The 101761-nt window shown below is 41.3% G+C and overlaps 6 protein-coding genes and 1 long non-coding RNA gene across 13 annotated transcripts; 2 read left to right on the forward strand and 5 right to left on the reverse strand.

Moving 5' to 3' along the window:
• The first annotated feature begins 7364 nt into the window (after nucleotides 1-7364).
• On the forward strand, nucleotides 7365-9681 carry LOC135483962 (uncharacterized). Its single transcript, XR_010446397.1, has 3 exons — nucleotides 7365-7488; nucleotides 8391-8608; nucleotides 9262-9681. It is a non-coding gene; the product is annotated as an uncharacterized LOC135483962 (long non-coding RNA).
• Nucleotides 9682-14031: 4350 nt separating this feature from the next.
• Nucleotides 14032-21037, reverse strand: LOC135482828 (uncharacterized). The gene is made up of 4 exons (XM_064763245.1): nucleotides 20934-21037; nucleotides 18826-20702; nucleotides 17128-17291; nucleotides 14032-16920 (listed from the first exon to the last, which is right to left on the reverse strand). Exons 1-4 carry the CDS (start codon nucleotides 21024-21026, stop codon nucleotides 16760-16762), a joined length of 2295 nt encoding a protein of 764 aa, XP_064619315.1. The 5' UTR covers nucleotides 21027-21037; the 3' UTR covers nucleotides 14032-16759.
• Nucleotides 21038-21486: 449 nt separating this feature from the next.
• On the reverse strand, nucleotides 21487-38130 carry LOC135482829 (lysine-specific demethylase 2B-like). 4 transcript variants are annotated; one of them, XM_064763247.1, is made up of 14 exons: nucleotides 37985-38130; nucleotides 29964-30102; nucleotides 29723-29801; nucleotides 29410-29456; nucleotides 28952-29124; nucleotides 28664-28770; nucleotides 28318-28565; nucleotides 28000-28115; nucleotides 26951-27607; nucleotides 26539-26622; nucleotides 25914-26141; nucleotides 25339-25581; nucleotides 24847-25077; nucleotides 21487-23676 (listed from the first exon to the last, which is right to left on the reverse strand). In XM_064763247.1, exons 1-14 carry the CDS (start codon nucleotides 38036-38038, stop codon nucleotides 22417-22419), a joined length of 3666 nt encoding a protein of 1221 aa, XP_064619317.1. In that variant the 5' UTR covers nucleotides 38039-38130; the 3' UTR covers nucleotides 21487-22416. The 4 variants fall into 4 exon arrangements, with proteins under 4 accessions (XP_064619317.1, XP_064619318.1, XP_064619316.1 ...); XM_064763248.1 differs by lacking the exon at nucleotides 37985-38130 and adding an exon at nucleotides 37142-37251; XM_064763246.1 differs by lacking the exon at nucleotides 37985-38130 and adding an exon at nucleotides 31034-31261.
• Nucleotides 38131-41296: 3166 nt separating this feature from the next.
• Nucleotides 41297-47839, forward strand: LOC135482832 (alpha-tocopherol transfer protein-like). The gene is made up of 8 exons (XM_064763253.1): nucleotides 41297-41377; nucleotides 42212-42380; nucleotides 43868-44036; nucleotides 44532-44593; nucleotides 45079-45269; nucleotides 45901-46011; nucleotides 46308-46410; nucleotides 46977-47839. Exons 2-8 carry the CDS (start codon nucleotides 42221-42223, stop codon nucleotides 47120-47122), a joined length of 942 nt encoding a protein of 313 aa, XP_064619323.1. The 5' UTR covers nucleotides 41297-41377; nucleotides 42212-42220; the 3' UTR covers nucleotides 47123-47839.
• A 259-nt stretch (nucleotides 47840-48098) lies between these two features.
• Nucleotides 48099-74479, reverse strand: LOC135482831 (uncharacterized). Of its 2 annotated transcripts, XM_064763250.1 has the most exons (20): nucleotides 74380-74479; nucleotides 64183-64951; nucleotides 63952-64002; nucleotides 60997-61124; nucleotides 60757-60853; nucleotides 60002-60052; nucleotides 59699-59868; nucleotides 58998-59111; nucleotides 53946-54023; nucleotides 53667-53691; nucleotides 53394-53484; nucleotides 52395-52533; nucleotides 51882-52063; nucleotides 51447-51677; nucleotides 51183-51258; nucleotides 50720-50848; nucleotides 50408-50464; nucleotides 50143-50233; nucleotides 49855-49913; nucleotides 48099-49542 (listed from the first exon to the last, which is right to left on the reverse strand). In XM_064763250.1, exons 2-20 carry the CDS (start codon nucleotides 64889-64891, stop codon nucleotides 49366-49368), a joined length of 2655 nt encoding a protein of 884 aa, XP_064619320.1. In that variant the 5' UTR covers nucleotides 64892-64951; nucleotides 74380-74479; the 3' UTR covers nucleotides 48099-49365. The 2 variants fall into 2 exon arrangements, with proteins under 2 accessions (XP_064619320.1, XP_064619321.1); XM_064763251.1 differs by lacking the exons at nucleotides 64183-64951; nucleotides 74380-74479 and adding an exon at nucleotides 63507-63535 and having other exon boundaries at nucleotides 63952-63999.
• A 1004-nt stretch (nucleotides 74480-75483) lies between these two features.
• Nucleotides 75484-79804, reverse strand: LOC135483763 (uncharacterized). 3 transcript variants are annotated; one of them, XM_064764790.1, is made up of 3 exons: nucleotides 79724-79804; nucleotides 78289-78458; nucleotides 75484-77420 (listed from the first exon to the last, which is right to left on the reverse strand). In XM_064764790.1, the coding sequence occupies exons 2-3, from the start codon at nucleotides 78395-78397 to the stop codon at nucleotides 76222-76224; spliced, it is 1308 nt and encodes a 435-aa protein (XP_064620860.1). In that variant the 5' UTR covers nucleotides 78398-78458; nucleotides 79724-79804; the 3' UTR covers nucleotides 75484-76221. The 3 variants fall into 3 exon arrangements, with proteins under 3 accessions (XP_064620860.1, XP_064620862.1, XP_064620861.1); XM_064764792.1 differs by lacking the exons at nucleotides 78289-78458; nucleotides 79724-79804 and adding an exon at nucleotides 78068-78132; XM_064764791.1 differs by lacking the exons at nucleotides 78289-78458; nucleotides 79724-79804 and adding an exon at nucleotides 77532-77593.
• A 385-nt stretch (nucleotides 79805-80189) lies between these two features.
• Nucleotides 80190-86029, reverse strand: LOC135483764 (protein rogdi-like). Its single transcript, XM_064764793.1, has 10 exons — nucleotides 85993-86029; nucleotides 85314-85385; nucleotides 84816-84907; nucleotides 84320-84377; nucleotides 83804-83887; nucleotides 83380-83475; nucleotides 82813-82911; nucleotides 82562-82693; nucleotides 82313-82396; nucleotides 80190-82083 (listed from the first exon to the last, which is right to left on the reverse strand). The coding sequence occupies exons 1-10, from the start codon at nucleotides 86026-86028 to the stop codon at nucleotides 81997-81999; spliced, it is 840 nt and encodes a 279-aa protein (XP_064620863.1). The 5' UTR covers nucleotide 86029; the 3' UTR covers nucleotides 80190-81996.
• Nucleotides 86030-101761: the final 15732 nt, after the last annotated feature.

Here is a 101761-nt window from a genome sequence, read left to right on the forward strand (position 1 = left end):
CCCTGAATAGCTAGGTCTGAAATCCAGTACATCTCATCGGAGTCATCCTTGTTTAAGAACACACTACATTCTTTTGGGACAGCCTGAATAACAAGGTCTTCATCCAATCCACTTCATCTTTTTAGAGAACAATGTGATGTCTTTTGAGACACCCTGAATAGCTGAGTCTTCATCCATGCAGTACATCTCCGCCTTGCTGGAGAACAACCTACATTCTCTTGGCACACCTAGAGTAGCTACCAACTTATCCAGTACATCCCATCCATGTTAGAGAACACGCTTGTTCAGGACAGCAAGTACAACCTTTTAGAGAACAACCTACTGTCTTTTGGGACACCATGAATTGCTACGACTTCATCTATTACATCTCTTCCCTCTCGGAGAACAACCTGTAGTCTTCTGAGACACTTTGAGGTGCTAGCTTTCGTCCGTTATGCCCTCACCTTGTTAGAGAACAACCAACTGTCCATTGGTACATCCTGTGGCACGCGCTTCATCCATTACATCTCACCCTGTTAGAGAACAACCTACATTATTTTGGAACACCAAGAATGGCTTCCAACTCATTCAGTAATCTGGTCCTCGCAAGAGAACAACCCACTGACTCATGTGACACGCATAACATTGTCTTCAACTTGGCCCAGATGCGACAATACCCCTTTCTCGAACAAGGATGAGATGAACTGGATGAAGCAGTAACCGTTCAGGATGGCCCCAAAACCAGTAATGCAAACATTCTACTGTTTTAGGACACCTACCTAGCCCAGCTTATCATTCATTTACATCTCACCCGTGTAACCAACCTTCTTTAGGACACCATGAGGAGCTAGGTGTTCATTTAGTACATCTTACCCTTGTTGAGACACTCTCGACAGGGAGCTTGTCATCAAGCACATCTTGTCCTTGTTGGAGAGTAACCCATCGTCTTCTGGGTCACCAACCATATCCAGTACTACCGAGGGTGTTCCCCGCAGTTGCTCCAAGCTTATTCCGCCGGAAGAGCGTACTAGTGAGCTGGGCCATTCTTGTGAAAATGGTCTGGGTGCGTCACCCGCAATTGGCATTGGTTTATTACGAACTTGCAATGTTTTATACTAAATATTTTCGTCATTAATGGTGTTGCATGGTGGTGGTAGTAGTTGCGCCGTCATTGGTTTAACCCTCTAAAGACAGTTCTTTCCTTAATATATCACTATAATAGTAGGCATTTCCTTTTCCCTCTCAGCTCCCGCACTGCAACTACTAAGGCCTAACCAGAAAAAATTGCTGCCTTTCCCTCACCAATTTAAAAATCTGAGAGGTTTTCGTCGTCCCAGTCCTCCATCTCCATGTCCACCACGCCAATATCATCAGCTGGCTTACTGGCTTGGTGGAGATATTCATGTCGCCTCTCAAAAGTTGGTCCCTTCGCATTACCGAGGCACCCCAACCTCGTATTGGCCGAAATGCATTAACTGGTGAGCTTTCCCTTTCTGGCTCAGCTGGAACTTGTCGCTTTGTCTCGGTGGAAGAAAGATCGCCTCCAAGTCCAATTCTAAATCAAGCTCCATCTGATCGAGTGTTTGTGTCGGTCCCCGGTATGCATCTGACGGTCCAAGGTTCTCCATCCCGATACCGTACACCAAGAAGTCGTACGGCCGAGGTTGTGGGGCGCGTGCCCCGTGCTGCGCTTGGCCTGACACGTTTTATTGGAGGCAGCTTCGCGGGCCTGAGGTCGCATAATGGTGCAAATGCTGGTGGTTTCACCTCCTCCCGGAATTCGATTAGCCGAGCAGCTGCCAGCCCTGGGATTGCAGCTTCGCTCAAACTCCTTCTAAAGCTCAATTTTGCTCTCTTCTCTCTGCTGGAGCAAGACTCCTTGCTCCCCTGCTTTTATTCGGGTCTTTTAAAGGCTTTACTTGTGTTGGCTTACATGCCATTTTCGCAAAATAAGAAGTGCGCAAGATGAAAACAAGTTTGGTTAGCGAGAACTTTGATTTGTTTCTGCCTTGCAACGTCATCACGTCGCAACGCCTGAAGACGTCATAGATCTGGGAAGTGTGATGACGTCACTTTGCTGCATCCGATGTGCAGGACGTTGTAACCACATTACCTTTCCCCTAACAGATTATAAAGCTAACAGTCACTCGCTCCTAATGTTTACCTGGCATGAAAGACCTCAGCCAATCCATTTTCGACGGTAATGACAATGATTTCAGGGTTTGGGGCCGGGGTCTAAATTTGTTTGGTCCAATTTGCCTTAATCTCGTCCGTCTGCCACCGTCGTGGCTTCGCGGGTTATTGATAATTGGGTTCCCAAATCCACGCCCGTGAACACATCAGTCTCTATACTGTCCAGAAAGGTTTCCAGCAGAAACAGTTGTCATTCTTATCTAGTCCAGAAGACATTCCTTGTGCCATATAAAAAAATATTAAAAATATCAAGAGACGGCCCCCTGGCCCTGGCTATACGAGATCAATGAAATTAGCACCAATATCAGACTTACGTTTTTTTAATTCCGGGGAGCAGGCGTAAAATCTGTCTTACCACAAGCTAGCGAAACGTGGAGAACATTGTTAAGCCATCAACGCGCGGCGAACTCCAGATTTGGCCCATCCTAAACCCCACATTCTCAGGAATCGCTCCTCCTTAATTGGTTTTGCGCTTTTTTTCGGCCAATGCGGAGAAAATGTTAGAAATGTCTCAGGTGTACACCGGACGCAGTGGACCACCGGCTTCGCGCTGTCGCCTGGTGGACGATCAGTCCACCGGGCGGTGGACTGATCGGCGACCTAAGAGTCTAGGTCGGAGATGTCTTGTTTCCTCAGGACTGTGTCTCTACTGTTGACTTATAGAGAAGAACTTGGCGGGTTCGGAGAGAATTAATCAAGCACGAACGAGCACCATTTGGAGCAAACACAGCCGTGAGTCAAAATTTTGAATGGACAAGGCTTGGGCCTGTCATGAAAGACATTGTCACAACCAACTATTCGTCCCGTTATTCATTGATGAATGACGGTGAAAGACGCTCTCAAATTTTTTTTCGGAATATCCTGAATTCGTGAATTCGGAAAGGTGACAGAGAAAAATTACCAGGGAAAGAAATTTGATTTAGGGTCTCAGTTATACACAGGATTATTTTAATTGCCGCCGAAAAATTGCTCCGCATGGTCATCCCATCCGCCATTCTCCAAGCGTCGTCAATGGTGATCAGAGTTGCCAAAACTGTCTTACTAGACGGACTTCGTGACAATTTCAGCGGGTGCATGTAAATTGGACATTTGGCCCGGCGACCGGGAGATTACCCATCCGCCTGATGATAATGACGTAATCACACGAATGACGATCGTCTGACCCGCATGGCCATGGGGAATCGGAATGTTACGAAATTTCTCTGTTTAATTCTCTGATTTCACCTCTATTTCGTGCATAAAGACAACTTTTGGATGGTAAGTTCATAGATTAGGTATCATAGCTCATCCACATTCCGATTTTTTTGCGTTTCTTGCGTTAAAGGAATGGTAAAGGAATTTTGTGCGGTCGGCAAAAATTTTGATGGCGGCGTTCCGGCCGCACGTGCACGGGGACGATCCGACCGCACGGCGATTTCTTTCATAAAAAAACGTACGATTCTGTATTCTATGATACTCGCCAAAGTGCCGGAGCCAGGTATTCTTGTTCTGTGTGTAATTTTGCATCTGGTAAACTTAATTACGTGGAGATTTTTACCATTTTTTGATGGTGAAAATCATGTTGAAACTGACCAGTCCAGTGCGGTTTCGGCTTCCGTTTTGCGTGAACTACGAAGCACATGTTTGCTGTGTGCATAAACAACATGACTGTTAGTGTTAGGATGTGTGACATTTGATTTTCGAAGGAACAGGGCTTGCAGGGGAGAATGGGGAAAAGAACAGATTCTAGCGGGTGGGGGACTGGAGACGACGCTACAGAAAGCATTTTTTTGTCTTCAGGTTTGAGATAAAAAGCTGAGTTACCAGCATGTCTAGGCCAGGGCCAGGGGGTATATAGCCACTAGGCCTATAGGCCTAAGTAGGTAGGCCTGGGCATGGGAAAGACAACCTGCAAAAATAAATTGCGGCCATTTTGAAAAAACCCTGTTCACAGGCAAGGTAAGTTTACCTTGGCATAAAAGTAAAAAATATACAAGCTTATTTAAGAAATTTACTTGAAGTTGTCCATGTCTTCCAATTTTCTTGATATTTTGAAAGCTTTTGGTGATGATTTGACTAAAAAAACATTACTTTTATGTCATGGTAGTCACTTATGCTGCCTGTGAAAAGGGTATTTTCAAAATGGCCGAAATTTATTTTTGCAATTGCATACGGTCTATTCTGCCGGTAACTGAGCTGTTCTACTCACCCCCAGACTCCCTCACCCTAAAAGCCTGTGCCTGCCTGGCCCAAAATGTTGGCCCAGGAAGGGGGCTGTGCCATAAATTGGATGTCCCCCTCAAGGGTCCGATGCAAACTTTGGCAGTTGTCAAACTGGCAGAGAAAGAATTGCTCTTGTCCTCCCCCCCTCCCCCCATAAAAGTTAGCCACAGGCTGGGAGGTGGAGCTAGCCATAATAATATATGACTGCTCTCTGACCATTTATTGTAAAGCATTTTAACCATAGGTTGGTCTTTGCAAAGGATTTTCTCTAATATTATGAAATTAATGACTCCAGATCAGAGACAAAACAATAGACAACCTGCGTAAATAAATAAGACATTTTTCACAGGCAACGTATGTTTACCATGGAAAAAAAGTACAGATATAAAAGCTTATTCAAGCTATCCGTGTCTTCAAATGGTCATGATATTTTGAATGCTTTAGATGATGATTTTATTTATAAACTGACTTTAATGTCATGATAAACTTGCGCTGCCTGTGAAAACTCCTTTTCAAAATGGCCGAAATTTATTTTGACAAGCTGTCTATTATTCGTGGGACCCTTAATCATCCTGCTGGATCATCCCTCTATGTTCTATTGAACAGTTCATTCCTTTGGACCATAATTTTCTCAAAAAACTTTCCCACCGAGGGGAGATTTTCCAAACATTTGCATACAACTTTTCTATGTCAGAGGGAAAGTGTCCTTGACATCTTCATTAGAACTCTATGGCATCGACACAAGTGTTGAGGGGGCTCAAAATTGGTTGTGATTTTGAGACATTCACAATTTTGACTGCATAACAGAGTTATTAGTCAAAAGTTAGGCCGTCCAAGAGGGGGGGGGGGGGTACCTGTCAAAGGAGGTGTTCTGCTTTCTGATACCCACTGTGGACAGGTCAATGTCAAGACCACAAAGATACCACAGTTTTCAGGATATGTCCCTGAAGACAGGCGAATTTCACCACCACAAATATATATCTCGGTGTTCAGATGAGTCCCTCCTGGGCACTGGTTAGTGTTACTGTGATATAATATTAGGCTGAACAGCACATGAGTTTCTTAACCTCTCTAATGTATTTGTCCAAATTTGCACTTGGTGCACCATTTCTCCAGGGTTCAGTGGAATTTTCCCGCCCTGGGTCATTGAGGTGTTTGTCAGATGTGTTTGTAGGTCATTTCTATGGTTACGCATGAGCATCTTCACTTTAAAGATAATTGATGCAATTAGCTCCTAAATTGTTATTGGCTAAGATAGTACGTGTGACGTCTTCATTTAATCAACCAATTCCGGTAGATTGTAGTAACGTGGGCACACCCCACCTCTTTTTCTAAATGTTGTTTAAAATTCTTCACTTGAGAATAGCCTGTCAGTGTCAGGCTGAAATGTGGCTTGAGTTTTGTCATTTTGTCATTGTAAATACTTTTATTTGTTTGTATGCGATGCATCGTACATACAGCATCATACACAATGGCCTCCAGGACATCTTAATCCATGTCCTTGAATTCATGCACATCGCTCTAGATGGCACAATCGCCAAGGCCAAAAGACTCTCCAGAGAGTCTTTTTGGATCCATCGTCTGCGCGCCATGTCGCCGCTAGGACTCAACATTAAGGACAACACGTCCTGGTAGCCTCCCTCATACTCCTCTGGCTTTTCCATCATTTAGTTTTCCGTATGAGCCCAGGTCATCTTCACTCTCGCATCAACACACCACTTGATGTTGTCATATTTGAAGTGCCGTTACTCAACTCACAGCAGGGGTATCTCACAGAACCCCAGTCCAAAAAACCATCACCGTACGTCCATACATGCTGAAATAATTAGAAAACATTCTTATTTCACATCACTAAGCCAAACAGCCACAACCCCTAGCAATTCACCTTCACAGACGTATCACAGCTCCCTCTTACCCCAAAGAGGAAACTGGATTCACCCTCAAGTAAGTCTTCAAGGACCCAGTAGGCACACTGCCCTACTACACTACACCACTACACCAAAACCGTTCCATTTGGCAGTCTTAAATCTTGCCGAATCTGAAGTGACACCCCAATGTCATTTTAGCGCCATAATTACCCTGCCCCAACTCTCACTTGACAACCAAACAAGGTCAACAAAGGGGCCGTCACAACCACCGTGGGTGACGACACAAGGGACAGCAGATGTCTGTCCAACGAGGTTGAGACGTCAGGACGTAAGGACACTGCAACGGTACTCCTCCCGATCTGACGCCCCGTCAGTCACAACGGTATTACCCATTGACCAAGAAGCACGCAAAACTCGTTTCATTTTCACATACAGCAACTTTACAACCTTTTCAAATATAACATTACAACCACCTAAAGATCTGTGTGTTCCTATTTCAGATGTCCCCTGAGGACAGGTTGCACAACCGAAAATACGTGTTCAAATTTCAGATTTCCTTGAAGACAGGTCAATGTCACAACCAGATAGAGATATTGATGTTTAGGTTTCAGAGATCACTTGAGGTCGGGTCGATGTCACAACCACCAATAGATATCCACAAATAGGTGTTCAGATTTCAGATGACCCTTGAAAACAGGCCAATGTCACAACCAGAAACAGATCCCGGTGTTCAGATTTTTTATGTCTCTTTGGGGCAGGTCATTGTCATAACCACAAATTGACAGATCTGTGTTCAGATTTCACATGTCCCTCCATGACAGATCAGTATCACAACCACAAGTAGTGTTGGCTGAAGAAGGAATCGATAGGAAGAGGGGAGTCAGCAAATTCTTAACAAAAAATTATTGCATTATATTTATAATGAGCTTTTGCCGTGAGCTACCACTTATTCACCACTCTGCCATAGCACTGGTGTCCCATACATGTTTGCGAAACTTCAAATGCGGACAATTAGATTCCTTCAGCTATTGCATGCTGCAGAAACTTCTGGATGTTACCACTGCTTTGTGTGATTAACACTTCGATATTCATCCTTAAAAAACTAGAATTTATTGTTTTATTGCAGTCCAGCCAGAGATGTTTTTTTCACAAAAGTATGATGACAAGTACTGAGCTATGGATTCAATTCACCTCACCAACATCCCCATTTCCAAGCAAGAACCAGCAAGATCTAGTGAATATCAAGGTAAAAATTTAATTGATTCAAAATTGGATCCTTGCCTCCTTCCCACGGGTCCGCAAAGACAGACTTTGTACAGTGTAACATTTCAAAGTGGTACCTGGAGGACATCTACAGTTGTGTCCGAATGCGACACTAGTAACATAAAATGAAGGAGTGTACCCAAAGAGTTGAGGGATAGATGGAGCTTCTGGATGTTGTACTTTGTATTCAGTGTTCGCTCTGGACTAGGAGAGTTTATTCTCCAGAAAGTATTCCATCTTCCTTCAAGGGAGATGCTGAATTTTTTAGTGCCCCACCAATTGGGTTTATTGTCCTAGTGACTTCATCTTTGGCCATCTTGCTTCTGGATGTAATTGGTGCAGTCCCATATAGCTGGAAGTAAAATTCATATCTCTGAACCTGGCTGACATAGATCGAATCTTGATTCCTGCCCAAACAAAACTCTGCTCAACATCAAATCGCCTCGGACAGTGGACACGGCTGATTATCTGGAGATGGTGTTTAGTATTTCATCACATTGATACACCATCCAAGGCATCTTGTAATGAAAAACAGCAGGAGTTCCCATGTGGACTGAAGGTAGGTTGGCCTAAACATTAGGCATAAGAAACTGGACAACAACGCAGACAATTCTCAACATTTTATCTTGCTGAATGTATGTAACAAGTTACTGACAACTATTCACCGAGTCTGAGCAAACGTGATGGTTGTCTGTATTGCACTTTAGACCATTGATCTGCTTATGGCGGGTAATGGCACTTGTTTCTAAAACAGCTTCGTATTTGCCTTGTGTCTTCATATTTGGCAGATGATTATCTAGGTGTGGAAAAGCCAGGGGACCGTTCCACGTCATTGTTTATTTTGTTTAGAAAATTTTATTAATGAAAACGGTGGTCCTATTCCAGCTCCTTCATCTGATGGCACAGACTAGTAAAGAGAAAAGCTACCACACCATCGTCCTCCTGGTAATCAAGCCAAAATCAGTTCACGTGCTGAGGGTTGCAACTCCAACACCACTAACAAGATTTCACTGTGATCAGCCGACTGCAGCAAAAACTAACTGGAGAAAATGATGAAGGAATCTACAATGTCTTTGCAAGGACAGGCAATCTTAGAATACAAGGTTGGTGTGAATGTGAATCTGTGCAGGATAGATAGATAATAAAGATAGGATAGATAGATAAAAAGGCCCTATTGTAAAAATAGAATAAAGATAGGATAGATAGATGAAAAGGCCCTATTGTAAAAATAGAATCATAAGAAGTTCCTACCTAATCAAAAAACTCCATAAAGAAACCCTAATGTACGATAATCCAACCTAATATCGATCAAAAAACAAAACCCGGCAGTCTCCTGTATATGAATACATGAATGGGGTCAGGAGGCTGACTCGCAACTCGCTATAGCCCTACTTGGTAAAATGTACAGCAACCCACCTAGGAACGAGTTTTATTATGAAGATTACACTCCAAGCATCGCCCTGCGGTGTTACTTTACTTCTCGGCCGCTTGGATATCGTAGGGCGGGAGTTTTAAACACGGGCGGTACAGGAGCTAAAGGGTTTATTGAAATTTTAACATTCTAAATAGTTGTTAGCCAGCAGTGTTGGCAAGTTCCTGACGGATAAGGTTCTAGAGTGAACTGCAATCACCGTACGATGTCCTTGTGCATTTGACAGCCCCCTCTTAGTATGCCAGAGGCCTTTCATGGAGCTGTTTCTAAAAACTGTCTTTGTAGAAGTCATTAAAATCAAAAGAACTATAGTCTTATTTTCAGCACCTCAACAGGAAAACCACTGGTAATTGAAGCTGGAAGAGTGCCGTGACATCTCTTCAGAAACAAGCTGGTTTATGGACAGGGATCACATCAACCAAGTTCAAATGTCTTGAACACGATAGGGCCCCTTCCGTTCTGACTGGAAAAGAGATCTATCATCTATGGTTTGTGCATGATCATTGGGGTATCCACAGTTTCTTTGCTGGGATAAATGGAAAGCAGTGGAATTCAACAATGGTGCGACAGCATTTCCTGTCCTTGCCAAGGACCTAAATATTTGATGACATCATTCCGTCATATATTGCAATGTCCACAATCATTTTATTGTCATCTTTTAGTGGCTGTTGTTAATTGAATGTTTAAGATTGAATAGTAGAGCTCATTAAGGGCATACAAAGGTTTTGATGCCTTGCTGGCATATCTGCATCCAAGTAAATAATTGCAGATTCATTTCTTGCTTTGAAGCAATATTGTTGCTACACTCCTAAAGCGGTGGCAATGCTCAGGTCTTTTCTGCCTCGCGGGCAAATCTGCATACCAGTAATTATGTGCAGACTTGGCTCTTCCTGAGATTGTAGACTGGGTCCATTGAATGTAACAAAAATAATCGATGCCTATTTACAAATGAAATGAAGAGTCTGCATTTTGGTGCAACTCCATATAACTGTCGGGTGATTTCGCTCTGAACTTGTGAGACTCTGATCGGTCTGAAATAAATCATTATCCCGCCCCTCTGGGAAAAATTTGCAGCCAGATTGCACCATTTCCTGCTACCGTCTGAGAGATGGCGATGTCAGGGGCGCATGACGGTGGTTAAACCTATTGCGAATGGGCAGCACAATTGGGTGTAGGATATTCCGAAACCATTGCACACTCCTGAATCTGCGGTGGGTTGGTACCCCACGCTACGTAAGGAGTAGGTTTCTGGGTAAGACTTGGTCCACGTGAATGGGTCGTGCCTTAAAAATGATGAGAAGTTGCGAATTGACGCCCTGTGAAGTGTCCTTCGACCAACTAGTGCTAATCCGGTCACTGTCTCCAGGTCACCATACCTCGGTCAATGAGCGGGCGAAGCACCCAATGGCTCCGTCAGGAGTACATCGTCAACTTCAGCCCGTAGTCAAACCGGTACACGCACAAATATCTTAGTTGAGAGTGGGGGACATCAGTAAAGTGCTTCTCATCGGGGTAGTACAGTACTACTGTATACAATGACCCCATTTTTTGTTGGATTCATTTCCACTGAGGAGTGGTCGATAATGAGAATTTCAGGCCAGTCTGATTATCACCAGTACAGAGGGCAATTATCTAATAGTTATGTGGCTTTCCCTCAAACTGTATACTCTTTCATGTCAATTGTAAATTAGTGTTGCTTGGTAGTGTTCAGGGTCTTTTTGTCGAACAGGCACATCTGCATACCAGTAATTATGTGCAGACTTTACTCTTTCTTTGGAGCAGTACAGTTTTAAGATAAATCCTGTTTGTAATTTTATAAATTAGTTGCTCATTAAGGGCTTACGAAGGTTTTGATGCCTTGCTGGCATATCTACATACCAGTAAATATGTGCAGATTCATTTCTTGCTTTGAAGCAATATTGTTGCTACACTCCTAAAGCGGTGGCAATGCTCAGGTCTTTTCTGCCTCGCGGGCAAATCTGCATACCAGTAATTATGTGCAGACTTGGCTCTTCCTGAGATTGTAGGACTGGGTCCATTGAATGTAACAAAAATAATCGATGCCTATTTACAAATGAAATGAGGAGTCTGCATTTTGGTGCAACTCCATATAACTGTCGGGTGATTTCGCTCTGAACTTGTGACACTCTGATCGGTCTGAAATAAATCATTATCCCGCCCCTCTGGGAAAAATTTGCAGCCAGATTGCACCATTTCCTGCTACCGTCTGAGAGATGGCGATGTCAGGGGTGCATGACGGTGGCTAAACCTATTGCGAATGGGCAGCACAATTGGGTGTAGGATATTCCGAAACCATTGCACACTCCTGAATCTGCGGTGGGTTGGTACCCCACGCTACGTAAGGAGTAGGTTTCTGGGTAAGACTTGGTCCACGTGAATGGGTCGTGCCTTAAAAATGATGAGAAGTTGCGAATTGACGCACTGTGAAGTGTCCTTCGACCAACTAGTGCTAATCCGGTCACTGTCTCCAGGTCACCATACCTCGGTCAATGAGCGGGCGAAGCACCCAATGGCTCCGTCAGGAGTACATCGTCAACTTCAGCCCGTAGTCAAACCGGTACACGCACAAATATCTTAGTTGAGAGTGGGGGACATCAGTAAAGTGCTTCTCATCGGGGTAGTACAGTACCACTGTACACAATGACCCCATTTTTTGTTGGATTCATTTCCACCGAGGAGTGGTCGATAATGAGAATTTCAGGCAAGTCTGATTATCACCAGTACAGAGGGCAATTATCTAATAGTTAAAACAAAGACCTAAGACCCAAGACCCAATATTTATGTGGCTTTCCCTTAAACTGTTTACTCTTTCATGTCATTTATAAATTAGTGTTGCTCGTTTTACCTCGCATCTCATGGGCAGAGAGTCGGGTGGAGTCCTGATGCTCCCTGTTGTTGGTCTTTGACTCAGGAGATCATAATCACTTGGGGTAGTTCTTTGATTCTTTTTTACCATGAGCAGGCCCATTTAGGCCTACAACATGTCATTGTTGTAAATTTCAATTAAGAATAAAATTGTAAACTATGCAAGTGTCATTTTATTTGCTTTAGTGTTTAGGGCGTTACATCGTTAGATTGGAGCTGCAGAAGAAACTACGTAAATAAGCAGAAGAAATGCTTTCCTCTGAATAAACTAGTAATGCTAGCATTTCAAGAATGTACAGAGATGTCATCTTGAGAGTTGTTTCTCACATGCCTGGAAAATGAGGTCCTGTATTGTTCATGCATAGATGTCTTTGAATTTCACCACTTTAATTGGTTTGATTGATTGCATGACTGGGACAATGTCACAACCTGTAATGGACACACTCATGAAACGGATTCTTTTTTGGGTGTGAACAGAGTAAAAAATAGTGTGGTAATATGCCACGGGGACAATGTCACAACTGGTGGTTATGGCCTAGCTGTCTGACAATGCCCAAGGTGAAATTTAATCTTGACCCCCCCCCCCGAATGCACATACTAAATTGTTAGTCCTCTCTGTTCACCATGTTACAAACAGGTTGATAGGGACAATGTCATAACCTGTAATGGACACTAATGAATCGGATTCATTTTGGGATGTGATGTGAAGATTTGCACAGAGTATAAAATAGTGTGGTATATGCCACAGGGACAACATCACAACTGGTGGTTATGGCCTAGCTGTCTGACAATGTCCAAGGTGAAATTTAATCCTGACCCCCGGAATGCACATACTAAATAAGTAGCCCTCTCTGTTCACCATGCTGCAAACAGGTTGATAGTGACAATGTCACAACCTGTGGTAAGCGAATGCTCAGGCTGGTGAGAGTAGGTTATGACATTGTCTCTTGCTTAATTCTAATTATCAGCTTCAGATTCGTTTGGCTCTGCAGTGGCAAGCAAAGCAATGGATTTCGGCACAAAAATAAAGGAGTACAGAAGAACCGCTCTATCAAGGACACTCTAAGGGACTGACAAGTGTTGTCCTAGAGGTGTCTTGATTAGAGAGGTCACATTTAATTGAAACTACATCTTTGGGACTAAAACTAGTGTTCTTAATAGAGAGGTGTTTGCTGAGGTAGGTTCCTCTGTCAAAAGTCTCACCGAGGTAGGCCTAGGTTCCAGTTCATCATCACCACCGTCATCAAAAGTTTTAAATTTTTGTCCGCGACATGAAGAAAATGGTAGATCTGTCGAGGTTATTTGCAAGTCTAGTACATGCAAATACAGCTAAAGGGCCCCACCCTGTATCTTATGTCATTGGCAATATCTATATATCAAAATAATCTATTCATGCAAAAGGCCTAAAAACATGATCAGACTTAGGCGACAGTGGTGCTATCTAGGGGTAAAAAGTGGAACTGAGAATTTTAGACGAAGATTTCAGTTCTATTTTCTGCCGCGAGACAGCGTTACTGTCACCTACGCCAATTTCCCTGTGGGCGACAGTAGTGCTTTCTAGCGGTAGAAAGTGGAACTGAGAATTTTAGACGAAGATTTCAGTTCCATTTTCTGTCGCGAGACAGCGCCACTGTCGCCTAAGCCAATTTCATACTTGGGTCCTGTATTTGATTGGTTTTCATGCCTTTGGAAGGTAATCAGTATCAAACTAAGGGAATTTGATAAAGATAATGACTTGCTTTAGTTGTCAAAACAGGTTCAGAACAGCCACAAGCCATCTTCCCACACGAATGACAGTAGATATGATTGTTGGATGGGATCAAATACGGTGGACGAGACTTTCACGAGTGGTAGGCTCAGGGGCTTGTTCACTGTACCCCACTATTGACCTTGTCAGTTGCTTAATATAGGAGGCCTTCCTTGTACCCTCTGATTAAATATAGATGCAGTCACCGATCTTCAAACCTCTAGATTTAACAACATAAGTATTTTCAATTTTTGCCCCCTGGAGAGCAGAATTGGAGTCGAACCGCACTAATTTTTTCTGTCGGCAGCATTTCCTGTGCTGATGGATGGATGGATGGATGGAAGGACGGGCACCATTCGAAAAGCTATTGGACTAGCTCCGCTGACAAAGTAAGCGGAGCTTATAATAAATACTTACACCTTCTCATCAGAGTTAGTCGGCAAGACATTTTGGAAATGAAACCAAAATAAAATTCAGTAACCCTTCATGAATTGTTGTTTTATTGAACCTATTTCGGCTGTACATGGATAGCAAGAAAGAGCTTCAATTACGCCCTGTTGTAGATTTTAAATATCACACATTGACACATAATATCAACATGTTACATTTTGTACATAATGATTTGCCTGGATGCTATGACCAATTAAAGTAAATATGTACATGTAATACTGTAAGCTGCAAGAATTTTGTGCCTCTTCTTTTTATGAATTACTGAATAAACTTCTGAAAAAATGCCAGATTACAGTACCTTTTGTTTATTCAGTTTCTAAAATGAAAAAGGGTGTCGGCAATTTTTGATCTTTTTAATCTTTTTTCAACTGGCAAAGTATGCACAAATTAAAACGTCCACGAAAATTTTGCAGTTCCTTAAAACATTGAGCGAATGGAAACTAACAAAACAGTGGCTGCCAGTATATGTCTGCTGCCTTTCATAAAATGAGAACATGTTACAAGCTTAATACTCAAAAGAACAACTACGTGGTAGTCAAAATCAACAGAACAAGCCAAGATTTGTTCAGAATCAAATACAACACATCAATGAGTTTATAGATGGAAGACTGAACTTGTTAAACAGGCTCAACGACCACAGCGCAATAAACATGATAAATCCATCTACATCATCAATACCAATTGCCCTCATTAGTCATGCAAGTTCCCAAAATCTAAATTTCCCCCAATATTTTTTCACTCTCCGACCACCAAAAATGTTTCTTCAGTTGGGCTTAATGTTGCCTGTAAGCCAAAAGTTTTTTAATGTCTAGCCTTAGTATGTGTAACATGGTAGTTTGTCATTCCATGCACATCATATGTATTTCTCATCTGTTCATCTGGCGCGATGGGATAACCATGCCATAAAATAGATATGGCAACAAATACTCCTACTGATACCTGAATATTGACAACCATTGCATCATTTTTACTAACAAATTATGGCACCGCAATAGGGATCAACAGAGCCAGTGTATTTCTTTCAGGACTCTGTAAATCATCACATCACAGCACCATTGACGGCTCAGCATAGATAGTGTTCTGAAGCCATTTTCCTCCTTCCCCTCCCCCCCCCCCCCCATCTCCCCTACATAATGCAATATCAATATATTAGCAAGAATGAATAAATACTAGACTTTATCAGATCTTGATATTGACCATCCCTGTGATCCTTATATAAACCATTCAATACACACGCTTTATTGTGAGTTATTCGATGTAAATGTTAAATACTTATGAGACCATCATCATTTATACGCGAAACATCTGTTCCTGATATGTACATGCATCACCAATCGATATGTGCATTACTTCAGCTGAATACCACATCTCTCATATAATGCATAACCGGTAACAGCCAGGACCAACGCAACTGATATATATACAAAACACAGCATGTGATATGGACTTTAAAGTATGTAAACACTTTTGCAAACAACCCATCTTTTTTAAGCTTGAGGTTAACATGTGAAGATCAATGCCATATGTTTCAAATCAATACACATATCCAGCAAAGAAAAACATTGGCATGACCTCAACGGAAAGACAACGCTGTCTTTATAAATGACCGTGCCTTCATCAATAACAAGTGTTAGAAAGCCCCACCATGCGACACAAACAGAGATGCCATAAATGCCAGACTCGACCAATATTGATTTTTGGCTATCTGCATCTTATAGCGACTCGGCCCAGGACAGAAATGCATCAGTTTCTAATGCAAATGACGAGTATTTAATCGTGCGTGAGAGAGATTGCTTTTACGAAGAGATGATTAAACTGATGAGGATGCAGGATAGGCTGTCTGGTGCCAGTGATACTGAGAGTGTACATCTGAAGTATGTTACACAGGGCTGCAACGCATAACTGGTATTGCAGATTGGTCAACAAAGTAAATGTGGAATGTATATATGCAACTCAAAACTATTGCTCCTCATTTCAAAATTTTAAAGCCATATGAAGATGCCGCCCAGTAAAATAACTGATGGGCACCAAGAATTTCCCCAATTTCTCTTTTCGTGACAAATTTGGTTCGTGAGGTTGTTTCCACTTATGTATTAACACACTACATTCAGTTATAGCTGTGTTGGTCTCCCAACTCAGAATTAAGAGTTTCCTCGGATTCTTATCTTGACCGACTTCTTTCAAATATTCAATATTTATCAATTGAAATACATTTGCTCACATATATTTCGCAATGATGAATGAAAAATTCTCTGAGAAAAGATGACTATAGAGTCTCGGAAGAGTTAAATGCATAATATTCAACGAACATGTTCACACAGTCCTCCTCACATCATCCATCATCATGGGCCATAAAACCAGTCTGGATTGCTATTCTGTACCAGCTGGGGCCGATGTTAACTCACTGTGAATCCACAACAAGTTGTGTCATCTTGGGATCGACACTGGTTGTGAATAGATCACAACGCTGACATGGCTCCAAGACCATGAATTTGTAGTTGTCATTGGAGACCACAATCTTAGTCAGTCAAGATTACAATTTTCATTAGCCAATGCCTCCTTCTTAGACAGACAAGAACATAATCTCAGTCAGTCAAGACCGTCTTCTTAGACAGTCAAGACCACAATCTAAGTCAGTCAAGATCACAATTTTTATCAGTCAAGACCAATTGTTTGTCCGGAAAGACCATTGATATTCTCTAAGTCTAATCAGCCGAGAACACATTCTCCCATCATGCCTCAGTCCTCGTACGAGTTAACATGCATCAATCGTCGCTGGTCATATATCTCTTCCTCACTTGACTCAGATATGTCCTCTTGCTTGAGCGGCTCGTACTTTTTACCCTTTTTCCATTTCTGGTGAAACATTGGAAGATATCTCGCTTTTGACCTCAACACTTCTAAAATAACAAGTTGACACCAATTTAAAACAACAGAAATGAATTTCTGATTGCTGCTTATTTTTTCTATCATCCGCCAAAAGAGTACATGTATATCGAAAATGAGATATAGCATGTTTAATTTTCAAAAAAGCCTTGTTCTAGAATAATAATTTTTTGTCTGCCACACACAGAAAAAAAACTTTACATGATCATTTGCAAATTTACCTCTAATTTTCACTTGAGAACTGTTAGTGTTACTGTGGTGCTGGTCTTTTGGTGTAAACCATCCTTCCCTCTTTGTCCTCCACATCTGGGTGTAGAGCACGGCCACCAGGACGGTACCCACGATTAAACCAAGGCTTAAAATGCCGTACAGCGCATCCTTGGATCTGCAACGAGACAAATAATGGGGGAACTTGTCAATCATGGAAATGTCATTTGTTGGCACTGTGGCGGGATGGAGACACTTCAAGAACTGATGAAATTTGCCGCTACCTGCAGCTATAACTGCTTCAATGTGTGACAAAATTATCTCTCCTCTGAGGGTAAAACTGGTCATACACAAGGATTGGGAACAGCTTTTACTTGCTACTTGAGAAACATTTCTGTTTATAACCAAGATCTGCCATGTGCCAGAATTCCCTTAAGCTGGCAATATCAAATTTTAGATCAACACATTTTACATAGATAATGGTACTCAACAGTTAATCTGGCCAGTGATTGATCTTTGCAACACCTTCTGGCCACAAGCTGGTCCCGCTGGAACTGATGTTTCCTAATTTGGAATATATTTGAAAGCGCTTGCATTTGATTTCAAATTCAGCAAATATGAAATGATTTTTTTTTCATTTTTACTCCATGTACTTTTGCCTTGGAGAAAAAAATGATTGACTGCAATCATCTGGGTAGTTTATCATACTGAGTGCAAGAAGTCCAGTAAAATCCAATTATCATCATAATGTATTTGTAGATGAATCCCAAGGTGGGCATGCAGGCAAGCAAAGACTGGAGAACCATCTCTTGAAAAGTCTCATCACAGAACTAATTGTGATGGATCGCTTTGGAAGAAACGCTGTAGAAAATTGGATTTTGGCAATATGCTCGCAGACACGAATGCTCTTTATGTATGGGCACTTGAAGTGACTATGAAAGGTTGCTTTGCTGATATAAGCATGGATCCTCGGAGATGGATGATATCAGGGACACTATGATTTTACAATTTTCTAGGGCTGTATTTGAGGCGGGTGCAGAGAAACTGACCCCATTATGCCTACTCCATACTTAGTTTGTTCAAAAATTTGAAAATCTGAATAGGATTTGGAAGTTTCTAATGAAAAAATACACAATGAATATAAATTTCAACAATGTTGTTGTAGATAATGCATGCCGAAAATAGCACCATGATGCTCTGAAATTCTGGAAATATCCTCCCTGATGACAAAATGAAAGAAATCGAGCCACTCACATTCCTACTGGACGGACCCCGGACACCTCCATTGTATGGTTTAATCCTGTGCTTGTTCCATTGGTTGAATTAGACACCACATGAATCATAAAATCCTGAACTCCAACAATTTGATCCCCCATGACAAATGCAATCTCCTCATCATGCAGAATACATGTACATTCATATAGGCCTAGCCATATGCTGGATTGAGTGGTATCATTTGGGTAAATGGTTTTCCATAACAATTTGTCTGACATTTGGGACGAATGACTTGTTTTGTTTTGCATAAATTGAACAAAACAGGGCCAAGCAAATGCAAGAAAAGGTTTGTTTCTCAACATCCTAAGTGGGTGGTGTTCAGTTTCGATTATGACATTGTCAAAATCTATGGTCATTTATTTTCTTGCTCGGTCCCGCTTGTCAGTTATAAAGAATCATTCCAATTACAAGTACCTCAATATTGTTTTATGACTTACCTGTCATTCATGATGGTCCTGATGAAAGCAATGTTCACAATGTAGTTGGAATTCCTACCATCTGCTGCACAATCTGTGTCATTGTTGCAATCTGAGGCATCATCAGCTGCAATCACATCAACTACTGTATCATCAGGTACAACCGCTGCTGGATCAACAGGTTTGGAACTTTTCAAATCCGTCTTACGAGATTCAACGGAGTTTAGAGGACTCCCTTCTCTCTTACTCGAGTCGTTGGGAATAACTTGATCGCTAGAACTTCCACTGTTCAACGCCATCTTACTATGGGCAATCGGAATTGAAGAGGTTTTTGTATCGGAGTTGTAACCACGGCTTCCACTTTTCAGATCCACCTTCCCTGTATCCACGTCTGCAGCTTCATGTGAAACCAAATGGGCAGAGGCAGATGTCAGCTGCACGTCTGATGAGGGAGACACATAAGCAGTGCTCGTGTCTGGAGAATTCTCCTTCAAGTCAACATTTTTTAACACCACCTTAGAAGGATTGACAATAGGGAGGGGAGACACCGATTTCCCCGATTCAGCCAACTTCACCTCATTATCATTCTCAACACCTTTTGACCCAATGTTAGTGTCCTCCACAACAGAATCTTGACTAGTTTTGCTTGCAGTCTCTTCTATTGTTTTTATTTCACTTACATCTGCAGCATTAGCAGATGATTCATCAGTATTTTTCACATCCCCGGTCTCTTTTTCAGAAATTAAAATTTCTCCACTCCTGCTCTTAGCCACTAATTGAACATGTTCAACTTCAGGGTTTGCTTCTTTCTCAACACTACTACCCACAGATTTTACTGGCTCACTGGCTCGCTTTCTCTCAGAAACTGATCTTTTGGATCTTGATAAGGTCTGAGAAACCGATCGTTTCAACTGCCTCAAGTCTGATGCCCTCTTTACTCTTTTTAACATATCTGCAGTGCCTTTCCCCTGCTTTTTCAATTCCTCCGTAAAAGTCCCTTTGAATGTTAGAACCTCATCTTTACCTGTACCAGCAGGATGAAAGATATCGTCGTCCTTCAACCCGTAGAATCTCAAGTCATCTTGAGTGAAACCAATAGTTTTTAAGTACTGTACACTGTGATGAGACAGTGGAAGCGGATGGGGACGAGCATGGCGTTTTAATCGGCTACCCTTCCCCTTGCTGCGAACAACTTTCTTCAGCTTCCGAAGTTTTTTAATAAAGGAATGAGTTTTTTTATTTACCTCTCTCGATGGAAGAAAACGGTGAAATAAGTCAGTCATATTGCCTAACCTTTGCATTACAGATTTAAAATGTTCTAAAGCATCCTTCATTTGTATAGAATGAGGATGAAGTAATAATTCTTTTGTGTGTAACAACTGTTTGTGGTTTTTATTTCGATGTTTTTCTTTATGGTGGCTTCGAATTTGAGCCTTTCTTTTCTGATGACTCTCTGTATTCTTTCTAATTTCATTTTCCAACTCTATGCTGCCTTCTGTACCATCAACATTATCTAGTGAATTCAATTCATTAAGTAAAGGTGGTATCACTGTGACAATCTCTAAATCATCACCATCTCCAACCACAGTCATGTAAGTATCTCCCACACCCTGATCAACGCCGCGGCCATGTTGGAGTCCCTCTTTATTACTATCGCTAGTATCAACGACAGCTGGGCGCCGGGCTCGATCCTGATTGATCTCAGCTACCGTTTCATCTATTTCATGATAAAGTTCCAACACTTTGTCTCTCTCCATTTCAGCACCTGAGACAGACTTCTCTGGTTTCTGCTGTGATGTAGTTTTCCATCTCTGAGCATGGCTGTCATCCCTGCGTTTTTCGGGATTAGGTTTCTTTTGATCTATGGCACTTGGAAGAATAGGATGTGACCTCTCATCCTGGAAAGAGACATCAAAAGACATGTAAGACGAAACTGTGGATTTCACCTCGTGCCCTGTCAGTTCAAAAATGCACATGCACGATGTGCACACTACAGTACAGGACACTGACTTGTACAGGTCCATATAAGAAAAATGACCATCAAGAAACAACAACTTACTCATTATTTACAGTAAATATACACACGAAATAGATGTTATTGGAAAGAAGAGAAATAGTTTTCATATTACCTGCAAGATTTGATCACTATATGGCACTAAAATCAATAAAATTATCGAAAAACAAATGAGAAAAAATGACAAATTTTCCTTTGACAGTGACATGTTGTTACAGAACTGCGCTTGACCTATTCCACTCCTGCCGCAAAGACGTATGTCGCTGAAAGCCGAAGACAAGACATGACCTGCCATCTGTCGTTTATTGCCCAGGCCGGATATTCCAACAAACTTGAGACCTCGGCCTCCGTGGGGTGGGGCACTTGGCTGCTTCAACTTTCTAAGGGGCAGTAGAACCTTCCTTAGCAGACTCCTCTCTACAAAGGACACCCTCCCTATCAAGGATACTGCACATCTCAATTAGTGTCAGCATTTGTCAGTCCAAAGGGCGTCCTTAAAAGAGAGGTTGTATTGTGTATCTTCCTACTCTAGACTCCGATGCAGTCCATTTCCTCATCCTGGTCGTCTTTTCTTAAGACGACAGGACAAGGTCAATCCACTGCGTCAGGAGTGTATACTACTCAAGATTAAGTTCCGAACAGATATATCAAAATACGACATAATTTTATTCAGGCATTTTATGAGTTAATGACAAAGTTAGAAAAGTCTAAGAATCTAAATTACTAGTGGTACATGAGCAAAGCTCGAATCCAATTCTCTATCACAAATCTCTAAACATAAATCACTATTAAATCAGCTTCAATTTAAGATCTTATCTGTTCTGACTGCTGACTACCTGAATATATCATTAAAGATGGTAGTGGTACATGTAAGATTTAAACAATGGACCAACAACAATGAACCAAAAATTAACAGGGCCTTTCCAACCACATATGTATGAAGACATTAAACAGAACAGTCAACATTATATACATAATAATTAATTCAAAAGCACACTCAATTTGTACACAATCTGTTCACTTTTTTAACAATTTGTCTTCCAACGTTATTATGACTCGAGCAATAAAAAACTTGCCCATAACTTATAAAATCCTGAAGTCAAAATCATGACATAAATTTATGCTTCATTAAAGTAAACTAAACGCAAGGGTAGTTGACCCGACTTGGAAAACAGAACGGTGGTTCTCCGCAAAATGTAGAGTAGCAAAGTAGTTCGGCTGGGTTGTGGTACCCTCGAGGCTAGTGCAATAACTCTGAATTTAACATCAGTACAGGACCAATAGTAATTAGCACTCCTTTGAATTACACTTATGATTTTCCTACACATACACGTTACAAATTCCAAAATTTAGCAATTTACATTGTTCAATGATTATTTACACTGTAAAGCACAACATAACACCCTGAGTTTTGAAGACACACAGTGTCCTGTGCATAATTTGTGAAGCTTCTCTAGTCGAGGACTGGTACGATTACAAATGTCTCAACTAGGAACAACAAGGACATTCCAGCCTATGAGCCTATGTATCAAATTTTCCTTGATACCATCATCAACATACCAAACCAATCCTCGACTAGTAGCATTACTGTCTCTTGCTCAGAACTTGGGAAACTTCCCCTCCCTCAAAAGGACCTTATCCCCTCCAAATTTGTACCCCTTACCCTTGTTGACATTAGAAAACTTCTGAATTTGAGCTTTTGTGATCTGACTGCAACCTTTGAACTTAACATTCACCAAATATGTACACCTCTTCAGGTAATCTAGAATATCTGAGGTAAACTTTGTGTTCCCACTTAGGTTCAGATGGGTGAGACGACGGCAGTTAGGTGGCTTTGTCATTTTATTGATGCCTTCCCCCGTTAGACGCACACAGTAACTTAGGTCTAGGTTGGCAACGAGTCCCAAGTTACGGGTTATGATTGGGAGGGACTCGTCTGTAATATCAGTTCCGGCTAAACCGAGACTCGTCAACTTTCGTAACCTCGTTGCTGAATCTCTTATACCTGGGCGACGATTAGCGTTCGGCGTTAGCAACTCCTTGATTGCGCTATCCTTGATACCTTCCGACCAGCTAAAGTCAAGTCGCTCCACGAGGGGACAGTCACTGACACAGAGTGCTGATATTGTGCTCCAAGAACATCCGCTAAGATCAATGCTCTTCACATGGGGCAATCTGCTGAGGAGCCAAGAAAGCTGCTTGCGTGATATGTTTGATTTTGATAAATTCAGATGCATCGGTTGACGCCGCACGATCCCTATGAGATGTGCCTGAGTGATTTTACGCTTACTAACATCAACAGTCGACCACAGGTCTCTATTCAAGCACCACCTATCCCAGGTCTTGCACACTCTCAAACAACGGCACAAGTCGCTAGGTGACAAGAACGAGAAGATTCTCATCCAGATAGTCCGCTCAAGAATGTGGTTCTTACCATTCTGCATAACAAGGAGTGCCGCTGGGGGTGGGATAGGTGCAGGACGAACAACGAACCGCTCGAGGACAACTTTGGGAATTTTCTTCAGCGTAAACTGATCATCAGGCTGTGAATATGGTCGCTTTTCATTAGGAGATGGCAGTACAGTTTGGGACTGCGGCACAACACCCTGCTCATTGTCATTGTCACTACCGTTAGAAAGAGGTAGGCTATGTCCGTTAGAATTTAAAGGTAATGAGTCATCCAGTGAACTAGTAGCTATTGCCTCGAGTTTCCTTGTCCGGATTGAGCGTTTTGGAGTCGAATCAAAATCAGAGTTTCTTTCTTCAGGCTTGGGAGTGTTTGAACGTGACCTTTGACCTCTCCTGGGAGTCAAACATTCTGCTTTTAGTCTGAACGAATCATCACCATCAATTCTGGGCTGAAAAAGCAAAAGGAATTGAATAAATATTGTGTTTTAAAATAAAGTTTCAGCAATTTAACCTCAGTTACACCAATTTTCAAAAATCGATGAGAGATACTGCCTGAAGTCTTCAGCAAACACAATAATTTGACTACTTGCTACAGAAAATGAGCAAACAAGCCCATTTTTATATCTTATCATCACGAAAATTTCATGGTTTACAATATAGACTGAATTTTAAAAAAGAACAAACATTTGACCATGCTCCAAAAACTACAAGAACATTAGTTGTTAAATATAAGAATACAACAAACTTCAACAAATGTGGGGAATGTTAGGATTTATGAGTTAAAACAAAAGGTTCTTCAATGAAATGAACTAAAGGGATGCACTCTGTTCAGGGATGTGGTTACATGGCTAATGAACAACTAAAGGTTGTCTTATTCATTCTTGTTGCAATATCATACACTTCAGATAACAAGTTTTGCTGTGGTTGCATGAGGAATGGTGCATTAGTTGAGCTATTTAACCCTGCCACCACTGCCATGGCCGTAAATTTCCCACTTCCAAGGCCAAAATGGCTTTAAAATGGGTGCCCTAATACAGAGGCTTGCTTTGGTTGCAGTGTAACCCCCCCCCCCCCCACCCCCCAGGTTGTAAACCTCAACTTAAAATCACAAGACTGTGTCAAATTACCCAGGACTGGAAATTTGGTGAGATTTCAAAACAAGGAAGTTTCTGTTCAAGAAAAGTGTGCATGTGATAAACTTGTAAGTGAAACATACTACGGGTAATTGTTTCATACTTTTGAGGACCTGGAAATTAGTGAAGATGGCTTGATCAGAGGAAGAAAGAACTGATTTGTCAAACTGGCAGAATAAAAGCCCAGGAAGTCAAAGACACAATAGAGTGATGATTATTTAAAAATTTACATGCCCTTTCAGAACATCAATGATTTTACACCAGAGATAGGAGACCCCCGTCATTTCAGCGCCCACCAGCGCTTGACCCGTATAAAGGATGAAGCGGTGACCAGATCGAGGTTCAGACCCACGAACGATCCTTGGGTTGAGAGATAGACACCTTAAATCTGCATCCCAAAGCTGCAATCTACAGTACCCCACAAAAGTTAACAGTGCATCATGTCTAAAGACATCAAGACCAAACCCCTCATGATATAAACCTCACCTTTTTCTTTGGAACATGAACATCGTCTTGTGAGTCGAAATCTTTCCGTTTCCGTGCATCTCCCTGGCCAAGCTCCATATCAAAATCTAACTCCGACTTGACCTCATCCACTTCAATCTGGATATCGAGCAGGTGATCATTGGAGCAATCGCTGTCACGAGAGGATTGTCGACTATCTGTTCTCTTCGCAGAGGTGAGTTGGAGCTTAGATACGCCCTTGGGAACACGGGGCTGAAAGGGAAAGGTGTGGTCCTCTACATAAAGGCTTTCTCAACATATACACGTACTGCCCTTCCAGCTCTGTGAAATATCAGCTAATGAGATGAAATTTGGTGTAGATATTATTAGTATATCTGTCTATAAAATGGCAATGTTGAAATACATTCAATTCGTATTGATGCAATTGGAAATTTTTCTAATTCAATTACAAACTACAAATTTCAAACCAATGACCTGGGCTTTTAAGAATTCTTGATTGAAAGACAACCATACCTTCAGTTGGCCTTGCTTCCCACTATGACAACACTTTGGACACTCCCAGCTATTAGGCAAGTCCTCATTTACTGCACCGTCGTTGGTAAGGTTCTCGTATTTCTGAATGAGGCAGTTAGGATGAAGGATCTCCCAGCAGATACCGCACTCCATCAGGGTCGTGTTCGTCTCTTCTGTGTTCTCCAGCTTAATGCGTTCATCTTTGCCACAGATCATACAAATAGCTGTGTTTGGCAAGACAGGCTGCAAAAGGAACTTCTGAACATCGATACCAATTCAATGATGAATACCAAACCAGTTAGACGATTAAGTACTAGAGTTGTTGGATATTTCTAGGAGTACTGTGCAGTAATGGACAAGATGACGGTACTCCTTGGTTCTCTAAGCAAGAGCTAAACACAACGGAGGAGAGGGGCACCGGACCCAGTTCAAGATGAGAGCCACTGCGAGGAACCCATAACATTGGAGCGCTTCAGATATTTTTGACTTGAGAACGAGGTGATTTACGTCAAAATGCCAACTTGTCCCGGTATCAAAATTTAAACCTCTCCAACATCTAAACTAACTGTACTTACAGACATACACTGCCTACTGATACAGGACTGTTTCATCTTGCCGGGCCCACCAAACTTCTTCATATCTTTACAGAAGTGACACTCTCCGCAGTCCGAGCTCGTACAGGCTTTACACTTCTTACATCGTGTTCTTCGCCTCCTCACACCGCTGTGGCCCCCACCACTCTTGGGTTGCTTTGGAGGTTTCGGTCCGGAAGGCGTCTTGTGCACCTTGGGCTTCATCGGTTTCTACAAAACAAAAGAGCAAAGAGCATTAATTGCCAAAAATGTAATATTAAAATGGTAAAAGGCAGCCATGCAAAATCCTCTATATACTACATGAAAGTATGAAAAAACTTTTCAATGTACTTTTTTCTGGTAGCCTTAACTTACAAAAAGCCGCGGTACATATCATTCTCTGCAAAGCAAATTTATGCTGCACCCGTGATTGAAACTTGATGGAGTGCCAATGACCCAGCCTGGCGTGCTTACAAACCTCAACCAAGCTCCAAGGCTATGAAGATAATCATTGGAGTGCCCATGACCCAGCCTGGCGTGCCTACAAACCTAAACCAGGCTCCAAGGCTATGAAGACAATCATCGGTGTATGTACATAGGGTCTGTCTGGTCCCAAGTTCCTTCTTACCTTACTGGACTCGGGCCATGTTAAAACGGGCTTCCCAGAACAGGCCAGTTCCTGGTCATCATTTTCATGATCAGCGAGCAGCTTCTGCAAAGAGATGATGATTTGAAAATTAGAACACATGATTTGGCTCCACTCACCAAATACAAGGTTCTAGCAAGGATTTTGTCCAGCCTCACACAAAGCTGGTAAATACATGTTTAAGCCTATTTCAAACAAGTATTTGAGTCAGTCAAGAAGAATGAAGGAAGAGTGCCTTGAACCAACTCTTGATGCATGATGCCCAGAAGGCTACATATAGTTTGTCTCTTGATGTTTGTGGAAAGCAAGAAGTTTCACAAAGCTGATAGACCAACATAAACATTCTTGATTCACATTGTCAAGCTCAGATAAAGAAGACTACATGTTCAATTACCCTAACATCTCGAAGCAGCCCAATTGGGTCTGGGATATCCTTTGGTATGCACTTCTTATTCGGGGGCAGGTCATGCAGCCACTGCACAAGAGCTTTCAGCCCAGCTACTTCATATTTGGAGAGATACTTCGGCCGCTCATTTTCCTTCTCGGTTGGATCCTTCGGCTTGACATCAGTGGTTTCACAATCTGGTAAACTTGGTGCTATTTTCTCAGAAGGTGAAGGGGGAGCAGATTCACCATTTCCATTCAAGGGTGACTTGTCTTTAATTGGCACTGCCTCCATTTTGTCTACCACTCGCGCGGGAGACAATGGAGTTGTGACATCAGCCATAGATGAAAAAGGAGAAACCGGCGACTTTGCACTGAATGATAACGGTGACTGTGGACTCCTCGGGTTCACATTGTAGTTGTGCTCATCAAGGACAGGACTCTGTGGCCAATCCAAGTCCATTAATGGATCATTTTTCATCGATTCGATAGTTTGTTCACTTTTGAGCAAATCAATGTCAAGATTTCTGTCCTCAGTTTCTTCGCGAGGTCTTTCCTCGCCCTCCGTATCTCTTCGATGTGACCTTCCCGTCATACAGCAGACGTAACGTTCAAGCACATACCAGCTGATCTCACCATAGAAGGGATAACGAAACTTCTGGGGTACCTGGAAAGTGATAAAACCAATAATTTAGAAGGTTTATCATCCTGACTGATGCTATCCACTCCCTAGTAGATAACCTCAGACTGAACACAGTGAATATTAAGATTTATGAGTGTGTTTCACATATTTTTGTTCCTCACCTGATTAGCAAAACCACTCAACCAGACAAATCTGGTAGTACCGACACAAGTAGATTTTGGATCTGTGTTAACAGATAGTTCAGATTTACACCTGAGTCTTTCAAGACATACTACTTTGGCCTCATTCAGATAACAGGTAGATTAATGTTGTACAAGCGCCAGTACAATTATAGCCCACTGATTGTAGAAAACAGATGGTTTGGTTTTCCTTTGCGAGGGGTCTTAGAATTGGCCATACTCTGACAAAAGACTTACATGAGTTTTATCTTCAACATCTGCAACTCTCAACTGGTTTTGAACGTTGAATGTGTGCAGGAAATTACCACCAAATACTAGCGAGTCTTTGGGGGTGTAGACAGCATGGATCCAACCTGAAATGAAATCAGACAGTATTGCAGACATCTATCCTCAGTTTCTTTGTGAGAAGGAATGTTTTTTATGAAGATACAAATATAGTCTATAACTCAACATTCGAAAAGATTGTGCATTTCCAACAAACCCGACTCAGTTGTGTAACAGATAACACTTTCTTCCCAGCATCTATTTCAGGGGTCTAGATATCATTCTACTTACCTGTAGGTATCATAAACGTGTAACCAGCAAACAGATGAATGCGCTGACACTTCTCAACCTGGTCGCCAAAGAACGTGTCACCCTGCTTGCCCGACAGCACCCAGTCTTCATACAGACGGAAATTCCTCTCCGTGGGAGGAATGAGCCAGAATATCTTCTCACCATGGAGAATATGATACCAGACTGATGTTCCCCCAAAGTCGATGTGGAAATCAGTATAGCACCCACCAACGCTCATGAGGCAGTACCTGAAGAGAAATGGGGATATCTAAGTCACTGAAAATACCAAACCTTAAGCCAAGCAAGCGCTGTGCAAACCAGCAACTTAAAAATTGTCAAGACTTACTTTTGAACTTTAGGATACTTCATCTTCTCGATGATATTGGTCGATTCTGTCTGACATTCCTTGAGATGCCTCGGCCACACCGTGTCTATCCAATCAATCTGACGCACCTGAAAAACATTGGACCAAGGCCGTCTTGATAATATTTTTGCCTTTTTTGATTTTCTTTGTCACATGTATCATACACTAGTGTTTTTTAAACTCACTGGTGCACTCAAACCATTCTTCTAGATATAATTTCCATGAGCAGTTACAATGCTTTTCTCAGCTAAAAAATACCATCATACTGACCACTTTAGGTGATTCCACATAATTCTCCAGCTTCGTGTGGCTGAATTCTAAACTGATGACATTGAGCAACCTGTCTCTTTTTGGATTCTCATAGTACTTGCACCACTCTTTCATGGTCATCTCCATACCCTTCTGGGTTGTCACGTCCATCACATCAAGGTTCCGCCGACTACCTACAACAGGAAAACAAATTAATTAGAGTGCCTACATCAACTAACAATGAAAATATAAGGCAAGTGATACGGAAGGAAGTCTGAGTCTGCGCCCAGTGAGATTTGACATCTTTTTCGCAGTATTTGGGAAATGGTTCGACTGGAAATTAAATCCTCGACTGCAGAGGTAACATGTAGTAAAAGTCGATATAATCCACTGCGGTACTTTTAGAGCCAAATAGCAACAATGTGGAAAAGTCCAATGCAAAGTCCAGAAGGACCCAATGCACCTGCTGAAGAACTCACCCACACACTGCTTGACATCGCTCACTTGGAAGTTATTCCCAGGGACCCTGAAGAAGATAACGAATGATGAAGAAGCAGTAATATTTTAAAAGCCTCCATTGATGTGACATTTCATTCCAAGGCTGTCCCCAGTCACCAGGAGGGTACATTTTTATCATTGTTTATTGAAAGCCTACCACTGTACCAGCTTAAGGACAGTCTTTTTAAAATTACGTTTTGTTTTAGTTTGCTAAGATAAGAAGTGTTGCATCAATTAACAAAGGCCATGAAAAAAGCCTTATAGGACAACAAAGCAAGAACTTTCATGTCTCACCTCATGCCTAGTCCAGCTTTGTCATAGAATACCATGGGAGAATAGAATCCTAACTCCTGGACCAACTTCAGGTTGAAATCTGAAGAGAAAAAGAAGATACAGCAATATTACTAAACAAGAAGAGAAAAGAACTTGACCACTCTTAATCGAGGAACCTTCTTGTCTAAACTAAAGAAATCTTCATCAAAATGCTCAAATGTTCTGCAAAGTGATTGAGATCTTTTAGCACCCCCGGTCTTACCTTCTCCCTTCATGACCTTGACAAAGTTGGCATTGAAGCTATGACAGGTGAGTTTCTCCTCAAGACTGAACGTCCGGGATCCCTCAATCTCATCATCGTCCAACACTTCATCGGTGTAGTGCTTACGCTCCTTGGCTCTCTGAAAAAAAATTGAAACACAAATTTGGTCAAACAACAAAATGATTTTTGGTTTTAGAAAATATCAACCAGCTGAAAAAGTACTGTTCCTTGATTTGATGAAAGATGTTGCTCAAATCTCTGACTCGCGTGAGCCTTCAGGAAATATTCAAAAGGCTACAATGAACAACAGTTAACACATTAACTGGACCTGGTTCCCTCTGTGAAGTGATTGCCCAGCAATGAATGATGGCTCAATTGGCTTAGGACTAGGAATATAAGGAACGAACACAATCCTTCTTTTGCCTGGTATACAAGGTTGTGATGCCACATCTCCACAAGCAAACAGTATTGATAAGCAGCATAACCGTAAGAGCGTCTCTTGACAAATGTGCTGCCCAAGGTCACAATCTCCATCATGTCTTGCTTCACTTGACTTCAGTGAAAGACACAGTGAACCAGCAGTGCAACATGGAACTCCATGATCGTGGCACTAGCGGCCACTAGCACTCACAGCAGTCAGGGTGAATCTGAAAAACTTCACGCCACTTTATTGCCCAATATCGGGGCAGTTCTTCAGGTCTATAAATTAGAGACTTTGTCAGTCCTAGTCTCCTCTTAAGGACGCCGAGACTTTAATACCAACTAATAATGCAAATTGGCATGTATACCTCCATCCTAAGGTATTCAGGGGTTAATGTTGGCTTCTCCGGCCCTACAGGAGAAGCTAACATTAACCCCCGATTCCCCAGGATGGCATACCTCTGAACATTGGAAACTTACTGAGTTCTGATCAATACACCATACACCGATACATAGTCATATACTAATATGTATAATAATATACATGTCATGTATACATAGGCTACATAAAGTGTACCAACATATAGTAGTAGAAGTAGTGCCTAGGGCTAGGCCTATGCTGTGTGTCCCCGGCCCCATGCATGACTTACCAGACCAAAGTTGGGTTCAGCCCTGTTACTCTTAGTGTCTTCAGCTCCAGCACCAAAAGCAAGCATCTCAAATATCAATAGAATGTGTGTGTTAGCAAAGGCAAGGCCTCCGATTTACTTAACTAAAACAGTGTACGACAGATGTATGCAGTTATCAACACATTCGTGTAATGGCATACTAACTACAGAGTGAGAGCTAAAAATAGATTACCGGAGAGCCATCTTTTGAGGTCACCATGGAAACGGACGGCGTGATGGACGTTTCTATAAATATCACCAAACCATTGTTCCAGGAACAGAAATAATAAGCAGGCATAACCCAGGCCCCATTGCCCTAGGTAAGCCGTTTGTCCATCAATTACTAAAACTGAGTTTCCACTAGAAAGATAGCACTTATCAACACTTAGTTCTCTTCACTTTGATGGAAGAAAAGCACCCTTTTAAAAAAATTAACTGAAACTGTCGTCAAGCAGTCGTGCCCGAAACCGTAGGACCCATTAAGATATCAGTTTGTCCTCCTTTTCAGTGATGCGGGCGGGTGTTTTTTTCTCCATTTTTATTCATTCTGAACACAAAGTGATTTTTTGGCGCCAAATCAATAGGACCGTCTTCGCCGGCCACGCGCAATCAAGTGCACGCAATCAAATTGATGATGAAACCATTATCTTATAATCTGTTATTTTGACATCTTCTTTCTTATAGAAACCAGAATTCATCAAGAGACCACAAAACGGAGTCCCGTCAGTGGGAGGGGTTTTTTTTTTGGGGGGGGGGGGGATACTTGGCCCAACTGATTGTCCGTCCGTATCTTACGTTCAGGCGAAATCGGGAAGTTTCGCAAAGAACGTTTGGAAACTCATTATAGGCCTATTACCCGTTGCATTTCGTTTTGTATGCCACGGTTTGGGTGGTGAAGATGCCCTGAAGATGCGACTCCCAGTGACTGGATTATTAAGGCCAACAAACGCTGTAAAGCGAACTACTTGTACATGTAATAGAAACAGGGAAAATGACCCGCACATCTTGACCAAATTTGGCGGGAAATACTGCGCGGCAGAGATTCGGAGGCACAGTGAGTAAACTCAGGAACGAGAAGTGGACAACCATGACATACGTAAATGCCGCCCAATACCATTGTCTATAAACTTCCCGGCGCAATTTAAAGCACAATCATTTCATAATGCTAGTAAAATAAACACCATCATCACGCAACTCTGATCAAGACCCTACCGTTGTGAAAAAAGTCAACTGAGCGCGCCACCTTCTAAAGTTTAAATTCTCGCATGGCATAAGAATCGACAAAACCACATGTTTCCGATCCGATGCAGCCGCCTAAATCGAGCGAATATTACTACCGGTGGATTGATTTGTATCATGATAAAATGTTAGAAACGTCTCAGCAAAATTTACACCAGAATGAACAGGGTTTTTTTCACAGTAGGCCTATAAAATCTAGATATTTTGCCGGCAACTCCTGAAATCGCAAATGAGAGTAACCGAGCTCTACCGTTTATTCAATTTCCATTCATCACTTTTTTGGTAAAATCATTTTTTTTCGCATTACAAATTCTGTCTCAAGGACCTTATGGCAACAAGAGGCCCAAGGGCCTGGCGCTCAGCTGAAATGGCTAGGTGAAGGCAAGGGCCAAGTGTGTGTCGGTACCGTTATTATGAGGCAACGTGAAGCTATAACGTCTAGCACGCAGAAGTGCTGGTGCGAAGACCTTCTTGCTATATCAGTGCATGCTGAAGTACTGAGTTGACGTCACCCTGCTATATGACGTAGTCATTTCTATTGCCGTTGCAGTAGTGGGGTGTGTGATGACGTCAAGGAGTTGTGTGGTGACGTCAAAGAGTGGAGTCCTTGTCTTCATGCAGCGTAGGTGGAACTAATAACATGCACATGGACACAAGGTACATAATTATTACAGTGTATTTTGTGAGGTGGGGCCTGGTGCTTTACAATGGTCAAATGAACCGACTGTTGTCTGGACATTGATGAAGTGGATGCAGCCAAATGTTTGGGACGGTCTTTTTTGTATGTGAAGAAAAGAAGATAAAGAGTTGGTTAACAAAATGAACTTTATTGGTGTGACAGATATTTGATGCCTTTCGGCAGATATTTGAAGCGCCTTGCGGCAGATATTTGTTGCCTTGCGGCAGATATTTGATAACGCTCTCCGGGAATGGAAAGCAGTAAAACGAGTAAGCACACCTTACTCTGAATGTGGGAACAGCAAGTGCTTTCCTGGACTTGAAATGTGCCAACGACTCCTCTTGCAATAACCAACAACAGTAAATCTGTAAAAAAAGAGAAGAGAAATTAACACTGACTGAATAAATGAAATGGCCAGGGCCATTGTGCTCACCTCATGTGGAGGAAAGATGGATAAAGAGCATTGTATTGTGTCATGTAGTGTTAGGTTTGATGTAGGTCCAAGCAATTACAATTTCCCCAAAATGGCCAATTTACAGTACATTCGACCTCTGTGACCTTGAAAAGTAGGTCAAATCAAAGAAGACCCGGGTGACACATTGAATGGTTGTTAGAATTAGATGTACCTATGATATAAAATTGGTGCCAATCGGGCAAGTCATTACTAGGAATAATGGCATTTTGAAGTATTTAGGATTTGGCCCCCTCCCTGGAGGCCAAACGGCAAATCAGATCGCACCAAACTTCGGTACCTGAGATCACCTGACCAAGGGGTACATGTGTACTTAATTTGTGATCAATAGTCATTGCAGTTAAGAAACGTGCCATAGTTACGGCCTGACAGCGAATTTACGCCATTTGACCTCTGTGACCTTGACAAGAAGGTCAAATTAAAAACCTGTGTGACATATACTGTATGGTGGTTAGATGTACCCATGATATCAAATTGGTGGCAATCGGGCAAGAAGTTAAGGAATAATCACATTTTTAAGGTTTTTGGATTTTGCCCCCTGGTGGTCAAGTGGTGAATCATATTGGACCAAACTTCAGTCCCTGAGATCACCTGACTAAGGGGTAAATGTGTACCAAATTTGGTATCAATAGTCATTGCAGTTTAGAAACGTGCCATCGTTACATCCTAACGGCCAATTTACACCATTTGACCTCTGTGACCTTGAAAAGGAGGTCAAATCAAAAACCCGGAGGATATATGATGCACCTTTGCTAGAAGTACCTACCATATTTTTTTCAAAATTTCCCGACTACTATTAAGGGAGATATTGCATATTTTCACTTTTAACGTTTGGCCCCCTGGTGGCCAAACCATGAAACGAATCGGACCGAAACTTGGTCTCCAAGGTGTCATTACATAAGGGTACATGTGTACCAAGTTTCAACTCAATAGCTCTAACAGTTACGAAACGTGCCCTGCTAACGGACGACGGACGACGACGGACGACGACGACGACGACGACGACGACGACGACGACGACGGACGACGGACGCCACGGTATGGGATAAGCTCACCTCTGCTAAGAGGTGAGCTAAAAAGGGTGACATAGACGGGGAAATGTACACCACCAGATACAGTCTGTGCTTGACCAGGCATCGGTCAGATGATATCCTGAACAAGGCATCTATGGAAGCAAATCCAGAAAGAGACTTAACCTTTGAAGGGCACACTTATTACTCAGTGAAAAGTCAGTCCTGTGGGCTGTTTTCCAATTCAAAATAAAAGTGTAACCTCTTTAAATTAGTCTCACAGACTGAACCATAACACTCAACAGCCAACCGTGCCCACATGATGTGACTGTGAGCCGAGAGCTGGGCTTAAAGATGAGCGAGTGGTGTACTACATTTTGAAAATTGTCTATCGTCTACGACATGTGACAGAACAGGATCTAGTGGACTTAATGATGAGGTACTATCAAATAAGGTGTCCATCAATTGAATCATGAGGGCCTGTTGAGTTATCCTCTTAGTCTTAGGCTATCGTTTTTGTCTTTTTTTACAGCCAACAGTACAACCATGCACAGCGCAGTGTACAGACAGTACAGGCCGTACAGGATTGCAAACCAAAAACATGAGCATTGCTGCCTAACGAAACTGCAGTGGAATTCATACTACGATGTCATAATGTGACTTTCAAAATAATTTTTTTCACGGCCAATGACCAGACAGGGAGAAAACAAACGTAAATGGCGAGATCTGTGCAAAATTGCCAACCACAACAACTCAGGGACCGTAGCCAAAATGGCCGACGGCGAATTCTCCGGTCGCTCGCGCAGTCCATAAACAAGCATCAATTTTACCAACTTTGAGTGCAAGCTTGGTCATCAAAGTTACAGAACTGTTAGAAATACATCTAAACAACATAAATATACAGTTAAAAGTGCATAAAAATCCCGTTTCAACCTCCGGGCGCTACCTTTTTTTCTCCGCCAGACTTCGGGCTCTACCGGTCGTTATTTAGTGCGACCGCCACCAGAGTGCTTATCAAGATCTTTCGCCGTTTTAATTGCGCGTTTTAGGCAGATCACTCAATTATTACATGCATGCATTATATATCACCGAAATGATAATTGCGTAGGCTATTTGAAACTAAGTTCAGATATTATTTTCGATCTTTGAACTGAATTAAGGCGAGTGATTCTTGACACCCGGTCGACAAATCAGGACTTGCAAAATTCACGTGAGATCGCTTGCATCATCGGCACGTTTGAAAGCCGAATTTCACAAATTCCGCAAATATTTATCACATACTATATGTACCACCACAAAGGTAACTCTCTAGACTATTTGAAACCAAGTTCAGATACTTATTTTCACAAAAATTCGAAGCTATGCAAGCGATTTTTCAGTGGTAGAGATCGACGGAAACAAATTTCTCGCTCTAAAATGACATGAGACGAGCACCAACTTTCGCTAATTTGTGCACAAAATTTCCGCAATATTATAAAAAACTATTGATAAATCTGAATTATATAGACTCTTTGCAGTACCTTCACAAATTTCAGGTACATGGTCATGTTGATTAAAAGAGTATCAACCGATTGAACATGAGAAAGTTCACTCACCTTCATTGAAGCAGCGACTACCGCCATTTTTAAATGGTGGCATCTCTTCTATCGATCGGCCAATCAGCAGCACTGCTTGCAAAAAGTTGAGCCACCGCCAAATTTGAAATCGCCAAAATTCAGTCAATGTGCCTGCAGCGCCAACTGGCGGTGAAAACTATATTAATTCCATTAAAAGTAAAAAATGAAAAAATATTAAAAAATATTCAGCCATATTTGAAATCAATATTTGCTCTGTGGACCGAGGTAAAAAGGGAAAGAAATCTAAACGCGAAATGACCTCATTCTCTTAATATAGGTCGGATCGCGCTGATTTTTCGTTTTTTGAGTTCACCTTGGGCAACTCCTAATTTACCACCGTCAACGAAGTGGCTGGGTCTTCCCGGTCAGAAATGTCCAATTTTGTCCACAGATGGGTCCCTAGATGGATGGATGGATTGCAGGACGGACACCATTTGAACAGCTATTCTACTAGCTCCGCTGACTTTGTCAGCTGAGCTAATAAAAATTGTATAAACTTAAAGGATATTCAAATAAGCGCTTTATCAGCGGCTGGGAGCGGGAGAACCAAACGTGTATTTACAGCAGGTTACCACCACGTGCGCAGCCGATTTCACTGAACTTCGCACAAGTGCCGTTTCAATTGCAAACACTCAATTCGCTCTTCAATGATTGAAAAGCTATTTCAAACGTATGATAAATATCTATTACAGCTTTTCTGATCACCAACTTTAACTGGAGATGGCCCGGAGTCCGGTGACAGACATTAGAAGTTGTACCCCTGACAAAAACTGACACGAAATAGACAGCTGACGACTTTGCAGACGACAAATTTACAGCGAAAATTAATCAAAGCAAAAAACTCCCGAAGCAGGACGCAAAATCTATTACTGCATAAACAATAACAATTTTAGCAGCATCTTTCCCATGGGGAAATTTTCATTGTTAACCTCTGGATCGGAAGATTGGTACGAAAATCTAGTGATTTGTTGAGGCGTTATGAACTGGTCAGAACATACACAAAATGGCTGCTTTGTGCGTCAGGTCGACGATGTTTCTCTCCCCAAAAGCTATAACAAATATCGAAATACAAACCAGTCTTCGACTAGTTTCCTCCTTATCAGACATTCTAAGAGATATTTTTTCTATTGAAATTATTTTGGAGGCTTTGGTTTACGAGAAAACAGCAACGTTTACAAGGCATATCCACTTGTACATTGTATACGTAGAGTATGTACACATCACACGCAACCAACTTTTGTGTACAACGACACGCTAGTGACGTCATCGACTAAAAGCCACGTGACACCAGCATATTGATGGGCGGGAAATTTACACTGGGTGTCGTCTGCTACCAATGCAAATTTATGAATGCACGCGTGTCCGTATTGATAATTGATGAATGTTGAAACTTCAAATTACAATAAACCTTTACCATGCTTTAATTGACGGACGAGACAGGGCCAGCATTGGCAGAATCAGGACTCTATGTCTTCATCCCCGGATATAGCCTACAGCATCTCTATCGTCAACACTGGGCACAATGAGTGAGTCGAATCGAAACGATAAATCATATCAAGACTAGAGGGTCTGGACTGGACAGGGCCGGGGCCGATTTTTCTACTGGACATTTTTCATTAGAACTTACTTACTACTTAGCGTTTTGGAGATAAACAGGTCATTATGACATGAAAAAAGTAATAACCTGAAGATTTCGTCAAAATTCATCTAAAGATAACCAGTAGTAGAGAGGAGAAAATGTCGCCCGGAAGCGACGGGTAGACTACGTTTAAGACAATGGGAGATTTACTTATAAAAGATCATTTCTCCTTCCACACCGCCAGGTTTTGGGTCCAGATTTTTTTTCACATTTGGCGCCCCATAGAAATCGGAAAGTGTCCCCTTAAATAAATGGCGAGATACAGTCGTCAAACTCACCGCCTTCTCCTTCACTGCTAATGCAATATTGTTGTTACTCCTATTGTCTATCATCTTATTATTTGAATACCATCACATAATTTCAAAACATCTTCGGTAAAAGGGTATTTTGAACGACTTATTCAGAGAGTAGATCGTCGTTTTGTTTTAAAACCCGCGGGCTCGAAAGCGACCTTGACCTCCAAGTGCCAGGTCTAAAATAGTGATGTTTCGCAAGTTTACGTTTTGACTAACGTTTTTAGTTTTGGTTGCACTTTTTCCTCCCTCGTGTTGTTGGTACCGGTAGATGATTTGGCATTAATCAACTGTTAATTCCCGGGCGGATATATATCCCTAGTCCTTATCCACTATTACCCGGTCACAAAAAGAATGAATAATGACCAAAAAGTCTTAAATTCTCTGGGGTTATTCCAAAATGACTGACTCGTTTACCCCCAATTCATTCTTTAGGTTTTTAACCTTGAAATATACACTTTCAGTTTAAGCTCACAAAAACACAAGAAAAGCTTTAACACATAATCCAATGTGCTCCGTGATTGTTGCGCATGCGCGGTTTCAAGATCGCCATATGTGGTGCAGTTGGTGGTTCCATGAGTGTATTAAAAAAAGGATAGTATGAAGTTTTGATGATGCGGCAAATGACTGTTAGTACTTTTTGTTCAAATGCATATAACGTTTTTCTCAAATTCAACTCGACCGTTTCTCAAGTTTCGAAGCGTTTAGAGATATACTTTTTATGAATGCCGTGCATTCCCTACGCACAATTCAATTCGCTTTTTAAAATATTTCAACAGATGTGGAGGAAGATCGGAACCATGAGGTCGAACACGCGCCTGCATCCATTCCCTCAACCTTCACTCCCCCACGCATGGCATGCGTTGAAATACCAGTCTAAGAAACGACCTTTCACGTATTCTTCAGGTGATAGATATTTTCATGGAACTGATTCTATTTCCGAAACGTGTAATTTGGAGTTATTTGTTTTACTCTGATGAATTTTAACCTGCATGTTTTTACTTGGGTTTGCGGAAAAGACCCAGTCAGTTCAAAACTATAGTCTGAGTGGGCTAAAAAATGCAGGGGTGTTTACCTTGATGGTTATGTTACGAAACGGCCTAAAGTACATTCTGGAAGCAGTGACCGGATCGGCCTCGTTCTAATTGCATGAACAGGGATATGGCGAATGACGTAAGACTACACCTAACCCATCCTGAGATGCTTTTTTACTCTAACATATGTTAAAGACCACTGGTTATGTCAGGATGCATCGAACCAGACCAGATCACATTCGTACGCGTGACACGGCAGACCAATCTAGATTAATCCGGATCAATCTATAGATTGGTTTGGTCCCTTGCAAACGGCCCTAATATAGTCAAATCCAGCACTTATTACGACCGGTGTGCAAGGGCTAGTAGTCCTAGGGCTGATAGTCCGTGTAACAATAGGCCGCATTGCTAAATGTTTTGGTTAGGGTTAGCGGTACAATATAGATCATGCTGCTTAATTGATCAAATACAATGCTACCGGACTATGACTCCAGGGGGACTATATCCGCTGTCACACCGGTCATCCTAGCAGACAAGGGGTGTTTTTTTTCTCACATAGCAGCGATTATAATCGCAGGTAGTATACATGTATTCCAACGATTTAAACCGCTGCGGCTCCGAACAGGTAAAACGCAAACGAACCATTTTTTGTCGCATTCGGTCATGATCGCAGGTCGCAGCGATATGAAACTCTCGTTTGTATGGGACGCAAACGACCGATTACCCCAATGCCGGCGTGATGGCAAATCGATGGCCCAACTGTCTCCCTCGGCCCTGATGAGTTTTTGTTCAAGTTCATCATCCAGTGGCAAGGTTTCTGAACGGGGTTTCTATCGTGAAGTTGCAGGTTCATGCAGTTATAAAATCGCTGGAAAAGACAGGTTGTCGCAATGTTTTCTCTCAAAATGGTGCATTACGTTTACAGGCCCTCGAAGATAAGACCATTCGTACAGCTCTAAAACCACCGCCTTTTATAGCGGTACGAATTATCAAGAATTTGTCCTATGATCCTCAGACAAGCAACGTTGTGTGTGATCGTCCCCATGCAGTCACGAAAGAAAAAAGGCTAGGTACACCATTTTGCTGCGATGCTTTTGAAAACCAGACATTTCGGCTGCAGATGTATTAGAATTTAAAATTGACTGAGTTTCATTTATTTTGACCAGCGTTAGTGGTCATATCGCGCGCTGTCCATCGTTTGATCTAACCCACCAATTGTCCGAGAGCTGCATGTTGGTTCTATAAGGGCCTTTAAACGTAATGGGGGTGACAGAAAAGCCTTGCATTGGCTTAATTGCAACAAAATTTCTAGCGATTGTTGGCAGGTTCAGCGGTATTACCGTATGGGAATTTATAGAGCGTAACGGTAGGCGAACTTCACAAAAGGCGATATTTTGAGACGATCGAAAGCATGTTATTTGTATTCAAAGATGAAATATAAAAGATGAAAATTAAACGCATCGGCTTAAATGGGGTCAAGGATGTTGGATTTGGTATACAAAACATCAGGGTGTTTCATAAAATGGGTAGTCCTAATTTTTTATCACATTCAGTCGGAAATACTAGCACCATTCTTGAAAGATCAGAATTCAGAATTTTAGGCTAAGACACAGAAATGATTGAGTACATATTATATATATGAGCAAAAAGTTGAGGAGTCAGGTCCGCCTGTCACGTGACTGACATTAGGACAGACTTGAGGAGTATTGACCACTCGTTACACATTTTGATACATTGTTGTACACTGCACGTGCGCCTCTCTCTGCACACGCGTATATTCTTGAGATAAGTCAGAATCCTAAACACAGCGAGTATAAAAGCTACTTATTGCAGGATTTTGAATCAAAGATTGACTTTATTATGAAAACGAAATACTTCGAGGTATCCTTCGGAAGAAATTGTGCTTAGAATGCTGTAAACCTTAAACAAATACTGAATAAATATCAAAATCATTACATGTACATGTATATCGAATCACAACCGACAGACCCGATGGGATGTCACACGTTTTATAGTCGGATATACACGACCCCGCAGCGAGGGATTCTTGACGGCGACCTTCAACATGAGCGGAGCTGGAAGAACCTTATTACCACGCAAAGTTTTAATATCTCTTTGGAAGACTTGGTTTTCTAACAGTATTGAAAAAGTAAAAGCATCACAAATCATGTTGGACGATATAAATATCCCACCTGGATGTCAAGGAAAAAAACATATCGGACAGTGATCAGTTGGTTTTTTTGGAACAACCTGAAGAGCGGTTTTGTATTTAAAAGCAAGTCGACGGTTTTGATCCCATTCACTCAAGCCATATTCGCAGGACTTATCATCGATGAACCAACACGTGAGTAGGTCTGCTCAGTTCTTTGTATAGTTTCGGTGAGATCTTTTTCTTCATTGCTTTACCACTCGGACCGTCGCGTCAGTAGACCGATTTGGTCGATAATGCTTTTGGGGGTTTTCGGATTACACTTGTGGTATTTTTCACGCATGCCGAAATATTTTCATCATCATTGCGATGCAAAGTGGGCCTAGCGGTGAACCCGAGTATTCGGACGGTTCAGTGGACATCTCTCTATTCATACTTCCTTTGGTCTCTATATAATATATACATGAAGCCAGAAACTGACAATGACAAAGCCGGACCTCGAAGTAAAAAAACACACTTTTTTGTCCGGTTTCCTCTCATTTTCTGGGAGCGCCGCTGAAAGACAGATTGACTCGTTTTTCTCTGTTTCTCTCTATGAAAAGTTATTATCTCTCTAGCTGTCTATTGTTCGTAGTGGAAACACTGACTTCGAAATATGGGGAACAACCAAAAATGTTACACCGGTGGCATATATACATCGTATAAACATCCTCATACTACACATTTTGAACCATCAGAGTTACTCGGTCCGTTACCTCCCCTAACAGAGTCTGGCTCGGCGGAGTGGATCCAAGGCTTGAGGGTCAAGATGATACTAGGCTTAAATCAAGGAACGAGAGAACTTCTGTGTTGCCTCGAAGGCCTATATAGGGTGGACTTTGTGTATGCTCATAAGATTATAATCTTATTATCTAAATAGCTCTGGCATTGCCTGTCCCGCGGACGTGATACCGCCCCCCCCCCCCCACCCCCCACACACACACGCACCAATTTTCCTCCAATATTCCTTACAAAATGATTTGCCCACAGTAAAGAACAATGGCGTCGCAGGAGGGGGAGTCATATGTTTGGACCCTGGGTGATGACGTTGAGAAGATAGCCAAGAATGAAATTAACGAACTCCCCGAAGACAGAGCGAACAAGATAGAGCTTCTCCGCCAGTGGGTTAAGAAACATCCGTACATCGACTCCCGGACAGGTAAATATAATTAGTGAGGTTAAGCAACGTTTCGAGTTGCGCCTGAGTACAGTTGTGTTCACAGGTAACAACCGGGTGTCTACAAAACCAAGACCCAAGACCCAAGACCCAAGACCTACAAAACCAAGACCCAAGACCCAAGATGTTGATGGGTCTTGGTTTTGTAGGTCTTGGTTTTGTAGGTGGGGGGGGGTCTTGGTTTTGTAGGTCTTGGGTCTTGGGTCTTGGTTTTGTAGGTCTTGGTTTTGTAGACACCCGGTAACAACCCTGTTGCCGCGCACATCAACCACATACTGAATAGCGTTCTGGGCACGTTTCAGTCGACACACCTGTCGAAATTCTTGACTTGAGGCAAATCCAGGACATATGAATTCGAACGAGTCTACTATGAATTCGTAGCAAATCTGTTGATCACCTTTTCCAGGGGTCTGGTACTGTACAATAGGGAGTTTTCGCAAAGTCCCCAACGCCGACGCGAACGCCTAACCCATTGTTCGACAATCTGATTACGGTACCGAACAATAAGGTAGGCGTTGGCGTTTGCGTTTCGGGGTCTTTGCGAAAACTCCCTATAGTAATGTGGACTCCCAGGCAACCCATTCGTCAACATAAACACAGAGGGACAAGACCGAGCCACTGCGTCCGGAGTGTAGTGTACATTGTATACTGCTGGCGAAGGCTATGAGATAAGCCTTTTATCATGCCTCGATAAATTTAGAATTTGATATAATAGTACATGTACTTAACTTGGAAAAGCAACAATTCCTTTGATAGCTTTTTGAGCGTGAAATGGATGATTTTGTGCCAGAGATAGTCTTTTTTAAACGTGGAATCGGACTACCTGTTACAGAGGTGGGAATGGACTGTCTGTTATAAAGTTGGGGATTGGACTGATTGGGGGTAAGATGATGACCCCTCAACCAAAATTGTTTTAAGAATTTGAATAAAACGTTCTTAACCCGTCCCGTCTCGCCTAACTTGTAATGTACAATGTAATACCTCATTACTGGTGTTTAGCTCAAGAGTCCCGGTTTTGGCAACTATATATTTATATGTCACTCATAATCAATGCAAAGTCCCGGGTGCAAAACCTGGACCCCGTCCAACTCATGGACTCCCGCAAGGAAGTTTGCACAAAAGAAAAGTTTAAGCTTGACAAGTCGTCAGAAAATTTCCAAAAACTGCCTCGCCTATATTTATTATCATTGAATGAATGTATTGTATTTTTTAGTAAAGTTAGAGGGCGGAAACACACATATGATTAGAAAAAAAGACAGTGTCATGCTACTCTAAAGATCAATACTGCTTCAACATTCTTAGCCGTTATTAACAAGATATTGACCAAATGCGCAAAATCACACTTTTGATGTTTATTATTGGCCTGATTTTACTTACATTTCTAAGGCGAGGCAATATCAGGAAGTCAAATAATATATATGATAAATCAAATTATAAATCTCTCCACTGTCTATTTTGCTTTCGTTCAGATGACAGATTTTTGCTGAAATTCCTGAGAGCGGCTAAGTTCAGTTTGCTTCGGGCGCAGGAGAAACTGACCGATTACATCATCGCTCGGACATCCCAAATTGAAGGAAGCCCAGAATGGTTCAACACCGACCCGAACGATAAGAACATCCAAGGATTATTAGAATATGGGTAATTACATGGAGAAGCAATAGTACCCTTGGACCAATAAGTCTGGTGGAGATCGATTTAATAATTTGGTGGCAATTGGCCCGTTTCAGTTCTTCTGACTTACCTTTGACTTATGACCTTGACCTTTGATCCTCCAGTGACAAACTGGCGTCAACCAGTCTGGACAGAACCGACTGAGTTTGGTGGAAATCGTGATTTGGACCACATGACCTTGACTTTTGACCTTTGACCTTTGACCTCGTCGACCACATGGCCTTAAGGGCAATCTGCGGGTCAAACTGCATACAAAAATATGTTTAAGGGTTGATTGCTTCTTCTCAAAGCCAGAGTTCACCTACATGGGCTAGTCGAGTGTCCCGGAAGATCGGACTAAAGACTAAAGTAAAAATAAGTGACGCAAGCACCTATTACCCCTTTTTCAAACGCCATCTTAGTTGACAGGAATACCATATTAACCAGTGAAGAAGCATCTCTCCAGCCAATCTTTTCTTTCAGAGTGCATATTGTACTACCTGGCACTGACCCATTGGGGAGAAGAGTCATTATGGTGAGGCAAAGTAAGTATTGAATCAGCTTAGAGGTGGGATGATGTTCAATATATATAGGCCTTATTGGTCTGCAATACCATCCCTTTACCAATAAATCATAATAAGCCACACGACAATATATATACATGTATACGAAGTCTCTGCGGCGACCGGGGGCCGGGGCGAACTGGCACAGCAATAATCACAAACTGTCTCTTGTCTCTCCGCCTCGTTCCGTTATCAGTCCAGCCAAAACGACGTGTGCATATGCCCCGGTTCGTCAATGAACATGTAGTTGATACTGAGGAGTGAGCTAGCCCAGCAACAACTCCATGTCTTCTATTCTTCTTCTACCATCTGGTCCACCACTTGCCGACTCCTTTCCATGAGTATACACTGAGTTGCTTTTGGACGGGTGAGCTGGGCCAAGCAACCATCTCACCCTGAGTAACTATACGCAATCTCAACTCTCTTGTTTCTGAATACATTGTTCCTATCTCTTCTTTACCATCTAGTCCCCCAGGTCAAGGAGTTCAGCCAGCACGACATGACCCGGCTCCTCTTCATGAGCATGGAGTTGCTCCTGAGGGACGAGCTCGCCCAGATCAACGGCATTGTTCTCATCGTTGACTGTGAGACCATGTTCACTGGGGCGGTTGCCTTCTGGACCAGGGAGAGAATGAAGAGGGCATGCAAGTGTTGGCAGGTCGGTGTCACTTTCTTTTCGTTCAATTGCATCATCTATGATCTGGCATGTGATTGGCGGCCGCCGAAGTCAGAATCGCTTTACGACTTGAATGAATCAGTTCCATCATCACCCTGAAGATGGCGATTGTTTTGTTTTAACGTTGAAGGGGTTGAAGCCTTTAAAGACCTCATAAGCGGTATCATTTGGTAACTTTTTATCACTTTTCAAAAAGAAATATTGATACAGCTAGGGGGCATAGTAATCTTTTCTCTGTTGATTCAGCAAACCCTGGTCTAGGGGAAGCTATTGCAAACAGCCCCTAGTGACTTTTAGGCAATTTTCATATGACTTTGATAGGCAATATTACAGCCTGAGATCGGCAAAATGATTCTCCGAATCAGTGACTAAGGCATTTTTCACCTCTTTGACGAAGTAACTCAATTCATTTGTGACACAGTGAATAAACTGCAAGAATGCTAAGTTTGCTGTTGATAAAAGGTATCAGACTATACACCTTCAGGGGATAAAATACACACTACTGTTAAAGTTGCCGTTAGCCATAGCGGCTAGTAGATGATATCTTTCATGCATTTCCAATCATTTTTTTTCATTTCAAAGATCCCGGGCATATTTTGCTTTTCTTTTGAAGGATGCGTTGCCAATGAGAATGAAGGCTGCTCATTATCTTCAAATGCCCGCATTCGTCAACGTCATGTTCGAGTTCTGCAAGATCTTTTTGAGCAGAAAAATGGCGAAAAGGGTAAGAATCAATGCTTGTTGAAAGGACGTCCGTTTCTTTATACGAGGCCATCCTGAGAGCAGGCTTTTTTACTCCTTCGTCATATACAAAAATATCGACAGGCGGCGGAGTATATTGAAAACCATGGGATGTCAACCCTTCGTTTTCCCATTGAATAGATCGAGAAGGCGGCGACAGTCGTCGCAAGAGGCACACGCAAAAATTCACTCACTGGTGAAAACTAGGCATTCTCTAACGAACTTTCTGATAACATCTCTAATAGTTTAATACCGTATGTTGATCTTAATCATATTCAGCTACATCTCCATTCGAATCTCAACGGCCTCTACCAGACTGTGCCAAAGTCTATGCTGCCCAAAGAATATGGAGGCGGTGCTGGTCCATTATCGGAACTCAAACGTAAGTTCACCAAACGAACGCTGCCGTCATTCAGTCCGGCCATCACTGCAAGGGGGCATTGGCCCTTCAGGTCCCGCCATGCCTATCTATACAACCTGTATGCATAGGTATCGGCCTCATCCCTCCATTACTCGCCATTGGGGAAGACTGATTAATAGGATGAAAAAACTACCTCGGGAGACTTGGCTTAATCATGGTAGACGACAAACTTGTTGGGCTAGGTTTGCCGACAGTGTCGACCAATTCCCTTTTGATGGCGCATTGTCACTCAGTATCTGAGGCTGTATCTGAGCCACATTGCAGGACCTGAGCCATTGTCCAAAGCTCAACCAAATTTCGTTGAGGCCAGCAGAAAAATAGACAAAGCGGTGTGTGAAGATAGATGGCTTGGCAGGAGACTGAAGACCACCATGACCACACTTTCCTATAGAGGCGTACGCTGATAACATTGATGTAGCTTTACTCCTGGAATAGATGGGTGTGTTTATGACGAAAGCGAGGTCAATTTGTTTATGGCCCCTATTCTCTTTAACAAACCTGGTCTTTATCTCACCTCTCCTTCACAGGTGCCTGGATTGAAGAATTCAGTAGGTCAAGGGAATACCTTCTCTCACTTGCTGCTTGCCGTGTTGACGACACAAAGCTACCCCGCAAGGAGGAGAAGGACGATGGGTGGGGTATGGTTGGTACCTATAGGAAGTTACCAGAGTGAGGAAGCTCGTGCAGGAATGGTGTTGAATCCCGCTACAGGAGTGGGCAACTGAGAACACTTCACGATGGTTCCTCTGACGAGATTCTTGATAAACATCAGCATCTTGGGAGTCCCCCTTGAAGGCATGGCCGATTATGCAGAACTAGATTAAGGAAGACTCGTAAGATGGAAACACTGGTAAATGGGGAACACTCACAAGTGCGTAATACTGACGGAGGACATCACACCTTCTTGCCATTGACTCCGGTACCATCATGGGGTGACTTTGAATGGGGTAACTTTGAACACCCTCCAGAAAAAAATGTCATAATGACAAACGTCCGGACATCCTAAGGAAATCAGGGGTTGATGTTAACTGCTCCGGCCTTGAGGAAGGTGTTCAACACCCCACTGTTCAAAGGCACCCCTTGTGACAGTACTGAAACTTTGATGGTTTGTAAATTGATTTGTAGTTTTGTATCAATGGTGCTAACAATTGTATATACTGGAACTCTCCATTAGTAGATATTATCGTTTCAGACTCTGGAGCGCAAACCACTTGTCTTGTTTGGAGAAAACAACAATGTTGGGAGAAAATCAAGGTTTTTATGCTCAAAACTAGCCCTGGCAACTTACTAACCCATTTGGTGTGATAGGTCACATTGTAGGTTTTATATCCCGGTACGGCATTATTTTCGTTCATAAAAATGAAATTTTTACAGAAAAATATTGTTTACATTTCTTCTGTCTCATGTTTACTTTCCGATGAATTGTAGTGTCGCCCTCTATTCAAGAAGTGTACACTAGTCCTTATTTCCCTTTTTGGCATTAGCCATTTTGGCAAAGGCAGTACATTGGGAACTGATGAGTAAGTCAAACCAATAACAAGCAACATGCCCTACAATATTTCTATCCAGGAATAGTCAAATAAATAGACCAACACCTGTCGTGAAGAACAAACATAATGTCAATGAAAACTCCAAGACAAAACCACATGTCAATGCATCATTGAGTTTAATTTACAAAAAATAATTTAGGTGGGTACAACAACATTTACATGAAACATTCTCATATGAGATTATCAAAGCTAACAATATGAAAAACATTCAAATTGGATTCATATTTTGCTATTGCTAGAAAATAGTTTAAATCGGCGGTATGGTTTATTCTCAGGAATGTGCTACATTACAAAATTACAAAAATTACTGGGTTTTGAAGATTATTACATTTAGTACATTCTCTAGTGGTATATGTATTGTTAGTTTCTATGGTATTAGTTCCTGGATACAATCGCTGCCTCCACATTCAATTTGTTATCTACATACATATAAGCAAGCAAGAATAAATCTTTGCTTGATGTAAGGTAAAGTGGTACAAATACAGCCCTACAGTATAGAAAACAGCTGGCAGCACACATTAATGCACAGCAAGGCTATAACTGCAGACAAGTGATAATTTCATCGCTCATCACAGCAATAAATATTGCATGTCTCTGCAAAGAAAGTTGGTTGTCTGCATTGCTTAAGACCATTTATTAAGGGATCATAACATGGGCACCTGTCATGAACTTGCACCCAACTGCCAATCCAGTGAGAGCAATTCACAACCTGAGAAACAGTAGATTTCACCTGTGCCTTTTCTGCAAAACTGGTCACAAGCATTCAAATAAGACGGCCGAATTTAGTTAATCAAACATGTTAATTTCAATACCTACTCTTCATCAATATTCTTCACAACAACACAACAAAATTAGCAACACAATATAAACGCTACAATGAATAATACTAGAAATCATGACAAGGGAATATCATAACACCTTTCTCCTGCAAAATGTATACTAGTGCCGTGAAATGGTTTAGTTGTGTGACCGATTTTGTGCAAAAAATGTTAGAAGAATATGGTATAAATTTCTACAATTTTGATTCTATATTTAGACAATAGATATAGGTACACTGACTGACTACTTCTAGCACCAAACTGAGGTAAAGAGAATGAGTATACAATATACGACTTATAAACAGTTGGTCTATGTACAGTTACAATATAACATCAACAGACTTCAAAACAAACAAATTGAACTGAAACTATATAAAAGTGTACCTCAGGATAATAATGAGGAGGGTGGGACAACATGGACATTTTTGGGTTCGTTTCTTGTCATATTCATGACCACATTCAGTTCTGAGATTAAATATTGAGAAAATGGGGAAATCCTCTCATCCATTACAGCTTGTAGACACCCACAGGTGATACGAAAGTCAGTATCAGCATTGAAATTCAGGTCTATTCTTCACATCGTCAAACTTAATAGCGTTTAACACATCGACTTTCTGTAATAAAGCTGGGGCACGTTTCATGACGACCGCTAGCAGTTGGTCAAAGCAGACTTTTTGGCGTTCGTTCTCGAGCACATTATCTTTTAAGGCTTGAAGGACTTCTGTCTGGAAAAGATGAAGAGTTGTCACAATTAAAACTTTAATGAAAACTTGCAATTTCCAGAGGAGTCATTATGATGATACCTGCCTTTAAAATAGCAGAATCTCCCTTAGCGGACACCTCTGTTAGCAAGACACCCTCTCTATCAAGGACACTAATTTTTGTCCCAAATTTATCAATTTGATTCAATTTGACCTCTCTAATCAGGAGACATCCCTACGTGCTTTATAAATTGCCTTTGGAATAAAATCAGTGTTACAAAGTGAACTTCATCTGTTATTTTAGAAAGACAATAACGAACTGCCCAGTCTCCTTACCTTACTTCTCGACTGCATACTTTCCCATATCGGCTGCTTGTCATCCAATATTTCATAATCTGAAAGTAGGATATACAAGATTAGGCTTAAGTAAGCGTTTTCTTAACCAAAATGAAGTATGATTATCACTACCTTGGTATGGCATGATTATGCATCAGTCTTCGTCCGATGATGGGACATTTTTGTGACATAACCACTTTCAAATTCAAAATTTGCCCTAGTGAGTGATTTCTCAAGTGCCACTAAATGTCAGTATAATGTCAGTATATACTGTCAGTATATACTCACTGAGATCACTTGAAGTACTGTCATTAAGAATTTGATTTAATCGTTTCTTATATTCATTCTTTTCTTTCTTCGTGTTGGACAAGGCTGTGTGCTGGAATGAAAAAGCCGTAATAAATGAAACAAAGTCGCATTTGAACATTAAAGGCCATTTCTGCATCCATTTTTGTACGGTTATATATTTATTCACTCCATCCTGACATCTTTATTCAGAAATATCATTCATGTTTGCCAAACACTGCCAAATTTGACAAGTGAAGAAGCATACCTTTTCTTCCAGTGTTTTCTGAAGGACATTCACAGTCTGCAGCGCCTCATCAAGGTCCTAAAGAAATGAATCATAATAGAAACCTTTAGATAGTATAACTGGTACAGTCTACATTTCCTGTAGACAATTGCGGAGGAAAAAATTGCAGGACACCCTGGGGAACGACAGGTGATGTTTGAAATAGAGAGGTGTTTTGATAAGAAAGGCCAAAGTAAATAGACAGAACAAATTTGGGACCAAAACTAGTATCCTAGGTGGAGAGGGTGTACCTAATAGAGAGGTGTTCGCTATGGGAGGTTCCACTGTACTTACTGCTTTTGTGCCAGTCTGTGGATTCCACTGAGAAAATGGACCAAAGGCAGTCTCCAAATCAAACTGGTCGTTCTTCATCTTGACAAGCGAGTTACGCAGGTCCTTCCATCGAGTCTCCGATGCCTCAACCTAAAGAAAGGACAAAAGTTGTTTTCCTGAGACTTATCCACTGCATAGAGTGACACCACTCCGACCACAAAGCTCTGAGGCTCTGTTGCTCAAACTTCCTTGGACAGCCGAATTCGTTGTCAAAAACGAACTGACTGTCTAGCAAGCATCTCAAAAAGAAGCAGATCCCAAATCAGTACCAGGTTAGTTCCATTCAAAATCTTAAGATGGCAGCACTTCCTCTTTAGAAGTCCAGCAGTGACCCTTGTTAGACTCAATTCCCCATTACTTGATTTCACTCTAATAGTTTACTTGAGTCAAGTAAGCCTCCAGGAGGTGCAAAAGCAGGTCATACTTGTTCCTGGAGCATTTGAACCTGCATCGCGTGTTGACTCTTTTCATCCTGGAGATCCCTTAGACTGCTTTTTAATCTGAAAATACATGATGGAGTAACTGATAATCATCTGCATTCATTGGTACAATATAAAGGCCATGCTTTATAAAAAGATTGATCACTGGAAGTTTTCCACTTTGTGCGTACAAGATTACAAGTGCTGAAGCACTTTCCGATCAAAGTTGGTGGTTGGAAATCGGCCACATCAAGCTGCAAAGAACTTACTGCTGGTTCTCATTCTTCAGTTCCTTATTCTCGGCCACAGCCACCTCTAAGTCACGCAGAACAAGCGACAAATCGTCCTTCAAATCGGTCAGTTCCTCTTCCTTGTCGTCATCCTTCCCATGCTTCGGCCGAATCACCACAAGTTTCAGGGGCGGAGGATGCGTGGACATGAACTGCTCGAAGATGGAGAGTGGGGAACTGGAGATATTGTAGCCATTGACTTCTAATAATCTGTTGAAGATGAAAGGAAATAGCCATAATGCATGTTATTTGAGCATGTTTACATTAAGATTTAATACCATGACATGTTGATACCAATAGGAACCAAGCCGATATGATGTCTCACTCACAAATTCGACACAACATCATTCACATGCTACAGTTGACAGGTTCTATTCAAATTTCTTGTGCATAACCATTTGATGATCAACGCACCTGTCACCTGGCTGTAGCGAGAGCCCACTCTGAGACGACGTCACCACCAGCCCACCATGGTCCTCATCCTCCAAAACATCAAACCCTGGTGTATCATCGCTGGTCGAGTCGATGTCGACCATTACCATGTCTATAGGGTTGTCAACCATCAATTGGTAGAGATCAGAGGTATGGATTTCAAACTGGAAATTGAATAGATATTGTCTGTTTTCTGTATGACACTGTTTCAAGTAATCAAAATGTTCATGTTGCCAGTGGGGCACCCTGTGCTACTGACAATGCGACACGATACAGTTCTATCCTCGGCATGGCAGATCAGGCTGATTCACACTGTCCAGTCCTTTCATGCTGTCCATCCTCTATCCATGCATGGGAGATTTTAGTGTTTTTCAGTGGGCCTACTATTTTACAAATTTCTATAAATTTCAGGACTAAATACGGAAAAATAATGATGGGTTGGCATTGCACGTCATGAAGTTGAACTACACAATAATGTATAAATGAATAACTTACAGTGGCATCTTGTGACTTTGATTCATCAGACGATTCTTCCATGATTGACTTCTGCTCATGCAGGCTGCGTAACCTGGTCTGAGCTGTGGACAGCTTGAGTACAATTGACGAATGTTCCTGGCTCTCTGTGTCCTCACTTCTAAAAATTACACAGGGAAGACATATTAGTTTGCTGTTTCATGTATAGCTTGGAGCAAGGAGAGAGCAGAATGTGCAGGCTGCTGGTCTGTGCCTTGCACTTGAGTACCGCACTACATATGAGTGCCTTTCCTTCTCTGTGTCATGATTCTAATCAAATCACAGAGGGAAAACTAATTTTTTTCCATTTCCAAATTCAACTCAATAAAGCATCAAAATATCAAACTCGTGGGTTTGTTGCCCAATTAAAGGACAGATGTTTTGCAACATTAGGCCAGGCTTTTGAATGTGTCACAGTTTTGGAATAAGACATAAAACCAAAATGACGCCAAAGGCAAGAAATAAGAAATATATTTTGAGATGGAATCCTCCCTCTTCAAAGACGGACTCTATATGGTCAACTGCCACCTTGATAAGTAAATACACCCAAATGAAGCGTGGGAAACAAACTTACAACAATATTTGGCCTAATGGCTCAAAATAACCTATTTATATCATGTACTTCCTCATTAGTGCCATTATTACATGTCATCTACTTCACAAGCAACCTCATCATGATAACAAACAGACTATCTTCCTCATTATGGTGCATGCATAACCCTCTAGGGTGAGAATATCAATTCTGGGCTGTCTTCATTAGGAAAACATCTTTTCTTTAAAGTGTTTGACCCTTTCAAGACCGACTTGGAGGAATGAACGTCAATTCTGGGATGGTCTTCATTAGGAAAACATTAGGCCTATTCCAACTGCCTATTCCAAAAAGTGATCAAAGCAAGGCCAGTTGGCGTCTGTTGGTTTCGATACATCATGTTTTGATATTGAATATCAATTAGTCTTAATCTGTCATTGTTAACCACCTACCCTTGAAGATCACTCTGCAGTTTGGCAATTGCTTTTTCCATGTTCCTTATTTCTCTATCGATATCAACTTCTGGACTGAGAATATTACTCTCTGAAAGGTTAAGAAATGTAAAGTATTAAAATCCTTTACAAGTGGAATTAAATTCCTGATTTTGAACATAGCCAGCAATTCTCTCAGAAGGTCCCCCAAGCAAGTAGTATTTCTAGTCACACATCAGGTTCCTTATATAATTGGGACTTAGCTGAAGAATGATAAGACGGAACAAAACATACCATAGTCCGTACTTCTTGGTGTCACCTGGAAAGAAAGAGGCGAAAACATCATATTAGACAAGATTGCAAAAGAATGATATGTTAACACACTCTGGCTTGCAGCACAAGGCCACACTTTTTTGGATTACAAAACTTCAGATACAAAACCTATGAAACATACTAAATCGGTAAAAGTTTGGGAGGAGGGGCTGGTTCACAAATATTTGAACTGATTCTTCAGAGTGGTAATGCTGGGCCAAACCTGATTACATCTCCTAAACTGTCACTGATTTCACTCACCTCAGCACTAACATCCGTGGAATGGTGCTCGGAGGTGGACTTGCCAGATTCAATTAAACTCCAAATCTCTTCAATTCGCTGAAAATATATATGAGGGAGGATCACGATGAGGGATCATCTCATCAAAGCCACCATCTGACTCTCTCATGGTTTTATACGCCCTTTATCATTAAATGGACCACATACATGTATGAACAGATGACATGTAAAACACTTGGTGGTCAAGATGCAAAGCTACAGCTCTATTCTACCCCATCCATCTAAGAATTGATTTCATCGAATGCAAAGGAAGAAGTCGAAATCAACAATGAACGCTAAACATTATAGAATATCTATCATCGACTCCCGGTGCCCGTGCCTGAATATTTGAAACATACATACAGCCGTATGCAGTTCGAGGTACATGAATATCGAATCATAGTTTATCACGAAAGAAATAATCCCAAGGATATCCTTGGCTCACCTACCAAAACCATTGCACAAGTAGGTGTCACATGAGTGAACGAGAACTTCCGTGCCTCACATAAAGGCAGCGATTTATAAACGTTAACAAGCATGATACTCCTTACTAAACTGAATAGCAAGTGCTCCTTGCAATAAATTAACACCAGCTGCATTTGAATACATACAAAATAACGAACACATTAAAAGTACGGAACTGAAGTCTATATCTCTGTATCTGGTAAAATAAATATTCATCATCAGTTGTTTATGAAGGTATGTAGAAAATCTAGAACAAGCAGATAAGTCATTGGTTCCAGAAAAGATCTGCTTTGTACTGTAAACTATTCCAACACTACTGGTCAACCAACACCAAAAAAATATGAGGGGCCATTAGTATAGTACTGTTGAAACAGCCTCATTGGGGAGTCTGGTGAGAGGAGATTCACTCCTTATGTGTGCAGTTGGAAGCCATGAGAGATAGGAACACCAAATTTGATTCTTGCCACCTATTAACAAGAAGTATCTGAATGGTAATGGAAATCTACCGAGTAGTGTTATGGGCAAATTTACCCAGGCACTTTACTGTTGATAAGAAAGTGCAATGAAGCTGACCTCACTTTATCTCTTGCTCGCATTTCAAAATAGCATCTCCATCAGGCAATATCGCATCTTCAACATGACAGGCCAATAACCTCACATGAGTGAAGTCAATCAACAGCCTCATCGGGCGGGTTGAAGCTGATGAAAAAACATTGATTTTCCCTGAATATTACCTCTCTCAGCCCGGGGGTACATTGAGTGTGCCTGGTTTAGACTAATCATCAACAGGATAAGGGAATGTGACTCCTCTCTCTTCTGCTTTGCTCGAAACTGCATAACACTACGGTGCAGTTTTTCTAATCTCCCAGTCACATATACAAGTGTCCTCATGTCTTTCTAATCACTACGCACACACCTGCCAAGAACAACTCCATGAATAGCCAATTCTCTTGATATGTCAATGTGGATAGCCAATTCATTAGATATGTCAACAGCAGCCAGAAAACGACATGTGATATAATCAAAACTTCATTGGGATCAATTTTTCTGATAAAAGTCATTGATTTTATAAGATGAATGTTTAGAGGATGCACATGTCCCTAGTCTCCAATATCTGAAAATAAATAGGAAGAGGTGGAATGTCTGCAATTAGGATTTGAGAAAGCCACCACTCTTCACACCAGTCCTATAACTCTCCCCAATATAATACAGAGTGAAACATTTATGAAAGAAGGCACCGCTCTTAAGATGAATGGCGAGAAGATGTGTATATGTACCAAGATGGAAAGGGTGGGATATTGGCTGAGGATGAATGTCACACTCGGGATTTGGGAAGTTGGGTCCCTTTTCGTCCTGTTGTTTGTCACGATATCCATGATAACCATTCACCTTTTAGCCTGTAATATGCCATTTAAGAATAGGGTGAAACTAATTCTACTGAATTACTAAATTCTACTCAATTTACTTAAGACAAGGGAATGAGCTCAAAATCTTCAACAAAAAATACCTCAAAACTTCTGATTGAAAGTAGCATTTCCTGTAAAGTAAATAAGTAAAAGATGTTTGTCAACAAAAAACATCACATCTGTACAAAAAACAATTAGTGATACCACTCTACAAGCCATGTCCCTCAAATGATCTGATAGAGAGCAAATAGACCTTCACACCTCATTATGTATAAACAGCTAAGTTTATGAGGCAGCTCTTTCTAATCAGAATCTCCCAAAACCAATATTAGTTTTCCCGATATTCAATAGCAGTGTTTACTGAGCATCTCTGTGGCATAATGGACAATCAGCACACAGGGAACATCTGACGATGTCTACTAGCTCATTAGATACATGTAGATCGAAGTTGTGACGTCTATTAGATGTCCAAAAGACATCACCAAATCTTTCCCGTGTACCCTCCCTCTTCAACCACTGAATGGAACGTGATGGAATTCTTGCCACAACACTCAACAGCTGTTTGCCAACTTTCGTCCCATATCTGCATGGAAAACTCACCTTTCGGTGATGTCAGAGGCTTGGAGGGAGGAGCTCCCCCCACACACCAAATATCGCCCTGGAAAAATACTACCCTGGGTCAGAAAATTACAGTCAGCAGTCACACCAGCAGCTTGTTACGTCTGGGGCCGATGACCACAGAAACCTCTCAAGAGCAGGAAATAGAAATGACTACCACACATGTGGCACAATTAGCCAAACTAATTCTAGTGGAGATTGAACTTCCCGATAACCGGACTAATCAATATAGATGACCTACCAACTGATTGATTAAATCAATGAGGGGCATCTGTGGTACAAAGGTTAGTGAGCCAAATTAAGATCGGAAAAGTCAGCCTTTTTTATTTCTGGGGAGGTGGGGCAATGGACAAGAGCCAGATTGTATGTATCCAAGTGCAAAGCACTTAACTCCAGCCAGGAGTGTACAATCACAAAGTAGCTTTACACAAGGAAGTTTTGTTAAATTGAAACTCCTTCCTTTACCCAACAAGGAAGAACTGTAAAGCATCGCTTTTTTCTGGGGATTTCGCAAATAATATTGATTCCCTGACAGCCAGAATGCTACTGATCAGACAAATAGACGATAGATGAGAGTCCAGCTTGGGCATCCAACTGTGACATGATGAGCCATAATGATCTGAAATGAGATGAAATCACGAGCCTGATTGGGGCCAACCAATCGCAGCCTCTGCCTAATGATGCGACGACAATGATTCTCCTTCTCTATTGCCTTTGATGTTTAGAGAAGTCATATTAAAGGAGTAGGCGGGTTATCCTTTCAATATGTTTGTTCTTCTCCTGTTGCATTAGTCAACTATTTTTCTGAAAAGTGTTTGACATTTTTCCAATTTTAGTGACCTGCCCAAGATCACAAGCGATGTTAGTATCAGGTAACTAAACCTACATGTTCGGATTATGAGTTGAACAACTTAACCACGAGACCATAACATCCTTGTTGTTTCATATATATGGTTAGTTTGATAAGCCATTGATATGTAAATGTCAATCAAAGTCAAGCACAAGGAAGTCACAACCATCACCAACTGAATATCGAGCTATACCAGGCCACGCTCTGAGCACAAAGGGTTAACCATTCTTCACGTAAATGGCACTGTCAACGCCACAGTCACATTACTTGGAATCTTAAAACTCAATATGACATTATCCCAAAGCATTGTGCAGAAATTTGAAGAAGAGTTGCCATGGAAACGCATTTATAGCACGGGGTATGACATGAGATGACAGTTAGAGAACATGCTTCGACTTACGGATAGCAAGATGATTTATAATCAAGCACAAATGTGGGAATAATAACTGCTATGTCTCTGACAAATTAACTTAATGATAGACTATTACCAGATAATAATTGAGTTAGGGAAATTTAGGTGTCACACACACAGTACTGTGAGTGTCCCATCGCTTAGAACTAGGTTGCACGAATAAAAAGTGAGCATGTTTTTCAGTATCACCATTTACAAATGCTGGCTCCTTTCCAAAACATGTAAACCAGAAAGAAATAGAACTTACAATACATTTAGTTGTGGGTGCCCTTACCTTTCGGGAATAATTGCAAAGATAATAGTTATGATAACCACAGATGGAGCTGAGAAAACATGCAAGAGCCTGTATCCTGCATCATTACCTAGCATCATATAGATTATACATACTTCCCAAGTTGACACTTCATCACGTAGCACTGTCCGTATCCAATACGACAAGGATTACAAGTTGCAGCGTAAGTACACACAAGAGTAGGCATCCACTACTCAGTATAAGTAACTCAGAATCGGATTATCCAATATCCCAAGGCGCTATGATAAAACACTCCTCACTGCCTCCGATAAGGCTACTGAGAGTGTAACCGAGAGCTATCATAGATAACTTTCAGCGATGCTGAATGGTGCATTACTAATATTGCAGCGGAGGCAGCCAATTAGATGACGAAGATATTGATTCGCCAACAAAGGGTGCGATCGTAAGCGAGGAAAGGTGCAATATCAATATTGCAGTGATTACTGTAACATTGTAGTGCACTAAAACGGAGCGATACATAAACTTTTTTATTTCTTTGAAGAAAACAGATCAGTGTAGGAATTGCTGCCAGATAAAATATTCATTGATCTGAGGACCAGCTGGGGGATGACAGTATTTTAAATCAACAAATTACAAATGGAGAATTAAACATTACAGAAAATCAATGATCATTTGGGGAACATTATTTTAATAGACACATTTTTGAGACTGGGTGGATATTTTTTTAAAACAGAAGAAAAATGGTTTACGTAATTTGGCATTTTACAGCAGGAGTCAAAAGCTTATGATCATCACATCAGCTACCGTACTGTTTAATAATGGTAGTTTATCAACAAGAAGTGCATGTGTGGGAAGAATAATGCTAGGTGTTAGCTAAGACTAGTTGGGTATTATGGTTTCCATAGAAACTGCAAACTCCGTGTGGGTGGAGAAGTCAGACAAACGTCTTCATTTCAGACAAATATTTCACCATGCTATGCAGACTGGCCAATATATTCATCAACTGAAGAATGATGATAAACCAGCTTACCTCCTCTGGCTCTGGGGATGGCACTTCAATAGCAGGGACTGGTGTGGGGGCGTAATCCTCCACCAGTTCATCAGCTGGTGTGTTGTTGTGGCGATAACTCTCAACATCATTTTCCTGAAGGAGGACAATTCAGGTACGATAATGAACCAAAAATGAAGGAGATAGAAGGAAATGAAGTCCGAATTGAGTCCTTCCACAAGGGCATTCCAATCTTCTTCTATTCGAAGCACTTGATGACAACACAAAAACATTTCTTGGTCTTGTGGATAGTAGTCACACGATATCATCTTCAGGGAAGATCAGTGGCGTAGTGGTTAGAGCACCGGGCTCATAATCAGGAGGTCGTGGGTTCGATTCTCGGAAGGGTCACTGCTGTTTCGTCTTTGTGTCTTTGAGCAAGGCACTTAACCCTACTTGCTTCTTTCCACCCAGGAGTAAATGGGTACCTAGCTGGCAGAGTTGGCACACTATGAATGTTAGTCCTGAGCACTGTATAGCTGCAGCTCGGACCTGTAATACTCCCAGAGAGTAGAGCTTGAACCAAGAATGTACAGGCCAATAGCTAGGGGTAATAATGTGAAGCGCTTTGAGCGACTGAAACCAGTTGGATTTAGCGCTATATAAGTCTCATAATTATTATCATAATTATCATGAATAGGAAGTTACACTAATTTTAATGATTTCATGTAGTACTAGCTCACCTCTGTGGGAGCTGTCATCTCACCAGGTGCAGCATTCACAGCATCATACTGGACTGGCTCAATCTGAACTTCCTGTTCCTCTCGCACAGCCAAACTATCGTCATTCAACAGTTCATAAAACCTGCTGAGAAACTGTTCTCGGTCCTCAACTTGTGTGATTCCAAGATCATCTAAAAGGAGAAAAATAGAAAAGGTTCATTGACAAGCAAATTCCACATTGCTCCAAAATTGTCCTGTTATCATATCATCTTTATAGGGAGTAGGCAGTGAAAGAGTTAAACAAGCTGCAATGCTATTTCATACCGAGCATTTGTAGGTCCAGGTCCATCAGCTGAAGCCCTGTGACATCGTAATCTGGAAAAGAACAGAAAGACACAATCAATAAATAATCTTAAAAACATCCGAAAATTGTAAACATAATGATCTCAAAGCGGTCGTTTCAATTCAATTTGACCTCCTTATAATCTGGATACCTCTCTTTTAAAGATTAAGGACAGCATTTGTCTGTCCTCAGGATGTCTTAATACAAGCCGCACGTACACCACCTGAAAATGGACCACCAATCTTGGTTCGCGAACCAATGCCGCACCATCGAAAATCCACCAAGCGCGTACACCAGCGCTGCAGCTAGTTATAAAATCCGGCTACAGATGGTGTGCAAACAATAAGCAGAAAGCGCCATTTCGAAAACGCCGCCTGGAGCCGAACCATCTTACTAGCTAATTGCCGATCCATTTGCGCGTACACCACGACAAAGCCGAGCTTTTAACAAGCCGGGCGAATTTGGACCATCAAGCTTGGTGGGACAAATTCGCCCAGCAATTTGTATCGGCAATGGATTGCCGAACCAATTTGTCGCAGCAATGTGGTGGTGTACGTGCAATTGGTCCACCAATATTTCGTGGTGTAAGCGCAGCTATAGAGTTTCTACTGTACTTGCAAAGGTGAAAAACACAGTTCCTCTGGACACCTCTCCATTAGGGTTGAGGACAGCATTTGTAAGTCCTGAGGGTGTCAGAGAGATTCTTCTCTACTTGAAAAGGTAAATAGCACTGTACCTCTGAAGACGGTGAGGAAACGAGTGAGTCTCACTTCCTCCAACCACATAAGAATATCCTCATTGGTCCATTTGGCCACAGGATGATCAATCTCAACCTGAAAGCATAAACATTTCAACTTGTTCAAAGACAGTGATTTGGGTCCAAAATCTGAAGTTATCATTTCTTATGTCACAACCTAAACTGTCACCGATGGAAGCATTAATAATAGTTCAAAAGCCATCTCAGTATTTTTCTTACCTCAGTTTCTACCTGAGTGTTCGAAGTTGGCGTCGCAGCTCCACACTCCGCAGCCAACGACTCCCGTAACACGGCTAATTCCATCAGGAAGTGCTTCCTCTGCTCAGCATCATCAAGCTCAAGGTCAACTGAAATACAGCAGGAATGATGCTTGAGAACAAGAAGGTTTTAGGCCAGGGGCATGGCAATCTGCGATATTTAGGTGCTTGTGTGTGCCAAAGACAAGCATGTGCATCTGCAATGACCCCCCAACCCCCCATTGTTTTTGTCTACTGTTTGCTTTGAACTACTTAGTTGGAGCCTTTATCGGTTCATCTCATCATAATATTCAAGCACAATTCTTAGGTTGAGGGCTGAGGGTATCAACATCTCACCAACTTCTTCTGCCTTCGCTGTCACTGGGTGTGTTTGTTCCAAGCAACTATTTTTGAGCGATGATTGGGTTTCTGAATAGTGCCCAAATACAAGATAGTATTACAATATGAGTCCATAAAGAGGGTCAATGGGCCTGTCCGAAATTCAACTTTTTTCTCTCTCAGACTAAAATAACTTGATATTTCTGACATTTTCCGATTCAATTACTGTTTTGGTTTTTACAAATATTCTAACCCAAAGTCATGAAAATAAGCAACCTCAAAATTAAAACGCACTTGATTAAATTTATAGCTTCCTTTTTATCATACATACAAATTAAACATAATTTAGAGGATTGATGGTATGAATGGAAAACTTTAATTATCAGTGCATGACAGGAGCACTGACTGTTGATCATAATCGGCTTGACCATATAAGTTTAATCCGGAGAGCTTATGGAAATACGTTTTAACAAGTTCTACTACAATACTATTGACATTAATGACTAAAACATTCTTTAAGAACAGGGTCAACGCGTTATATCAAGTGACCAGTATACTGTATGATCTTTCTATAAATCAGGAACCAGTATGTCTTAACTTGGGGATTTAAAAATATCATAGGCCTGAGGACTTGATCAGGGCCTGGTTTAGGGACTATTGCATTCATAGAGTGACGACTGTATGCATAATTCTAGGGACCAAAAGTACCCTTTCCTTTTCAAAGACAGGAAAGAAAATAGTTTTAAATTTTGATGGTGCAGTCAAGTTTGGTAAATCTGAGAATATATTAACAGAAAACAAGAAAAATTGCTGAGACCTGGAATAAATTAAGTAATTTTTAATGCCTGCTGCAGGTAATACCTCCCAATAATGCTTGAAGTAGTTCTGGAACCAATCACTAAAAAAACATTTAAATTATAACTTACATGCAAGGACACAATCCCCTAGTTGCAGCAACAGTCAACTTCAGTCATTTAAGAAAATTAAACACGCCCTGATTTTTGAAAATGGTGATAAAAATTACAAAACAGGCAAAATATTCCATCTTACCATTATCAGCCATATCCACACACTCAAGTTACATGAAATAAACTCATGTTTCCCCCTCACTGATGGTATTATATTGCTAATTCAAACCCAATGAACTTGTGAGAGAAGAAAAATATTTTTCTAACCAGTTGTGAAAATATGAATAAACTATGTCAACACTCCTGCTGAATTCAAAATTGTTGTTATAGAATGTATCATATTCATTGAGTGGGTAGGAGGACACGTATCATCCATTAATGTGAGGGTGATAAATACTCATTACCAATATCATTACAATTAATTGAGCATTTATTTAGAACTTTTCACAGTTGAATAGGGCAGAGCAGCTCACTGCAAAAAATGTCAAAGCCTTTTTCTTCAACGAGTTCAAAGGACTTTTAAAAGTTGACACCTCCTAATATCAATATCATAAAAAAATAATAAAATACTAAGATAGCATGCACGAGGAGAAGAAGCCAGACCAACTAAAAAAGTAGAAAAACAACTTGAATTGTCAGCTATAAAAAACATGCACCAACTAAAACTAAGCTAAAAACAAAAGAAAACAGAAATAAAGCCAAAATTAGAAAAAACCTTTTCATTGATGGACTGAATCTTGTCAAATCAGCTATAAAGCATCTCTTCGACTTCCAACATTCACAAAGAGCTACATTTCACAAACGACAAGCAGACTATTTATAGACACATGCCAAATGCTGCATATGAACTTTTACAGCGGTACCCAATGCCTAGTTGAACCATGCAAGAAGAATGAAGAGCTAAATGTCTTGAACTATGAAATAAGACTTTGTAAACTGTCTTCCAAAATTGTGCATAACTGATCAGTGATTCCCTTCTAACCCAACAGGGTCTGTCATGAGAAAGTTGTAATGCACTACTTGCAGCACTGAGATCACTTAGTGCCAGGGTTTATTCATCGAATGCCTAATCAAGTAGACATTGCTGCTCAAAGCAGATCCTTAGGTATAGGGAGAAGAATGCTGCCTCTAGTAAAACTACAGTTCCTAGGCACAGCAGTTGCCAACAGATGTTGTCCGATGCAATTTTTTCACTGTTCATGACATTTCACTGTTAATCATCATTCAGCCTAAATAATTATGTTACCTGAATGCGAACAGGGTGACCTTGACAAGCTGGATGAGTGAAGTTTAAAATATCAAAAGATGAGATGTACATGAAGGAGGATGAGTTGGAAGAAATGTCAGTCAACTAGAGTATTTTGTAAAGCACTGAGAACATGTACATGTACAATAAATCATTCTATGCCAATCAAATTGACAAAGTGATAATGCAAAAACAGAGTAAGATATTACGTAAATAAATGACAGTTGGCAGTGGCGTGCAGTGCTTGATCATGTTTTAATAATATGATGAAATCTGTTCTAATATGTGCCTGCCAGATACAGTTCAGAATATGCTGATATTTTGACTTCGTTATTCGTGTACATGGCAATTAAAGCGAAAAAGTGCAACAGTACTTCAGTCAGGACAATTGTGTTGTCCACTCTTCAAATGAAATGAAGCCTGGTGAAAGTTTCACAATACTTACTGAGGTCATCTTCATCCATATCTAGGAGGCTGGTTCCATCAATGTTGCTCCCTACAACAAGAAACCAAACTAGTCAACCACGTAAAAACTCACAAAACAGGCTGGTGAATATTGTAAAATGAAAGAAGTACATGCATTTGCCTTTCAGCATATCATTTTTTGAAGATCATCAGAAGTGTGCATCAGAACTTCAAGATGTCAATCACCACGTTACAATGATTGATTTCTTACCATCAAACAACTCCGCGAAGTAAGTTAGACCTCTGCTCTTGCACCAGTCGACTACGTCCTCATCATTCCATTCTATCGGAGACTTGAGAGCAATCGCCTCAACATTAGAGTCTTGCTCCATGGAGTCTGCACTTGGCTGAGTTACATGGATGATGGGCACTTTCTTCGAAGGTACTACTTGATCATCGACATCGCGATCATCCGCAGTAACCCCAGATAACTGGAAAGTTCCGCTGCTTCCATTCTGCAGTCGTGCCTGAGGAGACATGTCTATGTCAGGTTCTGATCTTAAAGCAAGTCCAAGACTACTAGCATCCATGTCGTCTTCCGACTCCTCGGTCTCCAAGGCTCGGTCCATCTTACTGAGAACTTCATTGAACTGTTTGTAAGCCTTGACACCGTTAGGCGACAGGACACGATTATTGAGGACTACCACTTCGTCAGGTTCAGGTGTCCTCGCTAAACCATGAACCTCTGAATTAGGACTTTCCGCACATACAGACGGCGTTACAGCCTGTGCTTGGAACCCGCTGTTGTTTCTGTCCACATTAGTTTCTTTGTAGGACTTATTCCCTTTTGGGCCGCTATTTGTCACTGTTACATTTAATCCGAATGCTGGACTGCTTCCTTTTTGAGAACTACTCTCATTCTTATCTTTCTTTCCCTTTTTACTTTTTCCATCCCCCTTCTTTTTTCGGAAGAAATCCATTGTGAAAAAACCCAGCGATATTTCTGATTTGCTCAACAGTTAAAGCTCATCGTCTGACACCTGTTTTAGAAAGAAAAACACTGACTTTAGAACAGAGAAATAGACATATGAAACACAAGACACTGGCATCACGCTGTCAAACTGACAGGAGTGTAGGTTTCCTCCTCTGACAGACCCGACACCATGGAAGACGAGCATGTTCTTAAACAGGAGAATAGATGTCATATCCATTCTTTCACCGACATTTTCCTGAGTTTGTGGTGTTACCCTAATCATGAAATGTCATAGGCCTAAATAATGTGCTCTTTCAGTCTTTGAAACGAGCATGACGAGCAAGTTTTTTTCATTTTTTTCCTGACATTGACGTGGAATGCCTGGCTTAAGTTCTGTGAAAGATCCTGGGACCAAAGTGGGGTTTGAGATGTTGGCCTACATATGCATTTAGCATGTGTTACCTGGACAGATCTGGAAAGTGGAGGGGAATATTCAAGAATTACGGACGACAAAATCGAAATTTCCGCGACACAATTTTAATGATATGCTGAACGAACTACAATGGCGAAATACATACATGAAAGAGAAATATTGTCACATAACAGCCCTTTGACCTTTAGAAATGTGTACAATCAAAATACCAGTGATATCTATAGTAATTATACCCGATATAGGCCCACTGCCTATATAATCCAAGTATATACAATAAACATTAGAGTGACTAGCCGTGCTAGTTAATCTAAAAGAAATTGACAGAGTTAGGCCTAAACCTGAGAAAACATCAAGAAATCCCCGCACACAAAGTGTTAAAACCCGCAAAAACCCAAGAATTTCCGTGATTCACATTTTGATTCACATGTCATTTGGAATGCGTGCGTCTCTCCGAATACGGAAAGCGGTTTACAAATATGGCAAAAATCTGTGACGTATTTAAAATCCCTTTAAACTTCCAACCAATCACAGCATCGCACTTTCCCAAATATGGCACATCTGACCTATTCATCGCTGACGTGACCCCAGCCACAGCCAATCAGAGCGTCGCCTGATGTCAACAATACCAACGCGGTTGCATTGTTGACACTGTGTTCGAAACTAAAATCCCCGTTTCTGACATGAAACGTTAATCAAACATATGGAAACTTTATACAACAAAAATATACCTTAGCGTGACTTCTCTGAAGAATAGTTGCGAACATTACATTCCCATTAAAGAATAGTTTGAAGCCCAAAATCCTTGACTGACGCTCAAGCGCGCACAGCTGATCCAGTCATTCTGACAGCCCGAGGCTCGACGCTCAACAAATTTGCCGAAAACTATTTACAAACATCTCTAACCTTTTGCATGTCAATATACATCTGATCTACCAGTTTTACTACACATGACTAAATGATTTAAGGTTACTTACCTGGAAAGTGGAGGGGAATATTCAAGAATTATGGACGACAAAATCGAAATTTCCGCGACACAATTTTAATGATATGCTGAACGAACTACGCAGGCGCGAACTATTCCTACGACGTTCTCAGAAACGTAATCCCCGCGTCATTCTGTGCTTCGCTCAAGATCCACTCATTTGCCAAAAAAAATGTGTCCCCCTTTTCTCGATGACTCAAACTCATACCGCCGCATAAACTCATACCGTCACATTCTCCCCCCCGTTCAAAATGATGTCGTCCTCGACATTAGTTCAATTCCAGAAAATACTTGCCCAAGAAGAACTGAATCTAAAATGCTACTCCACAGGCGCTGTACAACATACTGGTAAATACCCCAACGGCAAAATTACTCTAAATAATATACATCACCGAATTACAGGTTAGAGGATACCTGCATTCCTCTTCCTGGCGGTAAAGACAAACTGAAGAAATGGCCAATCTCTTCAGCAAACATCTGGTGGATTCCGCTTATCTTGTACAACGAGTCTCATGACTTTAGAAGCGCTTGGACAATCTATTTTCTTCATAAGGTCATCTTACGTCATGGCTCAACTCTCACAAAGACCACCTGAAAAATACTACTTCACAGTATAATATACCTGAAAAGCAAATTTATGATTAAATCCTTAATCTATTTACACCTGTTCCGTAATACGATAATATGTTTTACACTAACAAAATCCATGAATCACCCCTTGGCCTGAAATGCGTCTAGAAACATAGTCTATCTAGTGTCCATTAAAGCCTGGGATCGGATACTGCACGAAGATCGGGTATCCTCCCCATGGAGCTGACGGCCAACCCCCCATCTGCTGAACAGGTACTCCATGCACCATTGGATATGCCCTTGGTTCTTGCATTACTGGAAATGCTCTTGGTTGAACTGTAGGGTTCCCTAGCGTATTGTACGTCAGCGTTTGTGGTGGTCTCACTTGCCGTCTCGGTCGTTCCACTGGTCCATCAGTGGATGATTCTCTTGAATGCTCATCACTCGAATTGGATTGTTCAGTCCCGGAATTCTGGGTACTTGATTCATCCCTTGCATTCTCTGAATCATCTTGTTCTGCTTCTACCTCCGGTTCTATGTCCGCGCCATTGTCAGTCGGTGTAGGTTCTTGGTTCCGTGTTTCTGGAGTTGTCTCCTCACTTCGAAATCCTGGTACCAATCCCTCATCAGAACTCTCAATGTCGCTATCCAATTCATCAGACTCTTGATGCACCTCTGGTCGTCGTCGGTCTCTCCGTTTTCGCAATCGTCTGATTGGTGGTCCTTCAAATGGCAGCTCGTCGCATTGTAAGAGTAGATTCCGGTGTAGAATCCTAGTCCTGCCCATCCCTTTCTCCGGTTTGACCTCATAAACTGGTGCATTTGGCGATACTCGTTTGGTCACAATGTGGATATCCTTTTCCCAATACGACCTGATTTTTCCAGGGCCTCCCCTTTCACTGAGATTTCGTACCAACACTCTATCGCCCTCCTTCAAAATTGTGCTTCTCAGATGCTTGTCATAATTCTTCTTTCCTTTCTCTTTGGATTTTCCTATGTTCTCTCTGGCCATATCATAGGCCTCTTTCAGTTGACCGGTCCATTTATCCACTGTGTCCAAACCTTCATCTTGATTACATCCAAAAACTAAATCAACTGGAAGTCTTGGGGATCTACCAAACAGAAGACGGAAAGGGGAGAATCCTGTAGAGTCATTCTTCGTACAATTGTACGCATGTACTAGCTTGTCTACGTGACTCTTCCAATCCTTCTTGTGTTGTTCACTTAGGGTCCTCAACATCCCAAGTATAGTTCTATTCATTCTTTCGCATGTTCCATTGCCAGCAGGGTGGTACGGTGTTGTCCGACTTCTACCAATTCCACATCTCTTCTGAAGCTGATGGAACAGATGGTTTTCAAATTCCCTTCCTTGGTCGTGATGAAGCTTTCCCGGAAATCCGAACCGAGGGATGAAGTCATTGAAAATCTTATCCGCTGCTGTACGACCAGACTTGTTCTTGGTTGGGTACACTTGCACAAAACGAGTGAAATGGTCCACCAAAACCAACATGTACTCATATCCTCCTTTTGAGCGTTCTAAGTGTACATAATCAATTGCTACCAGTTCAAATGGTTGGGTTGTCTCGATCGGTTTCAACTCTGCTCTCCTGGTCACCGTGGGTTTCTTGTCTTTGAGGCAAGGACATCTCTTCTGAATGTATCTGGTAATATCTTCACCCATACCAGGCCAGTAGAATCGTTCCTGTGCGAGGGCAATCACCCTATCTGGTCCCAAGTGTCCCATGTCTCGATGAAGCATCTCGTAAATCATTTGGTGGTATTCCTCTGGCAGGCATATTTGAGCACAATCTCGAGAGTCAGGTAATTTACAAGTTCTTCGTAGAATCCCATCCGAATCCAAATGCAATCTATCCCAGCTCCTGATCCAAGTTCCAAGTTTCCTCCGCAACTTTCCTCGATATGTCCTGAGTTCCTCCTTTGTTGGCCTTTCACCACTGCTCACCCATCGTTTCAACAAACCAGTTTCCGAGTCCTTATCTTGAGTCCTGGCTAGTTCTTGGGTAGGTATCACCTCCACGTTGTTTAAATCCAAAACGCTTTCAATTTCCTCAGCGATACCCACAGGGTTGGTCGATAACACCTCAATCCATCCGAGTCCTGCTTCATAGCCTTCTCCAGTCAATGCCTTTCCTACACTTCCAAGCTGTTCAGGTCCTGCAGCTTCAGTACAACCCTGCATGTACACCTCAAAGTCCAAAGGTTGCCTACTCAATACATCAGCGTCTGTATTATTTATCCCTGGCTTGTAATGCAATGTGAAGTTGAAATCTGCCAGTTCACCAACCCAACGGTGACGTGTTGCATCCAGCTTCGCAGAAGTCAAAATGTATGTTAACGGGTTGTTGTCGGTGTAGACGTCAAAATGTGAGGCATAGTACAGGAAATCCCGGAATCTCTCCACCACGGCCCATTTCAACGCCAAAAACTCCAACTTGCCAGAATGTAGATGGTAGTTTTTCTCTGCTGGACTTAATGACCTTGAACCGTAAGCGATTACCCTCAACTCATCATCTGCCTGTCTCTGGTAGAGAATAGCTCCAAGTCCTTGACCGCTGGCATCAGTGTGCAGAACGAATGGTTTTTCGTAATCCGGATATGCCATCACTGGGGTTGATGTCAGACATTCAATCAGCTCATCCAATGTGCGACGATGTTCGTCTCTCCACTCAATCCGCTCTCGCGATGCTTTCTGACCTCCTCCCTTTGTCTTCCTACTTTGCTTCTTCTGTCGTCCTTTGGATTTCTGTTCCTTACCAGAATCGACTTCGCTCAACAGATCATACAAGCTTCTGGCCCGCCTACTGAAGTCTGGAATGAATTTCCGGTAATACCCAAGTAGTCCCATGAGTTGCCTCACCTCTCCTACCGTCTTTGGCTCTTTCTCTCTTAGTGCAAGAACAGGTTTGATATCTGCTGGGTCCATCCGATAGCCCCCTTCTGAAACCAACTGCCCCAGAAACCTGACCTCCAACCTGAACAACATACATTTCTTTGGTTTCACTTTGATACCTTTATCCTTTAATCGTTTCAAAACCGATCTTACATCTTCAATGTGTTGTTCAAAGGTCTTACTGAAAATGAGACAATCATCTAAATAGGGAATGCAACATTTATCACGCAAATCTACCAAAGTTTCCTCCATGAAATTCTGGAAACAACCTGGAGCCCCTGACACACCAAAAGGAATGCGAGACCATTCATATAATCCCCATGGCGTGCTGAAAGCAGTGTAAGGTCGACAACTTTCTTTCACAAAACCCTGATGGTAGGCCTTGGACTGGTCAATGACAGAGAAAAAGCGATTACCAATCAGAGTTTGAATTTCATGCTGTATTCGTGGCATTGGAATTTGCGGAACAAAGCTCTTTTGATTGATGGCCCTATAGTCAATGCACAGGCGAAGAGTGTTGTCCTTCTTACGGACACACACCATAGGACTAGAATAAGAAGATGTACTCTTCTGTATCCAATTTCGGTTCAGTAGGTCAGTGACATAATCTTTTACCTCTTGGTAGAGTGGTGGTGGCAATGCCCGATACGGTTGTGAGACTGGAAAATCATCTTTCAACTTAATATCTAATTGCAAACTTGGAGCACAACCAATGTCATTTTCATCCTTAGCAAAGGCATGACATTCATCTCTAAGCATCTTTCTTACCATAGTGATTTGTTCTGGATTTAAGACAGTTTCATCTAGTTCCACATCTGGATCCCATGAATCAGGCTTATCCGTCCTACTATCGATACTTACCTCTTGCGCTCCAACCTCTCTACCATGGACTTCTCTTCCAAATTCCATCAGCTTTTCCCCGTCTCTGGGTGGTACCACAGTGATGAGAGACCTGACTGATTCTAACCGTCCCACTGTCATTCCTCTATGTAAGACGACGTCATGGTCTGAAAAATTGCTAATTGGAATAGTTACAGCGCAACTAGCCCCCCTCTGTACTTTAACTAGCGCCTGTGGAACTTGTATTGCTCCATCCCAGTGGTCATACCCCTCACTAGAAAATACTGCCTGGTGGTTAGAGTTTTCTGCGCCGACACGTGTGAAGCACCTGACCTTTAGAGTTTTCCCCTTGGGAACTACCACATTCTGTTTTCCAATCTTGACTAGACCCAACGCACTATGTTGTTCTTTCTCCAAAACAGACAGAACAGATGAAACCTTTGTTTTATCAACAGTTGGAAAAATAGATGAAATACCAGCGTCATTCAACCAGTGGGCTATTACATTGTACCCCAAGATGGGTGATTGGAGTTCAGCTTTTGTCACCAAAAATGGTACCCCTGCAACATTTTGACCACTAGGCGGACTTATCTCCAACTCCACATATCCCAAAAAAACAATGTCGTCCCCACTAGCCGACCGAACACGTAGCGTTTCATCAATTAGTTCTTTGATTGGTCTAATGTCCTTATCTGGAAATCGTTCACGGAGCCAATTAAGTCCTACCAAGCTAACTTGGGCTCCAGTATCCCATAGCATTTCCTCACACTGTCCTTCAACCATCAAGGAGACCGAACACTTCTCCCCGACAAGCTTTATCAATCGTTTTTGATTTCTAGGAGTAAGTTCAGTAACAGTTTCACTTTCATGCGAGCTTTGCACCTTTTGTGCTGCCATAGCTGTTCCAACTCCTTGGATTGTCTGACATATCGTTCTATGCTCACCCCAACCCTGTTTTTGGCAATTCCGACTACAATATAGAACTTGCCCGTGACACCCAGCGCATCGTTTTAAATCAACATGAGCACTACATGTCCTACAACACATCTGCGAGGTTGGGGAGAGGGTCTCTTTTGATTCGATCACTGTGCCCCCTTTTTCAGTGATCCCTTCTCGTTTCCCGAACTACCAGCATCACCAGTAGGGTTTCTTAGTTGCGGACAGAAGTTTCGGTAGTGTTCATCTGAGCCACATTCGTAGCAATGGAAACAGCGAGTAGCTCCATCCCGCACACATTTGGGGCATTTGTTCTGCCGCCTATTGCCAGAACGCTGTTGTGGTCGATTCCCAGTGGTAGGTTTGGCTTCTTCGGTAGCACTCGAGCTTCCTCCCTTGGACCTCACCGCCTGTCTCAACTCGTTCATCTCCACCCGTATGGTTTTCAACTCTTCCAACACAGCGTTTGTCCTGGTCGTTTGACACTCCGTACCAGCCGACACGGCTTTCACCTTGACCGTTCTTTTGGCCTGCGTCTCTGCCTGGCGTCGTGTTATATCGTTAACGGCTGCAATTAACTCCTCGTCCGAGTCCTTCTCAATATGCTGTTGTAGTTCCACCCGCAGGAGATCATCATTGAGACCGGTGCAGACGGACTGCCTGAATTGCTGCTCAAGAAGACTAGTGTCGAACGTTTTAGTAGCATCCTCTCGGGAAGCGAACATGATCTTTTGTCTCATCGCGAGCGCCCTGTACAGAAAGTCCTGCGGAGACTCTTTTTGAACCTGACTCAATGAACATAGTTCTTGGTATAGTTGTGTGGCGGACTTCTCTCGGTAGTAACCCCGAATGATGGTTTGTGCCTTTGGAAGGGTCAATGATTCAATCCCTTCCAGATATTCGCGTAACCTACAAGTGGGCTCAATTGCCCGGACCACACCGTCCAAAATGTCCATTTCCGAGTATCCGCGCTTACGACCTGCTTCCACTTGACGAAGAAAACTTAGATAACTCAAACAATTGGAGCGTTCTCCAATATTATTTGATAATTTAAAATTTTGTGTATGAAAGACCACGTTTGGTTTCTCCACTTTCTGTGCCACAACCATCTTTTCCGAGATGACGCCGGGGTCCGTAGCTCCTGGCTTTGTAACCCCCGTCAGGCCCTCCAGTAACTCGGTCAACCTCTTCACACCATGATCCTCGGTTTCCTTCGATTTCTCCATCTCGTCCTCGTAAAGAGATAGCATCTCTTCCATACCGAGTCCACTGTTTTCCTCGAAGCAACTCTCCACGGCCTTCTCTAACCGGTCGCTATTCGTACTGTATAATTTGCGTCGCAAGGACAGCAACACCTTCGTCCGTTCACCCTCCAATGCCATGGTTCAGTTTTATATCCTTCCTTCTGTCCTTTAACTTGTGTATTTCCCGGCTGAGCCCCCAAAATTGTTACCTGGACAGATCTGGAAAGTGGAGGGGAATATTCAAGAATTACGGACGACAAAATCGAAATTTCCGCGACACAATTTTAATGATATGCTGAACGAACTACAATGGCGAAATACATACATGAAAGAGAAATATTGTCACATAACAGCCCTTTGACCTTTAGAAATGTGTACAATCAAAATACCAGTGATATCTATAGTAATTATACCCGATATAGGCCCACTGCCTATATAATCCAAGTATATACAATAAACATTAGAGTGACTAGCCGTGCTAGTTAATCTAAAAGAAATTGACAGAGTTAGGCCTAAACCTGAGAAAACATCAAGAAATCCCCGCACACAAAGTGTTAAAACCCGCAAAAACCCAAGAATTTCCGTGATTCACATTTTGATTCACATGTCATTTGGAATGCGTGCGTCTCTCCGAATACGGAAAGCGGTTTACAAATATGGCAAAAATCTGTGACGTATTTAAAATCCCTTTAAACTTCCAACCAATCACAGCATCGCACTTTCCCAAATATGGCACATCTGACCTATTCATCGCTGACGTGACCCCAGCCACAGCCAATCAGAGCGTCGCCTGATGTCAACAATACCAACGCGGTTGCATTGTTGACACTGTGTTCGAAACTAAAATCCCCGTTTCTGACATGAAACGTTAATCAAACATATGGAAACTTTATACAACAAAAATATACCTTAGCGTGACTTCTCTGAAGAATAGTTGCGAACATTACATTCCCATTAAAGAATAGTTTGAAGCCCAAAATCCTTGACTGACGCTCAAGCGCGCACAGCTGATCCAGTCATTCTGACAGCCCGAGGCTCGACGCTCAACAAATTTGCCGAAAACTATTTACAAACATCTCTAACCTTTTGCATGTCAATATACATCTGATCTACCAGTTTTACTACACATGACTAAATGATTTAAGGTTACTTACCTGGAAAGTGGAGGGGAATATTCAAGAATTACGGACGACAAAATCGAAATTTCCGCGACACAATTTTAATGATATGCTGAACGAACTACGCAGGCGCGAACTATTCCTACGACGTTCTCAGAAACGTAATCCCCGCGTCATTCTGTGCTTCGCTCAAGATCCACTCATTTGCCAAAAAAAATGTGTCCCCCTTTTCTCGATGACTCAAACTCATACCGCCGCATAAACTCATACCGTCACACATGGACAAACAAACAACATGTTCAGAGGCTCACAGAAGAGCAGTGCAGTGCGAGTGTTGGCAAAGCATTTGCACTCGATTTGCAAGCCAAAAGTGGAAAGGATTTTGTGTTTACAAAATTAAAATACTACTTCCGTAAAATTGACACACCAACACCATTTCAATTAACATTCAGGGCATTCACCATATTCTTTTGCATCATTGAAACATACGCAACATATCATCAAAAGTTGATAAATGCGATTTACAGGCACTTTTGTAGACACCTCTACCTCAGAAAAACACAAATTTTTACCACTGTTGTGGTTGTCGGTTTGACGAATTCCGCCGGTACCTTTTCGAGTTGGAAACAGACCTTCAGCGCCGCTCGGTAGTAGAGACAAGGACTTGCCTTCCGTCAAAGGGGTCATGTCACCTTTGTATATAGCATTAGTTGTCCGTAATGCAAAATGTACTCCTTGCTTTCCATTCAGTGACAGTGACAGCTGCAGCCGGAAGACATTGGAACAGCCATCCATGAAGACATTGTCACAACTGGGTGTAGTTCGTCTGCTTTTGGGCAAGCAAGCATAAATCGACAATGTTGATGGGACATGTTTAAATAGGATGTTACTGGAGAAACTACTTTACTCTCAATCATTCCGTCCTTGAAAAAGCTATATATACTGATGCTTAGCTGTCGATATGCGACAGATTCTTTTGCAGCAAGTCCATGTGATTAAGCGGGTCTAGAATACCCAAAACCACTCTGAAAATTTGTCATTAGCAAACTAAAGAAATAAACTGGTCTTTTGTATGTCTATCTGTCTTCACCTCCAAGGCCTACCTCTGTCACTAACATAACTTACAGTTTATAAAATTGGCCATCAGAAAGACAGCTAAACAAAGAATGGGGTTGGGGTGGCGGCATGCACATCGGTCTCAATACTAATGGCCTCCACATCCTGATGTGCAATTAAGTGTGAATCCTTACAGTAACACATTCACTGCTTGTAGCAGATCCTGCCAAAATGATCAAACTGTTTATCCCAAATCCCAACAGTTTGTCTATTGAGACCCACAAACTCTTGTTGAGAATCGGGCAGGCCTTCCAACTTGAGAAGCTGGCCTGCATGTCCATCCTGGGAAAGCAGTAAATTTTTCCATAATATATGGTGGAAAAACTGTGGTGCTCGAGTCTTCAAATGAAAACATTGTGTTCATCTGGTAATAATGAGGTTCTCCAAACAAGATTTGCATCACATATAGACAAAGACAATTGTTCAATGCAAAGAATTTAAAAGAAAGATTTATGTTACAAAGCTATTTAATTCAGAAAAACATCACGTTTTGGACACAATTTACAGTGATAAAAATTACTCTTTTGAAGGGTGTTCTTAAAACATACAATGATACTGCAGTAGCAATTCAAATTTAGCCTCTTTGGTGGGTTTTCATATCGTATTTAAATACATACTTGAGCATTTTTTCACATCAAAATATGAAAGACAACCAGAAGTTTGCCTCTTTCTTAGACAAACAAAACTTCAAACTGGACATTTCTGAAAACAAAGTATATAAAATTGATTGTTGCTTGCTCATAATCACAGGTCACGCATACATAATACTATAGAACCTCTCCATCAAAAGGACACCCTCCGGAGTGGTGTCCTTAATAGAGAGGTGACTGCTGAGGAAGGTTCCACTGTTAGATGTTATCAATGATGTTCCAAGTATCACCAGCCAGCACTACTCGAATTGATATGTACACCATGTGCCACCTTGGGTACAATAAACACTTATAATTTTCAAAGACTTGTACTTATAGCGTCTACACAGTATGTTGAAAACATGTCAAACAGAACTTTTCTGCGATTCAAATACAATGTAGATCTTGCACCCTAGTGCGCCCATAAGCAGAAATACTGTAAACTGTAGGAAAAGCATGTTTTCGCACACATTTAGGGCCGCAGAAATAAAGGGGCTTACAGTACACAAAAGTACTCACTAAACCACACAAAGGAGAGAGCTAGATCTGTTCCTTTCGTCATAAGTTACTCCCGTTTGCCATTTTTTCCAGCATCTCTTTTATATTTTTTGCATGCGGCACAAGTTTGAATAAATTTTGTGATTGGTTCTTATCAATTCCATAATACGTATGAACCCACTTGTGGTCAGTCACGGCCTCAGGAGGAGGCTTATTTGCATAATTCTCCCTTTTCATCTGATCACAAATTTTCTGCGCAAGTGCACTTGGCTGTTTTGACCCACATTTCTCTTTGGCTAAACTCAGTGCATTTTGTGCTACAGTTGGTAAAAAGGTATTTGGATTCCCTAAATATAACGTTTCGCTTTCTGTGTAGCTGTTTTTCTTCGATCTTTCATACTCTGTAACTAAGCGATCAATCATTTTTGGGCCAGTTTTATCCATGACCTCGCCCTTACCACCTCGTGCTGCATTCGATGGCAAACGTTCCAAGACCAGACTAAAGAATGGATGCTTTGGCCTAGCGGCCATTAAAGCATTGCACGCAAGCCGTGTTTTGTGCCAAAATATCACTGTATGCAGCCAGGGTTCTTGAGCAATGACACAGTTATGTTCATGAGACAGGTAATCAAAGGGTTTCAGAGCCTCCATGTCCATATCAGCATACAATCCACCAAACTCGTGCAGAATGAAATAACGCATTGCATCTGCACGGTGTATATTCTGCGGGTATCTCTTATACATGTCGTAGTGCTGCGGATATTTCATTTTGATAAACGCGTCGGCATCGTTATCCGTCCAGAACCAATACTCCCATTCAGGATTGACTTGGTGCCACGTTTTAACCAATTCAACAAATTTTGCTGGAATATCATAATTTATCCAAGTCTGATGAATAATACGAGGGATTCGAAAACCTTGACTAGTGATTTTAGAAATGTTTTTGATATCCTTGTCGAGGTAGACAATCGGTAACTTCGGCATATCCACGTTGGTGTTGATTACGTGAGATAGAACCTTGTCTTTTAGCAGTCGTAGATAGTCACTGTTATTACTTTGCGTTGGCAGGATTCTGATTTCCATCTGGAGACCCTTTGCGACAAGTTTACCAGGACTTTCACTGTTGGTGGGAATTCCTCCGTTTAATGAGACCATCTGCATCACCAAGAAGGTGACCGTGGCAACTGCTGTAAACAGTATCAAGTAGAGGATGATAGAGAGTGAGCATCGGTATCGAAAATGTGCCATCATTTGACCACCTGCAAAAAAACAAGGACAATTTCAATGCATAGATTAACCAATTTTCTACAGAAGGACAGATATGTGGATTTGGTGCATCATTCCATTTGCGTTTTATAAAAAAGACTTACATGAATAACAGTGTTACAACTCGTACAATGGCTAAGAATTGTCAATTTTCTACAGAAGGACAGATATGTGGATTTGGTGCATCATTCCATTTGCGTTTTATAAAAAAGACTTACATGAATAACAGTGTTACAACTCGTACAATGGCTAAGAATTGTACATACAATAAGAAAGAACTCAACTGCCACAGAACAGCACATTTGTATAGACCTACTCTGTTTGTTCCGAAATGATAGTCTAAACATATACTACCAAGCATGGTTTAAGTACCGCATATAAATTTCAAAAATTGTGTTGTGTGCAAAGACACAAATCAATAAATACAATGTTTCGGCAAAATGGCATTGTGTTATGTTTTCTGGAGCCACCAGTTTTTAAGCTTACATGTACAGTGAACATGAGTGAGAGTACCCTTGACCTCCACTTTAAGAAAACAAATACGTGGGCCTTTTTAGACATGTTTCACCCCAGGCACAACAAATATTAGCCAACAACAAATAGTTTTCAGAACGATACTCTCATAGCACATTTTACTTACATGTATTGTCAAAACTGAATTTAGGAACAGCTGCAGTGAGGCAAGGTTGTAACTATACCCTTGATTAGATACATGTAATGTGACAAAAACAACCTCGTACACTTCAGTGAGTCTATAAACTTTGCCTCCAAGTCCTGACATCATTATACCCTCCAGGTCTTAGCATTCCAGCGTTTATACTTCACATTCACAAGACATCATGTAGAAATAGAATAACTTACCTGTAAGCCTGTACAGTGTGAGTGCGTGAAAGTTCTCACATGTCCCACTCAGTGACTGCAAAAGGATGTCACACACAACTGTGATGAAACAAACAGCATGTTTGGTCATACGGCGTCAACGTGCTAATAAAAATGGCCACACCATTACATCATTTTGTACATGCACCAACCTGGAAGTATTAGGCAAAAAATATAAGTTTAATAGAAGAATCTTACTATACTTTTCTGATCTCCGAGGCCACTCTTAAGCAGAGTAGACAGCGCATCAATCAGGGCCAGTCTGAGGAGACAGGAGTGATCTCATGAACTACCACAATAATGGAGTGCTACATCACTCTCCTGGTCGAACCAACCTAAACTCATATAAATGACATCACTCTAATCAAGCTCCCATGAGAAACCCCACAGGAGTGAAAGTCTGATAGCTCCCGGGTACGTATGTCTCCTGACCAGCCCAGATCTATCAAACAAATATTTCTTCATAAATGCAATACAAGTATATTAGGACATATTGGCATGAGGATGTTTTGACTGGTATTATTATGAAATGTTATGCAAATTGTAAATTTATAATGCTACAGTGTTATAAGTTATTACAATGTCTGCCAACCACTTAAGTATTTACGTCTTATGCATATTTTATGAGTCCTTGTCATGTTTGCAGTTTCCTCCAGAACTGAATCAGCGTTTGCTTTATTTTACCAGCACCAATCAGTCTATTGTATTAAACCTCGTTGGACATGTTCGGACTCCTTATGTACATGTATGGTGCACAGATTTCAAACCTAAGTAAGTTTTAGAATGCATACAATACAACCAATTTACTTCAAGTACAATACCATGAAGGTAGTCAGCTGAACAATCACCCCTGCTCACTCCCGCTCCAGTAATTTCCACCAGTTTTTTTTGTGGGAGTGATGGACGACGCCCATGACCATCTTTGCTTAAAACTTGAATTGCTAACACTGCTACTCTAAACAGTCAGATGCTGGATGCCTCAATTGCCAAAGGCCCTTGATTATTGATACCGATGGCCCATGAGTCTGCATGGCCTCTACTACGTGTGTACCACACCACTACTATACTACCAGTTTTGGGTGTGGCATGCATTGCAATCTACACCGACACTTGGTCTTTAGTCAGTAATCATCAACAAACCAACCAAGTACATATCCATCATCACACTTATTCAACAATATAATAACTTAAAAGATTTTAGAATCGGAACAAGGACATTACCAAAATAAGTTGTGCTTGTTGCATTTTTTTCTGGGACACCCTGTTAACTGAGAACAATGATTGAAATAGCAACGCCAAACAACTCGGCAAAACCCTTGAAAATCAGTATCCACGACGTTCACAGTGTTGTCATGACAAGTGCTATGTAAGTTAGTTGTAACCAAAGCAGCAAAACGACAAATCGGAGACAATTTACCTCACAAATGAAGAATTTCTTTACAAAACTAAACAGAAATGACAGGCAAACATGAACGTTGTTCATCACGCATGTCATGCATGTCATTGTCATGCATGTCATGCATTCATGTTCATGTCCTTTCACCCGTTCCGTTGTTGTGGTAGTTGTGAAGGCTCAAGTCTTCCAGAGTAACCGGGGAGTGGCCTGGCGACAAATCCCATAGACTCCTCTCTGGCAGTGATTGGGCTAGCTCCTCCATTCCTGGCTTAGTCTATCAACAATATTGCATGTCTGTGCCCCCATCATGTAATTAAACTGGACAACAGGATCCAATCGCATCTTTGAAGCTCTCTCCACAGTGATCGAGTGACCAAGTTGCCTTTGTGTTCTCACAGGGGGGGGGGGGGGGCAATGAGCTGGGAGTATGTGTGTGCAGAACACCAGTTCCATACTCTAGCTAGCTGCATGAAAAAAATATGTCTTTGCCAACATCTAGGAACCCTGCATCTTCAAATATCACAGATGCCACGTCCAATAGTCAAGAACAGGACAGCTGCTTACAAAGAATTCACACAAAGACAATACGATTCAAGATTTAGCAACAAATTTATTGTTGCAAATTGATAATGGACTCGGTTCATTATAAATGCCAAGAAATTTACATCTTATAAGAGTTATATTCAAAGGAATGGTCAAGGGACTCTATAATAGCTATCATTTCTAATCTTTCTTGGAAAAAAACTTTGAATCGGACAATGAAAATCCCAGGCCATTTCCAAGGGGCTCCACAAAATTAACCGTGTGAGAAAGTCCCTTAATTTTTAGAATAAACACCTCTTTCTGCCTCCCATGCTTGCTACGCTTACCTATTCCTACACTCCAAGCAGTGATTGAAAAAACGGAGATGACCGTGTTTGCACGCTGCAACTGCTTTAGGAGTGTAACCTAACCACACATCCGAGGACAGTAAACAGATGATACTGAGACCCTCTTAGAAAAAGATATTTGAAGGGTTCAATGAAATTTTTTCATGGTATACAGTATGTGATTAATATTTGATTGTCAAAGTCAGACACAATTTACATGAAGGGCAATTAAAGGAAGCAATACTGAACTGCACAGGTACTGGTTGCCTCACGTAACACTATTAGGGTGGAGCTACAGGAAACAGTTTCCGTCATTAAGAATCTATGATGGACCCATGGTACGATGAGAATTTTGTCATAGTTTCGGTAAATAGTTCAATGAGTGAATGGAAGGTTAGCATATTTTACAGGCTGTTTTTGACGTATTGCATTCATTATCCTACACACACACGCGCAGATGCACACACACTCAAACAAACTGCACATTGTCCAATCGCATTCTGAGTCACGTAAAAGTAATACAGGATTATTAGTGAGCTATGAGGTATAGATATTTCCACAAGAATAAGTGAGTTACATGCAATCATTCTTTGCAAGATACATTCAATACTATTTACTGGTTGGAAGTTCCTGATGATGTATGCAACAGAAATTCAAACTGGCCTCCATAATCAATGCCATTTCTTCACAAAGCCTGTAATTATTACAACTCAAATGTCCGTTTTGAATTTTTCTGACAAAGAAATGGAATCATTGAATTTATCACAGGTAAATACACACAGTAGAAACATCTCAAAAAGGACACCCGAAGGACAGTACATCAGTCAAGACGCATCGGTTTTTGCACTCCGATTTGACCTTAAATTCCTCTGTACATTTTTATATGTTGAATATCTTTCTCAATGGATCCAAACCAGGTCTTCAGAAGACATAGCATGCTAAAAACAGAAGTCTAATTTTTGGAAGTGTCCACCTTGGGTCAACTGTGCCTCCATTGTCTCCAAATGTGATCCTTTGTCTGTTAAATCATCGAAGTCCTTTAAAACAGTTGAATTAGAACCTCATAAGAATCGTCAGATTTGAACGCAATGTCAATACTATATACAAATATGCACTGAAATGTTTGTGGTAGATGTGAAGAGTTTTGCTGCAAAAGGCCATATACTAATATAATATATATAGAGGTCAACATGGCATTGTCTGTACATGACAAACAAGTTGGCAGTCAATTTCAAGCAGCCCTTTCAACCATAATGGAAGAAATTCATATGCAGTAGCCCAAAAATTTGCTTAAACTTTCCTCCAGCCACAAAGATGGCTATACAGTATAAAGCCTTTTGAGACAAAACTCATCATTCACACCAGCAAACATGGAATCTCATGGTTCACACAGCAGTTCTTAATGACTAATGATATCACATTATGCTAGGAGGAATTGGCACAACATGCTGAGGTTTGCCGATCACATTTCGGACTCGTCGGGTGGAGGTCTTCCCTGATGAATACTTTGACCTGGAAAAGATTATGAAAATAATCGTTTCATGACAATACTTCTATATATTTGTAATTCAAACATGGTCACTGAGAAATTTCGACATAATATTTTGATGGTCACTGGTCTAAAAAATTTAAACAAGCCCATTTCAGTTGCTTCTTCAAAATCTTAATAGCAACAAACACAATGTATTTTATCGAAAAACAGTCAAAACATGGCTTCATCATTCCTGCCACTTCAACTTACTTTATCTCTAAGTTGTTGACAGAGTTGTAGTGCAAGCGTGAAAAGGACGATTGTTTCATTTAACCATGGCACAGCACATTCCACCTGAAAGAAGAACAGATCAATGTGTGTCATATTTACTAACATACGGTTTTATCACCTTTTTCATCTGGCAGCGTTTGCGCTTGCCCAAGTCTCAGGGTGCACAAGAATTTCTTCAATTTCCTGATCGATCAAATTAGGGATTACCTTGTTAAAATGAGCACGTACCTGATATCTAGCACCAATATCATACCTCTGATTCTGATTTAAAGTGAGTTGATAGACAGCTAATATTAATTTCTGAGCTTGGACGTAAAAGCTGAGAACCGTGTCGTGCGGTACAGGTGGGTTCAATGTTTTCTGAAAGAATAATTTAAATAATAGTTTATTTGACTTTTTACAGCAATGGAGTGAGATAGGGAACACCACATAAAGATAAACAATGCTTGTATAGTATCAAACAGACAGTTACTACTCACCATATATCTATTGTGTACCAGCTCTTCTAGTGTTTTTCGCTTCGGTACCACTAAACTACTTCTACTTAGAGTCAGTAACCGTATCACTTCATCTAAAAGCTGAAAACAAGACAGAAATTTCTTTCAAAATTTTAACTCAACCTGTTTTCATTGGCACTGAGAGGATATACAGGTGGCACATGTAATCTTTATATTACTCAAGATTGGGAGCTTTACACTCTTTGTCACAGATGCATAAGTATCACATTCCACAGAATGAAGTTGAGGCTACTGTCTAACCGACTGGCCCAAAGAAGATTGCTGAGTCACATCGGAGGAGCTACGTTGATTCCTGGCCCAACCTATTGAAATACTGGGCTGTCAGACTACAAGTACGTCAATGGCCAAGGAAAGACCCAACATGAAGACAGTAGCCAATCAGCGTCACCTGCATCGGGTTAGGATCTAAATCTGGTCAATCTGCTACCTGCGCCAATGATGTGTTTACCACTTGGTGTTCCTCTTACAAATAGCCCCCATATTTCCCCCTTGCCAACACAAAATATAACCCAAAATGTCAATACTCACTGTTAAGATTTCACTGCCACTCTTGAACGTGTGATCTTTATCTTTTTCACATATATGAAGTAGAGCGTTACATAAGTAATTACCCGCATCTTGTATCTGAAGAAAAGAAATGGAAGTGCTACGGTTCCACTAAAGAGCTGAAAACTACCTGTGATCAGTATGTGAGTTCCAAAATGGTCTTTGTGTCCTCTCAAATATTTTTTGACTTTTCCGAGCACCAAGCCCAAAATTGCTCTAAAATAGGTGCCCTAATTTAATTTTTTGATTCAAGGACTGGGACAACAATAACATTACTGTACGATGGTGCTTGACCTGTAAAAGCCCGCTATGCTGAATGACAGACGATAACATTAGTTACCAGAAAAGGTCTGTCCATCTGAGGCTAAGAACCCAGAAGAAGAAGACTTGTGTCCAAAAACCTTACTTGATGTAATCTCCATGGTTCATTTGGTTGGATAGCAGACTTTACACCTATGCTTGGCTGTTTATGGATTTTTAAGCTGATATCCTGAAAAACAAAGAAATAGATATTAGATACTATATGAACAAAATCACCAAACTACACACAGGGTCAGACACTGACAGCTTTGTTGAAATTTTTATTGAGAACTTCTTTTACACAACTGGAACATTTCACTTTCAAGTTCAATTTTCAAATTTTTGAACGAACAGAGTTAGGCTTTCAACGAAGGCATGGGCTGAGTACACATGTCCTGGTAGGTTGCCAACAGAATCAATTCAATTTGAACAATTCCTGGGTATTTCCAACATAATGAGAGTAACACCTGCAAACTTTACCACTCTAATGGGGCCATCATAAAACAACTTCATGAATATTTGAGCAGGAAAAGTGTCCCACCTCACCATTTTCAAGGTCGGTGACAAACTATCATCAATATTTCAGTGACCTCTGTGAAAGGGGCTGGTGTTCAATACTTACAGCTTCACAAATGGAATCTGCCATCAGCGTCACCATACATTTCACATTGGATGAGCCACTGGATAGGAAATAACAAGTTATCAAATCACTTGCAAGTGGGAGTCTGGGCTCTAATGTACACATGCATACATGGGGGGAGTCTTGAAAAATCAGAAAATTGTGCATGCAAATGTATGTCTAGGCCTAATAAACAAACACCCCCATATCTCCAAGTTCCAACTGAGTTCATACTCCAAACATCATACATTTTGCAAAAACTTACATCAGCTGCACACTGAACTAAATGAATCAAGCTACTTACAAGCATTCAAATGAGACTAATTCATGTCATGAGTTCCATCAGTGTAGATGTTAAAAACATCCAGTGTTATCCAGTGACCATCTAGTGAAAATTTGTCACTGGAATGCAGTTCATTCAGACTCTTCAAATAAGCTTCATTTAGTGGAACTTCAGTAGCGCACGCTATATAGCAAGTATTCATGGAATTGAACTCACTTTGAGCTAGACAGCAGGAATTTCTCAGGCTGCACCAGGTTTTCTTCATCTCCATAATTAATGTTCTGGACAGCAAATCTCCTGCAACACTCCTGTAATTCGTGAAAGGTCAAAGCAATTATATCATACCAACACTGACCAATGAAAGATTTTGAGATAATAAAGATAGATAGATATAGTAATGTACAGCACTTGCACCTGATTCACATTTGATTTTACTTGTAAGTGCTTTGCCATATTTTTACTTTAGATATATGCATGAATAATCCTGTTCAAGTATCCGCAATCTCCTTTGAATATCAAAAGAGTTCGATATGCTCTGTGACGAACGTCATAAGCATACAAGCTCAGTACATGGTGTAGGCGAGTAAGGTTTGATGATCAGTTTTTCTGCTGTTTATCACATCAGAAACTCTACAGTAAATATTGGCACTTGTGTATTTTCAATTGCATTTGCCTGCACTGAAGTAGATCAACTCTACAATTGTCAAATCTTACTGTGAGGATACTCTGCGCTTCACTCAATACGCTTTGCACTTCTTCTTTCAGCAGCCATTGGAATTCTCGGTACTGGAATAATGAAGAATTGATGTAGACATTCTGTGCCTTTTGCACAATGCTGTTTATATTCTGGCATCCTTGACTTTCGCCGCCCATGCATGAAGACCTGCCAATTAGCGTTGTTTTCCTGACACTAGTAGGGCAAGAATTGTTCGGAGCCGGAGGCCTATTTCATATAGGCCTAGGCCTAATTGAACATCATCCTCATGCCCGATGATGAAGCACACACATTAGTATAGTATAAATTAATTATAGATGACATGTCAGTCACACTACAATTCACACATTGAAAGTAAAGTAGGCTTCCCTCACATCCGCACACAGGCATGGCAGATAGTATAGAGTATAGTGATATCAAGTGAGGAGTTACTGTCATGGTCATGTGATGTGTGTACATCACTATGTTATGTACATGTAATGTATTGTATGCATGTATACACAACCAAAACAAGAAAGTAGCAGACAGACCCCATCAAGAAGAGCGAAGTAAGACTTCGTCTAGGCAAAATTATTGGTTTTATTCATTAGAAATTATGTACATTGTTGGAACTTCAATTCAGGCAATGGATTAATGGAATAATCAGGCCGAAAGTAGAGAAATACGAGGAAAATTTACCATAACATTTTGTTCCTCCTCTTCCGAATCGGCCATGATTATGCCACAATGAGCCGCTAGGTGGCGCGTGGACTGTACTTAATTGGCAATGTACTTCACCAGTAAAGTGCCACAAAAATGTACTTCATTTGCAAGACTCTTATGCAAGGGAAATTTAAAGTGGGCAAAATACGTTGAATTGCATGGGGTAATTGAATTAAATCGTAAGATGAATGTTGAATTGCATCGGAAGTTGGTTTGCATTTACCTTTGAAGATTAATGTGTTCAAAGTCAATTAGGTTCAAAATATTTTTTAAAGGAAAAGTTTTATTGACCAGTATCACTACTGATCGCTACAGTACGACTCTCCCCTCCAAGTCTCATGGAAACACGTGGAATGGCACTGCCTGGAATTCCTCCGTTCGTTCCCCCCGTCGTCGAAAAACGACCGCCGGACATAAAACTAATGATAATGATGACGGAGTGACAATGAAAGGTATGAACATCGTCGCTGCAATCGAAGATAATTTAATTGATAGGAAACATCCTCGAATACCGGCCAGTTGTTGACAATATACTGAGATCGACACATTTTTTCTTTGTCGGTCTAGTTCTTTCGTTAAACACGGAGCTGATATATTGGGAACAACCAAACACGTCACGCTGAGGCAAGTCTGTTCCCTCGTAACTGTATACCTATAGTTGATGACACAGCCTAACGCTTGAAACTGCCCGTTGCCAGCTGACCTCCTTGGGTCCTTCAAGCTTTGATAGCCGCACATAATCATTCCCCTTTCGTTTATACATATCATAACCCATTCCAACCAAAGGCGGTAGATTTAAAGAACTGAACGCACCCCGTTGCACTTGCTCCACCTTCTGTGACATTTTCACATTTGAATCAAGCGACTCAGCTGGCTTCAGAGCTGGCAAGAACTTTCTTCGCGTCCGTTCTGGTCCATTCGCACAGTTGACATGTTTGGCCTGTTTGTTTTTCAAAAGCGAAGTAGTTTTGCCGTCTTGAACAGGAATGAGAAACTTATCAAGCGTTTTCAAAAGCCTCGAATGAGGAATGCTTCTTAACCGTAACAGGTCAATAAAGGTTGGAAGTATTTTAGACTTGGATGCGGTGACTTGTTTCATCGACCCTGGCACAGATTTCGTGTTAAACGCTTCCTTTAATTTCTCTGGGCCGGATTTTAATGATGGCATGGTAATTTGTTTTCCTCCCTCCACTACGGAGGTGATGTAAGCATTTCTCTCCAAGGATTCTATCGTCTCCGACGCTGACGACGCCATCGAATCCCTCTTGGGAAAGTTGAAGGCAACATGTTTGGACACCCGCCGCGTTCGATCAGGCGATTTTGATTCAGTCAAAGATGGCCGCCGCTGCAGCTTTGGCTTCGTACAGGCAACAATTCTCTTGGTGCCATCTGAAAGCTTGATTACCGTGAAAACTTTGTCGGTTTCAGAAGCGCGTCGTTTCGCCTGCCAGCTTGTTCTCCCAGAATTCTCATCTTCATCTTCGTCGCTTCCGTCGGTTGATACCGAGGCTTGTGACTCAAAGTCGACATCATCTACCTCTTCTTCTGCTTCAGCAGTAGGCCTATCTTCAATCCGATTTATCTCATCAACGGCATGAATAGCATCTTCTGTAGCGGCAATATTGGATTCCCTGGCATGCTTTTCGTTTTCGATGCGCGCAACAAGGGCATTGGTCCGTTCTCGGAGTTGCGTAGTTCTTTCTCTACGGATCTGGTCCATTCGTTTGTGATAACGACCCAAAGAATGCCTGACTCTTCGTTGATCTTTGACAATCAGCTGAATATTTCTGTCCAGCTCGTTTCTGTAGGAGTGAAGATTCCGTCGGTACTCGACCTCATTCCCAGCCAACTTCATCAGGGTATCACGGTCTAGCTCGGTTCGCCGCCCTGCGGCCCCGGTGTAGTCGATTGGAGGGAACAACTTCTTTGTTCCTGCAGCACAGAATTATTAATAATTAAAGTTACGATCTGAAGAAAATCTTTTTAGTAAAAAGAAGACGATCATCCATCATCATCATCATTGCGCTTTACCAATTACATTTATCAGGGAAGACCATCGTCACCTTTTACATAAACCTTTATTTCTACGGAATTTCGCATACATGAAGGCTGCAGTGAATAAACCTTTTCATGGATTCGGATCAACCGCCTTACCAAAAGAGGCACAAACTTACCTTTTCGTTTTCCCATCTTGCTCCGTAAACTAAGTGGCTTCCTAACCTATTCGTTCTTGCCAAATGTTGTTTGAAAGCCGTATATAGGTATTCCTATAGTAAGGGACGGGATCTATTCCTTTGGAGAAGTGTCCGTCTCTGCCAGCACCCGTACGGATGTGTCAGACAGCTATCCCGTTCCGAAGACACTCTCTATCAGATGTGAGACATTTCCAAGCATGCTTACGGAGGACATCTCCTCCATACATGTATTGAAACATTATTTCAGGTAAACCCGAGGTGTAGTTCTCTTTGATTTACCAGTTAGAGTTCGCGACTCATGCTTTGTCCAAATCTATTTTTGTCTATGTTGGAAACAAATTATTATATTGGTTCCCTGCAAACCTTGGCCACTACTTGTTTAACACTCGGACAATTTAAGGTCGAGTTCAACGATAATCAAGTAAGTAAGCGAATCAAAGGTTGCATCATTTGTAAACAAACTGTTTTTCGACAAAAGCATAGTGTTTGACTTGAATAAAGACTCATTCCTTGTTTAAAGTTTGACCCATGAAAGCGTAGGCCCGTTGCCTTGTTTGTCTCAAATAAAAATCAATCAGTACACCCGAACAGAGGTAAACATAAACTTAAGAAGGGTTTAATGGGTTAGTGTCGTGTAAAGACATGCTAACATGTAAATACTTAAAAACTTTTGAAAAAAACACTTTTTTAGGAAGGGAAACTAAAGACCCGTTGAGTTCTTTCACTTACTCAAAAGCCAAGGTGTTTGTAAATTCTCTGAAGAACTTCAAGGGATGCATGTTTGTGTTGGCAAATGTCAAAAATTACTTGATGAATCCCAGAAAAGTAGCGATTACTTCAGATCGCAATTGTTGAGAGAAAAAACGCGCAACAGATGGCCGGGGGATTCCAATTCTTAAGAAATAGTGCGACAGCTAGCCTGAGGAAAGTTATCAGAATCAATTTATCATCATCCATGTACATGTACATGTATTACAAGCGGGTTCGGGGATTTTTCAATGAATGGAATTGAACCAGTTTCTTCTTTTGTGGTTAACAAGGACTCACACTAGCAAGATGACAACATGTTTTTTTTCCAAAAGCGGATGGACACAATGCATTCATTCATGAAAGTGTGCTAAGGTCGTTCAACTGATGGACGCGCTTCAATCGCATCTGAACAACATGTTGCGTCTTAATAGCGGCATTGAATCATAACCCATATGCCAGCTCATATTATCCCGCGTCCCATCCATATGAATGGGCTATAGCCGCACGGCTGCACTCCTAAGATAGCGTGCTTTGTTGTACAATACCGCAGCTTTTGCGCTTTCGCGTAAAATGCCAGAATCTCATTATTAGACTATTTGACCGCATTTCATTAGCATATCGATGTGACTATAGCGGAGAGCGTGCGTCACCCCATAAATTCTGCAACCCCATCACCTGACCTCTGTATCAATCCGCCAAACATCGTAGTAATGAAAATACTACGCTGCAAAATGTGCAGGCTTAATTCATTTGAGAAGCAAAGGATTACTGTAAGAATTCCAGCGTAATTTGACGCCGTTTCTTTGCAGTATCCTCTTTATTCCGATTGTGAAACAAAGGATACCTGTTTTCATCACGTATACGCTTGATGCGGCGAGATGTGAGGGCAGATAGGACACGCTTCTGACAAGTGCCCAATGGGGCTTTGCCTACTGAAGGACCATGCAGCAACACCCGATCAAGAAATGGCATTTGTATCTTTCTTCAATTTGTTGGAATGATGGAGGGTTCACAAAAAATGTAGGAATATAATAAAAAGAGGTAGCCTCTCCCCCGGACCAGGAGCGGGCCTGGATGAGGTAAATAAACATGCCCCTTTGCACCATATTTTGATCTACCTGATCATTGACATGTTTGATAACCAGTCGGCGGAATGGGGAACCAGTGCCTAACCGCAGATTCTACTCTCCCAACCTACTTCCTCTCGTCGATCAGCATTTTGATATTTAACTATGGATAAAGCTGTAGACCGCCGTGTGATCAGGAAAGCTCTCATTCGCAACGTGTCTTCCCGTAAAGGCCATCACTTGAACCCGTTTCTGGCTCTTATTCGCAACATTACTTCCCGTAAAGGCCACCACGTGACCCCGTTTTTGGCTCTCATTAGCAACAATATTTCCTGCGAAGGCCATCACTTGACCCCATTACTGGCTCTCATTCGCAACATCACTTCCCGTGAAGGTCATCACTAGACCCCGTTTTGGGCTCTCTACCCTGAAGGCCATCACTGGACTCCGTTCATGCCGGTCTACTTTCCCGTCTACTTTCCCAATGAAGGTAACCAAGATGTCGACCATTGTTTTTTTGACATTTCACGGCTGATCAGCAGATAATGCAAATCAAACATTTACTGTAGACCGCCAAATCTTCGCAGCCGAAATATATTTTCGCGGATTTTGTTAAGTATGGAAGTGCGTAACGGCAGCGTTCATACGATGCCTGAAAAGGTTAAAATCTACAGAATTCGTCGTAAACTCTAGAAAGAGAATGAAGTGTCACGTCAATTCAAATTGAGGAAGTTTCCGTATTATTCATGTCCGTATTATACTATCAGATGTCGAGATGGCTTTTGCTCATTTGCTTACAATATCTCCCTTCTTACCGAAGTCAACCTGAAGTGTATCGAGAACAAACACCCGGCGTCATTTTCAGGACACTCTGTTTTCATGTGGATGTAGGTTATACATCGTATCTGTATTTTGTAACCGGTATTTTGTCTTGTCTAATTTTTATCATTATGGCATTGAAGCTCAAATAAGGCAGCATTCTTTATCAAACTCGATCGACCGGTGACCTGTAAAATTTACATTCCAATATACTTTAGAGCGTATCTCCAGATTTCAATGCAAAGAATAGGCAGCATTTTATTTGAATGTAACGTTTAAGATTCATTGTTTGCTATACTTTAGTATTTAAAAATGTATGATTCGCCGTCTATACGTCGGTCTATACTTTTGAATTAACTGTTCTTTTCATTCGCAGATCATTATAATCGTAACGCATGTATTGGGCCTATTATCATTGTACCGGTGCACCTATTCAAGTATATATTCTCCTCTCATCAGTTAGACAAACAAGCATACCTTTTATATCGATGTGCTGATTAAGTGATCTTCCCTCGCTTACTCAATGGGAGTTTCCCCAAGAAGCCCATTTTGTGTTGAATGAATATTATTCTTCTCAACGTACCAAAAGCCGTCTGTTATGAATAGCACCTTCAACGCTAAAAAGATTGATTTTCAGAATTTGAAAAGCGGGAACGATCACTTTAAATACATGTTCTGGTGAATTTGAAATTAAGGAACAAGTTTACGTGTAACTAAACTGAACAACCAAAATCACTAACTTCTTAACTGTGAGACAAAAATGGTTTAACGTTTAGAAATTCGTGCTGTCCTTTTGGTGTGTGACGTGATTTATATACCATTATAACAAGCTTTGTGCATTCAATGACGAAGATATGATATTTGCACTAACTTTTGTTACTCAATAACAAAATCGTTGACACTAGCTTTGGTCATTCAGTTACGAAATTCATGATACATGTATCATCAACGTTGGTGATTTAATAACGTCAATAAAGTCATGATATTTTTGTTATCTTTTGTTATTCAATTGCAAAAGTCTTGATATTTTTACTAACTTTGGTATTCAATAACGGAAGTCATGATATTTTTACTGACTTTGGGTATCTCAATAAAGAAAGTCATAATTATATTGTTTAATTACTAAATTTGGTGATTACAAATACGAAGGTCATGATATCATTCCTGAAGATTATGAAGGGATATTTTTTGAGTTGAAACCTCTCCGTTGTCCGTGTGAAGTACCAGTAAGTAATGGTGTTGTTTTTGAAAAGTGGTGTATCGCGTATCATTATATATCTAGCATATGGTGTTACCCGCCTAGGGACATTTCTGAAGGAAAACCCAGTATACGACTCCGAGATTGAGATAATTTATGACCAAGTTCATGTCGGTAAAACATTAAAACGGTAAAATGTTCATTGGGAAATATGCAAGAACGTTATTTTACCGTGCACATCGGGGAGCTGTTGATCAAATTTCCGGAGAAAACGGTAGAATGGTATATTTTTAAAACCCAGCTGTAATCTTACCACCGTTTGAAGGCGGGCATGAAAGAGCCAACGCACATGACGAGAAAATGTCTGTCACCATCCCAACATACATGTAATTGACTTTCGAGGAAAAAGGCGTGTATTTGAAAAACCTCATTTTCTGGGACACCGGAGTATATTTCGTGTAATGTATATATATTTATCAATTTGTGTCTGCGTGTATGTAAATTATATATAATCATAAATTATTATCTGGTTACCAGGGACCAAATACAAATCATAGAATCAGTTTATGAGATCTTAAGACGGCTAACAGCAATATTCCATCCAGTACATTCAATATGCTCCGGCATGTATAGCACTGTTATACACTGATATAGCATGTACACATGTATAGCACTGTACACAGTGGTGTGGATCAGTGCGTTTGAACCTTAGTTCACAATAAAAACTGTAGATTGGAGAGGTTTTTACTGAATAATATTTGAAGCGATTTTGCATGACTATTAGTGCTTTTTTGGCAGCGCGGCGTGAAATAACAGGAGGCTGACGCATACGTTGTTGTCGCATTCGCGTTTAGTACACCCCGCCTCGAAACGAGAACCAGGCCAGTCAAATCTTAGATCTTATAAACCCGATCCTATTAGTAGAATGATGTTTGTATTATCATATGGTGTCTCTCTGTGATTTTTTTAAAAGGTATTAGAGGAAGAACCAGTGGAAGAACACAGGCGCGAGCGAAGGATCGGCGTTTAAACGCTCTGGTATGTGTTATTCAAAGTATGCGGACTGGTGATTGACTAAGCTAGTTATTGAGCTCTGTAAGGCAGCAGCAGGAGGGAGCTATTTGACTTATCAAAGCTACGCAGTGGCAACATCGAGAAATAACCCAAACAAATCGAAAGCAATCAGCTAACCATGTTATTTATTTGTATATGCGGCCACTAACTAGAGTATTTTAGTTCTTGGCTGAAACCACTCACCAGAAAAAGAGACAAGAAAGAGGAGACAACTGCAACCAGAAAAAGTGACCCCCACTATATACATGTACTCCCATAATATCTGCAAGCAACATAAAAAATTGGTACTTGTTTAATTTTGGGGTAATTGCTGAAATGTCACATGCTCAGCTTTGGTTAGTCAAGGAAGTATTATATCATTTTACAGTATACATGTAGTTATACATTTTTGAAATTGCTGTGTTGTGTCGTATATTTTAATAACCTAATGTTGTGTAAGATTATGCATCTCGAAAAAATTAGACCTTATTGAAGACCCACTTACCTATGGCCTTAGAAAGTCCATGTTTCGAAATATTTTTTTCTCTGCCATTCAACGGTATAGCGCACGTGCACATGTACTTATCATATGTGCATGACAATGTACAATGTGCTTGCTGCGCCGATGACAAAATGACAATGTATATGTGTACGTGTACACTGTTATCGTGACTTTGTCAACTGTAGATACCATTAATGTACGCTCTTGTTCAAAAGATGTGAGCGCAAGAGATGTGAGCAGTGCTGATTTCTTTCGACGAACACTTTGATGTCTGACTATGAGGTGTTGTCTTTATTACCAAAGTTTTGTATCTTATCAATATTCAAAATAAAGACCACGACTAAAAAATGTCCCCTCACAAGATCGAGAAATGAGGTTATCTAACATTCTCATCAAAACTAAATCCAATGCAAATAAGAACCTTCATGAAACACATTCATGTAGCAATGTTGAGGGTGGTATACTTGTATAGTTGAGCCTCCCTGAGCGGACCCCTCGGTTAGCAGGACACTCAGCTCTCCTCAACTTACTTGGGACCGTAATTTTGGTCTCAAATGGGTCTATTCTGTACTATATATAGACATCGGTAATCAGGCCACTTGCCCATCGAGGACAGCATTTAGCAGTGGTGTCCTTAGTAGGAGGTTCTACTGTATACATCGCAATACCTTTTCTTAATTAAAAATCACCGTAAAATAACATGATTTAAAACTATACGAACAACTCAATTTTGGACTCAAAATTGTAATTATATGTAACTGTGAAACTTTGTCCAAAAAGCAGCTCCTTTTGTCGATATTTGGGTCAATAAAGAAAGAACTGGATGCATTCTTTCGTCTGCCTTTTTTGCTGTCTGTTGGTCTACCGTCGCGCTTCGTATGAAGAACACTATGGCGTCCCACACAAAATGTTCTTTTTTTAAACAAAAATGATCATCTTTCCTTTGGGGTGGATTTTGGAGTAAACGGAACTACATGTATCATGGGCACGGAGGTTTTTGGTTGATACTCCACCAACAATGCGCTACACTCCTGACGCAGTGGAATCTGCCTCGTCCATCATATAAGGAAGATTGAATAAGATGACGAAATCGGGCTGCCTCGGAAGTCGACCCAGAATTTCTCTTCATACTTACACATGCAGTACTTAGTATTCTTCTTTATACACGAGCACTTCGTTAACGACAACCCCCCGTTCATTGCTTGGTTTCTCTGTCACTGAGGTGACATTCAAAATAAGAAGATTCCCATTCTGGTCCATGCCAAGCATATCTTCAAGAAAATAAAATTTTGTATTGACTTTCAGGGAAATTCTTAAACTTGGCCAGACCTTTTTAATTGCTACACGTTTCCGCGAATGTATCAGTGTATCATTCGTCCTACAAAGTATATCCAAAATGGCGACCACGGTGTGGGACATAATGATAAACGCATAACCAAAATTTGGATGGCCGATTGTCACCGCTTGGCCCGAGAATTTACTTTTAAGTTGAAGGAATTCTAGTTTATAAGACGTTGCTTCGTGAAAGAAGAATATATTGATTAAGTTAGTTTTAAAACTGACTGTGATTAGGATATCCCTCCGTCGAACGAAATTCACATCTAAATCGCGTATATTTTCCGCATGATGAACACGTAATTGACTTAAAATCAATGGGTTCTGCAAGTTCACTACAACCGCAGCGCCGTATGAGATCTCCCATTTGTATAAGGTAAAAAACATTTTGGACCTGTTGTTACCAGGTCGACACCACACAAGGACCTTCTTGAGATTGTCCGGGGCAAAACAGAATACGATAGCGTCTAGTCCGGTGCCATTGAAACGGCATGCGTCACTCGCAGGAATTTCTATCGTTCCAGCAACTCTTCCCTGCGCTAGGTCAAAAAGCACGAATTTCTCTGCCGCCTGGGATTCAAAAATGCTATAATGTTGAATACGTTCAAGCTGTATACCTTTCACTTTATTCGTAACCCATGAAGAATTGAATTTAATTCTGTAGGTATTGCTACTTGACTTGTAAGTGTACACCATGGTACGAAAATGGAAAACAGATTCAGAAACAACGTTAAAGGCTAAGGCTGCAAAAATGACTGACTGTTTGCTGAGGTACCCGTAGGCGAGTTTCCCGCCCTTGCGGCCTATTCCACGCAGTGGCGGGACCACCTTTATCGCCCCAGAGAGCCTGTAGCCGATTTCCTTGCGTGCCTGTGATGGATATTAAATTCATATGTCGATGTAAAGATTTAACAGATATTATTCGTTAAAAAGCCTGGTACGTTCCACGGAAACATGAAATTTGAGATTTCCTAGTTGAGTGATATACGGAATGATGTCCATCTTGCCTGTAGATTCAACACCTCGGTCGACACCAGTGTGACGCCAGTGGTTTGGAATTGATCAAACTGGTGTCAACAAGGCGTTGACCTAGGGGCATCCTTGGACCTTGCCCTCACCCAGTGATCTCCTCTGTTTAGTGAACACGCTTTCCTCGTTGGTGCGTCACTGTCGAGAAGTTCCTTGGCATGAAAGGGTATAACATTTTCCTCCACTTCATCTTCTGTTACATATCCTGCGTATTAACAGGCAGATACTTTTTAGTGTAATGTGATCGATGATTTCATAAAAAGGCCCCGTTTGATCAATGGTTACAGTCACTCTGCATGCGCTTGAGCAATTTGACATGGCAATAATGGTAGCCATTGATGAATCGAGATGCCCCGTTTAAAATGCTTAGTAAACAATCTAGATTATAGTAAATTACAAATTGATATACCCTAAAATCTCCGACTTGAGGCTAACAACCTTTCTCCAGCTTCCTCATTTTGGCGAGGATATGCCAGAACACATCTGAAGCAATTTTCCGATTTTCCAATGTCATGTCAGGTTTAAACGAGAAAAATATTCACGTTCAAGGAAGAATAAAGTACATCACAACAGCAGATACTGAAGACAGAGATCAGTTTGAAAACCAAAAACTATTGGTTGTCCAGGCATGTTGAGAAAACTATATAAAACAGGCCATAACCCATTACAAGGGCGCATTTAGAGGTGGCCTTCCATCTGAGAAATGGATTCACATGGAGAAGTATAGTTGGCCTTGACTCGGAGAAGTGGGGTTCTCTCCGAGGGGTTGTCGACGATTCTCCAAAAACTAAAGGCAAATCCACCGACTGAAAGTGTTATTTCGTAGACAACAATTACCATCCTAGGGTTTTTAGCCTTGTTACTCTCCATCACCACACACTCAGAACCCTAGATCTCCTCAGTATTACACTCCGAATGCAGTGGATCCGCCTCGTCCTGTCGCCCGAGGACTAAGGATGACCAGGATGACGAAATGGACTGCATAGGAGTCAGGATGGAAAATTACAGATTCCCAATAAATCTGAAAGATTTTACAGCCATCCAATCTTCAACTTACCGTCCTTGCATACATTCTGCTATCATTGTGCCAGAGAACTTCTTTAGTTTTGATACAGGCCACTCGGCGACGACTGAGTTGACATTCAAAATGACTCCAATCTCTTTGCCTATTAAACGCAAAGCAACCATCGTGGAAAACACACATTGAGGCACATACCAGGTCAGAACGGAAAGACGAGGAGCTAAAATCAGGCCTCAGAAATGTTTTTCTGTCGACAACTTTGACAAAGCTCACCATTTTAGCTGTGAATTGTGTGCCTCATTCAAAATCAACACAAGAGAGACCGTACTGCCTGTCGACGCGTTAAAACGCAGAAGGTAGATACATGTAAGCAACTGTTGTGATTTAAGGAGTCTAAAATGCTGTTTTACACATATTCCATCCCAGTAAAGGACTGGATCAGAATTTCATCCAGTCTTAATTTGCTTTCGTCCATACTGTCAGGAGTTGATCCGCTGGAGGAGAGTGCCACAAATGACACAAAAGCGCCATATATCGCCAAGCATCGGGTGTGCAGAAATATTTTCTATTCATGAGGAACACACTGGGCAACATGTCCGTATACGTGCACGTTTCTGATACTGTCCAGTGTCAACTTACTGGTATGAAATCGGAATTGGGTTGTCCAAGCCCCGGGGTCCACGCACACTAATACGTACATTGTATACGTATGTATTGTAGATAGTTTTAGTTGGGCTTGACCAAGTTAACGAGTTGAACGGGTGAGGATCCTGTTTTCGTACACCGGAGAATTGCACCAAGCCCTTGCATTGAATATCCTGTTGCCAAGCGATTTCTGTTTAATCTAGCTGTTCATCAATAAGCGCTGGTTTAACAAAATATTTTGTTTATCAGAATAAGTCGTTTTACAAATGATGTTTTGAAAAGTGACAGATATAATGTAATAGAAGATTGATTATCTGCAATATCACCGTCATGGCTTTTTTATCAGTATTCACTGAAAGGCAGAGAGTTTATATGAGCAGGAATATGTATGGCGGGCTAAAAAAAACACGCAATTCTCGACACTTCACATCAAAATTTTGCGTGGACTGTTCAGCTAATTGGCATTATCTCTAATCCGTCGATGATTTCACGAACTGACCAATCAGCAAATATTTCATTTTGAGAAAACTGCACTCAAAGCCTCCGTATAGTTTGAATGACTCTGTGCATTACATTTATGAAAGAGTATAGTGGCACGAAGTGCATGAATAGAGAGAGGGTAAAGAGTTATAGAATTGACATTGGCTTTGATATCACCATGATAATATGTGTATATGTAGAGCTGAAAGGGTGGGTGTCGTCCTGGGTGCCGACAAATGGTACCCAGGTTCCAGATCGACTGGACAATAAGCACCCTGGGTGCCATTACACTAGACAAATAGCACCCAGCTTCTTTTTGCCTGGCTTACGGATCTCAGGTATACGGCAGCAGATTAGTGCCATAAAAAATAAAATATTATCTCGTTATTACGAGATCTTTTCTCGTTATTACGAGATCTTTTCTCGTTATTACGCGATCTTTTCTCGTTATTACGAGATGTTATCTCGTTATTATGAGATCTTTTCTCGTTATTACGCGATGTTATCTCGTTATTATGAGATCTTTTCTCGTTATTACGCGATGTTATCTCGTTATTACGAGATCTTTTCTCGTTATTACGAGATGTTATCTCGTTATTACGAGATCTTTTCTCGTTATTACGAGATGTTATCTCGTTATTACGAGATCTTTTCTCGTTATTACGCGATCTTTTCTCGTTATTACGCGATCTTTTCTCGTTATTACGAGATGTTATCTCGTTATTACGAGATGTTATCTCGTTATTACGAGATGCGAAAGTGCACGCAACATCGAGGATTAAGGTCTCATTAGGGAGTTGTTTTTTTTTATTCATGCGCGGCCAAGCCCTAACCGTAGTTCCTAAAATCATTGATTTCTCTGTCCTTACAGTATGTCAGCGTTGATTCATCAGTTGTTTTGGCAAAGACATGTTTTTTTGGAGTTTCTGAAACCTAGAGCGCTACTCAATTGGCGACTAACAAGAAACTACGCATTTATACTGTTGTTGCCGACGTATGTGTACACTGAACTTGGGATGTGCGTCGGCCCCGTGTTGAAATGCCGTCCAGTACCAGTTGGTGCGTTTTTCGCTGATTTGTGCAAAATTCAACATATCTCAAAAGTTCAATGGTTGACCCTCGATTTTTTTTTGATTTTTGTGTAGCGTAAGCAACTGTCTTTCATGGGAGAATGGTCTCTGTAAGAATTATTCAGGAAGAAATGTATAATATTTGGGGTTTTTCGTGATTGTCCGGCCCAATTGGCAATATTGCCATTTGGGCTGGTGAACAGAGCTAGGAGCAAATGCGACGCTTATGATTTATTTTAAGAAATAAAATGCCCGATTTAACATCCTGCAGAATCAGGGGAATCGGGCGTTTCCAGTGATATACGACACAAATGGGTTGTCCTCATGCATTCACTTTGGAAACGCATTTTAAAATAGATGTTACGTCCTGTTAATGGGGCACGTCATCATCGCGTACATTTGGGAAAAACTCCCTAACGAGACCTAAAGCTCAGGATCTAGCGCGGGAAAGGTCCGTACCATATACCATCATCGCGTAATAACGAGATAACATCTCGTAATAACGAGAAAAGATCTCGTAATAACGAGATAATATTTTATTTTTTATGGCACTAATCTGCTGCCGTACAGGTACGAGGACGTTTCTTGCAATCTCGTTTTATCTCGCGCCGTGGTACCTGCGGCATTAGCAGTGCGCGAAAAAAAAGAACAGATAAACAGAAAAAAAACGCGTTTAGGCCTAGGTCTTTGAAAGCACATTCGGATGATTTATTCAGAAAAGGTATGTAGGAGGGATATATTCAGAGAATGAAAAATTGTGTGATGACAAAATGAATGGATTTGCTGCGTATTTTTCTTGACAATCAGTCGATATGTACACATGGGCATGGGGCTAGGGAGCGTATGTCAACCTCCTCCAGGAACCAATGAAAATCCGTTATTATGATGAGGTAAACAATGACACGTGCTAGTCTTGTATACTATGTTGATATACACTATACAGCCGGCAGGGCTGGACTATCAAGGGCAACAGGGCAATATTGGAGGACACTATGTTGTTTGGAGGACCAGCTAAACTTGCTTTTTATGTTGTTTATTTGCTCAGCCCCCCCCCCCCCATTGTTCCAAATCCGAACACAACATCGATCAGTAGAGCCTACACACAGAGCACCGAGTGCAGTGTGACACACATATGGATGGACATGATACATGATGATGGCCCGGTAGGCCTAGTGCTGCTGCTGGCATCTAGGCCCTTGAGGGCCTAATTAGCGCTAGCAGCCGATTTAGGCCTACTAGCCTAGACCTTGTTATCAACATCGAATAGACTAAAATGTAGCATTTAGCACTGTGATAACTTGACGCAAGGGCCCAACGCGCCGCGTAGCGGCAAAAAAGCGAAGCTGGCAAAACATTTATAACGGGTCACCGTCACTTATTATTGGACTCATAGCGCATTTACGGGGTTGCAACTATTTTGCTTTATAGTGTCACCAGGAAAGAAAAGCATGCGACCTAACGCCGATCTATTTGTATAAAGTGATAATTGGAAGGTATATAGTAGGAAATATCAATAAAATAATCATTCCATGTCGTCTTTTGAGGGCATTTTTGATTGTAAAAAATATATGTGTACGTCACCGGAGTCTCTGCAATGATAATTTTATCACAGCAGTCTCGCGCAAGTAGAAGTTCTTTACCTATTAGTTCTTCACTTATTAGTCTCAATGTCTGGCGCAAAGCCAGACGTTTTCCATTACGTTTGACAAGAAGGAGCAGTGCGCGAGATATGCTAATGAGCAGACTTCCCTCGCTTGAGTTTCGGAAGAATGTTCCATGTCGCGCTAAGCTGACCACTGCTGACCATGACAGACGTGCATTGGACTGGTACAGGTTGGAACTGAACATTGAATATGCTGGTGGTGACGCTTTCTGATCAGAAGTTGGTCGTGACTGATGCAGTATCCTTGGACTTGTCCACAGCATCGTTCAATCATTGCTCTCTGAGCTGCCTTGATTCTGTACTTACCCAAATACTGAGACCAAATGCCTGTTGACTGTGCTTTAAGAGAGACTGGCGCCATGCCTAGTCTCTCTTAAAGCACAGTCAACAGACATCAACCCCCTCAGACACAGAAACCACAAACGCCCAACCCTTCCTGCTACCTTAATACGTGTACTTCTGGATTATTCATCTTTTTTGCCTAAGCCGAACTTCATTGTTTATTGTTTGATAACGGTTGTAGAAGACACAGGTGTCAAACAGCATGCAGTCACTCGCGGGTGAAGAATTTCGTGCCCACGCCCACCTGATGTATGACGTCCGTTCATCGCTGCCTGAAGATGGCAAACTACAAGACTAGCACGTGTCATTGTTTACCTCATTATAATAACGGATTTTCATTGGTTCCTGGAGGAGGTTGACATACGCTCCCCAGCCCCATGTGATATGTACCACGGCGCGAGATAAAACGAGATTGCAAGAAACGTCCTCGTCCCTAAGATCCGTAAGCCAGGCAAAAAGAAGCTGGGTGCTGTTTGTCTAGTAAAATGGCACCCAGGGTGCTTATTGTCCAATCGATCTCGAACCTGGGTACCATTTGTCGGCACCCAGGACGACATCCACCTTTTCAGCCTACGT

Source organism: Lineus longissimus, chromosome 2 (genome assembly GCF_910592395.1).
Source record: "Lineus longissimus chromosome 2, tnLinLong1.2, whole genome shotgun sequence".
In the NCBI taxonomy this organism is placed as follows: Eukaryota; Metazoa; Nemertea; class Pilidiophora; order Heteronemertea; family Lineidae; genus Lineus; species Lineus longissimus.

Excerpts from the sequence above, each read along its gene's own strand:
- LOC135482828 (XM_064763245.1), bottom strand. The coding sequence starts at position 21,026 with ATGTCACTGTCAAAGGAAAATTTGTCATTTTTTCTCATTTGTTTTTCG. Across the intron at positions 20,703-20,933 it reads ATAGTGATCAAATCTTGCAG|GATGAGAGGTCACATCCTAT; the intron begins GTAATATGAAAA and ends GTCTCTTTCCAG. Across the intron at positions 16,921-17,127 it reads TTCTCAAGTGAAAATTAGAG|AAGTGTTGAGGTCAAAAGCG; the intron begins GTAAATTTGCAA and ends TTGTTATTTTAG.
- LOC135482829 (XM_064763246.1), bottom strand. The coding sequence starts at position 31,099 with ATGCTTGCTTTTGGTGCTGGAGCTGAAGACACTAAGAGTAACAGGGCT. Across the intron at positions 28,566-28,663 it reads AAGTATCCTAAAGTTCAAAA|GTACTGCCTCATGAGCGTTG; the intron begins GTAAGTCTTGAC and ends ATTTCTCTTCAG. Across the intron at positions 23,677-24,846 it reads TTCATGTTCCAAAGAAAAAG|CCCAGAATTGATGGTGATGA; the intron begins GTGAGGTTTATA and ends TTGCTTTTTCAG.
- LOC135482832 (XM_064763253.1), top strand. The coding sequence starts at position 42,221 with ATGGCGTCGCAGGAGGGGGAGTCATATGTTTGGACCCTGGGTGATGAC. Across the intron at positions 46,012-46,307 it reads GCAGAAAAATGGCGAAAAGG|CTACATCTCCATTCGAATCT; the intron begins GTAAGAATCAAT and ends AATCATATTCAG. Across the intron at positions 46,411-46,976 it reads TCCATTATCGGAACTCAAAC|GTGCCTGGATTGAAGAATTC; the intron begins GTAAGTTCACCA and ends TCTCCTTCACAG.
- LOC135482831 (XM_064763250.1), bottom strand. The coding sequence starts at position 64,891 with ATGGATTTCTTCCGAAAAAAGAAGGGGGATGGAAAAAGTAAAAAGGGA. Across the intron at positions 64,003-64,182 it reads CTTCGCGGAGTTGTTTGATG|GGAGCAACATTGATGGAACC; the intron begins GTAAGAAATCAA and ends TTCTTGTTGTAG. Across the intron at positions 53,485-53,666 it reads ACCAAGAAGTACGGACTATG|AGAGTAATATTCTCAGTCCA; the intron begins GTATGTTTTGTT and ends TTAACCTTTCAG.
- LOC135483763 (XM_064764790.1), bottom strand. The coding sequence starts at position 78,397 with ATGACCAAACATGCTGTTTGTTTCATCACAGTTGTGTGTGACATCCTT. Across the intron at positions 77,421-78,288 it reads CACACTGTACAGGCTTACAG|GTGGTCAAATGATGGCACAT; the intron begins GTAAGTTATTCT and ends GTTTTTTTGCAG.
- LOC135483764 (XM_064764793.1), bottom strand. The coding sequence starts at position 86,028 with ATGGCCGATTCGGAAGAGGAGGAACAAAATGTTATG. Across the intron at positions 84,908-85,313 it reads AAGCGCAGAGTATCCTCACA|GAGTGTTGCAGGAGATTTGC; the intron begins GTAAGATTTGAC and ends CACGAATTACAG. Across the intron at positions 82,084-82,312 it reads GTCAACAACTTAGAGATAAA|GTCAAAGTATTCATCAGGGA; the intron begins GTAAGTTGAAGT and ends AATCTTTTCCAG.